The sequence below is a fragment of the Anguilla anguilla genome, chromosome 9, assembly GCF_013347855.1.
Source record: "Anguilla anguilla isolate fAngAng1 chromosome 9, fAngAng1.pri, whole genome shotgun sequence".
In the NCBI taxonomy this organism is placed as follows: Eukaryota; Metazoa; Chordata; class Actinopteri; order Anguilliformes; family Anguillidae; genus Anguilla; species Anguilla anguilla.
The window spans coordinates 29,040,614-29,184,792 of record NC_049209.1 but is presented as its reverse complement, the minus strand read 5'-3'; the positions used below and the strand labels follow the sequence as shown (position 1 = coordinate 29,184,792).

At 40.9% G+C, this 144,179-nt stretch overlaps 6 protein-coding genes across 8 annotated transcripts; 2 read left to right on the top strand and 4 right to left on the bottom strand.

Annotated features, from left to right (window-relative positions):
• Positions 1-60,772: 60,772 nt before the first annotated feature.
• Positions 60,773-107,282, bottom strand: LOC118236145 (forkhead box protein O1-A-like). The gene is made up of 4 exons (XM_035434255.1): positions 106,220-107,282; positions 67,035-67,226; positions 65,535-66,809; positions 60,773-64,610 (listed from the first exon to the last, which is right to left on the bottom strand). Exons 1-3 carry the CDS (start codon positions 106,802-106,804, stop codon positions 65,574-65,576), a joined length of 2,013 nt encoding a protein of 670 aa, XP_035290146.1. The 5' UTR covers positions 106,805-107,282; the 3' UTR covers positions 60,773-64,610; positions 65,535-65,573.
• Positions 107,283-108,454: 1,172 nt separating this feature from the next.
• On the bottom strand, positions 108,455-116,599 carry mrps31 (mitochondrial ribosomal protein S31). The gene is made up of 7 exons (XM_035435166.1): positions 116,359-116,599; positions 115,533-115,832; positions 114,428-114,583; positions 113,611-113,757; positions 113,312-113,391; positions 112,559-112,702; positions 108,455-111,924 (listed from the first exon to the last, which is right to left on the bottom strand). The coding sequence occupies exons 1-7, from the start codon at positions 116,457-116,459 to the stop codon at positions 111,689-111,691; spliced, it is 1,164 nt and encodes a 387-aa protein (XP_035291057.1). The 5' UTR covers positions 116,460-116,599; the 3' UTR covers positions 108,455-111,688.
• Positions 116,600-117,210: 611 nt separating this feature from the next.
• Positions 117,211-125,400, top strand: slc25a15b (solute carrier family 25 member 15b). 2 transcript variants are annotated; one of them, XM_035432180.1, is made up of 7 exons: positions 117,211-117,359; positions 118,661-118,801; positions 120,406-120,664; positions 121,646-121,786; positions 122,651-122,826; positions 123,905-124,063; positions 124,632-125,400. In XM_035432180.1, the coding sequence occupies exons 2-7, from the start codon at positions 118,741-118,743 to the stop codon at positions 124,751-124,753; spliced, it is 918 nt and encodes a 305-aa protein (XP_035288071.1). In that variant the 5' UTR covers positions 117,211-117,359; positions 118,661-118,740; the 3' UTR covers positions 124,754-125,400. The 2 variants fall into 2 exon arrangements, with proteins under 2 accessions (XP_035288071.1, XP_035288070.1); XM_035432179.1 differs by having other exon boundaries at positions 117,215-117,371.
• Positions 125,267-127,841, bottom strand: LOC118235865 (transmembrane 4 L6 family member 4-like). Its single transcript, XM_035433730.1, has 3 exons — positions 127,726-127,841; positions 126,780-126,966; positions 125,267-126,513 (listed from the first exon to the last, which is right to left on the bottom strand). Exons 1-3 carry the CDS (start codon positions 127,839-127,841, stop codon positions 126,502-126,504), a joined length of 315 nt encoding a protein of 104 aa, XP_035289621.1. The 3' UTR covers positions 125,267-126,501.
• A 3,270-nt stretch (positions 127,842-131,111) lies between these two features.
• LOC118236746 (mannose-P-dolichol utilization defect 1 protein-like) lies at positions 131,112-136,985 on the top strand. 2 transcript variants are annotated; one of them, XM_035435348.1, is made up of 7 exons: positions 131,112-131,287; positions 132,466-132,531; positions 133,179-133,311; positions 133,887-133,972; positions 134,719-134,837; positions 135,644-135,754; positions 136,375-136,985. In XM_035435348.1, the coding sequence occupies exons 1-7, from the start codon at positions 131,191-131,193 to the stop codon at positions 136,495-136,497; spliced, it is 735 nt and encodes a 244-aa protein (XP_035291239.1). In that variant the 5' UTR covers positions 131,112-131,190; the 3' UTR covers positions 136,498-136,985. The 2 variants fall into 2 exon arrangements, with proteins under 2 accessions (XP_035291239.1, XP_035291240.1); XM_035435349.1 differs by lacking the exon at positions 131,112-131,287 and adding an exon at positions 131,309-131,729.
• Positions 136,986-139,142: 2,157 nt separating this feature from the next.
• Positions 139,143-142,958, bottom strand: LOC118236745 (transcription factor Sox-19b-like). Its single transcript, XM_035435347.1, has 2 exons — positions 141,742-142,958; positions 139,143-141,041 (listed from the first exon to the last, which is right to left on the bottom strand). Exons 1-2 carry the CDS (start codon positions 142,380-142,382, stop codon positions 140,801-140,803), a joined length of 882 nt encoding a protein of 293 aa, XP_035291238.1. The 5' UTR covers positions 142,383-142,958; the 3' UTR covers positions 139,143-140,800.
• Between the last annotated feature and the right edge of the window lie 1,221 nt (positions 142,959-144,179).

Sequence of the window (144,179 nt, the reverse complement as noted above, 5' to 3'; positions counted from 1 at the left end):
AAAGGTTTTTGACGATCAGTGAAGAGGAAATCAGCGCACATTTCAGCAGGGCTGCACAGATGGACAGCCTCATGTGCTTTCAGTTACACATCTCCCTTGTCCCTTACGTAGGGTGTGAGTGCCATTGAAAAACAGGGACAGAGAATAGTTAGTGTCTCCCCCTTACATAATTTCCTCAGCCTTCATGACATTGTGCCATTTAGCAGATGCTGTTATCCAGAGGGACTTACACACTTTAACGTTTTTATACATGCAATGTATTTCTTACTTGATTTACTTATTAAAGCCATTTAGAGTTTATTACTTTGCTCAAGGGTACGATGGCAACATCCCAATTGGGAATCAAACCTGCAATCCGAGTTGCAAGTCTGGCTTCCAAACCATCATACCACACTGCTGCTTCACAAAGCATTAGAACATAGAACACCCACTTATGTGGACGGCTGCTACGTGAACCCGCTAGGGCTATACATACCCCACCTGCAATTGATTTTGTTTGCTGAACTTCTCGACTGCTGTCATTTCTTGTACAGAACTTGGCTATGAGTAGATGTGCACGGTCAGTAAAGGAACACTTGACATTCTATTTTCACTAATAATTACATTTTGCACAGTGTTTGCAGTTACAGTAACATGTATGGCCAAGAGAGGTGAGGCATTTACCCTTTGAACCAATAAGGAACATCACCATTAACAGTAGCACACCCTCCACTGTTGATTTGGGAGGGTGCAGATGAGTAGGTATCGGCTCGCCTCCAAAGAATGTGATGTCAGTCAGCGCTTCTTATCATGCTGCAGTTTGCAAGTCAGGCCCTCGCAGACCAGAGTCGGAGGAAGACATTTCATGTGCAACTCAACAGGAGTACTTGCGAGCACCCAATCAACTATAAGGGCTTGCTGGTGCACCATGAGACGCTGTCATTTTGGCTGAATGAAGCCCTCCCATCCCTAGACAATGCAAGAGCCAGCAGTGCATCACCTTCTGGGTCTGCTGACCACAGTGGGCACTGGCACAGTCAGGATTGGATGATTAGATAAACACCTTGATCAAGTTAAAAGAGTGTGTCATTTATAACGTACACATGGCTTGGTCCTTAAGCAGTTCTGCTGGGCTTTCTTGTCCTGCACTCCTGTGCATTTAGATATATTTATTTGAGGATCAAATCAAAGGGATGTCTAGGCCTGTTAAAGAGCTGTTGGATGGATGAGTTCTTGAATATTGGCTCAAGGCAGTCGTTGAGATTAATGTTCTCTCTTTTGCTGACGGATTTTGCATTAGGTAGGTTATAGCGATCATTATATCCTCCCTTTGCTCTCTGTGAGTGAGTTTGAGAAATAGCTACAGTGCCTTGCTTTAGTATTCTCCTTCATTCTTACACTCACACTCTCTCGCTCACGCGAATACATATGCTCGCACGCATGCATGCATACAAATGCACATGTACACACACACCCACACGCCTGTTTTTGTTTGTTTCCATGTTGTAAATGCAGTCTTTCACTCTTGACAGAATACAGTTTGGTACTAAATCAACTAAGATAAAGTACATTTTACACTGATAGAACATATTTCTTTATGGACTCATATTCAACACTGTTAGTAAAGTGTAGATAGAAATATATATACACCAATCAGCCACAACATTAAAACCACCTACCTAATATTGTGTAGGGCCCCCTCCTGCCGCCAAAACAACTCTGACCCGTCGAGAGTTTTAAAATCATGTGGAAATAATTCACCCTCTAACAATATCTTAGCTTTTTATAGCCCTGTAGCAACTAATAATGTAATAAACTACCAATAGTGTAATAACTCCCAATAATGTTAGAAAAACCAATAATGTAATAAGTAGTAATAGTAGTAGTAGTAGTAGTAGTAGTAGTATTAATGTATTTTATTGATCCCTGGGGGAATTTGCACTGTTGCAGCATCAAAGACAACAAAGTAACACAATCAGATACAAATATACAATAGATACAAAATATCAGATACAAATATATACAGAAATCCAAATATACCACAGGACACCTTCAGAGGTGGAATCCATGCCTCGATGGGTCAGAGCTGTTTTGGCAGCATGAGGGGGACCTACACAATATTAGGTAGGTGGTTTTAATGTTGTGGCTGATTGATGTATATATATATATATATATATATACACTCTGTCACTATACCATTTATGCAGCTGCACATAGTAGAGGGAATATTGGTTACTCAATCTATTGTGACTAATACAAAAATATAGCATTGTTATTATGAATGACAGAGAGAGTAATATAATGTATTTAACTACAGATGTGGTATCATAGAGACCTTAAAAAATGAATTTTCCATTTTCCCTGTCACTGAAACTCTTTAGGGTAGGAAAATAAGATCTTATTGCCCATTCGGGAAATAATATTGAAGAACCATTTGGGAAATCATATTGAAGGAAGCACTGTGAAATGAGAGCTGACGTGCAAGGATTGAAATACTCTGAAAGGGTGAGCCTACTGTAGAAGGATTCAGCTGAATAATCTCCTTTGTTAAAAAAAGAAAGAAAAAAGAACAGTAATCAGGCTGGTGAGAAGTAAAGCAGCTGAACCAAGTGTCAAATCCACGGAAGAAAAAAACCAAAGAAGACTCAGGAGGAGATGCAAAATGATACCGTGTCCCCGCAGAACAGTGGTTTTGATTGTTTGGCCTTCCGAGTGGGCGGCGACTTTGCCGGCATCACAGATTACATTAGCCGCAGGCCTCAGTGCGTCATACCGCGGGGCTGGACCGAGATGCTCAGCGCCTGAGTCACAGCCTCCTGTGACCCAGAGGCCCCTGTGTGACTCACTCATTCAGAGGGAGAGCTTCCCACTCTGCCCCTGAGTGCTCCGTTATGGAGCAAGCTCTGGCCACCACTGGCATCTCACAATCAAACCGGCTTCCCAGATTGAGATTGCAGCCACCTGCTCTTTATGTTGAGGAGAAATGGGCTGCAATGTGAAGGACGCTGGAAAGAACACAACAAGCAATCGGCAGATTGCATGATGGAAACCAGCCTGAAGTGTTCTAGAAATGTTCTTCTTCCCTGGCTGTAGTAACGGTCATTTAAACCTGCAGTGAAGTGAATCTAAATGCTTAACATTGCTAAGAACTGTAAAAAAAAACATGGAATGTATAGTACAGTAAATGATAGGCCATCGATAACAAGCACAAAATAGCACTGTACTTTGGTTCTTTTCCAGCAGTGCATTTACCTAATCACACTAATTATGTGTAACTAACATATTGCACTTAATATGCTGTGAGTGACTCTCATGGGTGATTTTCTTTAAATTATACACCATGTTTAATTGGTGCTCCGACCATGTGGTAACATACTATTTTGTAAAATTGAATATCTATGATTTATAATGTGTCAAATTTATAGTATTGTGGTTTGAGTCTGATATTTAAAAACATATTTCTTCTGAAAACAAAAATGCAGTCGGTTTAGACACAGACCTGTCTGTATAGCTTAGGCACTGATTTGTTAGACACTGATTTGTGTGTACAGTTTAGGCACAGACCTGTGTGTGGAGATTAGGCACCAACCTGTGTCTATAGGTTAGGCACAGATTGTGTATGTAGTTTAGGCACCGACCCATGTGTATAGTTTAGGCACAGATTGTGTATTTAGTTTAGGCACAGATTTGTATGTATGGTTTAGGCATAGACCTGAGTGTATAGTTTAGACAGATTTATGTGTATAGTTTAGGCACAGTCTTGCATCTGTAGTTTTGGCGCAGAATTGTGTGAGTAGTTTAGACACAAATCTGTGTGGATAGTTTAGGCACAGAACTGTGTGTATAGTTTAGGCACAAATCGGTGTGTATAGTTTAGGCACAGATCAGTGTATTAGACACATTTGATAATTAAATGCTGCAGTGCTTCTCTTGCTCTTATGTTTCCACAGATGAAAATAAGTAGCTTAAATGAGGACATGTTATCCTCAGTGGTTTGTGCTGTGAAATATTTAATAGATAGATGTGATAAATACAAGGATAGGAATACGTATCAGCACCATTGCCATGTAGAGTGTGTGCATGCGTGAGTGTGTGGGTGCGATTTCTGTCAGAACTTCAGGGGAGAGCATCGAAAGAACAGGATAATAAAGGTATATATACAGTATCTGTCCTTTCTTTTGAAAAAGGAAATGTGAAAAAGAAAAAAGAAACAGGATTAAGACAGAAGGGAAGATAGAGGCTTTCCCAGATAAACATGAAGGTCGGCTGGAAACTGAGATAACAAAACACTACACCTTATTTAGGTTGTGTAGAGATGCACTCACATTCACCTGGATCCACAACACACCCACACACACCAGTGCCTGTGTCTGCAGTCTCCGACAAAACAAGATGGGTGACGCAGAAAGAGTGAGAGCTGGGTCCTCTGCTTTACTGAAATTTCTGAAAATTTCTCTCTCTCTCTCTCTCTAAATAAAATAACAAATGATAATTCATCATAATTCATTAACCTTATGAGTCATAGCTGTTCCTCAGGCAGTGGCAGGTAGCTACATACTGTGCAGCCAAATTTTGGCAGCACTTTTCCTCTCCCTGGAGAATTATAATTTTCTGTGATTCAGAGAGGTTTGGGAAGTTTGGAACTTGTTTTGGGGGTTTGGGGAGCAAACTCTAATGTTTCTGTATTTCTCATATTTAGTGAGGAAATGCAGCTGTCTCAATCTGCTCTTTGTTGCGGTGGGAGCACAGCCTTTCCTCCCTCCCTGGGCAGCCAGGTTTTTCACTGTGGTCAGATAGTCTGCCACAGTGTATTCTCGGTTCAGGGCCAAATAACATCCCAATTTGCTTAGATTCTTTTGTTTGAGTTTCCCAATGTGTAAAGTAATTTTGTTTTTGTTGTGCCATGGTTTACCTGATTCTCTCTCTTTCTATCTCTCTCTCTCACTCTCTCACACACAGACACACATGCACACACACTTACCCACACTCACACATATGCGCGCACACACACACACACGCGCGCGCGTGCACGCACACACACACACACCATCCCTTCCCTCTGCCTTATTTTTGCACTGCAAAGGGCCAGAGAACAGCTTCTCAGAGACACAGCACAGCCAGTGTCCTTCACAGCAGTACTGCGTCTCTGAGATGCTGTTCTCTGAAGTTCAATGAGCACGGGGAGAGAGCGGTTAAAGCACAATTCCTTGTCCCTGAATATCCCCTCTTTGATATATTTTGACAAGAATCCGGAAAGATCAGAAGAAAAACGATGTCTCTGAAATGCAAGACGAATACGTGCCCAACTGCTCAGCTGCAAATTTGAAAGTATGGCCCTTTTCATGTTTCAGGTTTTGTGATCTGTCATCAATTATTGATGGCATGAATCTGACCACTTAGTTCTTGTTAGTCTGCGAAGATAGGCATCTCTTCCAGCCACAGACCATAATAATAATTCAGGTGGTCGTATCCAGCAAGCCAAACAAGATCAAGATCATTTTACAAGCTTTAGGTACATCCCTTGGAAGCTAAAACTTTAAAGACCCAGTTTCATTTCAAGGCACTGCTTGGTCGCAGCTGTGCATATTATGTATTTTATTTGACATTTATTTAACCTGGTAGACCAACTAAGAACTCAGTTCTCTTTTTCTATGATGATCTGGGGAATCAAAGTGAGTGGGGAAGGCAAGGGATTGTGTAGCCAGTCAGATGTAACAATACGCCTAGGTGGTAGAAGTATGGCATCAGTTTAAATGGGAATTTGACCTGGAGTTTTCATATTTTTTTGACACAAGTGAACATTTTTCTTTAAATCTTAGTATATTTCCTTCATGATTCAACATTTTTTTAAGAAGCATTAGTTTCTGAAAGTATGTACTGAGGAGCTGAATATTTCTTTTGATTATACAGTATAGTTTGTCTGCAAAAAGTACTACTGCAAATAGCCAATAAAGAAATAGTTGGGGGTTTGATAAAAATAGCTGGTTGCATTGTGATGTGTACAGCAAGTGTTGTACTGCATAACTATATATGACTACCCATTACAGACGTGGAATATACTGCAATTTACAGTATTATAAATATGTGAGTTTTAAATAAAAAAAACAATGTAAATAACGTAATTGTAAGAATATTTAGCTATATCTGAAAATGGCAATAATTTATATTTTTCTTATGCTGTATATTGTGAAGTGTTTCAATATGTCTCATGATCTTCTATGTATTTTATTTTAATGTTGCTGTATATTCTATATATTATTTGTTTAAAGGACTAACTAGCACAGTATGCCTCCAAAATTGTTGCCAAACATTGAGGTGTTGATACAGTTTGACTAGGTAAAAACTTCACTTGGCACTCTGCTAATGTAGTTTTACATATTAAGAGGTACAAAAAAACCTTCTGTGAGGAGTCCATTTTGATAGATATTGTGCTCTCTCTTTGAGCTGTTCCTTTGGACAGATGAGGCATCCTAGCAGTGGGCCTGCTGCTTGCTTCAATAAGGTTATCTATAAAGGCACACATCACACTTTTTAGCACACATGTAGCTGCTGTTACGCTTATATTTTAAGAAAAAGAAAAATGTGTTGATTGAGTTGGCATCCAGCCCAGATCAAGAGCTTTGTGGTGAGGAGAACAAAAACAGCATTAGATTTCAGAATAATTAATGGGAGTAATCAAAAGTAATGCATGGGTGAGATTATTCTTATCACACAATGTACATCTCTGGATCTTACTCAGACAGCATGTAAATAACACTTTTTTTCACAGCAACTCACTTCTCTGTCCTCAAATTCAATGAGGGTGTGGGCTAGAGCAACTTCTGTCTTCGTCTACAATGTTGCAAAATATTTGGGACAGCTGACTCTATGTCATTGCAGATAATGCCCCCCAAATTGCAGTCCCTGAATAAGGTTGTGAACATGCTGCCATAGACTACCCAATTTGGTAAATTTGGTCTCATTGAGATATCTGAATATAACAAACAGAATGCATTATTAAGCAAAAATGTCAATATACTGGGTTGTATTGGAAAATATATTTTGAGTGCCTCCATATGTTCAAAAGTATAATTCAATTATCATATATTTTTCAATATACGGGTATGCCAATATATTTTCAGTGCATATCTTTACTCTGATGCACATCTGCCAGGCTCCTGTGCCTAATGGCACTAATCTGAAGCAAGATAATATGGGAAATGACAGATACAGTATGATGCTGAATATCTGAGGTGCCTTTCCTCAGTCAGGATTAATTCAAGTATACTCACTATCACAAAATGGTGAACTGTGAACAGAAATCTGAATCAATTTCTTGCTTGGAAGACCTGGTATCTCAGGAATATTGGTAACTGGTATCTGAGAATAACCACCGCAGACGTTAATTTTGAAGGGGCAGAAATTGTTCATAATTGAGTCCAAATGCTGCAGGAACATTTGATCATTCAGACTTGGTTTTACTTCTCAATCTAAACTATTTGTATGTGATTTGGAGCTGCAGTAATTCTGAGTAAAATCTGCAATGGCCCTATATCCAAAAATTGTTCAGCCTGTGTGTAAAATCTGCTGCGTGTCTCATAAAATGCACAGTACTCTCCTAAATCGCTCCACTATTAACAACATATTTTGAAGACTGAAAGCATTTTTCATTCAGTGTAGTAAAAAGAGGAATGGAGAAGCAATAAGCTATTCCATCAAATTTTAATTTTAATTCAGATTTTCTTTATAAACATGACCACACATTGCATTTCAAAGCAATCATTTATATAAAATACAAATCACAATCACAGCCAATCATGTGAGTGTTCAAAAGACTTAAGAGACTCACATATGGCTGATCTTACCATATCACATTCTATGGGTGAGTAATGTGGCCAAACCCATACTGGGGGAATGCGGGGGGACAAAGTGCTTTTGATTGGCGTTTGCTCTTTCAGTAATGACCACATGACGCTGAGCATGTCTTGTCCCCTGTGCAGAGGAATTCTCTGTGGTTGTCTGGACATGTGCTGGGGGAATTGGCTTTGTGTTTCTGGCTGATAACTGGATGTCACTTTGACTTGCAAGTTCACATGCAGTTGGTCACACAAACACACACACACTCACACACACATAAAAAAGCTGAGCAAACTTCACAGGGAGGATTTTATTTATTTCCTACATATTTAACTTTTTCCTTGACTACAATGCAATGTTGTATGTAGGCCATGTCTGTTTGTGTATGTAAATATCTAAATTAATATCTAAATGTGAATATTTGTATGTTTTTCTATTTGTACATAGTTGTTTTATTTCGCTGTTTGATTGGTCTGATGTGCATCTGATCTGCCTGTCCATGCCAACACGGCCTTCGCACAGTTCTGTGAATCATTTATACAATAAAACCTACATAATGCTGCCATAAACATGTTATAAAAACTGTCATAACCAGCCATTACAGCACAACCTATGACAAATACTGTTGTAATGACAGAAGCAAATTGTATGAGATAGATTTCAGAATAATTTACAATATGATAAACTGCTGAATAACTCATTCTGAATAATTCAATGTCCTGGTTTATGGATGTGTTCTACAGTCTGGTGTTGAATCTATTGTGGTCCCCCTAATTCACAATGCAGGTTGTGATGAGCATGAGAGAGAATGAACATATTTGTGGGTGAAAAACATTTTTAAAATTATGGCTATATACATTATGGCTTGGTTTTGACACCAGACACAAGCAGTAATGCCATTTTCAAAACTGGTAGATGTTGTGCCATGCTTATGACAGTATAATCTATGCTTTTGGGTATACTGTTGAAGTGAAGTCTTACCTGTGTTTTTTCAAAAAATTGTTTTCTGCATTGACTTTCAATCTCATTATTTGCGTATTTCAGTATAGTTAATCTTGCTGCACACAAGTCTTGACAACCCATTCTTCACATTAACTACACAACTACGTGTATAGAAGCGAAAGCTATCATCATAAAAAAAGTGTCATGGCTCAACTAATCTCAATTATAAGAGGTTTGAGTTAACTGTTGCCCACAGGCAAGGAGGCAGGGCTCTAAAAAAGGTGACATTTACTGTCCATCTAAAATTTGATGACTTTCAAGGATTTCTTTCCTGTCTTCTTCCTATCTTCCTCCTATCTTTCAACCTTATTATTTTACTCGCTGATATTTCATGATGTGATTTATCAGGCTCAGGCAAATGGAGAGCATACATGAGTCATGAGAACTGAGCTTTTGCAAGCTTTTATGGATAACACCAGACTGCTAAAACGGGACTTACAGATAACATCTGGTTTAGCGTGTACAAATGTATTATTAGCTTAAAAGGTACGTTAGGAGTTTCTGGGTAGCTCATCCTGGTAAGGTTCTGTTCTAGTGTGTGGATGACACATTTAAATGTGTTTCTGTCTTTCTTAAATTATGGTATCAAAATTTGATGGAAGAAGTTAGGGGGAGATAGTGCAGTTACTTTGAAACAGAGAAAATTGTGAGTTTGTGGTTTGAGAGTGATTGAAATAAGATACCAAGAAACAGTCAGAACTTCATTTATGTGATATTTTAAGTTTGGTCATAATGAAAAAAATTTAATATAATCTGATGTGTGGAAGTAAATATCAGTAGCTTCTCATAAAATACATGTTGGGATGCAAACAAAGTACAAAGACAAATTGTAGGAATGTACTGTAGCTGCCATTGTGAACAAAAAGCTTAAAAACTCAATAGAGAGACCGAATGAGAGGGAAAGAGAGTGAGAGAGGCAGAGGGACAGGACAAAATTATGGTCAGAGAGACAGAGAGGGGGAGAGAGGGAGGAAAAGATTGGGGGCCCTGTGTGCTGTCCTGCATGTTCTGATAGAGATTTCTTTCCCTAAGGAAGGCTGTTGCCATGGTCACCATTGTGTCCTGGATCCTCACCTCTATGAAAGAACAAACTTGGCCTGCAGGTTTTCTTCCTTCATTTTACACTCCTGTCTTCCTTGCCTTTGGCTTCCTGTGCTTTCATTAGTCCATCTATTACTCCTTGCCTTCCTTGTGTTTGTGTCTGAAAACATACAACTGTCTCATGCATATTTGTTTTCAGCTTAATAACAAAAACCAAAATACCTCCATTAATAGTCATGTATGTGGTAACTGTGGACACATTGGTATAATTATCTAATTGGTATTCTGTCATTATTCACATTCGCAATTTTTTAAATTATTTTTTTGGCAGGCGCATTCATAAAATAACTTTTTAAAGAGGCAGAGGTGGGCTATTCTAATTTACCTGCATGCCACCTTCTGAAGAGCACATGTCCAATCAGGTCTTCCTTCTGAGGCAGCAAATAAGGACAGAGCTGCCCTCTCCTGTTTATCTGATGATACTACGATTAACCGCGCTGTGCCACTAAGTACTGGCTTGCCTTGAGGTTTTATGTTCAATACTGTAACGGAGCGAACCCTCCGTTCCTGCTAGGACAGAATTTTTTATATTATTTTTTTAAATGTTCGCGTTTTAACTATCTGCTTATGGTAGCGATTGTTTGGTGCGCTTTCATTGCCGGTTTGTCAACTCAAACACGCTACTGTACATCTGCTCACCACCATAATATACTGCAAATAACTTAAATATACACATCTGGGTTCAAACATTAAACTGCTTTATTTTAACGTACCATGTTCAATAAACACAATGTTAAGAGTTTCTACCAACCGTGGATTCCGCTTGTTCCATTTTCAAACAGCCATGACGTAGTACGAATGTCACGATTCTGAGCATTTTTATTGGAAGTGCTGGACAAGACTAATTGGCTATTTTAGATGGGGGGAGACTATAAAGTGCATTCGTAATATTTTATCATATGCAATTAGATATGGAATTATTAGATATAAAGTAGCAATGGATAATATATGTATAATGATTTCTATATATATTTAGGACCCCCTTGAAAACGAGATGGTACATCTCAAGGGGTTATTCCTAATAAAGAATTTTCTAATAATAATATATAAAAATATATACTGTAATTTCTTATGAGATAATTGAATATTGTATATAAATGGTATAGTCCGTATACAACAATGTAGCGTGTATATAAGCAGGTAATTTTGGTCTCAGTAGAGGCTGGCAGTAGGTGGGTGTAATTGGTTGAGGGGAATTGAATGAGTATAATTGTTGTGCTGATTCTTTTATTTTGTCGGGGGCGCTTTATTTTTTTATTTGCAGATAAAACACCCCACTTGGGTTGCACAAGTTTGAATCTCAGCTCTAAAGTTTATTGTAAAATCTGCCGACCGACCGTCCATGTAACAAGTACAAAACAGTGAAATGAAGCATCATCAAATCACAATTTTTAAAAGTACATTTTTAGCAAACGGACCCATATTTAAAGGTCTTCATTGCCGTGGAGAAACCTTCCTGAATTGCAGGATTCTCACTTTTGTCCATTCTCAGTATTTTCAAGGATTGTACTTCACAAGAGTAAATACTTATTAATCATATATGGCCACTGGCTGTCACACAGTCTGATGTTCATGTTCTATGCTTCTTAAAATTGCTCACCTCTTCTCTGTGGAGCTTTGGGTAAAGAGTGAATACTGGTGCATCGCTGCACTTATAAATAAGTGGGTACTACTTAATACACGCTGCACATAATAAACCGGTTAATCTCTGCATATAATGCAAGCACTGGGACATTATTGATCAGAAAAATAAATTTCAGTTTGTAAACCAGGTTTTGTTGATTAGTGTCTCCCTTAATTGAGCACGTTTTCCGGAGGTCGGTGGCAGATAAAATGTATTCAGATTATGTTTATTCAATTCAATTTAATTAATTTCCATTCAATTTTATTCAATTCATTTATTGCCACATATTTGCTTTGGAGGCAGGATAAAAATATACACAGTGCACCTAACACAGCAAATACATACATACAGTGATTTTGGGGGTTTTCAAGACCAAGCTTGATATGGTGCTAAATACTATCTAGTTGTACTGTAGGTAAACTGAGCTCTTGGTACACTTTAGTGCTTGGAAAATTGTGAGCATTGTTGAACGGAATGGCCTGTTTTCATCATCATGTTATGTTACGTTACGTTATGTTATGTTATAATCTGACTCACAGGTGCACTTTTTGACATAAATTATGACCCGTGCCAATTTTGGTTCATAAATGTAATACAAATTATGCAGTTATGAAAGGGAAGGGCCATCCTTTCTTATGGACCTAGAGAAGAAATTGGTCCTGGTTGTGATAATACCCTCTCCTCTGCCATCTCTCCACAGAAAAGTGTTTATAGTCAACCAAGATGGCATTATGCATTCCATTTCCTGACCCCATATCTTGAGACCGCCTGAGGAGACCTACAGTATCACAGCTGGCCAATGTCCTACAAGATCCTCTCCACAAACCAAAGCAAATCCAAAGATGCTTACACAGGATTGTTTTAATGAGTAGTGCATTTGCAGAAATCAACAATCTCTCCTTCTCTACACCCTAGAAAGTTGGGGCTGCAATTTCACTCTTCGTCACAAGGTGGTGGGTAACTCCATGGTGTCGCATAGGAGCAAGTGAAAGTCTACATACTTACTTACTTAAGCCCTTTGCTCCTCTAGGGAGCATAGGCCATTGACAAATGTCCTCCACTTCAATTGGTTGTTGGCAGTTCTTTTGAGATCTCCCCAGTTAAGCCCACTCCCAGACATTTCTGCCTGGACACCTCTTCTCCAGCTGTTCTTGGGGCGACCTCTTTTCGTTGTTCCTTGGGGGTTCCATTTCAGGGCTTGTCGGATGATGTTTGTGGCAGGTTTTCTGAGGGTGTGTCCAATCCAACTCCACTTTCTCCCTCGAATTTGTAAGTCAGCGGGATCCTGGCTTGTTCTTTTCCACAGGTCCACATTACTTACTTTGTCTCTCCACCAGATGTTTAGTATTCTCCTGAGGCAGGTGTTAATGAATGTTTGCAGCCTGTTTGTTGTGTGTTTTGTTGTTCTCCATGTCATTGATCCATACAGCATCACCTGCTTCACGTTAAAGATGTGTATTTTGGTGTTGATTGAGATGCCTTTTGAGCTCCAGATCTTCCTGAGCATGTTAAACACCACCCTAGCCTTATTGATCCTGCTTTTTATGTCGGCTTCTGTCCCTCCAGTGGTGTCCAGAACACTGCCTAGGTACGTGAATGCTTCTTCCTCCTCTAGGGCAGTGTTGTGCATGAGGATAGAGTTTCTGGTTTTGGAGTGGATCTTCATCACCTGTGTCTTTGCTGTATTGGGTGTATCCGTCTTCTCCTGCATTTGTATCTGTGTGTGTGAAAGGAGAGCTATGTCATCCGCAAAGTCAAGGTCATCCAGCTGCTCCCACATTGTCCACTGAATCCCATTTCTCTTCTCTTCTCTTCTACATGGTCATGTTTTAACATACTGCAGATGTTCCACTGAAACAATAAAAGTTTAGGAAGAACATAGGTTAAATTTTTTTCAAAGCAAGTAATTACATATCTGTACTTGAAAAAAAACTGAATTCTTTCTTTTGTTTCTGGCTTTTTAATTTTTTGACACCCTAGAAAGTTGGGGCTGCAATTTCACTCTTCGTCACAAGGTGGTGGGTATAGCTCAGAAATGAAGGAACTTTAAGTTTTTTTCAATTGGATAACTTCACGGTGTCGCACAGGAGCAAATGAAAGTCTACATGGTCATGTTTTAACATACTGCAGATGTTCCACTGAAACAATACAAGTTTAGGAAGAACATAGGTTAAAAAAATTTCAAAGCAAGTAATTACATATCTGTACTTAAAAAAAAACTGAATTCTGTCTTGAGTTTTTGGCTTTTTAATTTTACGATAAATGCAGACTGACTCAGAGTGGATGGATACCTCTGGTTATGACTCAGAAAGACAAGGATATGATTCACAGTGTGGGGCTTTGCTGTGACTGTGGTCCAAACTTCTGAGTTAAGGGTCTCAAAAACAAGATGAATGCCAAGACTGTAGCTGCAGATTTAATGTGTGATTTAACCTAAATGCAGTGAAAATGCTGAATTATAAAGAAGTCATTGAGGAATGGCATGAAAAAGTATTGTGACCTCTGTAAACGGTATCTGTGTGATAAATTTAAGACATTATGCAGCTACTGTGGCATTTGCTACTGTTATGGAGCAGTGCACACGTGTGACCCTCTCTGCAAAAATATTCTTTGATTCTGTTAGATGGGTGTTGTTAGCAGTGTAGTCATTTAGTTGACCACATCATTCGGATGATTTGTTAAACTGAGGTCCTGACTCACTTTTTTTAAAGATCCCATTGCACTTTTATAAGGAGTATTTGTGTTAAGCCTAGTGTATTGATCAAATTCCCACAAAACCAGCCCTCTCCATCTGGCCACACAATCATAGCGAACATATGATTCACTACATATTTTTTTGCTTTTTCTACCACTTACCCAGCTCGTACCTGCAGAAGAAAATTGGGGTAAAACCTACTGGCTCAACTGGACTAAACTGTCACTTGTCTGTGAGGTGAGGTGTTTCCATTTTATCTAAATGCTTCGTAGGGGTACAAAAAAATCCAGAAGAGTGGGAAAGACAAGCAAACAATTCCCATTTATTTGCAGAGCGGTTTTTGTTAGTTAATTCCTCCATTTACTGAGTAAGCTTAAGCTAGGTGGCAGGCAAAATTTATTTTGAAATTAAATTTCATTCAGTTCCACCCATCCATCCATTTTCTACATTTCTTACTCCTGGTCAGGAGGCTGGAGCCTATCCCATCAGACACATTTCACATGTGGTGAAAGGCAGGACAGGTCCCCAATCCACCACAGGGCCCAAACATCACACATTCATACCCCAAGAACAATTTAAACTCTCTAATTAGCCTAACCCGCATATCGGACTGTGGGAGGAAACCTGAGAACCCGGAGGAAACCCACGTGGATACAGGGAGAACATGCTAACTCCATACAGAAAGGCCCTTGACCAAAATTCAAAACTCTGTACCCCCTTGCTACAAACTGCACCACTTTGCCTCTCTCCATAAATTCCATCCCATTTATTTCCACTTTATTTAATTCAATTTTATTCCATTCCATTCCAAATTTATCTGTCTTATCTGAAGCTGCTAACCCCAGGAATTTGGGACAGGGGGGTGGACAGAATTTCTTGTGCCTCAAAAGCAGTGTAGGAAATGAGTAAATTATTTTGGTTTGGTTTGATTGTGTTCTCCATTCTCTTCTCTTTTCCAACATGTACACAGATCCCACACTATCACTGAGAGGGCATGAAATCATGAAATCCACCAGAGAACTGCACCTCTGACCTGAGTTATCTTAATAACATTGTATGCACAGTGCACACTGACAGCTTTTGCATTTTAATCCATAGAGCCTTGGTCAATAAGATGACAGTAATGCTTTGTAGTTTTCTCAAATTTCTTCTTTGACTTGGTCCCCTGGAACGTGGCTGGCTGTGGGAATCGAAGGCACAGCTAGGCATTTTTGAGGACGTGTGCTGCTCTGGATTATATCTGGTCCTGAGAACATGGCCTGGACTGCCATTGCTCATGAGAAGAAGAAACATTAAAAACAAACACTCTTATCACAGTATCTTGCTAATCATTGGAGTATTCATGTGAAAGAGGCTCAGTGAGAAATTAGATGCGCTGCCTGTTTTAGTAAAGTTCCGCTTCTCTGTTTTCAACACTCAGCAAGGAGGAACCTTCAGGTATCATCACCAGTTTGTCTTCTCTTGTGTTCTCGCATGTACAGTATATGAGTCCTCCACCAACAAGAGGTTGATAGCCTTTTTGTCAAGCAGTTATCCTAAATGCACCATCCCAAACATCTATGTTGATAAAATAAATTCCACTAAATGAGCACAGATGATAATTGTGCTAATTATTTGTAATCTCCCAGTTCTGATCTACACTTTTTGTTGAAGGCTGGTACTGAGTCTAGTGGAAGGATTGTCATGGCAGGTCCGTAGTGGACACTTGCATTGAATAAAACATCCTGACAGCCTTAAGACATTTGTGAGATGGTTGTCTGAAACATGTTTTATTTTTGAGTTGATCAGGGTTGTAATACCATTGAGAATTCTCTGCAACGTCATTGGACAAATTTTGACAAATTGGTGGTTTGTTATTTTGTCTGTACTGTGTGTGCCTGCAGAGCCATTTTACAATATTTCTTTGTAAGCCATTATATTTTATTGTAGGTTCTGTGGTTTCTGACATCACAACTTTCAAGCCACCAGATCATGTCATCTAGACTCTTGCTATTTCCAGTGATTAATGAGTCTGCCTTCAAACCCTTTCTTCTCAATAATGCCTTGAGCTCTGTCGGCACAATGGTGTTTGGTATGATATCTATCTCCATTACCACAAGTCTTGGATAAAAATGGATGCATTTTGAATAGTACTCTTCACAGGATACCATCTGTTTTTAACATGGTTCTAGGGTGCATTTTATTGATAGAGAAGAACCATGCTCCATAACCACGCTCCTAATATGCTCCATGTACTGCACTTTCTGGCTTGACAATGTTTAAAATTTTTATTGATAGCTGGCCACCAGTTTGTCAAGTTTAGGGAAATGACATGCCCAAAAAGTAGTTCAAGTATGAGCTCTACAAGTGAAATGTACTGAATTCGTGAGCAAGCTTTCAATTATGTCTTTTTACGGTGTTTCTAACATATACCTTGCATTGTAAGATACCAATTCAGTAACATTGTTAAAATCAACCTGCATCTAAGGAATAATTCATGGCAGTAAGGTACAGCAAAGTAAGGTAAAAGAAAAACATTTATATCAGTTGTAATGGAGTTTCCGTGAGGAACAAATAAAATATGCAAAGCATAATTGTCTGTTCCATCTGTTGATTGGTCTGTGGTCACGGGTATGCTATCAGTATTGATCAGTTCTTTAAATTCGATTTGATACAAAGCAGCAGTTTAGACACATACTTCTGGAATTGCCCTGCCGGTTCGTTTAAAAATGCACATAACATGGGATTATCCACTTTTTACACTGGAATATGTGCAGCTGAATGTTTCCCTGTTGACGGGTGATTCCACTCCAATGATCTTTTAGGTTGTTTGATTATTGTTCTGTCATTTTCTTTTTTGAGATTTTTTTTGTGGTTAACCTGCAAGTTGCACAAAATAAATGAAATCCATCTGTTTGTAGTGTACCATCTGGATACAGTCACACATTTTCTCTCAAATATCTGCTTTTCATAGTTTGTGAATTTCATGTTCCTTCATATATCATAGTCACTCTCATTCCTTTCACTTTCTCCATATTAGATTAACTGATTGCATTCATGAACATCACAATTAGCTGCTTGATTATATAAACAGTCATTTGACTGTGCCATTTAAGTGCCTTCAGCGACCCCTGAAGGATGGCCATTGAAATGCCTGTTAAATCACTGCAGGTCACGTGATAGAAATAAACTCCTGCAATATACAGTGAGCTCCATTATGTTTGGAACAAACATGTATTTCTTGATTTGGCTCTGTACTCACCTTTGGATTTGCAATCACACAATTCACATATGGTTAAAGCACAGATCCTCAGCTTTAATTCACCATTTCAGTTGTCAGAGCATATTTTGCCAAGTACTCTGCTGATATTTTTATGCATTATAAAGCAATGGTATGTCCTATTAGCATGGCTCTATGATTTGGTTGCTCCATACAACCCATTCTTGCAAGATAATACCAGCGCTGGCACTTTTGGTATAAAAAGTGCTGTAATTTCTACATGGTGAAAACAAAGTGAATTAAAAATATCCTTAAATAAAAGCTGAGAATGTTCAGTTTAATCACGTGAATTTTTTGATTGCAAATCTGAAATGTTGGAGTACAAAGCCAAATCAATAAAAAATATGTCTTTGTCCCAAACATTATATGAAATTTATTAGACGGATAAACCCCTTGAGATGAACCATCTCGCTTTCAAGGGGGTCCTTATAGAGCTCACTGTAGGAGTGAACTTGCATTAGTTTATCTAAATCTCAGTCAGAATAACTGAGTGTAACAAAAACCAACGTACACCCTGGCCTGGAGTTTCCTGACGTACCTGTTGTACTGGGTTATAGCAAATGAGTCAGCGATTCCACATTACAGAAAAACTGTATTTAATGAGTGATGAGCAAGCCATTTGAACTCCAGTCTACTTTCTTGCTTTGATTCTCCACACAGCTGTTATTTTGGCAGTCTCCTATATTTCCCAGAGTGCACTTCACTCAGTTGAGTGCAGTGTATTGAACCAGGCACTCACAGTTGTAGTGCTGAACTACAAATGGCACAGCCATAGCAAGAGCATCGCAGCCTGAAGAGGAAGAAGGTGCCTTTGCTCAGCAGAAAGAGACCTAGGCTGCAGTCCTCTGTGCATCCCAGCCCCCTCACCCTCTCCTCGTTTACAGGAATAATGGGGGTCGAATGGCCGCAGTTCCAGGAACACGTTGATTTGGAAGGTGCATCACGGAGCCACACTCCACTTAGAAAAGGGAGATATCCCAAGATGCTCTGGAGTATTGATTGTGCTGAGAACTGTCTCAGGTCTCTCTTCACTGGTAATTCATGTCATTTATTTCAGTTGAAAAATCTTTAGAAGTTGTCTGGTGTTTGTAGATACCGCTGACTGCATATCACATGCCGGTCACTCTTAGATATACTTTTGCACTATTTTGCATTAGTGTTTAACTTATGTTAATGTTCTTGAAGTCAATGAATTTGTTTAAATCAGTTGCCTGTAATCCTGGTCTATGAGAGCCACAACAAGTTTTGTTTTTTGTCTTGGAGACCACAGGGATTTTTGTTTTTCATCTTGGACAGCCACAGGGATTTTTGTTTTTCTCCTTAAAATCAGCAACCAGTTCAGACCCAAGGAACAAGGTGAGTTAACTGTGTAATCGATTACTTTAATGAATTAATTTAATACTAAAGTAACAACAAAAACAAGCAGACAATGTGGCTGTCCAGAATGAGGGTTTACTACTGCTATCATCATGTGTGTTATTTACCCTGATGGTAAATACCTAACTGCCATTTAACTATTGACAGTAACCATTTCATTGAACAATTGCCAGCAACAGCCTATAATTCCTGTACCCAAAGATCTTCTTTACCCAACAGGAAAAACTTATTTCTGAAAATAAATGACAATGTGACTCCTTCAGTGGCCCCTATTTGACAAACACTCATCCCACTCCAGGTGCTCTTTGACCTTTCCTTGACACCAGGCTTGGACCAACACCCTGGTACAGTTACCCCGCCCTCCACACCTCTGGCCTGCTTCTCAAGCGACTCCAGAGCCAAGATGTCTGCGCACTAGCAGAAAGCAGAGACACGAAGATTCCAAATGCACCGCAGGCCAAATATCTCACAGCTTGCAGTTGTATTTGGAATGGCACTTATTGGTGTTATTTATCAGCATTGCCAACATGTCTGTGCTGAATTCTCACATTTACGCTACACAGCAAGGAGCTCCATCTTTTCTACAGGCTCAGCCCTAGTGACAAAATTACTGACACAGAGTCAGTCACCCCCCCCCCCCCCACAAACCAATATTGATATCAAAGAATACAATGATAGTATAGAGGTACAAAGATATCAGACAGTGCTAGTATCATATCTAGCTTCTCTCAACATAAAGTTACCAAAGCGTTGATATCAGGATTAATAGTTGATACATATCTTGACATCAACGAAGCAGCAGTGAACTTCTTATCCACCATAAATACCATAAATGATGGCAATCACTCACATAAGGCTTTGTAATCAGAGTATGAAACTATGATCAAATTCGAATTTGATGACAACAAATGGCATTGTATTTTTGATATCAGGCCAAGTTATGTGCATTCAGTATCAAGATGCTGAATGCACTTGTTCTTGTTCAGGTCTTGATATTACAGTGTGTTGATGTTTCGACACCAAAAGCAAATGTATCACAACTTTCCAACGTTGAGATGAAAGGAGCAATGCTAGTTTTGAAGATAAACATACAAAGGAGTGCTGTTATACATTTTAAAGGTCTAGAATAAAGTCTTATGGCTGAACCTATTTAAGGTCTACAACAATAACATCACTGTAGGTTGCCAGTACCATTACCATCAGGCTAGCACTTGCTTGAACCCTGGCCTTTAGTTTGTGTCTCTGCCAGCAGGCTCATGAACAAAGTGACCAATGCGGTAGAAAACAGAGGAAGTGAATAATAAAATACGACTAATTTCTTATTGCTCACAACCTTGGGGTCACTCTGAAACAAAACATATGCTGATATGCTCATGTAGCAATGTTGCCATGCCAAGTGTTTTGTTTTTATTTCTCATCAGATATGCTTCCAGACCATTAGGTGGCTATGAATAGGAAAACACATTTCCAGCTGTGTGAATTCAGAACAATGACTTCATGGAACACATTTCTTAGAGTAAACCTGAGATGTTTCTTTTTTAGAGATAAAAGAGGTGTTAAACTTGTCAGAGTGGGACTTCACTATTATATTCTGACTGAAAATGGAAATGTGAAGAAATTTCTGAGCCATTCATTGCAAGATGCAATGGCATCTAAGCAGCATTATTGCAGTCAGTCTGCTACTGGCCCAAGCGAATCTGGCTGGACTTTGCATGCAAAGAAGAGAGTTTGGCATTGCATATTGTGCGTTATTATTTAATGTGCGCACAGCAAGATTATTATACAATTATGAATTAAACCAGTACTATTATTCCATACTAATAGCTTGTTTGTGTATTTCTCATGTATGGCAAATTTGCCACATCTCCAAGATGTGCATGTGATAGGTGCATTTTTCCTGTTTTGCCGTGCTGAATTTAAACTGAATATTTATTATAAAAAGTTACAAAATTTGTATTCAGGTACTATATCTGATCATTTTGTCTGCACCACTGGCTATGGATTTAATGATACTTTGTCTCACAAGGCACACATGTTTACACAAATAAAAAAGTTCTTTAAATTGATACATATCTTGACATCAACGAAGCAGCAGTGAACTTCTTATCCACCATAAATTCCATAAATGATGGCAATCACTCACATAAGGCTTTGTAATCAGAGTATGAAACTATGATCAAATTCGAATTTGATGACAACAAATGGCATTGTATTTTTGATATCAGGCCAAGTTATGTGCATTCAGTATCAAGATGCTGAATGCACTTGTTCTTGTTCAGGTCTTGATATTACAGTGTGTTGATGTTTCGACACCAAAAGCAAATGTATCACAACTTTCCAACGTTGAGATGAAAGGAGCAATGCTAGTTTTGAAGATAAACATACAAAGGAGTGCTGTTATACATTTTAAAGGTCTAGAATAAAGTCTTATGGCTAAATCTATTTAAGGTCTACAACAATAACATCACTGTAGGTTGCCAGTACCATTACCATCAGGCTAGCACTTGCTTGAATTTACACAAATAAAAAAGTTATTTAAATTGATTCGGTTTATTTTTAAACGGACACATACCATGTCAGCTGTCCAGGGGCCGTGGCACATGCACAGCTACGTGTACACCGGTCTGAAAAACAACATAAATCCTTTTCAGGGCCCTCAAATTGGGGCTGAATTATCGCAGAACTCAATCCAATTTTGTTCAGAGAACAGGTTGTTCACTGGATAATCAATAAGCACAAGTGACCAATGAGCTGCCATAGAGCCGGGCTTCTCCCACCCCGCGCGGATAGAATTATCGTTCAGACGTGGTGCTAATCAATTTGAGGAGGCTTAAGGTGCTACACACCCCTTTAAATCTCAGCCGAAATTATCTCAGGGACACAAGCTTCTTGCTGTTTGCTGAAAAAGGTATCTAGAAGAAAAGAGTTGTAAGCATGATCTGGTTTATTAAGGTAACCATACAAGGGTGTTCGCCAGACTGCCGAATGACAGGTTTCCTGGCATAATTAAGCTAAATTAGATCAGGGATTTATGTTTTCCATTTGAACTTTCCTACTTTGGATAGCAGACCAATGAGAAGTCCTCAAAAATTAGTAATTGATTTAATTTGTCTTTTAAAACTACATATACAAGTATGTTCCCATTTATAAATGTGTAAATTTTTATTTGGCCTGAATTCTGTTCCACAAAGTATTTCTGTCCCTGTTATTTTATTGCAAAGCCTGGTTCTCGAGAGCCACTGGGTCAGAAAGTTCATTGTTACTAAGCACTTAATTCATCAATTAAAGCAGTTGATTACATAATTAACTGACTTTGCCTGGTTTCTTGGGTCTGAATTGATTGCAGATTTTAAGGTGAAAATATAAACCAGCAGACCCTGTGGCTCTCCTGGACCAAGGCTGTAGACCCCTGATGCTGGCTTGAATGAAAGCTATTGTTCTCGAAAGGAAGCTATTGCTATATCTCTTGCTGCTGCACCTCTGATCTCCCGAAAGGTGGGGCTAGTTGTGCTCCTCTGGGGCCCCCTGGCTCCATCGCCGAGACTCTGCCGGCTTGGATGAAGGTACTGCCTGCCTGGCACTGGTCCCCTGTGGGACCACTGGATGCTCGCCTGGCAGTCTCTGCCCAGATAACGCCCACCTCTCACTCTCAGCATTTGTGCCAGGACCAGGCTTGGACTGTGGGATGAGCTGAAGCTGCCAGATCATTCACAGATGAAGAAAGTCTGCAAGTCTGCGCTTTTTAACCTCTCACCTGCCACTCAAGCACGGCCTGTTGATTTAATGACCTCTTAATCCACCTCTTTTTTTCTCTCATGATGAACAGTAGCAAGCAAGGCAGCATTGCCTCACTATTAGGGTGGCCAATATTCTCTAGGTCAAATACGGGACAGCATGCATTAGTGAAGGTGTTAGGGTGTGGTTATTTATCAACTCGATTACATTTGCACCACTTGGAACCTGTATAGCAACTGAAATATGGTAGGTTATTCACATTAGCGTAACCTAGCATTTTTCAGCCATCTGGTTTGTTTTTCATTGTATTTCATGGTAATCCATCAATGGCAAACAAAATTCACAGAATATAGAGAAATATGGGGCAAAGGGCATCCTGTATGCAACAAACAATTTTTGGCTGAAAGACAGGATATCTAGCTAATATGTGACTGCTGGCAACCCCACTAACTACACGAGTCCTACATCCAAATCCTGCCTCGTCACTCACTGTGGACTATAATTATGGTTGGGACTGGGAGTTTATTACACAAGTCACAGAACTCTTCACACTTTTATTCAAAGCTAAGATGCTGAATAGCAGTGGTTTGCTAATCAAAAAGATGAAACTCGTGACGTTTACATGGGTTGCATGATTCAAGTGAGAAAATTGAAACTTCCTGTAAATAATTTGCATTGACATTCATTAGATTCAACACAGCACCTGTTGAAAGAACTGCACTAATTGTACGTGACGTTGTTTAACATCTGTAAAAAATCTGTTCAGTACATATTTAAACAGGCTACATTTGAAGAAGTAGTGAGTCACAGAAACAGTATTAACTCATTAGGTTTCTCATGGGCTCTAAGAGTTTGTAAATGGCCTCCCAATGACAAATATCGATAAATTACGATCAGATTGGTGGAGGCATAGATTGCTTTGCATGTGGCACAGAGGAATTTACCATGCAAAATGAGGAGAGAAACCTGTATTACATATGAAATAAATGAAATGAAAATTAAATTTCAAATATGTATGTACTGTATTTTGAGGTACAGCTAGCCAGTACCATTCCTGACACCGTTCTCCGTATTCAGAAGGCTGTACCTCCTTCCCTCTCTTTCATTCTAAGCTGATCGTATGTGTGTGTGTGTGTGTGTGTGTGTGTGGGCGGGGGGAGGGGGGTATGTCGGGGGTCAGGGCAATAAACACACACAGACATGAATCCAGAATGATAGAAGTAAACTTTTTCAACGTTTTTTTCAACAGCATTTTTTATATCCTGTGAAAACACGGAATATCAAAGCCGTGTCCTGCCTGTTTTCATTGAATTCGACCCCACCCCCAATCCAAACTCCAACCTTCTGTATGAGCCTGATGTTAAACAAGATAGCACCCAGCATGCAGGCCATCAGACTGTACATCATTACACTCATAATCACCCTTTTCCCAGCCAAAACAGGCCATGTGGCCCAGATGGCAAGGCTTTATCTGTATTTGAGTGGGATCTCCTCCAGCAGGCCTGGCCTCTGACCATTAATCACCGCTCGCTCTTTTATAGCTCATCGTCGGGATCATCTCACCCACCGCCGTGTGAATAGAATCGGGAAGAACAGAATAAAAATCTTTATTGTCCATTGCATTCACAGAAAATAGAAATTTTCCTTTGGCACTCCGGCTTGCATTGTAAAATATAAAAAAAGAAGACATGGACTAACGTATAGCATAGACATGGTGATTAGACACAATATGGTCCGTATGCAATTCTAATTCAATGGGCTCTTGTCAAGGCTTGATGTGGCTCTGAATATAGGCAATGACTTTTAATGTATGGAAGGGTGTTTTGCCAGATGCTGTTCTTGCATTTCATTGCTTTTAGTTGCTTTTCTCCCCTTTCGGAATGTCCAATCATTATATTGGCACTCATAACTGGACCCTCTGAGTTTGATTTGGAACTTACCGTAACACAATGCAGGTCATTTTTAAATTCTCTCATTTTCTACAAATGGTTTAGTTGTAATGACGAGATGTCCAAATTTTCTTTCCACTGATAAAGGAATTATTTGCCATGTAGTGTATTAAAGAGAACATAAACTACAGTTGATGTGACAAAATTTGTCAAGGATTTGAATATATGATGTGGCCTGACACAGTAAACCATCCCTCAATAGACACATAAGTGTGTAATTAAGAACAATTAAGAGATTGTCACCACTTGGGAGAGTTTAAAAGGAGTTTCAGTTTTAAAGCCCCCTGGTGTAGAGAATGGGTCCTGTGTTTTCTCACAGACTGAGAGCCAATGAGCCGCTCATTATGGACACAGAAGAGCCCCCAGAGTTCACGTCCTGGCACGTGAGTCGTCATCACACCGCTCTTAATTCTATTTAAAACATATGACCAGCTTACTGACCACCCGTACAGCAGACAGCCCACAGGGAGAACATGCAAACTCCACACAGAAAGGCTCCCAGGCCGGATTCAAACCCATTACCTTTTTGCTTTTAAGTCTAATTTTAAATCAAGTCATTATATGTAGTACTTGGTTGCAAATCCTTCATTTGCAGCCCATAGACATCACCAGACATGGGGTATCTTCCCTGTTGATGCTTTGCCGGGCTTGTACTGCAGCATCCCCATTTCTGTGTTTGGTTCGGGATTAAATATAGTCACAAGTCAAGTTTCTTTTTTTCTTTTTGAAGTATATACATTTGTGGGCCATCTGGTTGGAGTAGGGGGTGGACCAGTCAGGAACTGGCTGGGAGCATTCTCACCAACAATTATGCTTTTATGTCATCAGGCCGAATTCTTAGTCACGCTGTCCTTTCATTGCCAAAGAAATGCCTGGCAGCTTCCCTTATATATATATATATATAATAATATTTCTATTTTAGAAAAAAGTGTTGATATGGCATGCAGGCTATTAATAGACACATCAGCTGATGTTTGATACAAGATCCCAACACAAAGGTTTTTCAGAGGGGTCAGAGGACAGAGTGGAGTTGCGGGGGGGGGGGGCGGGGGGGGGGGGGGGATTTTCAGTTATAAGACAGTGTTCAATCTATCCCATGTGGCCCCTGGCCAACTTTTATCCAAGACCTTGGTGGAATTCCCGGAGAATCCCTCTGAAAATGCTCAATGACACATGTCACATGGCACGCATCACATGTCTGCACAAGGAAGAGGAATCATCGATGAACTGTCCTGCTCCAGACACTCTCTGTCTCTGCTGGACATTGCTTGCACAACAAAAACGTATTGCGTATTGTGCAAAAATATACTGTGACGCACTGAATCATACATTTTTACATGTGGAGGTACTCCAAATGTATTTCCAATACATAACAATATATTGTCAGTTTTGCTCAGTAATACATCAGTTTTAAGTATTGATATAATAGATATTGGTAGGACACCCTTCCATTGTCACAAATAATGACATATCAAGAATGCCAATATTGTATCTATATATGGGGGAAAATATATTTTGTTGCAGAAGGGATTCTCCGCGTTTGGGCATCTCATGTATTACAGCTGTTTTCATACAAGGGTAAGGTCCATATTTAAATAAATTGGAAACACATGCAACTGCCCTTAATGCTCGGCGAACCTTTAGGGATTTTTATGGCTGTGTAAATCCTGCATTTTCTTGCCGCTCGGGTAAACTCACTTCACATGTTGCTGTAGATTAAAGAGGCATGCTCTAAGCTTCAGGCCCACGTCCAGGCTCCTCGGCGTCCAGGTCACTGAGTTCAAAACTGCCTCTCGTGAAGTTTCTCATGGAGTTATTTTTTATTTTTTAAAGTGTTCATTAAGCCACAAGAAAAAAACGTAAAATTTATGGTAGATAATACATAAACAGTTACTGAAATGATTTGCTAAAGGAATTCTCATGAAATCAGTTTTCACTACTTGATGGTCTTTTTGATCTTTTTTTACAATCAAAACTAGCAATACTTAAAATCAATCATTTGCTTTATTTCCACAGTCCTTGTGGGTTGGTATGGTTTGAGGATGTTAATTGACATTTAACAACAAACAAAATTATCTTACCTTCCAATGGCTCTGTGGACACAGCACTTTCCTCCCCTGCGCTTCGCAGTCGTTTGGATCGTCACGAATACAGATCGCACTGAGAAATGGACATTTTATGACATCCTCTAAAGACTCACAAGATTACCTTTAGAAATCTTTGGGAGCTTGGTTTGGTTTCTTCATGATTTCTTCAACTCTTATGTCATGCAGTATTTTGTACCCAACCAACCAACCATGCACTCCTCCCTCAGTTGAGTATGTTTCCAGCTGTGACAATGGCAGGCCACTTGGGCCACTGTGTGCTTACTAGTGTACAGACACTGAACTAACCTACCGCCAACTTTTGTGTGCCATTATGCATGCATCAGTGTCATACATCACTCACCACACATGACCAATTGACAGAGTTTCATTTTATCACCTCATATTCATTTATCGAGAGTTCCAAGTTAGCAGTGACATGGTGTGTGCAACATGGTCAGAAATAACTATGCTGTTGTGAAGGAGAGCTCAGTCTGAGGCCATGATTAGAGCATCTATCATCTGTGAAACTGCAATGTTGAATTCCTGCATGAATACAGACTCGGGAGAGTGGAGAGTTGATATACTGTAGTATATTGTAATATGCTTCAGTCCCTGTAGTTCACCATCCATCTTTTTCATTCAGAAACTATTCTTCAGTGGTGTAAATGTTATGAATTACAGGCTAAGGCATTAAAGTACATCCAAAACTTCACTCCAAAATAAATAAATAAATAAATAAATAAGTGTCAGACCAAAATTATATGACTTGTTACAAAAATTAAAGAGAAACTTTGTTTTGCAAGTCAGACTGGTTTGAACCACAGAAAGGACCACAAGAACCCTGTAAAGTAATTTCCTCTTCTGCAAGGGTCCCAGATGACTTCTGGGCTAAGGATAAGTCTCGTCTCCTTTATGGATCTTCAGATGCTACTTGGGTATGCTCCATCTCACCAGATCCAATAAAAATGTTAGGAACTTATATACAGATAAGGAGTCCTGTTGTTGTTTTTCTTTCTGTAGTTTTTTATTTTTTTATTTTAAACAGAGTCTTGAAAACGCTTACAGAAAAATGTAACAGATATAGAGACTCCCTCATGGAAATTGAATATATCCTAATATATTGAAATAAATACTGTAATATATTGAAATAAAACACAATATCAAGGTATTATTAATGCATCACAACATTGTTTATGGCATTGTACCCAGTAACGGTCATTACAGCACAATGGCACTGGAACCAGAAACAAGGCAACATTGACCCACACACACAACGCTGACTCCACAGACACACCAGCAACGAGTACAGCAACGTCAAATAAAGTTTCTCTAACAGTACTCAACATTGCCCTCAGTATGCTCAAAGAAAGTCAGGGAGAGTTGCGCAGTCAATCACTGCTTATCTGCCGCCTGTTGTCAGCTCCTGTTCCCATCCACACTCGCACAAGCAATCTTGTTTGCATGAGAACAAGAATCAACTTCAGTAGTTGCTACTTGTTTTGAACTGGACTCTTTACTGCTAGTGCTAGTTGGCGCTCTCGTTCATAATGTACTAAATGTGAATTTGACCGTATTAAGCAATGAAATGAGCAGTGACAATTATTTTGCTGTAATGTGAACAGAGAAATGTGAACTAGGGTCTCTAGTGAACATTTGTTCAATGCATCAGGACAAAAAAAGAACAGGAGATTCCATCATCAAATAAGTCACTGCTGATAAACAGCATACTTTATGAAAGACGGGACTAATGGTTACAAGGACATGCTTCAGAGGTTGAAAAGTACCAAAAAAGCCCCCCAACCTTGCCTGACAGCTGAGACATCTGTGATAAAGACTTCAGTCAGATGGGAAATAGGTGATAGATCAACCAGGAGTGTGCCGGACTTTGTGCTGTGATGTTGTGAAATTCACAAGCTTTTGTGAGAGAGCACATGAAACACAGTCTGGTTTATCTGTATTCCAAGGCAGCTGTTATTGATAGGTTTTTTTTTCATCCTCATTGTTTGGTGGTGTTTGGTTTGTTGCACATAAATATGTGTCTGAATGAAGGACATTCACTAAGGATTTAGATTTTTCTTATACAAAAATTGTGAGATGAACCATAGACCTACTATACTATGTAAACACAATGCATTATTAAATAGTAATAATGCATTGTGTTTGTATGGTAGGTGAATAGTGAATATTGGCTCATGTTAGCAAACATTTGCTAAGATCATCAAACTTGTTCTATTAGACACAAAAGCTTGCTAACATAAGTTCAGGAAGTCAGGGGTCTGAGGGTGCTTGGTTAGTAGGCTACTGTAATAATGAGAGATGTGATATAGAAATTATGTTGTCGGTCACTGATTCTTAACATTTTAGTCATACTCTGCTGGTACTCATATGAGCAAAATATACTGTAGAAATCCCAGTATGGCATACCAGTCCGTTCTGGAACTTCCCAGTTTTGAGCCAAGATCAAGTTGAAAGGGCAACTCCTTTGCAGCTGCCACATTTACAGAAATATACAGTTGGGTCAAGAGTTGTTTAACAAGTCGTTTAACAAGTGGTAATCTACCGTTTTACCAGCAGTTTGTAAATGGCATCAAGTGGCTCAGAATTCTAAATTTGATAAATGTCAGCTGCTGTCAGAATTCTACTCTCTTAAACAGTGCAATTAGCCACTCTCCAAGGGGAGAGGTAGCTGTGCTAACCCCTGCACTAAAAATGAATTAATTAGTGCATCGTGACTTTTTACAGTTATCATGCACAAAACATTTTCCCACGTCCCTGCTTGCTAATGGAATTTAACAGTTCGAAGAGGTGGTTCACATAAAAAAAAGTAAACTAAAATGATTGCCAACGGGGAGATGGCAAAAGAGCAAGCATGCTGACAATTTTTTTGGCTGTGCTAATTCATGCTAAGGAATGTAATATCTTTTCCAAATATAAAAAAATTACAGTTATGGGCTGTGCCTCAAAGGGTGTGGGGTTAGTCTCTGAAAGATTTCTTCTGATTTTTCAGCCTCATGATAGCCTGATTTATTGGCATTGACACTTCTTTGGTCCTCATGTTGAGAGATAACAGGCTCCGAATGCAAATGCCACACCTAGAATCAACTCTGTTAGCTTTCATTTGCATGGACTAATAATGCAAAGATACACAGCTGGCCAAGAAATAGCTCAGCAGCCAAATGTCAAATTACTTTTGGCCTCCTAAAATGAAGGGAACGAGGTATAAAAGGGCAGTAATTCCTACACAGATCACTCGATATGGATGTGAATACCCTGAAATTAAAGTTGACAGTCTGCACTTTGCCTCATGTTCATTGTTACTTTTCAAATCCAGTATGCTGCAGTACAAAGCCAAAATAACCACTGTGTCATTGCCCAAACAGTTACGGACTGCATTGTATGTAACTGGACAAAATAATATACAATAGAAGGAACATCTTCAGTGTAGCAATCCAAATGGTTACTCCTGTTCCTATGTACTGATTCTATTCAAAAGTTATTGCATTGCATTAGTTTAATTTATACTTTTATTTATTTATTTATTTTTACAGAATGAAGATTGCCCGCTACTGGGCCGCCAACACCACATTTGAAGCAGCTTCATTTTGCTTAGTGCTCTAACAAAGCTCACACGTGCTTATGCATTACCATCTGGTGTTATAACCAAACTGCTGACAGTCTTAGCAGGCCACTCCAAACTGACATGGTGACCTCCCGGTAAGCTCATGTGAGGGCTCCATGTGGTTGCCACGTTTATTGTCCTCCAGGCATGTTAGCAAAGTGTATGTGTTAAGCTAACATTGTGCAGATTCCTAGAACGCAGTCAGTACAAGTTGCATAACCTCTATTTTAATTGTTACTTTGTTTAGTTTCAGTGAATGAATTTTAGAATGAATACATTTTATAATAATATGAATCACCGAATGCAAGACAGAACATAACTGAACTTGGAACAATTTGCACAGTTTCCGCTTTGAGCGTAACATCTGTCGACTGGTAGCTAACTTTATCAGCCAGTCACATATTCATGAATATCACATTAACCATTTGGAAAGTTTAGCAGCAAGCAGGCTTATATTTTATACTTTACTTCTACCTTTCACTCATTGCTATCTTAACAAAGGGGCATTTCATAGCATTTCAGGAGTAAATGTGGTAAAGACACATTCCACATTTTTCTAGAACTGAAAATGAAATGTTAAGACAACTCAGAAATTGAAAAATTGAGTGGAAAGGGTTTTTAAAACACTAAATTCTCACAAAGAGTAAAGTATATGAGGATACAGCATGAGAGACAAAAACAATGAGATGGTCAACCACAGTCCATACATAAGCGTATGTAAGTAAGTGAGACACAGAGATGAAGAAATAATGGAAAAGACAAATGCTTTTCTTAAAGGAAAAGGACCAGAGAGAATGCATGACTACAGTATTATTAGACCATGAGCAATTCAACATTCAGCCAATTACTGAACACAGTGTGTTCCACATATCTCGTCTCTCTTTATTTTTTGTAGGAGGCAGTTTGCATATATAGTGCAATAATTATGCCATGCAATGCTAATAGCAATGCCGATTAAAGGTCTGCAATTTAGTGATGATGTGTTATGAATCTCATTGTTGGCAGAGCAGCCATATGCTGTCAATCACGTTGATGAAATGGATGGAGCAATCAATGATCTTGTATTTTGCAGAGGCCGGACAGTTCACCATCTATATTGCCTTTAATTAACAACCGATCCTCATCTGCCTTGCCTATTATGGGCTGCTATAGTGCTAGTTCAGGAAATGGTGGAAGGACAGCTGTGCCAAAAGTAGGCTAATAGGCTTTTGCTTAGAAAATTGTATACTTGCTAGCCGGGCCACATCTCAACAGTGAAGTCTATCTAATTTCACACTGCCATCTGGGCAGTACAATCCTAAATGTAGTGCTCCTCTCTGTGAGAGCAGTCTAGTTCATGCTCACTCTGTTTCTCCAGGGGCACCCTAACCTGAGATCAAAGGACAGAACTGTTCTTGTTTCATTAGATGCTCGTTCTGACACTGGTACAAGGAGGATGATGAGGAGAGATGCGAGGTAATGGCTAACAGAACAGTTATTTTTTTCAGGGCCACATAGAATAAATAATTCCATAAATACGGAAAACAACAAGAAGAGAAGATCTCGAGGCCCAGAGATCCTCTCCATCGTATTTTTAAAGAAAATGTACTGTAGATGTGCATAATTCCTGTCAGCTCAATTTTCAGAGCAGTGCTCCAGAAACAATGCTGATGTAGACAGAAAAGACACTGAGCGGCTTGTGAATTTGAAAAAAATAAATGAATACATATGGAGCCAGCTTGCTAAGGAGCAGGTGACCAGCTTGGTTACTCAGTAACCCTGGAGCTGCAGTCAACAAGTCACCTTTAACCCACTGCCCCCTCACCTCCATGTGAACAACTCATGCTCATTACATATACACACGTGCCCTATAACACCTGCTGGAGAGAGAGAGAGAGAGAGAGAGAGAGAGAGAAAGAAAGAGATCTCTCTTTCTCTCTCACACACACACACACACACAAAATACAAGCACAAGCACAAATTCAAAAAATTATTTTTGGTCCCCTAGAATTGGAAAATCACAAACCTCGGCCATATTCCAAGCTCTGAATATCAGTCCTTGCAGTCTTTAAGGTGGTATATCACCCAGAAACAAAAAATTGTATCTAATAGTGACCGCATATCTCCACTAGTAATACTCAGAAAGTGCAAAGTTTAGTCATGTGAAATGCAGGTCACAACAATTATTCTGATGGATTTTTTGGTTCCTCTTTAGGTTGCGCTAGTTCCTCCTGCCACAGCAGGCACTGTAATACCTTGATAGTCTACATGACTGAAAGGGTTCGGAATGTAACAGGAAGCCCAAATCCATAGAAATAGCAATACTGACCAGCAACCCAGAAGGACTGAAAGTGTTAATTACAGTGACTCATAAATAACAGAAGAAGGGAGTGGCTGGAATGAAAAAAACTGCTCCTAGTATGACATCACTGTTCTCACACACCCTACACACACGGTCTCTCCCATGCAGATTAGTGAAGGCGGTGGTGTTGGAATAGTGGCTCGAGTTAACAGAGAACCAGATGGAACCACTTCAAACCTCAAAGAGATGCAGCCATGCCTCGTTTTTTTGGGAATGTGACAAAACGCAATCCAAGAAAACTGCAGTGGCCAGGCCCTGTGGAGCAGTAGAGGATGAGAGAGTGAAAAGACTCGAGGAGGAAAAAGTAGTAAAGGACAGGTTTGTATGCCAGAGTGCTACCCAGACATGCTGAATGCAGTGATTCATCTCATTTTTATCTACTGCACTTTAGGGGTTCAAGCAGGGAAGTTGCTGCATCCCTGTTGCTACTGTAATGTTTATTTGTTTAACATCTTTCCATTTTATTAATTGCTATAATTTCTAGACAGTACCATGACAACTTAGTACACTGCCTGGCCGTTTGGATTTTTTTGGACAGTGCCCACTGTACAAGTCTCTGGAGGCAGTGTTATGATCTGGGGTTGCTTCAATTGGTCAGGTCTAGGCTCAGCAATGTTATGTGGCAGTAAAATGAAGTCAGCTGAGTAACTGAATGTAATGAATGACCAGGTTCTCCCATCAATGGATTTTTTCTTCCCTGGTGGCACGTGCATATTCCAAGACGACAATGCCAAGATTCATCGGGCTCGAATTGTGAAAGAGTGGTTCTGGGAGCATAAGGAATCATTTTCACACATGAATTGGCCACCAGAATCCTGACCTTAAATCCCTTAAAAGTCTTTGGGATGTGCTGGAGAAGACTTTATGGAGTGCACCACAACAACACGAAAAACTCAATGCAACTAGACAGAATCCAGTGCCATGAATGAGACAGAGGAGAAAGTCAGAAAGTATAAGTCCTGCCACCCACTAACTCAATCAGCTGGTTTCACTGAGTAGTTCTACCTCCTGGCTGAAGAACTGTGCTAATTATCAGATCCAGGTGATTGGAACAAAATATTGGGGAGGACTTTTACTTTCTGACCCTGGGGTTTCCACCTAATGCAGAGGGCTGACACTACAACTATTAATTTTCTTGTTTTTGTGTACTTTCTGGTGTTCTCATTGTTTTGGAATAGTTGTGTCCAGAAAGTTGGTGTGTGTCTGTGTGTGTGTGGAAGGAGGGGTGGGGGGTGGTTCCACCTAAGGGTGGGTGTGTGTGTCAACAATGCTGATAAATATTTTATCTGATCAAGCCATAAACCTCAACTGTTAACTGGTTATATCAATAAAATGCCTGGGGAACTGAAATATATATATATATATATATATATATATATATATATAAGGAAACATATCACAACATATCAGATTTTACAGGGAAATGTTATTTATTATCCCTTGCAATAATACTGTACCATCCTGATAAAAATGTTGTTCACATTTACTTTCATCTGACAGATTGGGTTGGTCACTTTAATTTCCTTCCTCATGCTTTATCTTCAACACCAGTGAAATGTGTTTGTATTGGTCTATTAATAGCATATAAACACAGATCCCGTATCAAAACTGTAGGATCATTGAAAAACTACTCTCTAAATTGCAAGTGCCTTTTTTCAACATGCACGATCACAATTTGGACCTCAGATCCTACTTCACACTCACATCACACAAGTTGAGGGTACATTTTTATACTGTTGCTACTTGCTACTATCTCTGGCTATTATTTATATTGTCATTGTACATGTTCTTTTTTTCTTAGGATATGAGGTTAATTTAAAAATATTTCTTTGTATTTTTTTGTTTGTTTGTTTTACTGCATGTGCTCTCTTTAAAAACCAAGAAAACTGCAAAACACAGAAAACAAAGAAAATCCAAGAATCCAAAAACACGTAAAAACGGAACGTGGGCAGAGACACACAGGGAGCTACTCTCAGGAGGAAACACGCAGGGCAGAAACACAATCAGAAGCACACACAGGATCCAGCACCTGAGTCAGGGAAGACAAGCACTTAAATAGACAAGACACTGACGAGACACAGCAGGGCACAATGCACAATCAGGCCACAGAGAGGGAAGGGAAAACGAGACAACCAAAAAACAATAATTGAATAATTGAAAACAATAATACAATTAAACAGGGCAAATGAACAGAACTAATAACTGAAGTGCCGCCATCTGGCGGGCCAAAAAGGGAAACGCAGACAAACCACAGAACCATGACAGTCTGACTGAGACACTTTGACATCCAAAGTAGGACATTAAAACGTACAACTAGGATTCTGAAGAACATTGACTTGTTACTTGAATCATGTGTCCTGCTGATGAAGTTTGATAATATCATCATCTGTCTCAACATACACAGAGAACAGTGCTGTTTTCATGGTTCTGTGAATGGCATGAACATGGGTGTGCTTGTTTTTTTTTTTTTTTACTTTTTAGTGTACATGCACTGAAATTGTGATTAACTGTCTATAGATTTTTTGTGAATAGATTTTACTTGGGTTACTCCATGTTACCATTCTGTGTTATAATGTATATGTCATCATGGCATGTTTGCCATTGTACAGTGTTTTTGTTTTTATATGTTTTTCCAATGTTTTTGACAGCTAAGCTTTTTCCTAACAAAACAGTGGAAGGCAAACAACCAAAGCATTTGAACTGACTGCACATAGACCATAACAATGTACTATCAAGGAATATGCAGTGTTGTTTTGAGTTACAATGTAACCGTGGCAGAAAGCTTAGAGAAACCTTCTCCCCAAGGTCTTTTCCTGTCATTCAGTTTAAAGATCTCAGTTTTCTTCCTGAAAGAATTTTTGGCACCAACAGAATCAGTAGTAACACTTACAAAATGACTTAGTGGCAAAAACAAACCCCTTTCACAATTCTGCCACTCGGAGCACACACAAAGGAAAACAAAGGAATAAAACAAAACAGGAAATTTCAGCAGGAATAGACCTGCTTTTTTCCACATTACGTAAAATGCTTCTCCATAAAAAGAAAAGAAAAACACCTTCACCTACAGGTACTGCAGCCAATCCACTGGGAACAGGAATTCATCTGTCAAACGCTGATTACAAGCATCACAGTGTGCCTTCAGTTGAATTATGTTTTAGTGCCAAGTTAGAGCAAAAGACCTGCATCTACACCAGCCCTTTTCCGATAAGATAGATAGACCCCTGAAATAAAGCAACAGAAGCCCGAGAAAACCTTTCAGACGTTAAACCACTTTAACCCTGTCAGGACAAAGACAGTTTTGTCATAGTCAGCTAATGTCATATACCAGTTTCAGACTAGCAAAGTCAAGGTCAGAGAGGAGGGGCAATCACATTCCTGGAGGGACTGGGCTATATAAAGAATTTTGTTGTTTTGTTTATCCATAGATTAGGGCAAATCAAATCAAAATTTAATATAGGCATAATTATAGTCTTATTTTTTATAAATAAATTTCTATAGCTTTTCATAATCAATTTTCATAAATAATTAGGCTAATGTAATAATTAATAGAAACTGAAATCATAGCCCAATACAGTCCTGCCCTTCATCTTGAGCTTTTTCTGTTTTCTGTATATTTTTTTAAAAGGTGTCCAGTTAAAAGGAGAATGTTGTTAGGAGAATTATGTACTAATCTATGTAAAACGTTGTCTTGGGTAAAATTGAGACTCATTCAAACAGTCATCATTTTTCAGGCAGAGGAAGGTCACAATTGTGTTTCCTTACCCGTATATCAGAGGAACATGTTGTGTCTGTATTCATTTATGATCTGCTGTTTGGCCCATTCCATACTGGTATTACTGTTAAAGACCATTACATAAATGCAATATAGTGCAATACATTATCAATATGTGGATTTTTTGGAAAAATAAATAAAATAAAAATAAATAACATATTTCACAGTAATGTATGTTTTTAAATATATTTCAATATCTGAAAGTGGAAATAATTGTACAGAGAGATAGAAAAAAGTGCTTTAAGTCCACCACTTCTGTGTGAGGGCACGGGATGTCGCAGGTGCTAATGAATAGGGAACTAAAAGCTACTCACACAAGTGAACTAGCCACAAGGTCTAGGAAGACTGAGGAATGGAGAGCAAACTCAACAGAAAGGTCCCACGAGAAATCTCCTGAAAGGAGTCACCACCACAAACAGAAAGTCTAAGGTGGTCTGCCGGCAACTTTGTGCCCTAAAAACAGACCTATACAAACCTTAATAAAGAGACCGTTGTGGAATATTTTGAACGAAGTCTAAAATACTGAGACAAACTCTTTTGAAAGTTTTTTTTCTATACCTTACCAGCTCTATGAAAACAGGAGTTTACACAGAAGCCCCGACTGAAAGTCAGCCGGAGATTATATAGGTGATCCAAATTAAGCCAAAAGTGGCAAGAACGCAGAATAGGTGTGTAAATTAACCTTTATTTGACTAATTAAAGATGGCCAGTACAACCCAAACCATGACATTCTGTCTGAAGGAAAATGAAACATACTGTAAAAAAATGGCCACCTGAGGAATAGAGTGGGATTTGCAGGCTTTATCAGATCACAAAACATAGCAGGAGAGGGCAAGGTCAGAGCTGTGCCTCATCCAGGGATTTAAGCTTTGTGCACAGACTAGAAGATAATTAAAACAATACTTACGGTACTGTGATTCATCAACTTCCATTACCCATCTATTGCTCAGCTGACAAAAGAATATTGACAATAAAATATTGCACAGAGGCTTGAAATTCTGTGAACTGAGACTTCAATTCCCGGAACCTGGTAACAGGAAATGGACTCTCTTTTCAATACACCTATAATTATATCCAGGTACTTCAGGACATCGGTGCCCTTTATTGTAAATCTCTAATGGTTTCCAGCACAGGCAGAATGGCTGTGGTCTAATGAAGAGGCTGTCAATCCTTTGTGGACACTTGTCAGAGGGGATCCTGATTTAGAAAACCAGACAAAACCAGTCTGCATTTCTCATGACACGTGTCCTTTGTGATTCTCTCATGGCTGCAAATGCAAAATGCATAAATCCTAAGTTTCTCTTTTTTTTTTAAACAAAGAGAGCAGCCAGTCCACCATTTTGTATGCTTTGCTTTCATTCAGACAGAGAGGGAACAGATAGAGTAAGGATCATTACTGGGAAGATGTCATGGTGGGAGACCAAACCCCTGGCTGCACAGGGGCACTCCTATGTGATTTGACAATCAACACTCTACGGACTCTGCAGACTCTACGGACTTCACTTTTTCATGTCGCTTTGGATAAAAGCGTCTGCTAAATAAGTGTAATGGACTGTGCTACACATCTTACCAGTTTCACCTCATTTCTGTAAAAAAATTCTGTTCATTTTCTGTTTTTTCTGTTTCATGTTTCATTCTGTTTCATTCCAATTTCACCACAATTGACCAAAAGTATGTGGACACCTGACATCCAACATCTCATCCAACATTTTGAGCATTAATATGGAGTTGGTCCACCCTTTGCTGCTGTAATAACCTCCACTCTTCTGGGAAGGTTTTCCAGTAGATTTGGAACATGGCTGCGGGGATTTGCAAGGGCCAGATTTGAATAACTAGACCATAGCCTTTTATGCCTATCTGAGAAATTCCATAGACACGAGATTATAAACACAACAAAGTAGTTGTCACAAGCATGATTTTTCTCTGAATCTTCCCTGTCTTTATAATGATCAAATAGCAATGTAATCTGGCAGCAAAAATACGCGGTAAGGTCAAAGGATTCATTATCAAGTAGCACACTATTGACCTTTTCCCACATTTAATTAGCTAATCTGTTTCCCTCTCATTTTCTGCCTTATTAACCTTTCAATATAATCATGGATCAATTAATCTTTTGATTGTGGAGCTCCTTATTCTAAAGTGGTACCAGTTTTTCATACTTTGTTGAGACAGATGCATATCTTAGAAGCCCACAATCAGTATTCTAAAAATCTCAAACCAAATAAGCAACTCATTCTGTTAATTCTTGTGACTTGTTTTCTTTGTAAAAAAAAAAAACTTAAAAACTTGTCTTTCATTTGAATTAATCTGCTACTATATCATCAGGGCCACCTTAAACTGCTGATTTTATTTGCTGGTGTTGTCATTTTTGATGATGTGGTGGAACTAAAGACCAATAACACACCTGACTGCAATTTAATTAACCAAGGTTAAAATCACTTATGTCAAGTGGTTCTGCTTTCCCCTGTTTTTAAGAAAGCATGGCAAGCTGCTGCCTAGTTTGCATGAATCATGAGGTTCTTTTGCAGTTGCGCTTAGTGAAAGCCTTAAGTTTCATTGCCCATATTTCAAGGTTTTGTTTGAACGCCTTTGGTTTGCAAAGCAGTTGATGGCTTGTGCTTAACTACACTGTAAAGTCAAAATATTTTACCTCCTTTGCAGCATTATGAGATGACTTACAAGCCTTGGACATATATGTATAGTAGCAGTCCTTGGTATAGGCAATACTGGCAAATGCTTAGGGCGGAAACTTGTTATGGGTGGCACAGTACGTATGGCTTGTTCTCTTCATTCTCCTCTGTTGCATTAGTCCTTGATTTTGTATATCTTTTTAGTTTTTTTGTGCATCGTTTCTGAACTTGCAGCACATTTCCTTTTTACAACTGCTTTGGCATTTTGCAGCATGTTTATTCTCTTGCAGCAAGTTTTGTTGGGACAATTGGAGAAAAGGTCACCAGATCTGTCTAAATTAGACACAGCAGCAAGATAGCTTCAGTCAACCCAAGAGGCACCAGGGAAACATAGGAAGATTAACATAAACATGACAGACAGACAGGAGTAAGATCAAAACCACATCCCAGAACTTCTACATCCATAACCCTTCAAACTGGACTTCAAAGACAGAAACCAAATCTTTAGTGCACAGTCATACCTCTTGTCTTCACAGTTAAAACACCACCATTCAGACATCTATGTTTTGTCCTTCCATTTATTTACTTCATAAGTCTCTGTGAAATCATGTCTCGTGGGTTGCCAACAGTACCGTTATCCAGGATCTACTGTTTTACAGCAAAATGGTTCCATATGTTTTTTTTGTTTTTGTTTTTGTAGTATATTGAAGAATAACCTCCAAAATTCAGTTTTTTGCAACTTTGTTGTAATTATGCGATTGTTAGCATCCAGCTGCCTCAAATCTGGCCATATAACTGTGCATATCTCATAACTCCTCTATCTGGGCAGTCGTAGCACATGGAGCTGGAGCGTATGAAGGAATAATAAAAATGTCTTAATTCCCCACTTTTACCATTTATTACATTTGGGAAAAAACCAGATGTCAGTGCATCAGGTGATGAGCGCAACGAAAAAAATCATCCCACTTCCGTGGTCACATGCCCCGCGGGTTTGGGTGCATGAGCTGATTATGCTTTTAGATCATTTCAGACCACTCAACAGTAGCTAACGTGCCCTCGTCCAACTCCTTCTTCTCCTGGTGCTCCTTCACCACATCCCCAAACCCCCTCCCCCATTGTTCAACCTCATGATTCATTACTGATGCACCTTTGTGTACACAATAGGAATAAAAGATCATGGAAAAGAGGACGCAGTGTGGCCCTATTAAACTAATTAGAGTGAGCCTTTTCAAAATGAGCTTCTTGCTGCACTAAAGAGAGCAGCAATTGCAGCCTTTATCCTCCATACTGCTCTCAATAGCACTCTTTACCTTCCCTCTTGTTCTCTCTTCTTATCAATTAGCAGGGCTCTATTATGAACCACTCCATTAGCCTCTGATTCTCAAAAGTAGACTCAGTTTAATTCAATTTCTGAAATATGGACTTTCCTATTGATGCCTCTGAAAAGATTTTTTTTCTCTGTCTTCTCAAATCGATGAGAAAAAAAATGAAATGGGGGAAGGAGGCATCCTGCATTCTGTTGTTAGAAAAAAGCGGACTGCTTTCACTCGATCTCAAATGACTATGATTATAAAAAATATGTTCCCTTATTTTTGCCTCACCCCCACCAAAATATGTCTTCCTATTCCCAGGGGTTGGATCTTTTCTTCAGCTTGCTTAAAAAGTGCAACAACGAACCACAGAGGTCCGCTAGTGGACAGTTAAGTCAGGATGAGGATCAAAAAACCTGTTGGAGAATAACTGCCACCACTGGCGAATGTCGATTTACAAAATTCTGGCCTTCCAGCAGTCGTTTATGATAGGTGCTGGTTTGCTGAATCTCACTCTTATACATGGGCGTAATTGGATCTTTTGCTTTAACAAATTCACACCAAACTCTGCCAACACTTGGAAAAGCAAACACTGTGGGATATAGACAATATATCATATGTATGAGCAATTGTATTGATTGTATTGTAAGTTATGTCTTTTCACTTCACCCATCAGAATACACTTGCTGCCTTTTGAGTTGTAATTTTTGGATTGTGGCATGTCTTTAATCTTCAAGAAAAGCTAGTCCAGTTTTTTATTTTTATGTGATAGTGACAACAACCAAAATGTCATATTTTTAGCTGAAATAAAGACATGCAGGCAGGCTAATTGGAGACTATAAATTGCCCATAGGTATGAGTGTGTGAGTGAATGGTGTGTCCTGCGATAGATTGGCAGCCTATGCAGGGTGCATTCCTGCCTCTTGCCAACTGCATGCTGGGATAGGCTCCAGAACCCCCCGCGACCCTGGCCAAAATTATCTATACCCGCAAATGGATGGAGATTTCTGTATATTTGCCAGTATATTCCATTTGTACAATGAATAACCTCTTTGGTCTCATGCATTTATTTTGAGGCTGCACCTTTAATTTATGTATTCAGAGCACTACTTCAGTCACATATCCTCTTCACTGAATAAAACCTAAATTAATAGAAAGTGTATAGTTCAGCATGACTACCATGCATGGGATGGTTAAGATGTAAGTTATGTGAGATGTCTTTTACATTCAAATCCCACAAACATCTAAACTTGTTCAACCACTTCAGAAAAATACTCTTGATCAAACTTATGTTGGTAACGCTAGATTAGGAATGTTACATTGAGTACATTATTACATTATTACATTATTATTATTATGTTACATTATTATAGCTAAATGGATTTGAGGTAGAAATGATTATGTATAAATATAAGATGAAGTGTTAAAATGAGAATCTCAGTTGTCAGGGCTGTGATTGTGCCTTGGGGAATCTGTGAAGCTGCACATAGCTAGTCATAGCATCACCTGTGGAGGGAGGGAGGAATTTGGTCAACAGGTTACCCCCTACATGGTTCAACAGTAATACTTCTGCTGAAACCAGGGCCTGCAAACTACCCACATCACCTATCCTTCAGAGGATTTCAGTATGACTGAGGACTTGTGCTAGTGTATGTACAGTCTTCATAGAGTAACAGGTTCAGTGTAATCTCAACTGTGATGGAGTACTTTTAAAAGTGACAGAATATATTTAATCTTGGTCATACTTCATTTAAATGGTGCGGTACACCCCTCAATGGCTCCACAGTATTGTCTGTCCCTTATAGGTCCAGTGTTAATTCCTTGCTAGTTGAATTAACACTGGACATTTTACTGAGCAGAAGTATCTGTGTTGGGCCATTTGAAATGTTAGTTTGGGGGGAAATTCAGTAGATTAGGTACAGTACAGCAAGAAAAACGTGCTTGGGCTGAAGCCTCATACTTTCCACCATTGACTGGCCTAGAACAATGAACAAGTCTAGACTGGAATACGGAGGGAACAGCTAGAGGTTTCATTATTTACTCATGAGGGATCAGTGATTATAGTTAGTTACAATGACCAAATAAAATCTCTCCCATTCTGTCACTGAAGAATTAAGAATTAAGTCTTAACTTCCCACGGGTAAAGCACCGATCATGTGATTAGGACTGTGTATCCTCAAATACATTTCATGCCCAAATCATTTAGTTTTTTTCCTATGAGAACTTATACTTTGCACGCACATCAAACACACACACACACACCCACACACCTGAATGCTTGACATAAGTCATGTTCACCTTGGGGCAAGTAGCTCTGCCTCTATGCACATTTCTAGCCAAATGTGTAATAAATGAGTCACTTCATTATCGGTGAGCGGCAGTTTTATTTTATTTTACAGTAAGTTTCATACAGAATACTGAATATAGCCTCAAGTTATATTGTCAAATGAGAACTGTAGTTCTGTGACGCCTAGTATTCTTGTTATAAACTAATAAAAGTGAAATGCTCAATTCATTCATGCGTTAAGCCTTTCTGATCCTATAGGGGTGTAGCATGCATTTTCAACAAAGAAAATCCAAAGAATTGTTTGCTATCTTTCCAGATTATAGAACCCTTCTCAGCAGTCTTCTGTTGTTTGCCCAGGTGGTTGTTGGGGGGTGGGGGTGGGGGTGGGGGGGGGTGCAGTATCTAGGATCAAATCTTCCCTGTCCATATTTTAACTACTTCCGTTATGAGCTAAACTGGCAAAACTCCAGATTAGGGGCTCATATAACCATAAAGCATATCGGAATTGGAGTGCTAATCTAGGATCAGGTTTCTCCTGTCTATATCCAAACATTTTCCATTATGAGTTAAAAGTCAAAGCTGATTCTGGGGCAACACTCCTATTCTCATGAATACGGGCCCACTCTTATTAAGTCCAGCGTGCATTAACCAAGGATCGACGCTATCAATTTATAGTCAGGTGCCCTCCAGGGGGAGGCATGGATCCTGGACAAACCAGGCCTGTGGGCACTGTTTATGAGAACCAGCTGAGACTGTTGGGGTCTGCATGAATCTGGTTTCCACAGAGTTTGCCAAGCAGGGAAACATGAATCACCACAAGTTCCCTGATCTAGGGGGAAAAAAATACACCAAAATTGTTACAAAACACGAAAAGCCTCTACCAATCAAAACTGTAGAGACGTCCTTTGCTTTGCAGGTGGCCCAAACCATTTTGTATGCATACATACAGAAAACAAGGAAAGCAATCAATATTATATAACTTATTATTCAGTTACTACTGGGAGGTAAACTGTACACTGTGCAGATGCAATACATACAGACATGTTCTGATGTTTCTGAAAAAATACTTTTTTTCGTTTCTTCAAATGCCAGTTGTATGGCATGTGATATTTGGCAGCCCAGAACAGCGCACAATACTGTACAGTAAGTGTGGTCTGATAAAAGCACTGTAAAACATAAATATAACCTTTGAATTATACTCATCAAGTACTATATATCCTGGCATCCTGTTGGCCTTTTTTATTGCTACAACATAATGCCTGGACACTGGTTTTGATGAACTACTCCCAAATCATTTTCAGATTGAGCACATTATAATTTTGTTCCTCTTGTGAAGAAGTCTGGACTTAATCTTTTATTTCCCACATGCAGAACTTTATATTTGGCTATACTGAATTTAATTTGGCAGGTTTCCACCCAGGATTCTGTTTAAACCTTGGATCATAACAGTCATAACAGTCTCCTTATGTCATGACCCCGTTAGCTTCCATTAAATGGCAATAAGGATAGGGCTCTATGAACCAAATCCAGACCAGAGCGGATGTGCATTTTCCACGTTTCTGTGTCTCACTTTTTCAGTGGTGAGTTACATGTAAAATGCACTAAAGCACAGGGCTGGATTCAGCCCTATATGTGCAGCCATGATTCAAAGGACCAATTAACTGAAACATCACACACCACAAATAAAACCACTACACCACACACTGGTCCCTCTGCACTATCTATGGCTCTGTTAAAGAGAACAAACTCACAAACAGAAAACAAGCTTATAACACAATACAAAAAAAAGAATACACATATATACTCTACATAAATATTCTAAATACAGCTGTTCCCTGGGTTCTGTTGTGGCTCCAGAGGTGCCTGCAGAGGTGCTTTCCTCGACAGAAGCGAGTGGGACACAGCCATTGGGTCTCTGAACTGGGGCAGTCCTCACAAATAGCAATAAATTAATGAATTAATGGCACCATAAACCGAAGCACCCATGCAAGCATACCGGTAGATGATTTCATCATCCCTTATCGCAATATCTGCTCACCCATTTTCAATAACGTAACTGTGCAGGGTATCAGCCATAGCTTTACTCTTATAAAGCAATGATACTCCTTTATGTTTACCATTATAAACCTCTTCCTTCACTTTCCCATTCCTACTGCAGCATAGAAAAATGCTTAGGACAATAGGTTTGCCTTTCAAAGAGTTGTTTTTCAACCCTTATTTCTTTTTTTTTTTACTTTAGCACATGACTCTAGGACCTGAGGGTAGTTGGGTTTCTCCGTGTTTCCTTGTTCCTTAGCCTACCCTATTTCTCCTTGTCCGCTGCACAGAATGTCAGAAGCAGATGAGTGGATAAGCCAAACAGTACAGAACGAAAGAAATGGGATTTTAGTTATAATTTCCCTGGTCACAGGACACCTGAAAAAAAACTAATGCAAATTATGAAAACAAAAATATAGCAAATTCTACCATAATTTAAAAAAAAATTTAATTTATTGCTCAGTTTCATTTTATCTGGGACTGAACAATATCCAGTTACCCCTCCATTCTTGAATTATTTTTTCTTTTATTATTATTATTGTTATTATTATTTTTATGATGATGATGATTATTATTATTATTATTATTATTATTATTATTATTATTATTGTCTATAGGTGTTTTTGAAGTAGGTGTATTATTAAAAAGGTGTTGTATGTCCTACAATAACAGCTCAGAATTTTTAAAGGAAATCCAGGATGTCAGTCAGGATGTGCAGTCAAATTCCATTCTCTTCATCTTTGAACATTCTACAAGAACTATTGCGTCAAAGTATGTCATTTCCTGTAAAATGATTCCTCTCCATTGTTAAGAAGGCTTTCCTTGTACCCATCTAAAATCAACTTCCTTTTGTCTGCACTAGGTTACAGTGACAATAGGGTTGAAATTCCTTCTACAAGTATCCTGCCCCACTTTGATTCCTCTGAGCTGTCGAATTAAATATTATTTGGGTTCCCCATTGTAATGTGATTCTATATTGTGATCCAAAAAGCATTTCTGGTATGCTTTCAAGATGAGTTATGGCATCCACACATGTACAAAAGCCCAAAGCAAGTTTCTTCATGTATTCAATGCTACGATAGTCAAGCGTGCAAGCAAAGAGTGATATATTCTTTGTTTACTATGCTTATTCAGGAGGCATGAACGAGCATAGTAAAAATAGAACTGATAGCCTGAGAACATTAAAAATAATTGAAAAGGATAGCTACAAATTTTGACATTTTTTTTCTGTTTTCAGGTCTGTTCTTGTCAGACATGTATCATGCTGTTCTTGTGTTTTTTATTTAAAATTACATTTAATCCCTTTCCTTTCACATGCATTTCCCAGAAAAATAGCCGCATGAATCCAATTGCATTGATGTTACTCACAGGTGAAATCCGGCCAGTAGTAAAAGTGCATGGAAAGGAACATTGATGCCAATCTGCCCCTATTTTGCTCTTTTAACTTATGTGCTTGTCTTGCCACCTTTTTATTTATTTATTTATTTGCAGGAACAATCAGCAGACCAGCCCCAGACTGGAAGTGCATGCCTCTGCACATGGCTGCACAAATTAGGGCCACTGCTACAGCCCGGCTCCTTAATTCCCTGGCGCGATGCCTCAGCTGGTCCCCGGCATTAAGAGCAGGCTTTCACCCACTGTGCAACCCCACGAGGACCCACCAGGGCTTATTGACTTAAAGCGCTCTCCATTAAGGCAGAAACAATGACAGAAATATAGATCAGTCCAATGAGCACATCTGAGGCTGCCCAAGGAGCATTGCCCCCCCCCCTTTAGGATGATTAAGTTCCCAGGAAATTAGGGGTGGGGGCAGAGGAAGGCGGAGGGGTGGCTGTCAATAACATTTAGACAATAATACGAGAACATCAGACTGCGTGCTATGCTGGCCTGACCTTGTTTTCTCGGTGCTGATCAGGGTCCTGTGTACATCATTGTGGCTTAAAGGCTTAACAAGGTCTACTCTGCGGTTACCATGGAAGGCTGAGTATGCCAGTGGTGGAAGAGCAGGGTTTCAGGACAAATCTTTAATGTATGGAGCGCTGTCAATCAAATGAGCTGTGTCTCCACGGCAACATGCATTGATTGGTTAAAACCAGGTAATTACCGATATTTAATTGAAGCATTTTTCTGTTTTTGGAGGCATGAAACCGCACTGTGCTATCACCAGTGTACAAATCCAGTTGAGCAAAAAGTCGGATATCAAACAGGACTGTGTTCGACATAAGGTGACGGGGCATCTTTGGCAAATCAACAAAACACATTTTTGGTCAAGAATAACCAGACTTACAGTAAGGTACAAAATTATTGACCACTCATTCACCATTGGAAATTAAATTGGAATTGGCTGTTATGGTCAAACGAGAACAAAATTCTGCTTTGTGGCCATGCACACCAGTGGTGGGTTTGATGTCAAAAGAAGGATGCTTATGGTGAAAAGAACGTCATACTGGTTGTGAAATATGGTGGTGCATTTTTGTTGTTTTTTGATGGCGTCATTTTGCATCTACGGGTACTTGAGCTTTTGTTAAGTCGATGGAATCAAGAAGTTGCCCCAGGAAGCGAAAATCTGGCCACTCATGGATCATTGCACAACACAATGACCCAAACCATATCTCAAATTAATCAAATGGGAAATTAGTGATTTGAATTGAGGAGGGCAGACCAAAGGATCTTAAAATCTAGTGAAATATTCAAAATCTTTTCAATCTGGTCACTAATCTCTTCAAACACTATAGAAGACCACTTTGTACTGTTATCCCTCATGAAGGGAGGTTCCTCAAAATACTGGAAAAAGAGATGTCAATAATTTTGATACCAGTCTTTTTTGGACAGAATTATAACGGTTCCAATCATTTGAGTCCTGACTGTATTTTACTATACAAATGCAAAGCTGCATTCAGATGAATACGAGGCCCCGTAATTCTTCTCCACTAACTTGTGCTGCCATGGCAACAGTGCACTGCTGAAAAAGCATTTGCTAATTCGGCCTATGGTTTCTCATCTGGTTTTCAAGGCTGATGGTGTTTACCATAAGCACCATCAGCACAGGTATCTAAGCGTCAGTCAGCTCTTTGGGAGAAACTAGACTACTGTCTGCTGTTCCATGGCAAAACTAAATGTTCAGCTCAAGCTCTATGATTTATCATTTGAATTTTATTTTCACAGCTCTTGGCAATGGAATATACCTCAAAGAATTGTAAATTTGAGGACTTTTTGGAATATATCATTTTAAGTATATTTAAAGTGTATATATCTGAGTATACTATATTTACAGTATAAGTATATTATAATGGAACATATAATATATAACATGAAGTATGTTTTCAATATATAGAAATATATTCTCATTGCATAAGGGATGATAGACTTAATTATTTCTAGCAATCAAATGTCTAATACTAAGGTCTGCCACCCCTTATATCAACATACACTGCCTGCTGTCCAGAAATACCCCATGGCAGAAACACAGGGAAATGGTTGGCTACCATTCATTTAATAATGAACTGGACCAGAAAGCCCCTATACAAACAACAGAAAAAGGACAGCAGCCTCAGTCAGCCATGCCATAATGACCAGCCGGGTCTGAAAATAGAAAGTGATAGAGCTTGCTTGACACCCCCTTTCACTCTAATAGAGCTGTAAATGTTACCAGCTCCACCCATTTCCAAACAACCCAACACTCTTATGTCCAATATATCTTGTAGCACGTTAACCATCCTTAACCAGCCCTCCCCCTGCCCCAGCCATCACCCAATCAGAGAGCAGGGACGAGGCCCCGGAGATGCCATCCCTGGAAACAACAACAAATTAAGGATTTTATTGTCAACTGCCTACCTCTTGCTAAATGGATCTCCGTGCACTCAGGTGATCAATTAAGACAAGATTAATTGAGTGTGAAACCAGCAGCATCTGGTAATGTGCCTATTAGTCAGAGAGGAAAGGAAGGAGAGTGATAGGGAAGGAGGTGATGAGAGCAGCCCTTGAGCATGGGAGGAGCCTGCTAGCTGTCATTCTAAATTAAATTTATCCTTTTACTTTTTATTTCATTGTCTATGGTTTGTATTTCACCATATTTTATAGTGTCGTGGAAAAATTAACGGCACATTTTTCTCAAATTAAAATACAAAAAAATCCATGGATTTTTTTTTTCCAGCTTGAAGACTTTGGCCTGTGATTCATTCATTTTGCCTGTCTGTCTGTGGAAGATAAGGTCATCAGAGCAGCGAAGAATCTTTCCAACGAGGAAGCGTGCACTTATCTTTTCATGCTCTATCAATTCATCACATTTAGATAAGACAATGAGGGGAAGGGCCCCTTTCTCTGTAAAGGGGGAGACGTACCTTTCTTAAGCAAAAGCATTAGTAGGGCTATTATGCCCAAAATAAACAGTCACAGTGCACAAGTTGACAAAATTGCACAAAGGTTCCATAACCTGCGGTAGCCCTCTTATCCTTAATCACCAAGGTTACACCACATCCGGACTCTCATTAAGAGCAGACTTTAGCCCCGTTTGACTGCCAGCACCACTCTCAAAGTTGCACCATTGCTGATAGGTGGCTATCAGTATAGTTGCAAATGGCTCTCTGATATGTCTGTCTGACTTTGACTTGTGCCTTCAGCTTTAGTGCAACTGATTTCATTCTCTCACAATGGGGCCCCGGCCATTCAGAATCATTGGAAATCAGTTATTTGCAATCAAAACTGCTTGACCTCAATATCATTATCATAATCATAATCTGAGGTTGCTCTTTGGGTGATGGGCTCAGGTACATTTATGGTATGTGTAGCATGGATTACCTTTTATTTTCTTTTTACCCCTCACTGAATAGAATATACTGAAATATATTGTTAATATACAGACTGTTTGGGTAATATAACAATTTTTTAATAGCCAAAACTATATACTGTGAAGTGTTTCAATATGTCAATTATATATTTATATCAGTATGTTTTCAAACTAATTAAATTCCAAATGAAATTTATCAAGAAGAATGTAATCAATGCCAGGAAAATCCCCTCTGCAAAAATAGTTTTGGCAGAAGTACATATCATGGATTGATGCACATTTAAAAAAATAAGGGGCTGGTTGAGTCAGCTGAAAGCAAGTCTGTGGTCAAACACTTGTCAAAAGGTTGTACGGCTATGTTTTGCGTGTTTTATTTATTTTGTAAGAAACACCAATTACATCAGGGCCCTGAGGATTACTGAGTTAACTGGATAACTGCACCCAAGCCAAACCCGGAACCCTCTCAAATCTGGAACATGGACTGAAGTAAAAAAAAACCTGTTCAGGGTGTTACTCAGCACAGTTATCCAGCTAACTCAGTAATCCTGCTTTGTGAAACATGGCCCAGGTGTGAACGTAATCCTTAATGATGTGGTGCATCTTGTTGCTGTAAATTACTGTTCAGTTACACATGGCATCAAAGCCTGTTGAGGTAGATTGTAACAATGTCACTGCATTTATAATGCAAGCTACACGTATAAAGAATATCAGGAAGTCCTCAAAGGCTTGATGTCAAATTGTATTTATCCTGCAATGCCCTACATTGTGGCATTGCCAAGTGGCATTTGGCCAAGTAATGTTCAGAACAGAACATTCCTAATGCTATGTAAGTTTCTTTCAAACAGCACAATTCCTTGAGACTGTTACGGTTTTTGACCCCAAGCAAGTTTGCACACTCAACTTGACAAAACTCCCTCCCCTCAATTCCAGGATTTGTTGAGAACCGTTCTTTCAAACAAATCAATTACTAATTCTCTGCACAAGAAAATGGCATTGGGGGAGTTCTGGAGTCCCAAAAGTCAAAAAGGACAAATTCTTCAACCAAAAGACCCCAACTCCTGACCCATCACCATCACCATTACTCTCCTTCAGTGAAATTTGCAACAGTGAAATTTGCACTGCATATACATAATATTTGCATTTGTTTTTGGTTTCTGAGAAATAGATGTTACCTGTCAAATTACAGGATTCAGATGTTTAATGGACAGGATTCCTATGGGTAAAGCTCATTAGGCAATAATTTGTTGCCTATTAACCCAATTTGATTTATCTACAGTTAAGAATAGATGAGGGTATAGTTAGGTCCTAATATGTAAATCCATATAATTTAAAGAGGGTGTACATTATTTTTCAAATCACTATATATTGTCATTTTAAGCATTGTCATTTTATTTCAGTAGATATAACCATAATCGAGGAAAGTATGTTTTTGTTATATAAAGGAATGCTCTCCAGTGTAGTCCAAATTTCTTCAAACCACATTCATGGATTTTTCATAGCACATTATTGGTTCAGAGCATGAGACCTGGTCCTCACACACATGAAATATCTGACCGTGAGTATTTCATAAGTGGAGGCAGAGATGTGCAGCTGCAGTCCCTCAGGATCTCTGCCATCAGCGTGCTTCCCCTCTGCTGTCTCATGGAGAGGAGTCACAAGATCTGTGGCTCAGCACCACCCAGCTTGTGCCAGCTGTGCCAACCTCTCCTTCCTCCAGTCTCACGACAACCAGTCACGCGACTTCCAACTCAAAATCCTTTCTTTTTTCACTCTGCGACTATTGTGTTAATGTTGAATAGGTTTCTATGTTTGTTTGTTTGTTTGTTTTAAGGATCATTTTATTACAGGCTCTCAAGAAGAGGAATGCTACTAATACGCAGAATTGCACTGCTATTGTATCAATAAAAAAATGGTACACTCAGTGCCCCACCCAAAATAAATGACATTGCTAATTATATGTTACTTCTTGTAGTTATACATTATAAAAGAAATGAAATTTGATTTGAAATGGATTCAAAGTCCACAAGAGACAGCCATTTTTCATGCTAACATTTTAATCATCCTGACATTTCTGAACATTTAAAAATGCTAGAAACCACAACCCTGAATATGCTTTCTATGAGTAGAATATTGCCGCAGTAATTAAAACTGAGCTGAGTGTGTTGAGCAGAGGCAGATATTTAAGTAATTGTGGTGCTAATTAAAGGATCATACAGGAATGTGATGGCGCTCTTTGGGGTTATTCAGAGTTCCTCCCTGCTCTCCCTTCCCTCCGCTTCCCAACAAGAGACTAATTAAATGCTGCACATGAGAGGCTCAACAGAGATCTTTAGTTCACAACTCGCTGAGGTAAGAGGCCACAAGGTCTAGAGGGCAAATATGATGCTGTAAAGGCTGAGGTTTGTGAAGCTTTTTTTGGAAGGACTGGGAAAACACTGCTGTCCATTCAAACCCTGCACATGACCCAACAGTGGTGGAAAAAAAACAACCACAAGGCCACATTGTATTGGGCCATAGCCTAATCATATTACTGTGAGACCAGCTAAATGTACAGTATGAATTTTAAAAGGCCGATAACCTTTCAACATGTGGTTTAAGTGAATTTTAAAGGGGGTGCGAACACTTTTGAATTTTTAAAATTCTTTTCTTTTAGATCAGCTCATACTGGTCACGTGCAAATTAGTACAGTATGATACTATTTACCAGAGTTTAAAGGAGTAATAGGTTATTTGAAACCCCATCTAGTGTCCACAAAGAAGAATTGCAATCCTAACCCAAAGTATGATACCATCTTAGTTGCTTTTGATCGAAACTTCGCCCCCATAAGCGGTTGCCAGGTTCTCTCATAACTTGTATTATTGTTTGCATTAGGGGCACAGCGCTGAACATAGTGTGACAGGAAGCTCTGCTATAGTAGCACCAAAAATGACAATCACTGAGTCTTACATCAAGTAATGAATGATGTATTTATATAGCAACTTTGTAGTATATTATAGCAATACATTAGCTACATAGATAGCTAGTGATATGATTTGTCTCATGTGGGCTATCTGTGTGCGGTGTTACATGATATGTATATATACTAACATTAGCTATGACAGAATTATTACAACGTAAATGTAATAATAGCTTGACTACTAACGTTAGCATTCTTCATTGTTTATGCAGCTTGGAAAATCCTTTTCTAGTTCCTTCGGCTTAGCTGACTCAGGTGGAACCGTGTACTCACCAACAGAATCATCCATTTCTTTAGAGTAACTCTAACTGGCACGCAGCTGCATATTTCATCTGCGAGAAAACGATGCTCAGGAGCATTGTTGGAGGCAATAACCCCAGTATCTAATGTCCCTGACAGACATAAACATAACACAGCTTATGGGCCATAAAATCTATTTGAAATTACAAATTCATAGTCAATATAATCTTTTTTGATGAAAAGCAATACTTTTACTTGATTTATTTCTGCAAGCTCTGTGGATGTCTTTTTTGAACAACAAACAAATGAGTTACTGTGAGACCTAAATAAAGGACAAATATAAATATTGCTATCAGTAATACTGTATTGAGTGATTTCAAAATATTTCACATTTGATTTCAGTTTGAAAAAAAAATTTAAGCTGTGGAGTTGTACCCATTATCTCACTATGTGACTTTAAGGTGTAAATAATACTGCTATGCATCATCAAAAACGACATCAAAGGGCTGATTTTGAGATGCTCTGACCAGTTCCAAGTGTCTGGCTGAAAGCAGACAGGGTCTTGTTCCAGCACATGCACACTGGTTGCCACACATGCTAGATAATCATCATCTCCCCTGGTGCACCTGTAACCTGTCATTACCTGCCGAAAAATAGCAGGCCTGCATTGTGATCCGATCTGCAAACGTAGCCTCCTTCTGGAAAAGGGACAGAGAAGGAGAACACAGGTGACCTCTGCTCTCGCCAAACGTGTAACTCAAGCAGGGGCCCACTAATCAGGTTGTCCATTCGAAACTGTTTCAATAAATCACGCAAAGAGAATTGAGAGAAAATTCTAGAACAGAGACAGGTTGTCCTGCACGGCCTGGTTATCATCATTTTTCTTACCTGCCCACATTCATCAGGGTCTAACCCAGGGGCCTCCTGAAGTACTCAGTCAAGGTTCTGACCTTTTAATCTCTCTTTTTCACTGTCAGTAAAAGAATGTCTTTGAGGCGGGCTAAATTTTACAAATAAGTTCATACATGCTCTCTGAAAAATCAGTCATACAGGTTAATTATAAAACAACACGAGAAGAGAGCTAAAAGTTTATATGTATATTTTATCAATATCTGTTTCAATTTGATTCTTTACCAATAAATGTTATCCAGCTTGAGTGCTTAAAATACTGTTCACAGTTCATGGCCTGGCTTTAATTCTAGTTTGTCTACATTTTGTTATATATGCATCGAAGGAAATTAATATAACGTGAAGAGAAATGTATCTAATTGTTTCAAAATGTATTGCAGTAATTGTCCCTGTGGATTTTTGGACCTGTTTGGCAAATTACTAAGATTTACTTTATTTTTATGTTTTATTGTCTTAGATTTAATAAAACTATTCCAAGTATAATTTATATCTTATATATCAAAAAAATTGAAAACATTTTAAGCCAATTTACAGATAACATAAAAATTGCCAGAAACCTCATTTAAAACCATGTTTATTAATTTTCCTAGAGTCTGACATAAAATCCATACATAATAGTATAAATCAAAACAACTACTGTATGCTTATTTTCCTCTCGTGGACTTTATATATTATTTTTCCTCATACAGACATTAAATAAATATGATGATATCTGTGTTGTACTCTGAAAACCACAGAGTGTTTGCATGCATTGCAGGCAGAACTAATCTGAAGGGGAAGCTACTAACAGATGTGGAGGACTTGTGACTGGAGAACTGAGCACATGGATCTGCTTTCCCTTGGCTATGCAACGTAATTCTCTTGTACACACACATCCAGGCACACACACACACACACACACACCCAGGCACACACTCATACACACGTGCACATGCAACCATGCAGGCTACATCCTTAATATCCGCTTGGTATTTCTCAATCAACTTCCCATTTATTTAATTTCATTTATGGTTTTGTCTTTTCAGAATCTGTCATGTATATTCATCCTTATTTTCACTCTCCATGCTCACATCTGATAATACTTCTCAATTAACAAAAACACAGCAAATGGCGATGAGCCAACGTGCTGTTAAAATAAGTTTACAGACGGACGCTAGTTTTTAATAACCTTAATCAATCAAGATATTGGCTCAGTAAAAATCAACAAACTCTGGGTGAAAAAGCCGAGGGGAAAAACCTCAGGTGTTCACCTTCATGACAACTGGAATGTCATCGATTTAATGGCCAGGGGGGACAAGGCTGCTGCAATGGTTCAGTGAACTGACCTGAACTGAGGAGGCTCAAGTCTGTCTTTAAGTATACGCACATAGTGCCCTATTCAGACTTACACACATGCTGAAGTGTTTTTGCCAACTTAAAGTTACACATGTTTCCTAAGCAGATACACACCTTGGACACAAATGCTTGGACACATATTCAATATTGGGTTTGAGCTGTTACTCGACAGAGTAAATTGGCTAAGGTTATGTAGCCTACAGGACCATGCCCAGGCCAATAGGGTGAAAGAAATATTGACCCTGAAATTGCACTTACACAGCATATCAAGTATCTCCAACTACACAACACAAATAAGATTTATATATAGCCTGGCTACATTTTAGTCAGCTAGAAAACTTTAACTTTTTGACAAAATGTAGCCAGGTTTCACCTGAATGCCTGAACAGTGTTTCACCGACTGTTCACCACAAATATTTTCAGGACCTTTCAGTTACAAAACAAAGCATAAGCTGATTCAGCAAAGTTGTTTGTGACTCAGCTTTACAGTTGAATGCACAAGTGGGCTGGTGAGCTTTATCAATGCGAAAATCAACAGCATCTGAATCCAATGATTTGACAGGTGATAATAATGGTCTGACATGTACTTTTCTTTAGTACCTGTAACAGCAGGAGGGACTGGTTCAAAGACACCAGCACTGCAAAATGGCAGAGGGTAAAAACCTCATTTTTAAGCCTAATTTTAAGGAACTAGAGTTGTCTGTGCAGCTAGTGTCTAAGCAACTATTCCATTATGTTTGGTTCACATTCCTTAAGCATGGACCTTCATTTAAGGTGGGCCACGTTTGAGGAGGTGGTGTGGTCAGTGGGGCCATGCAAGCAGGAAGGGGACGGCTTAAGATATAAATGGAGGGAAGTACAGACTGCTGTTAAAAATAAGCTTGCCAGGCACAAGTCATTAGAGGGTGGAGCAAGTACTAGATATGCACGTACAGTACAAAATATTACTTTACAAAATGTGTGCTTCTTTGTTACTAATTTTGAAGAGTGTATTTTTTTCCAGTTGAATAGATGAAAAGTCAAATTTACAGAATTCTAAGCTGAATTAAATAGTTTTGGAATTGAACAATGACAATATAATGCACATTTTAATTAATCATTAGACATATATATGACTCAATATCCATTCTACATGAAATATAAATATTTTAACCTACTTGCAGTAGCTTCACTTTCTATGCTACAGTCTACTGTGGAGCAGATTTACTAAAGGATTTTGCCTGCTTTTCAAATACAACTTTACTAAGTAAGCTTTTCAAAATGGGAGCAGTAGGTCACAAGTGCTATTAGAATGTGATCTGTGGGGCTTAGGGTGCCTTTTGCTACAGTTAAATCTTCATACAAATTACTACCTATGAATTTGAGGCATGTTGGAGCATGCTCTGTTTGAGATTTGAAAAAGTAGTATGGTAACCCTGGGCCATTTTCAAAAGTTGTGAGAAAAATGTGAATAACTTGATTCATGCCAAAGACTGTTGTTGGAGGTTGTGTGTGTATGTGTGAAGTGATACCACAAATGTTTCACAGAAAGTTGCTTTCCTAGGCCTCATCTTTTTGTACAATACACTTGCCTTTTTGTGCAATGTGTCTAATTTATTTACAAATCTGATACTTGTCACATTTAAGGACTGTGGTCTAAACACAGTCAAAGTGACAGATTAATTGGACTTGTTTGAATGAGATCTGGAGGTCAGCGTAAGGCTCCATAGTAAACTAATCTAAATGTAAATGCTTCAGTATGTTCATTCTCCTCTTGTCAACACTGACAAACAACATCAACAAGATCATACAAAACACTGAGTCGAAATGCATAAAATCAGACATGCAGAGCATTAAAAATGAAATGTGCATGTTGGCAAGACGCGTGGCACCGTTCATAGAGCAGTCATTGTGAACTTTCAACCATACGCGATTCCCCTTACACAGGCGGTGGTTTTGATCCATGCCATGTAACTTTCTCAGCTGTTGTTCCTTGTTTGTTAAAGGCCAGAGTGGGTTTACTCGCCTTCACTCTTCTTCTTTTTTACAATGAAACATATGTTTTTTTTTATCACAATGCAGTGTCCTTGCTTTGATAATAAATAATGATATAGTATAAATATATTTTTGAATAATTAGCTGATGTCGCTTATTGGGTCAGACTGGTTCTAAAAACGAGGACTATAAATAGGCAGCCATGTCAGAATTCAGCCTTTCTGAGTGATGTCACGAGGAAAGCTGTCACAGAATGGGATGGAGGAAGCTGGGTAAAAAGGTAGGGAAAACAGAATGAGGAGAGTTCAGGAATGGAGATCCACTGACACTTGGAGTGAACCCTCCTCCAGCTCTGTGTCCTCACATGGCACCAACCTGCGATCTCCTCTCCAGGGGAGAACACGCGGACTGTATACGCACTTGGCTGAGCTCCACACCCGTAGAGCCACATTCCAGGGCAGCCTGCTTGCTGAGGTCCTCAATGGGAAGACGCGTCCTCCTCGCTCCCTGTGCTCAGCCAGTCTTCAAACTTTTTTTAAAGGTCTGATGGGCCACACTCTGCCAAAAGCCTAAAAGCCTAAATTTAAAACACTCATGTTCTCTTTCTGCCTGTATCTCTCTTCCTCTGACACTCACTCTCATTCTGTATCTCTCTTGATTACATAATCCAAGCCCTCGCCTGATCTGCTTGATCTACAGCCTTTCCCCGAAAGCATTGCATACTGTATTTTGAGTCTCCCACTGTAGTCAGCTAAAAAATTAATTAAATTTGTCCTGAACAGGAAATCAGAAATCAGCCGTAATCCGCTGGGATGAGACGGTCATAAATGCAAAACCAGTGTCTCCCTGTGGAGGCACTCTCTTGGGCTGTTCTACATGTCAAAGGAGACTGCAGATGCTCATTGGATTGTACATTTCCATAGTATGTGGCCAGCAAGTGCTGAAGATATGAGCAGAAATACACAGACGTAAGGAAGAACAAGGAGAACTCACAAACAGAAAAGTAAACAGATACTATACAAGTGTTGAAATAGGGAGAAATGATAACATAAAAGGGGGTCTTATCCCCCTGTGGGTTGCCATTGGTTTACTAGAACAGAGGGCATGTCCTCTTACTGCACGGGTGAACAACGAGGGTTGGATCCATTTCAGGACTTCATGCCAAAGTCTCTCTTTACTCTTTCTTCAACTTGATGATTTATTTGATCTGAATTTGATAACATCATGATCTACAGCTGCAGATTACATACGTCGCCTTGGTGAAAACATTTTACTGTGGTCTGATACATGATTAAACCAGCATTGGCGTATTGTCACAGATTACTTGTTGGAAGAAAAACCAGCCAGCATGCACACTGGCCCTCCAGAACTGAAGTTCACGCCAGTCCAGGGGGAATCATGAGCACTGGGAGCTCACATGCCAGGCCAGATGCATTTCCCTTCATTTTCCTGATGCCATCTTCCCAGAGATAACAATTTTGTCTGTTTGTGCTGAACACTGACACAAGTTTAGGATTTTTCTCTAGAAAAACCATGTCTCTGGGGATATAATTTGAGGGGGGTGAGAACCAACTTGTTCTTGTTTATTTACCAGTAACATGACCACAATCCCTGTTTCTGATCTAATCTTTTGGAGGTAAACAGGCAGCTCTCTTTTCCATTGCCACCACTTCACACACTCATCTGTTTGTCCAGCCGTAGCTTTGGCTCACAACTTAGTGGCCATCAAAGAGAACTGGAATTGAGTACCCCAAGGAAATAAAATTTTGACTGGAAACACTCTGTGTTTCCAGTCAAACTGAAACCATCCCACAGCCCCAAATATATATTTGTCTACATGTTAATGTAGTGGAGTTCAGAGGTGTCTTAGCATGTTAGTGTCAGCTACAGATTGTGACATCACCTTTGAGAAGCACATGAGAGGGTGATTATCTCCCTTGGCTGGGGACCTTGGTCTTTAGCTCAGTGGGCTCAAAAGTTTATCTTGTGTGGAACAGCTGGTGATCGACCGCGTTTAAAACCTGCAGCAGACCTACCCGCTACACAAAGGCAAGAGCACAGGGGAGGATTTACTGGTAATCCTACAATAAGGTGTGTCCACCAGGCACTTCAGTTGAGAGAAAAAGCCCTAGTACTTAGATTAGATGACGTAATCGATGACGTCGATGCTGAAAATGCGTCGACATCAATATTTTAAACCGACGCATCATTTTTTTTTTTTTTTTATGAATTTACCTTTTTGATTTCTAAAACGCTTCAATTCATTATAACTAATGTTTTTCTTCAATATCACTACGTAATTGCTACATAACGTCAGTCGTTTTTGGCTCCAGTTTTTGGTCGGCTCCAGTCAACGCTACAATTTTTTTTAAATCATGGCGGCTGCAGCAGAGTCCGGTTGCGAAAGAGGTTCAGAGGTTCTGAAAATAGCTGTGCGTAATACCACACGTGTTGTTTATGGCGTTGTCACCCTTTTTAGTACAGTCTGGCTTGATTGACAATTCATTTATTCAGTAGGTGAGAGTATTTTTCTAACAATGTATAACATGTCTAATTTTGCTTTTGGAATAGCGTTTTTTTGGTCAGCGTAACCAAACATTTTCTTATCATCGCATTCACTTACGCATTCACTCTGTGGTAGCAGTAAAAGACGCTGCACCTAACAAAACGTTGTCAACGATTTCTCGTAATTTCTTGGAAAATACTATTGAGGACTTCTGGGCATAGCTAAGCCATATGTTTGCTGATAGACCTATCTGACATCGTTTTCTGGAGCAAAAAAGAAACGGATAGAACGGTCATTGATTTACTATCTCTGTCTCTATCTACTGAACATAGATAAAATTTCATCATTGCTATGTAAGTATTACTGCTCAAAATATTTTGATTATATACGTTATTTTTTAAATTTAGTGTCTTTAAATAGGTCAGTGGTATTATATAATGTGAATATTTCACGCTGTAATGTAAGTGTTAGTTAGTAGTGAAAAGTTTCCAAGAAAAGAGCTAGCCTAATCTAAGTCCAGACATTCTTACATTAGAACACACATGTCTATCAGACATTTGATTCCAATATTTGAGTTGGACTTTGAGCTGGACAACATTGTCTCTTACACTCTAAACATGTTGCACTTTGTTTAATATGCAGACCTAACTTTTTTACTTTGATAAGGGGTTTAATAGAAACTTGGATTTATTTTGGAGTTGCACTATTGACTTAAATAATAAGCCCTCTTTTTTTTTTTTTTTTTTTTTAACATGTTGGAGTTGCCAGTTTAAACGTACAGTTTTGCACTTTAATATGTAAACCTTTGTTTTGTGCTGCATTATACAATTACACATACAGTTTGTTGTTGTCAAAATAAAATGAACTTAAATTAAATGGTCAATTTGATTTTTTTGGAGGAAAATTAATCGTTTTAATCAGCTAATCGGTAAAATAGTCGATAGATTAATCAATAAAAAAAAATAGTCGTTAGCAGCCCTAGAGCAGACACTTTAGTTAATCTATTTTTAATACTTTTTGGCCAACATTGTTGTTAGCCTACTAGAGGCATGTATACTCACATGAGAGGTCTTGCTCTCACCCTCAAAACGAACATGGTAATCTACTAATCTTAGTTTCTGTTATGTGGCTCATGCTTCTGATTTCTCTTTGCTTGGGATGGTCCCAGCCCTCATTGAATCTGATTGGTTGGTAGAACTCAGTGACACTGAGTGACAAGTGACACTGACAGGCTGTTCTCTTCAGTCAAAGGCTGCAGCTCAACTACAAATGTGCAGTGGGCATATTACTCAAAACAGCTGAAAGCCAGGAAAAGGGCCACATTAGGAAAGTGTGAGAGAAAGAAATGACATATTGCACCCCACATTGCACATCAAACAGGAGAGAGGCCAGATCTTAAAACAAGGAAAGAGACAGGGACGACTTATTTCTTAGGTAACATAATTTATGTACAATTATGGCTTCATTACAGCAAATGCTAAAGATTGTTGTTGCACACATTTTCCTTTCTGAGCTGTTTATTTTTGTATTACATCATACTGTAATGTTAGGCACTTGAACCTCAGTGAGCAGTTTAAGAGAGCATTAACGTATAACTGTAAGGTTTTCTCTGGGTCACGCTGTTAAGCAGTGATCATTCATAAGTCTGTTAGTGCTCTCCAGCAGGCTTCATTTCTGGCCCATTTCAATAACAACACAAACCAGCTGGTGAATATATAGATCTATATTATTCATTGTAAGATTTTAATTAGTTTCTTTTATAATTCAATCACTCACCAATCAACATCACTGTAATTGCGTTCTCTTCTTGACTGTAAATCACATGATAAAAATCTAATTATTTACTGTACATGTAACAGCTTTTTAATAGAATAACCAACATATTACTCTCATACTCCATTCACAAGACTTGGTTATAAAATCTTTAAAGATTAAGAAGTGCAATTTTATAATTTTCAGGAGTCTAAAAATTGGTCCATTGATTCAATGTCTACTTAAAACTGTCCACCGCATCTTTTGTTTTATTGTTTATGACTTTAAGCATCATATTCTCTTTTTTACTGTTTAAAATGTTTTTTTAAACTGCAGCTAAATACAAGAATAACAGTGTTGGTTTACCAAAAAAGCAGAGCATTAAATCATTGCATCACCTAATATCTATATACTTCATTTTTAACTTATACAACTATTTTAAACAAATACATCTGGGACATCGAACAACTCAACACCTCTATATTACAAGACTTTTCATCATCAATAAAAACAAAACATAATGGTATGAGAATGCATAGGTGAGATTCACAATTCACAAAAAAACACTCCAACACTTACCAATTAATATACAGTGTGTATATATATATGACTTTGCAAAGGACCCATAATGTTTAAGATGACAAATTTAGAAATAAATGAACACTGTGCACTTTGGAACCAACAAAGAAATTAAATTGAAAATCCATAAATTTCCTCACAACATTAACATACAACATATGGTACTGTACAACAGCGCAAATATAAAAAAATGTGTCATTCCCCAGCTATAAAAAGGGACATTATTAAATGGCATAACTGTAAGATCTGTATGCTTTCATGAATAATGTCAATAATATTTATGTAAACTGTAAACCTTTACTTCATATAAAAAATGTTACAGACTTAAATTAATCCCATCAAAGAGTTTATGGTAATGGTGGTTAGATGTCTGTGTAGTCATATATGTAATACGTGTGTGTGTGTGTGTGTGTGTGTATATGTATACACACACATCGGCATATGGCACAGGACATCCATGCATTAATCTGTATGTACTGAGCATACATATAAATTCCAGTCAACATATGCTGAGTCTGAGTTCTTTTTAAAGAATGCAGGAAAAAAAACTGTTTACATGCAATGTAAATGCACCTCGTAAATTTGGTAACACTGTCCAATAATCAACATTAAAAAATAGCCAAACTAAGCACACTGACTGAATTTGGCATCCATTTTCTGCATGAATCCTCACATTACCCCACCTCTACCGAGAACACCTAATGCACAGAGCACCATGATGGCCACAGAGAAAGAGACAGTGGAGAGAGGGAAAAGGGGAGGAAGAAGGGGTGACAGAGCATGGGAAGGAGGAAGGAAGGGAGAGGTACAAGCAGACAAAGAGGGGGAAAAATAAGGGAGCTGAGAGGGGCTGCCATCTGAGCTTAATCAGATCTGAAAGGCATCCCTTTTCCTTTTCTCAATGATTGTCTACATTGGCACGGCAAAAATTTTGGAAATCGCAGACTAACGATTCATCAAACAGGACTGGTATGGATAAGTAACGGCTGTTATCCAAACGTGTGTTCAACAAGGTGAATGTTAGCTAATGCTATTCAACGTTCACAAACGTACAAAAACATTTTTATATTCCCCACAAACATTAGCTAACAGTCTGAAAAGCAAATAGCAAAGCAAAATGGGTGACAGGGAAGATCCCAAATGAGCAAATATGTCAACATTAATTTAGCTGTAATGATTTCTTTTACTAAATGTAATATTTTTCCCTAACTTTTAAAAACAACCTACAATTCTCCTCCAAGTGCTTGTGTCCAGCTTAATTAAATCAATGTCAATGGTGAACAAAATAGAATGTGGAATTTATAATAGTCCAACAGTTACTGTTAAAAGGGAATGTAGTTTGACGCAAATGTTTGCCTTGTTGAACGCACGCCAGACCTAATCTTGGAGTAACTTGTATACGATGGTTTCCATCCACTCTCTTGATCAAGTAAGGTTGAAAACATGTAAGTTCCACAATTTTCTGCTGAAAAACATTTAACACAAAGCAGGTTTGCCTCACTACCATTTACTTTGACATTAATAGGGCAACCCATCCCTCGTTAGACATTAAAAGCGTCTAATTCAAAACAATGATTTGGATTTATAATTAAGGAATTATAGCATGGAATTTAAACCAGCAAATGGAGGGACACTCCAGCACTAAGGAAGAGAACTGCTGCTGTGGAGGTCCAAGACAGCCAACGGGTTTCAACAATTCCCCCACATACCAGAGACCCAATCTCTGATATTCAGAGCAAACGCTGCTTTCAATGCGGAAAACAACAACTCTAAAGAATACAGGGCTGGAAAACCAGGAGAAAGAAAAATACATTTTTAAAAATGCACTGTATATAATCTGCATCTGAAACACATATATGCACATATATAGTATATGCATTAAACACAGAAAAACATATATGTATGTCTATGTTTAAAACATGTTTCATCCATGTACAAGCACAGTAATATCAAGCAAATATCAAGCTTGCTAACAGCCTCGTTAAAAAGCACCTTCAATAGGAGAAAAATCCAACTCGAAATGGAACTTTCATTTTTCAATACTTTTTTCTGTTTTCCAAATAAAACCCAAATTGCTTGTCCTGATTCTTTTTTTGTCACAGTTCTGTAAACTTGCCGTACAAGAACAACATACTACTCAATGCAGTATACCTAAAAATACAGTGAGAATTTTAAAAAATAAACACCAAAAATGTGTGGTGATGAACAGATAAATGTCCCGAGAGTCACTACAGACTCATTCATATCTTCCACATCCTGCTTTGACTGATCCTGTCCACACTGTAGTATTTACTGTACGTGCCACCATAGCCTAAACATACGTGCTAGTTTACTTTCCCGGCAGAACGGATTATTTTCACACAGAACGGAATTTTATTTGTACTGTGCTGGTACATTATGACATATCTGAATCACTGCTGAAGGACATCACTCGTGTTGACTTAAAGGGCTTAAACAAAACACACACACGAAAAAAAAAATGGAACAGCGGGTTTCCTTCAAACTTGTTTGGAGCACACGTGTGCATGTGTTTGTGTGTGCAATGCCCATGTCCGATGCTCCTGCAGTTGCAAACCAAAGGTTATGTAGGCACTTTTTGTAGAAAGAGCATGTATTACTGATATCCAAAAGGCAACGTAAATAAACTCAAACTATGATGGTCACGCAAAGTGTTTGGCACTTGTTCACAATGAGAGTTCCAAAGGCAGTAGATGTTTGAAAAAATATATAAAGCAGCACATAACCTGAACACAATGCGCAACATATCCGGGACAGGAAAAGTCCACACGCTGCCAAATCTGACAAGATCCTTCTGTTTAAAAAAAAATCATGACTCAAGGTAGAGGAGGAGAATGGTTTCTTTGGATTGCTTTTTTCCATTTTCCTGATGAAAGTCCAGCTGAGTGTGAGGTGTTTTCTTTTATAGATATAACCTGTAAAAAACAAGAGAAAATGTCAACATCTGTACAAGTTGTTTTCAATAAAGAGTGTCACAAATACAGCCTTAAAGCCTGTATTGTGTAACAAGATTAACATTTCTATTTGAATTTCACCGTGAGTTTACCATGGAGTTTTAAAAACAATCACACTGACTTGTGCCCAAAACACCAGCCAAGACAGGTATTTCTAAATAGTTTTAATAAAGAAATGTTTTGTCAAGTGCTTTCGACAAAGTACACATGCTGTAGACAAAGACTACTTAAAAGAACTATCGTACATGAATTTATCTATAGGTCACCAAAAGTATGCCACGCAGTATATTTTCTGTGATTAACCAACTGTCCCCATTTCCCTTGGTATGCATTCAGAGCAGTAATTTCACATTTCCTTGTAACCATAGGCAAATCACTATGGCTGTGCAGTTTAACTAACTGACAACTTCCACTTTCAGGTCACATGAATTCAAGCTAATGCAATATAACTATAAAACTATAACTATAATAAGTCAGATAGTCAACATTTAAGAAATCTATCCCTGTAATAAAAATATGAATTTTCCCATTCTTCTAGTTTGGGCCAAAAACAAGCTACCTGAGCCTCTTTTAAACTTCACTGTTAAAGACAGTGGACACAGCCATTTCCTTGTTCCCCTTGCCTCAATCTCCTAAAGTCATTATGGTCGTGTCTATGATCTCAATGCGATGTTGGTGAAGGGCTTGGTAGGAATTGTATTTTTCCCAAGGGCAACAGAAATTTATAAAGGTGATAAAGGTACCATTTACAAATTAAGCTATATTTGGTGACATTGCTACAACAATAAATGTAGGTATAAAGCATTGTGGTGAGGAAATTGGAGTGAATGAATGGGTGTGGAAGTGTGGAAGTAAGACCCCCACACAGGGAGGGGCTTTCCTTGCCTGCCGCATGCTTGCACGTCCACATCTGTCACGGGGCCCCTACCCCGAGACCCAGCTGTGTGTGGTGGTCTTGACACCATGGGGGAACCCCTGGGGGGCGACAGAGGGGTCGAAGTTGAAGTCCAGGGAGTCTCCATCCATGAGCGCGTCGTGCAGGACGGACTCCACGTCACACTCGAAGCGCTCGATGGACATGTCATCCAGGTCGCTAGGCAGCCGGTCAGGGTGCAGCAGGTGGGAGTGGTGATGGGGGTGAGGCTGCTGGGGCGGGCCAGGGGGACGACAGTATCCGTTGCTGTGGAGGGCGCGGTATCCGGGAGGGGCGGCCAGGTGGGGCTGGTGGGCGTGGGGGGGGAGGTGCAGGTGGGACTTGGTGGCGGAGGCCAGGCGTGCGGGCACTCCAGCACGGGTCATGCCCCCCAAGGAGAGGAGCGTGTGGCCGTTCACGGTGGTGGTGGTGGGCGGGGCTTGGCCTTGGAGCATGTGAGGATGCTGGTGGGGGTGCTGGCTCATCATCTTGCCCCCGTGTCCCAGCTGGGCCTGCTGGCCGCTGTAGGTGGGAATCATGCGGCCCCCGCTGGACTGGGGAGCGACCGTCTCCACCGATGGCATGAGTTCGGCACTGGGGTCGCCGTCTATAAGGAGCTCCTTGAGGAGCCCTGCGGGGCAGCTGTACTGGCCCAGGTAGGAGCTGAACCCGGACTTGCTCTCAGGCAGGGCCTGCATGGGCATGGGAGACATGGCGTTCACCCCTGCCTGCCCGTACAGACACTTTCGGTAGTCCTGTTGCGGGGGCTGTTGGGAGACCATATTTGGAGATCTGTAGGGTGGGTACCCCGGGCTGGCCTGCATCATAGAGGATGGGGAGGACTGGGCGGAGCCATTGCTGGCTCCACCCCCACCCCCTGCCCCAACCTGGGCATTGTTGGGTGAGAGGAGGTTGAGGTTATCGAGAAGGCTCTCCATGGCATTCTCTGAGCCGTGACGGCCCATCGATCCGGCAGCCTCTGAGAGGCTTGGCAAGGTGGCGGCCATTTTGCCTCCCGACCCACCAGGGTAGACCAGGTGCACATCAGGGTCCACCAGGTCATCCTGCTCGGGCATGAAGGGCGAGAGACGGCCGCTCAGGGTGCTGGCGTTTGAGCTGGTTCGTGGCCGGAAACTGGTCCAGGCATCAAAGTCGTCGTTGCTGTGGGAGTTGGGGCTGCCAGGCCACTTGGAATACTGGGAGCCAGGGCTGTCTGCTCCGCCGTCCACCCCACCCTGAAGAGACACCTGCGAGGGCAGAAGGGGTAGCGCTTCATTAAACCAATGAGCAAGGTTTCACAAACCCCATAATAGGTGGAGTTACAATGAGATGAAATTGACTTCTAAGAACCAATTAAAAGACTTGATTCTCCACAGCAAAACGCATTTGGTTCAGATCAGTGACTCACTTAAACCAGTTACTTTGAGCAATATATTGGTATTTGAACAGAGGGGGTGGTGTGCCGGTTGTACCTTTTTCTTGGCGGCCCGCCCTCGGCTTTTAGGAAACTTGCTGTTGTTGTCCATGGAGGCGGCCCGACGGCGGGGGGACTTCCCGCTCTTGCCTCCCTCTGGGTTGAGCATCCACCATGAGCTCTTCCCCGTGCCCTCGTTCTGCACCCGGACAAACCGGCTGTGCAGGGACAGGTTGTGTCTGATGGAATTCTGTGATGCAAAGAGAGGGAGAGGGAGGGCAAGGTCAATGTATTTGAAATATATACTATATAACCATGCTGCACATATGTCATGTTATGCTACATTAAGTTAATTGTTCAGACACCCGTAATCCCCCTTTTCAAGCCCAGACAGAATCAGATGTTTCTAAGAATATTTCCTTACAAAAAAAAATCTTTCCAGAGGAACTTTGTGGTATGGCCTACCACAATAATACAACCAAGTCCAAGACAGTACAAGCGGTCTAGCACTGATAAACAGAACAGGGAAGGAGATCCAACTCAACCTGCAGCCCAAATGGCAGTATATGGAAAATAATGCTCATATACACACACATTAGGGGTGTAGCGGTACACAAACATCTTAGTTGGTTCAGTTTTGATTTCATGTTCAGGTACGTTTTTGGAACAGCAAAAAAATACGAAATACAAAATATAAAATCTTTTTATTTATTATGAAAATGTAAACAGTGGCTAAATATCCATAATTTCCTGCTGAACAAAATAAGGCACATTAACACTAAGTCCCTAGGGGGAACTCAGAGTTTTGAAATTAAGTTCCGCACAAAAAGCAAGTTCTGCAAGTGAATTAAAGCAAGATTGCGATTGTTTGGTTTGTTATAAATATGTGTACTGTTACACCCTAAACAGTTAAATCCAAAAGTAAGTTTTCATTTAACTGTACAATAAATACCTACTACATGGATATATAAAACATGTATAATGATTACTCAAATGTCAGTGAACAGGATTTAGAGAATTTCAACATTACTGTGTTTCTACAGTGTGGGAAAAAGTGTGTGCAGATTTATTTTCTCCATTGAGGCCAATGTGACACATTCTGGTTGGCTGGGTACATGTGGCCCATATTGCCCATATGTGGCCATAAGCCTTGAGTAACACTGGTGTACGCTATGAGACAATCATCCAATGTACGTATCACACCAAGCCTTTTCCAGGAAACGAAATGGGCTCGTGTGGCCTAAAGCATAGCGATTGTTTGATTTCTTGAGCCGAATCCAAATCTTTTCTTAAGCTGTCACAGAGAGAAATGTGGGTGTGTGCGTCAGGGGGCATCTCGGGCCACGCAACGCTAACGTTGCCAACAATAAAAACCAATTTCCCCAAGCAGGAAAACATTTGTGGAGTGCGTTACATAAACGCCAGGACAGGGAGTTACACACTAGGGGGTTTAAATTGGGATAAATGGTGGAGACATGGCCTATTGAGTTCAGAGGGAAAAAAGCAATTTGTCATTTTTTTTATGAAGGAGACGTTTGAGCACAATCAAAATAAACAACTTGAGACTCACAATATGCCGAATGTATATACACACACATCCTCCACTAATGATATTTGTCTACCCAGCCTTTTTCACTTGTACCCTGACTACAATTCCCTTGGAAAAATAGAAGGGGCAGTTCAGGTGGGGGGGGGGGGGGGGGGTAGAGGGTGGCTTTATTTAAATATTTATTTAAGTATTTGCCATGTCACATACAATACTATATTAATGGTGCACTTGTAAGTCCAAGACCAAATAATACTTACTTTTCTTACACAACAAAGCTTCATTGAGAAATTATCAAAATGAATTGACTGCCCATACTGGAAGTAGATCACAGCTATGGACAGTATAATTCTGGCAGGTGTAAATGTTCACAAACATTCAGCTAAAAACAGACAAAACAAGAGAGCACTGAACAGCACTTGTGCATTTCTAAATAAGTCAATTAAAGATAACCAGTCCAATTACAACAGCAATAGAGTTCAAGAAGTTCTTGGGTGCAAAAGCCCATAACAGCATAAGACCCTTACAGCAACTGCACAGAAATGGTAAATAAAAATTAAAACAAAAAAATTCTTTCAAAATTTCAATTCATTTTTGTTAAATACAACAGATACAAGGAGCCCTACTGCAAAAACCCTATAACTATGTACTGACCACAGTTGACCAGGTTCTTTTCTCACCCAAATTCTGAAATCCTAGCCAGAAAAGTGCTGTCAGACCTGGACCCCATTTTTGTATCTTAGCAGTGAATAAAATATAATTTAACATACCATAGCATCATATATAAATACATAAAATACCCATAAAAACACTAAACAAGTGGCAGTCTACATGGTCCATAAACATAGCTTAAAATAGGTCAAAATGAAAATTAAACCCAATGAAAAGTTGTCTGCAAAATTTTATAGCTACATTGACAAGAAAAATATGAAAGGAAAAGCAAGCCATATCTGTTATACTAAAGACTGTGATTTAACTATACATGTAGCCTATATTATTATTTTATGAAGCCTATACAGGACTTTGGTGTCTTTGTCTCTAACAGGTTACAATTATAAGTATATTAGAGATATATCAAGCACTCAATCCCCAATTCTTTCCTCTGATTCTTTGCACTTGGTTTCTATGAATCAACCATATTAATCATCTTATTTTTCCAAGAGAACTAACAATGCGAGAATGAGAAATGTCCTAGGTGGAGCTGCTGACTGTCTTGGTAATGCTGTGATGTCAACTGCATATTAATCAAAACCTTAAAAATCACAATGTGCGACAAAAACAATAAGCAATCATCCCCAGTGAGGCTTTTGTGCCTTTCTGGTAACAGCACTGAAACATCATCCTTTTCAAATCTCTTATCAACAAAACAAACAGGTGACTCAAGGTGTTCGCGTGTGAGTGTATGCGTTGTATATCTACAGCTGGGGCCATCATAAATTCACCTAATCCCTCCTCACAACAGTCACACTCAGGCTTCCTGTTCAACACATAGTTTAGCATCCACCCACCCTAACCCTCAAACATATAAAAAAGGGAGAAAATAAGAGGGAACAAAGAAAGTATTCTTCAAATTCTCACTTAGCATAGAGAGGTAAGGAGGAAAACATCCCGCACAAAGAATGTAGACAGGGAAAATGCCCTGTGAGAATATTGTAGGCCCTTCCTGGGACAGTAAGAGATCCCCAAGGTTTCCCTCCAAAAACTGGAACCAAAACAACACATCGACGGGCCATTGTGCGTTTTTCCTGCTGCTATGCACGTGCCACCTCTCTGCACAGCTTGATATTCTGAGTCTCACAAACACAGAAAACGAGAACCAAAACAATTTTTTTTCTCAGAATCTCACCAAAACAAATTAAGCTACATAAACGTTTTTCCCTCCTACAGACATGTTAGCAGCTAAATCCATATTCACTGTATAATTCACCAATGAAGCATTTTACAATAAATCTCCACAAAACAGAACATGGTGGGTCTGTTTCATTGATATCTGAAATATGGAAACACTGTATAAGAGTTTGCTTGCTATAATTAAAAGAAACCTGATACAGCCCATACTATGAAGCAATGTACTTCCAGCAAGGGCATAATCACCGGGGGGACTCAGACGTGGTAACCGCTTCAAGAATCATACCGTAACTGGCCAGTACAACCGCCAAAATAAAATGTTATGATGAATAAAAAATATTTGCCAATATAAATTATCAGGAAAGATCTCTGTTTTCCCGTTTTAACGCCCATTAGTGAGGAAACCAAAAATACTTGGCTTTCCATCCCCTCTACATTCTAAAACTTGGTTTCCACCCACACAAGCTCTGTTTGTGAAGGGAGATGTAGAGAAGTTTCAACTGTAGCAGTCATCATTGCAGGTGAAGAAAGGGAGAGAGCTGAAATGGATAATGATACGCCATTGAATGTGATCAATTAGTATTTTGATGTGCTGCTGCAATAAATGTAATCTAGCTATGATGAGGACAAGTTTCATTCCAGGTCTTTTAATGTGTATAAAAATTGACAACAAGTGATAGTGATTATTTTTGTTTGTTAGCTTGCTTGTCATGTAGCTCAGTTAACAGGGAGCATTAATAATGGTTAGAAACGAGCTGGCTGTGTTGACCATAGACCGCAAAAAGCACAGTCTATTTTCTCTCATAAATTATAGAACAGTCACAAGATATAAGGCTTTATTTTCAATCTAAGGGAGTATAAGGGATTTATTTTGCTTAATAAGACTGTATGGAAGAAAGGCAGCTCCAAGTACTTGAAAGTACACATTCGCAGGCCAGTTTGGAGCCCGTACAGAAGACATGCATGCAGTGCTCCAGTAACCTCTGGCAGAGTTGAAAACCACATCTCTCTGACTCGTAAACACAAGCATTAAAAATTTGATTTATATACTTTTGATTCATTGGGATATCTTGTAAAACCACAGAACATTTTCAGACAGTGATTACGGTTGCCTGCAATGTTCATGCCTGCAACTTTCATTCCGTGTATGTATTATAGACTTCACAGTTGCATTCAAGTTTCCAAGCATTTACAAATCCTCAGAGTAAAAATGCCTGTCCCTCTGAGACACAGGCAAATCAAACTCTCCAACCCTTCCCCTTCTCCCTAGCTTTCACTCTAGGTTAGTCCTGAGCACAGAGTAAAAAAATTCAAATGAAGTCGGTTCCCAACAGAAAAAAGTACCACCAAAATGTAACATTGAAAAAGATGAGGATTAAAGATGAGGACCTGATAGGTCGACGAGTGCAGAAATTAAGTACTTCAGTACCGGAGTCCATTGTGTGACTCACTTCCTCACTTCTGTGATCTCCAGTGTGCATATTGGCAGTGCCTGGCTGCCTACAGCCAAGAAGGGCCCAGTCCTGTGCTGGAACACCCTGGGCTCGGCACCCGAGGAGCAGGTACCGCAGTAACGCTTGGCGGACACCAAGCAACTTCTGGAAGCATCACATGTTATTATAGGCTGGGGTACTGTGTTCCACCTTTGACATAAGACAAGGGAGTCATTAGTGCACGTGCAGCCTCGAGTTCCAGGTTCTTCTCCACTGTAAAGCTGGAGAAAGCCGTGTGGTTCAGAGCCATAAACCCACCCACTTTCTAGGACATAGCATTGAGAAATACATATTAAAATCCCATCCACTGAAAACAGAGAAACAATTATCCTCTGTACTTTCTCTGTTTACACCCCATTTTCTTTTTACGCCCCTCTTTAGCCAAGAGGAGGAGAGTGGATAGACAACCAGTGTTTAGGCAGAACACAAGATGAATGAAAAAGTTTAATTTTGGCAGAGACAAAAATGAAGAAGGACAGAAAGGGAAAGGAAGAATTCCCTTTGTTTCCAAAAAGCCTCTTATTAAAGAAAATTAACACAGACCACAAGCTTCCTCCACAAGAACGCACACACCCTCTGCGCCTTCCTCCACCAGGGAAAGGGGGAGTCAGAGAGGAGGAACAAATCCATGAAGTCACACACTCTGGGAGCCTGCTCAACTCGGCCGTACTTTACAGGAGAGGAGCAACAGTGGAGAGCGCTTTACTTGGTTATCCTACAGTGTTCTGTACAGGCATGGAATGCTCTTTTTCAGAGGTTGCAGACCTGTCCATGCAGAGTCACAGTATTCAGTTGTGTGGTACTGTAACTAGACAATTTTCATTTATTTATCCTGGACTTACCAGTCCAACTAGCTTACTTGGGTAAAAAATGTATTTATCAGAAGATGCTTTATCAAAATCTTTATACTTCTGTTGGCTACTGATATCGGATTGCATTAAATTCAAAACCTTGGTGCAAGCCTATTGACCAGCTAAAGGGACTGCTTAATCAAATGTTATTTTATGAAACGCTGATTCATTATTGATTATAAACGGACCTTCTGTCCCACTTGTGTAAGACGCTCCGGATAAGAGCATTTGTTACGTGATCGTAATGTAATGTCATGGGTCAGCAAGTGTTTCACAGGCACAGTAATTTGGTCTAGACATGATCTATACAAGAAGCATGGTGCTGTGACAGACACAGGTTGTGACAGACACAGAAAAGATTTTTTTCTTTTTTTTTTTTTTAAAGCCAACCAGGGAATTTCCGAAAACAAGTGGCTGAGTCTGCAACTTCCCAGAGTCAGTGAATATGTGACGGCAGAACCGCAGAGTTCTGCAGAGTCGTAATTACGCTCACAGATGGTCAAACCATTCAACCATCACAACACTACCCTGATATGTGCATTATGCGACTGCTGCATTAAACACTATTACTTAGTCACCTCAGTACTGAGGGAAATTAAATTCACCCATTCATCAACAGGGATGGTAGCCAGCAGGACTTATGGAGAGGATTCTTGTGGCCTGTCTGGATGCACTTGGGACAGAAAGGCCCATAACAATCACTTCAGTGTGATTATAAGGTCTGTACGCCACAGCCCCTTGCTGTGATAACACCAGTATTTAACATGTTGCAATGGTTCCATTTCAGTCAACCGAACAAGGACATTCACCATGCTAATCCAGCCATTTACACCAGCCAGGGCCAGCTTCAAGACAAGAAAAATGTCAAATATACTGATATGGTGTTGTACTGAGCATTCAGCTACAGGGTGCTGTTTTCCTGGCTGGTGACTGGGTGACTGTATACAGTGTGACATCGATGCCGGTTATACCCAGCAACAAACATTCTCCAAAATGTTGCAGATCCTCACAAAAACTTCAGAGCGAACAGTGCATTCCAGGCAAAGATGCAGCAATGCATCTTTGCATTTTACGCAATGGTGTGATCAGCTGAACATGACATGCATATTAGTCAGAAGTTGATGCTTGTAACTATAAAATATTGTAACCATGGCTGCCTGGCCAGAATGTTTTGTTTTAATACAATTTAATTTAGTTGCGTTCAAGATGTAGGCAGCTAAGTTTTGTGAAAGTACAGTAACTGGAAGATAGAATCTTCTACTTTTTTCTTTACACTGGAGTAGAGAGTAACATGGAAGAGAAAGAGGCCACAAGTGCAAACTAGTGCACATTTAAATGTGCAGTGGCACGATTCACTGGGTAATTCCCATACGAGGCGGTAATCTTGTGCCCTCTGTTCCCAACAGCACATGACTATGACCATGGAGGTGGTCATTCACTGGTATTAACAGAAGTGGTCGGGTTTATTAAGGTGATGGCACTTTTCACCTGTTCGTACTCAGGGATGTGATTTGTCAGAAAATCGGACCATGCTGATTTAAGAACCTACATGTCGGTGTGTTCCAATAGTTTTTGGCTTTATTGCTGAACATTCTCTCATGCAGGTAGCGAACAGTGCAAAAGATTTTTGTGTGTGTGCTTACGATACTCCAACACGCAAGGCTCTGGCTGATACACTTGGGGTCTGAAAATCAGTATTGTCTGATTAATCAGGAGTAATCAGGAAAAAGTCAAATAAAAAGTCATATATCCAAATGTAATCATGGTGACAGTAACACCAAGAGGGTCAATATGAAAGCAGCTGAAGAGTGAAAAAAGAAAAGCACTCAAGTCACAAACGCTTCCTACTGTGCCGTGCAGCACCGCTGAACGCCCTGCTGTCGTCTTCCAACACAGAGGTTATAGCGAATAGCGTAAGCGTGTGGTGGTGGCGTGGCAAGACAAGAGCGCCTCTAATGAACTGTGACTCCGTTTGCGCGTTAGCGAAAGTGCTGGCGTGGCATCCGAGCTCGACGGCCAACGGCCTCTGAGGGAGAGCGCTAGCGCCGTTTGCCAAACACAGTGCTACGGTGTTCACACAGTGAACCGTTACGTTACAGAATAGAATAGCTTTTAATGCTGCTTTAATGTACTTGGGACTGGAAAAGCTAGCTTTGCTTTCTGTCTCACAGCTCTGTGCAGGAACATTGCCTAACACTGCAACCAACCATTCGATGCAAAGAGTATATTATAACCACAGTCTTATACTGACAGACCAATATTATGATTTTGATGCAAAATCATTACTCACAGCCATGGACTTCAGTGGGCCATATGGATACAAGGGCTCATTAAGATAAATGCCACTTCGGGCTAGCAAGTAGAGTATCCTGCTCATGCACTGGCCCTCAGTGTAATAGCACCTCCTTCATTGTGGTAGAAAATCCTGGCTGAGTCAGAGCAGACTGTGGCCAACAGCCCTGAAGGGCTGCACATAATTGGCTGTAACCTGCACAGGCTTTAGAGCACATACACCCTGGATGGGCAAAAAAACTACTATGCAGAGGTTTTTTTTTTAACTGGTTCAAAATGCCACTTTATAAGAGTCAAACAGTCATTTCCAGTGAAAAATGCCATTTTTAACCACATCTCTTTTTTAAAAAAAATTGTGCCCACTGCTGCTTGTGTGTCCATCCAGCATGCATCTCCTCTGAAGAGTATGCAGTCAGGGTGCGCTAGCCTACAGCCAGTCCTGTTTTTCATTTTTCATGGAGAATGGCTGTTGGACCCACATAAAACAACTGCAATATACTGTGACAGTCTTGGAATGAAAATCTTCCCTGGCTGTAGAATTCAGATGAAAAGCAAGCGTATGCTTTCTGACTGACACCAGGCATAATTAAGAGCACTTTAATTAAGCATTACCACATACCATACAGAGAGGTAAGGGCATGAATAATGAAAGTGCTCATTAAAATTGATGATTGAATTAACTGAAGGAATATGGTCATGATAACCAGTGCTTGGCATGTATCCCTTGGGTATTACTGCAGAGAAGTAAAATCTCACATCTACAATTTGTTTTGATTAGTTCCTCCAAACATGTTCGTCATGACCCATTCTGAATGAATACATAAACTTGATACTGAAATGCAAAAAAAGGAGCTTTAATTTCATGTTTGACTAAAACCTATAGTTGCATTTACATGCATATACAGTATATTTCTCAACCCATGAATAACCACCCTTTCACTCAATATGAATTATTGAATTATTAAGTATGAAAAAAGGTCAGAACCTCCTTTACACAGACACAGAGACAAACAGACACATACATACACACACACGCACACACCATAAACCCAGACACTGATATCAGAACACTCTCTAACAGGCCTACAGAGAGCAAAGCTTTTCCTAACATGACAGCCAGGAAGTCCACAGCTTAACCAAGAATGAGGAAGTGGCCAGATGAAACGACTGACAGAGGAGGCAGAGCTTACTTCCTGTCAGACAGGAAGAGTGGTTAGGAGGGGAAGAAGGGGGAAAGAGCTGGAAGGCTGACGGCAAAGAGTTTACAGCTGGGACAGGTCTACCCCTTCGTCCAGGCTCCCTGGGTTTGGCTCTGGGGCTAAACAGTGGCGTTTGCGTTCTAGTGATTGCGCATGGTACAGTGTATAGTGATACAGCATGTTAATACGCCCCCAAGGAAGACTGATGGCACCCTAGGCGGCCGTCCTTGTCATCGCCTACACCTAGAATCAACCCTGGATTGCAGCTTCCCTACTAATATTAATCAATCAGTCTGGTCTGGATCCTAGTTACTACATATATATTAAGAGTAAGTTACATAAATGTCTTCTGGACAGATGAGACCAAGATTCACTTGTATCGGAGCAATAGCAAGAGCAAAGTCTGGAGGCTGAAATGAACAGCCCAAAATCCAAAGCACCCCCTCCTCATCTATGAAACATGGGGGTGTTATGGTGTGGTCGTGTATGGCTCCCACAGATACTGGCGTCCTTGATGTACCTGCTGGTAGCCGCAGCAGAATTAATTCGGAAGTGTACAGAAGCATCTTATCTGCTCAAGTTCAAGAAGATGCCTCTAAACTTATTGAAGGTACTTCATCCTACAGCAAGACAATGATCCCAAATACAAAGTAACAAAGGAGGGTCTCAAAGCCAAAAAAAAAAAAATTCTTGACTGACATTCATCCATCCTGAATCCAATTTAACATTTAACAGTTTCTTAAGAGGAAAATTAAGGCAACTAGCCACCGAAACATGCAGGAGCTGAAGATGGCTGCAGTACAGACCTGGCAGAGCATCACCAGAGAAGATACTCAGCACCTGGTGAATTCTATGATTCACAGACTTCAAGCAGTCATGACATGCAAAGGGTATGCAACAAAGTACTAAACATGACTGTCATGAGTTTGGGGTGCAGTTCTGTTTTTTGGCCTCCTGGCCTGATTATTACCTTATTGGATGCACCTGTTTCCAATTATTCCTCCCTATGCCGTGATTTCGGCCACCTGCGTCAGGCAAGGCTATGTAAGACACTGTCTGACTTTCAGTCCTTGCTTCAGTGTCAACTTACGTTCTCATTGAGCCAGTAAGGTATTTCAGAGCCTGTTTAAAAAACCTCCTGTTCTCTCGCTTCTCAAGAAGTGTTTCCCCCTCTGGGCTTCATGCCGGTAGACCATTAGGGCTTTACCTTTTCATTTTCCTAAGCTGCGTCTTAGGTTCTTGGGTATCTCGGTGTTCGACCCCCAAGTTTTCCTTTTTGTTTTGGGTCTGAGCTGCGACTCAGTTACGTTGGGTTTCCCTGGTTTATATCCCAACTATTTTTCGTTCCTGAGCTGTGCTCAGTGTTTTTGTTTCTCTGTTTCTCGCCCTTGTTCTCACAGGGTTGTTTTTTGATTGGCCATTTTTTAAGGCTTTTTTTAAGACAGGGAGTTTGAGTTTGAGTTTTCACTCCTGTCAGTCTGTTTTATTTTTTCCCATCCTCGTTTCCTCTAGCCTCAGTGGCTTATCTCCTCGGGGATAAGCTTTTCGATTCCCTGTTCAGTTGCGTGTGGTCCTCCGCAACTCCCCCCTCCCTCACAATGACTACTTTCATTTACATAACATTAATATGTCCCAAACATAATGGTGCCCTAAAATAGGGAGGCTATGTATAAAAAGTGCTGTAATTTTCTACATGGTGAAACCAAAGTGTATAAAAATGCACTTAAAAAAGCTGTGTGCACTTGTGTATTATTTGATTACAAATCTAAAATTTACTGTACATAGGAAATAGGAAAAGATAAAATCCAATGAAAACACAAATCTTTCAGATGTTACATTAGCCCTGCTCACCCAAAGACTGTCTTTCAGATTAAATTTGTTAAATTGTTTAACTGTTAACCAGAGAGAAAAGGGGTGGAAAACAGCTACTTAATGCTAAAACGGTCCAGGAGTGTAACAACAGAATGGTGTTCTTCCTCTGGTGGAGATACGGAGTTTAACTCTGGATCTAGCTGTAGCTGTGTTTGTGCGTGTGACAGAGGGAAGGAAAGAGCAAAAAGCGAGAGAGAGAGAGAGAGAGAGAGAGAGAGAGAGAGAGAGGGGGGGAGTGGGAGGGCACAAAGGAGAGCTCTGAGTGATTTTTTTCTCACTAGTAGACAGGGTCACCGAGTTTACTCCGAGCACTGAACATGGCTTCCCCACAGATGCGGACAGACAGATGCAAACAGGCCAGGGGGGTGGAGGGAAGGGGAGGGGAGGGGAGGGGCGGGGTGAGGGGGGAGAGAGGCCTACAGACGTGACGTTTGCAGGCTGTCTGGCTCATAGAGACACAGCCTGCTCTGCGGGTGTCTGCCCGCTCCAGGGCTGACATCGCTAATGAAAGTCTCCTGGATCCACTAGCCTGGGCTTGTCACAGCACAGGCTGCCAACAGGCCTTACCCATGACTGCTCATATTTCCCCCCAAACCACCACCAAGGGGGGGAAAGCCTCCAGCTCTGAGAAAACACTGTGCTTTCGGGCCTGCCCGTCTTTTACGCTCATTCGTTCGCTCTTTTTCATTCTCATTTTGGAAGAGTCGCTTTTTTCACTTCAAGAGTGAAACATGCAAAGCAGGAAATTACTCACTCTTAAGTGGAGTTGGTAAAGTCTGAAGTATTTGAAGTTATTGGCTCCCCCCTCCGCCCCCCCCTCCCTTAATCATAGCTCACAACACTGAACCTTGACATTTCGAAAAAAGTAAATGAGAAGAAGAGAAACTGTATTTTTCCACCCCAATTTCCTGTCTTTGCTCACAGAAGTGTGCATCATGGGGACATTTCTGAATGACTGTCTTTTGCATGTGTGCATCTGAGTTTGTGACTTGAGTGACTCTGAGTTTGTGTGAACGAGACTTGTGTGTGTATGATTATATATGTCGATACACATGAATGCACGTCCGTTCGCTTCTGTTTCTGAACGACTGTGCACGCGCTTGTGTGTGTATGCATGTGCACGTGAGCATGTGCACGTTTGTATATGCATGCACGCGTGTCTGCGTGTACACGCGTGGCTGCCGTTGCGTGCGTCCCTGTGCCTGACCTCCGGAGGTCACGTGCAGTGGGGCCTGCCGGGCAGCAGAGGACACAGCGGGCTGTAGCTCTGGCGTGCTTCCCCCCCCCCTCCCTTCCCCTTCTCCTCATCGCCACAGACAGGCTCAGAGGCAGGAGCCAGTCTGCAGACCGTGCTGCACGCAAACCCGATCGCACGTCAACCGAAACCCCACCCCCCACCTTCAGCAGTCAGTTTGAGTAAGCTGAGGTCGAACCTGAAAACCACCATAGACCTTTCTCTTAGACCTGCCGCCCCCTCTCTGAAAATCCTTGCTCTTTGGTGAAGAGTGTATCTGGGTCACCACTTTCGCCAGCCCTTGGAGGCGTCACGGTAATGTAATAACGGTCTTTAACCTCTTGCCCTTTCACCCTCTCACACGCTGAGGAGGAGGAGTCCGGAGGAGGTGGAGTGCAGCGAGCGGTTCCTCGCAACCTGAACTCTGAAAGAGCAGCCTATGTAAAGGACAGCAGAGCAATGCAAAAAATATATAAATTAGGTGCTGTCCCCTTTTTCCCCAGACCGAAACTGCCCCCAGCTTCCTTGACAAAATCACACCTGAAAGGATGTTCATTCTGACTCAGCCTGTCTATCCTGTAGCTTGCGTACGTCTCTAGAAAACGGACACTCAGCAAATATGGAAAGGGAAAGAGACCCAGAGCTATGTGGCTAACAGGAGGTTAAAGAGGCTGTCATTACAAGTCTCACTGTCTCAGCAGGCCTTAGAGAGCCGAAGTACAGCTTCAGTGTCAGGTCACAGCACTTTTAAATGTACCCTGTCTGTAGGCTGTATGTGCAAAATCTTTAATGTCTTAAAAGTGTGATACAAGTCACTCATCCATTGTTTGCTTTACGTGAACTTCAGGCTCTTTTAATGCTGGATACGGTATGGTACACATCTACAGATATAATGTTTTATGTGCTATATTATACAAGAAAATAACATCATAATTGGGGAGGGGGTCACAAGTGCTTGTTGACATTTGTCAGCTTGAAGGAGACACTCAACCATGAAGTGCTTCTCAAAACAACCCAGGGCCCTACACACAGGTGCCCCAACGGCTGCAAGCACAGCACGCCCAAGTACAAGTCTGTTTCTTTGTCCGTTAAGTCTGTGTTTACGCCTGTTGGGCTGCCCTACGCACCGCCGGTGATGAGAGGTTATATTTAGGAGAGCAGTTGCTGTTAGTCTCGCCACTCCATCTCTGTCAACAAGTCCGCGGCTGTGACCCCCATCTGTATCCTGTCTCAGGGGGTTACTCCTCTGCATCGCCTCTGGCCCCGCCCCAGTCCTCCCCGAGCCATGCCTTCACCTCCACACTGCCCCTTTCAGCGAGCTGACAGCGCAAACGTCTACCTGCAAATAAGGCAGGCTTAATTTCAATAACAGCGCACAGTTTTCTGGAGTCCCGAGACTGCAAATGAAAGCTGGCATTCAGCAGGAGCCAGAGAGAAGTGAGTCAGGCTGGGAGGGCCAAGGCTGCCATTAGAGAAAGCAGAATGAGTGCTTAAGAGCACTCCTTCTGCTTAAAAGCAGAAAACATGGCTCTCTCTCTCTCTCTCTCTCTCCCTCTCTCTCTCTCTCTCTCTCTCTCTCCCCTCTCTCACTCTCTCTCTCTCTCCCCTCTCTCTCTCTCTCTCTTTCAGTCCACTGGTCGTGATTGGCTCAGCACCTCAGATTACCACTGCCTAACAGCAGGTAACCAGTAGTGATTGGCTCCTTTGCTCGCCACTGCATAAACACAGGTTACCAGTTGCCTGTTGATCAATGGAATCTATCTTACTGTGCAGAACTGTGTACTGATGTGAACTCTATTACCATGGAAAAAAGAACCATCTGTGCTTTTCTATGAATGAAAATCTCTTCAATATCAGGCTATAGATAATGGCCCATGCTCAAAAGCACTGAAAGCACAGTGGAGTACCAACCCTCAGAATGATTCAACTCAAAATGTGGCCAACCGCCCCCCCCACCCCCCGCCCCCACCCCCCTGGGCCAAACCCCCCACCCGACCCCCACACTCACACAGCCAAGCCTGTGCACAGGTGCTGCTGCACTGTGACAAGTGAAGCTTGCCTTTCTCGGTAACTGCAGAGAGCCGGAGTGAATAAACAAGACGCTGACAGGCAGGTGCGTTCTGGGTAAGACGGTCTGCTGGTCAACAGACAGACAAAGAGCACTGAGCAGGCGCCACGTGTCAAAACAGCATAAGTAGCACCTCTCTCTCTCTATCTCTCTCTGTCTCTACAAAAGAGTTAATAAAGGCATAAAATGGAGGTGTAATGCAAATGTAGAGAGTTCTCATCCATCAGTAGAGGGAAAAGCAACTCAGGGCTGAACCCAGTCTACAGCTATTCACCCAGATGCTGGTTTGCAGATGCAGACTTTGGGCTGGGATGGAGGAAAGAGAAAAAATGAGAAATGGGTGACAAAATTTGCAATGATACGCTCACAATGACAGATTCAATAAGCTAACCACTTCCTGCCGTGCACTTCCTGCATCTCTTCTTACCCCACACTTCACACCGGCCTCTAACTGGGTGGGAGGGGGAGAAACAGAGGTAGAGCTAGAGAAACAGAACGGAGGAGAGCGAACGGAAGAGTGACTAAGTGAGTGAAAGAGAGAGAGCGAGGGGATAGCGAGAGGGAGCGAGGGAGAAGAGAGTGCGACGGGGGGGGGGGGAGGCGTTCGCGTGGCCGTAGAGACGCAGCCTCTGCAGCCTCAGCAGACCGGCTGGAGCCGTGTCAGCGTGACAGGCATGCCACGGACGAGAGAGGAGCCCCGGGGAGCAGGGTCTGGCGCTGGGCCTGAGGCAGGGGGGCGGAGTCTGGAAGGCATCGCTGTGCTCAGCTGCGCAAGCGCCTCCCGACCAATGAATCTCTCTGCCGGGACTGACACCTGGGTCAGATACTTCCCCTGAAACATTCTAATCACTTCAGACACCAGTAACAGTTCCACACTAACATTCCTGACAACAATCTTTGAAAAAAGTCTTTTTTTCACCCAATACGCACAATAAAGAAAGAAACAGCCATTTGTTATGCTTTTGGTTCGTAATATGCTTTCAGTCTTTTTAGCCCTGCCAGTTTGAGGGTTTTAGTCCTGCGTGGTAAGCCCCTGCATCTGCTTTAGTAACCCCCAAGGGGGAAATCCACGCTCTTACCAACAGCAGACATCCACAGACATCACCAACACACAGGCATCTGGCAGGGATGCCACACTCCAGTCCTCCAGGGCTGCAGTGCCTTACTAATTAAAAGACAGATCATTAAAGTTATTGGTAGGCTAAAGGGTCTTGTTTCCAAAGCCTAAATTGGCAGCTGATTTAAAGAAAACTATAAAAACCTTCAAAATACTGGGCGACGACAACAAATGACCCCTGCATTAGAGCACCCAATCAGGGCTTTGATTTACCCAGTACAGTATACATTGCAAGGATAACCCATGAAGACATTCTGTTTGGTTTAATCAAGTCAAAAGCTTAAAATAAACCCCCTATGATAGCAGCAGATTAAACAATCAGTTTCCAAACCTCTGCTCTGATAAAAGCACATTTCATACAATGGTGACTCAGCAGAGTTAATCCCTGCCTCGATGGCACAATGTTGTTCTGTTCTAGCCTGCCCTGCTTAAGCCATATGTGTGGACAGTGCAGAGTTTGAGCAAATCTCCCTTTAAGAAATGCAATGAAAGGCTAAATATCTGCATGGAAGGACGCCAGGAGCCAACGCAAACCCTGCTGCCGTTTTCCACTTACTGTGTTTGCTGTTTGATAAGTTATCGTGATCAACGGTGTGTGATATTTACTGACCTACTTTTAAAAAGGTCAATTAATAAATTTGTCATAAATACAGTGATGAGAGGCAAAAGGTAAAACCTAGACGTTCCCCTTTAATGCCACTTCTTATTCTAAAGTCAAGCGGTTTTATTCATAAATGATTCATATTCTCATCAATTATCAACATATCCGTGTAGAAACAAGGTGAAGTCCTACTCTGTGGAAATGAAGCCAGCTAGGTGTTATCTATCTTAACATGAATGAACGATTTAACTTTCTGAGATCTATAAGCTTCTTTGAATTATTTATATGTAATTAACAATGTAATAGATATGTTATAGCCCTAAATGCTTTATTAAACAATGATAGATGAGAAGAGTTTCAAGGACTGCACACTGTAAAATACCATCTAATCAATCAGATTATAAAAGATCATATCAGACTATTTCAGTTTATTCATCAGTTTACAAACTTACTGTCCCTCACTCTCTCCATCTCTGTCCATCTCTCTCTCCCAGCCCCAACCATGAGTGAACTGGATCATAACTGATCACAGATGCACCATGGTCCACAGCAGGCACAAAGAAGCCCCTTTGTCACACACTGACGTCAAGTCCCAATAATTTGATTTAGGACAGCAGAGAGCCGCTCGCTCGGTGGAAGGAGGGGAGAAGAGAACTCAAAAAAGAACACATAATTAGCAACTTTAAAACAGCATTTGTGAGCACATCCCACAATCCAATTTCAGTGTACAAGAGGGGACCATTGTGCCCCCAACCCAAATTTTTACGGAGATATCACTCCACTATAATTTTGTCTATTTCACTGAGATACAGAGACACACAAACACTGGATATACTGACATAATAGCAATGTCACACCAAGGATCTAAACTTTAAGACCTCATTTGTGACCTTCAGTTTTTCAGTGGATTTTTTCCCTCTAACAACATACAGGAACATCTTTCTGCCAATCCCAACTGTGGTACATGTGTCCTTATAATATACTTTTATTTTTTTTTTAAACAACTTTTTTGTTTCAAACTCTATTACTTGTACAATTCTTTATAAAATACAAAAAAGAAACCAATGATGGTAATGGAATTGAAGTTGGAATGGAATTGCCTCTGCTAGCAACAACTGAGCCTGAATGATCCAAAGCCACAATTTGGAAAATTCATTTTAAGAGGGGTTTAAATGCCATTTTGTAATAGCTGCACCAGTAAATGATCTAATTCACGTTGTTACATAATCTAAGAAAAAAATCCATAATTTAAATTACATAAAACTACTTACAGAGGCTTAATGTCATTAATGGTTAAGCCAGTCTTCCTTGAATAAAACCATTATTACTCTAATTTCAAGAAAAGAAAATGGTCGTCGTTATGTGACTGAGGTAGACACACACCACACCTTATTGCGATTCTAGAATATATGATATCCCATTCATTTTCATCTAAACTTTAAATTATTAAATGATAGAAAAGCAGAATACATGCAATATCAATGTATGATGAATCCCACCACCAAAGGTTTCTGAACATTAATCCTGTTTGGCCCGGAGCTGCACATACAATAAAGAAAACTGAACGCACTAAGAATTAAGCCGTATTGTAATCTTGACTGTTTTTGATTTGTGCATTTTCTTCCCTGCTTCACACCACATTTTCCTTCCCCTTGCTCCGAGTATTGAAAGGAGCAGGCTTGTTTTTGTGGAATGTGAGTGGCATGCTTCCAACACAGGCCCTGTGGCCTGGCCGACCTCAGGACTTCCTCTCCGGAGTTTCAGCAGTTCAGGAGAGACTAGCAGGGCAATGGGGGGGGGAGGAGGGGGGGGTTTCACTCTTTTGCTTTTTTGTTTTTGTGCCCATATCTGAAAAATCTCTCCCTCTCACATTCAAGAAGGCCGCATCAGAGACGGGAAAGATACAAAAGAAACTTTAAATCTACCCAGGTGTTATTTATCTGCGAAATGTTTAAGCCAGTAAACTTGGGCACATTTTTTGTCAGAACAGCGCTAGGTTTACACAAGCAAGCGTTGCGATGACAAGGTGGGCAACTCAAAAAGGGAACATGTCATTGCCATTCAAAGTGGCGCGCTGGCACCCACTGGTTTGCCTTTGATGCGGATAAACATGCTCATGTCAGACACATATCTGAGATTATGTGAAGTAAACTGATATACAGTAAGCAGGGGGGCTGAAAGTAACAAGAGGCACACATGTACTGGAAAACCAGACTGCAGTCCAAAGTAGAGACTACTAGGTGCTAATCACTGCATTCTTCTTTGTGTGTGTGTGTTTATGTGTGTGTGTGTGCGTGCGTGTATGTGTGTGTGAGTGCGTGTGTGTGTGACTGTATGTGTATGTGAGTGTGTGTGAGTGCGTGTGTGACTGTATTGAGTGCGTGGGTGTGTGTGTGTTTTCATACTCCCTGAAACCTCAGAGTCACTGTATCAGGTCCACCAGGGGCAAAAGACCGGGCGATGGAGCCAAGTGCAGCACTATTAGCAGACTTCCTCCCTCCATTGTATGTGCACAGGAAGTGCTGGCCTGTGCTGATACGGCCGACCCCCCACCTGCCAGCCGCTCGTATGCAAAACACTGGAGCCGCCAGCCCCAGAGGGGCGGCACGGAGGGAAATCAGAGGATTTACACAACTCACAAATCCTACGCTTCCTAATCATAGCACCCGGGCTCGAGTAAGCAAAACAAGAGAGAATGAAGAGCGGTACAAAACATCTTATGGAGAATGTTACCACAGCATTTTCTCAGTTCCTTGACAACAATATCTAAGTTCCAATATCCATGTTTTATTGGAGTTTTTTTACACCCATTTCACTGGTCTTCATGCTGTGTACTATTATGACCTATGTATATGCTACAGTGTGTTAAATCTCTTTTTTTCTGACTGTTAGTCTGTGAGATTGAATATATCTTAGGTTTTCACATGTTTTCACCAGTGAATAAAGGTACAGTGGTCACCCAGTGAGCTTCCACTGAGCTTTAAAGCAGTAAAGGGTCAAGCTGTACCACAGCCACCTCACCCTGGCTCACTCTGGGATAAAGGCCCAGTGTCTCTCTCCTGTAACCCCAAGTCCACACACACACACACACACACACACACACACACAGTGTCTGTGTAGCACAGCCTGGGCAGGGCTATGACTGCTGGATCTGTTGCCCAGAACCCCTTCAGAAACATACAAACACACATAACACAGGCATTTACTCGCACGCACGCACAGTCGCATGCACACACACACAGACCCTCTGTCTCATGGTCTAGAAGAAATTTTGGGAGGTTCCAGCTCTTCTCACCAGTGACACAACACCACACAAAAAACTAAACTAAACTAAATATGACTGAGCATAATTTAACACCATGCGCACAAAAGTTCTTCAGGGGATCCACATAGAGCTGGTCCTGCGGCACCCTGTTTTGCGTGTTACGGCAAGTATCTTTATGCTGGCACTGATTTTACTGTAACTTCATCCCTCTCTGCCTCCAATGGGGGTTCCTCCAGCCATGATAAATACACCTGCTCCAAGTTGCTTTGGCTGCAAAAGCATCTTCTAAATGACAAAAAAGGCACTCTTAGGATTAGTCAGTCTTCTCCTTCATTATTTGCAGTGGGCTATCTTGTTAGCGCAGCAGTCTGGAGACCCGTGGGGCAGCGAGGGATTATGCTATTCTGTCCTGGGCACAGTGAGACAGCCGGGATGCCAGAGATTCCAGTTTGCCAGGGACCCCCTCACCATACCGCAGGAGAGACCAGCATGCCAGGGACCCCCTCACCATACCGCAGGAGAGACCAGCGTGCCAGGGACCCCCTCACCATACCGCAGGAGAGACCAGCGTGCCAGGGACCCCCTCACCATACCGAGGGGGGGGGCCCAGCATGCCAGGGACCCCCCTCACCATACCGCAGGAGAGACCAGCGTGCCAGGGACCCCCTCACCATACCGCAGGAGAGACCAGCGTGTCAGGGACCCCCTCACTACACCGCAGGAGAGACCAGCATGCCAGGGACCCCCCTCACCATACCGCAGGAGAGACCAGCGTGCCAGGGACCCCCTCACCATACCGCAGGAGAGACCAGCGTGCCAGGGACCCCCTCACCATACCGCAGGAGAGAGCAGCATGCCAGGGACCCCCTCACCATACCGCAGGAGAGACCAGCATGCCAGGGACCCCCTCACCATACCGCAGGAGAGACCAGCATGCCAGGGACCCCCTCACCATACCGCAGGAGAGACCAGCATGCCAGGGACCCCCTCACCATACCACAGGAGAGACCAGCGTGCCAGGGACCCCCTCACCATACCGCAGGAGAGACCAGGGTGCCAGGGACCCCCTCACCATACCGCAGGAGAAACCAGGGTGCCAGGGACCCCCTCACCATACCGCAGGAGAGACCAGAGTGCCTCTCTGCACCGCGGCCAATCAGCTGACCTCTCCTCTTCTCCACCCTCACCCTACCTGCCAGCCCTCCAGCCCAGCCTCTCCTACAACTTCTGCCAAAACTCCTAGCTCCTCCCCCATCAGCCCTCACAGATACGAGTGGCACTCTTCTAACCCTCCCTTTTTCGTTTAGCATTTACACGGCACCCTTGCCCTCTCTCCCTCTCTGACATGTACACAGTAACATGTTCGGTTTTAAATCAACTCTTACAGAGTACTTTTAAATCTAATAGATTACATGTGGTGCCTATTGGACTCATATGAACTCTGTTAGTGTTAAATTAACACTGGACATTTTACAGTGTAACAACCTGGGGCCTGCCCACAGCCAGGCCTGTATGGCCACCATACACAGAGCCAGTAAAAAGAGATTTTTGCCACTCCATTCACTTTTTATCAAGATCAAATAAACCCAACCCCATGAGGGGGAGACAGAGGCTCAACCTTAATCTGCTGGTGAAGCCACCAGGCCCTGCGTGGTTCTGCCTTTAGGCCCAAAGAGCTCGCCAGAGTGACCAGCAGTAGGACATCCTCTGCATTGCAAGTAGTACAGAAGGAATACATTCAGGTAAGTAGTACATTCCAAGTTTGAGGCAGTGTCTGAGGTATAGCATCTCTCTCACTCTCACAAACATACACACAAACACACACACACACTTAAACACACAAAAACAAATGCACAGACATACAAACACACATACACGCACACACAGCGCACAGATCAGAAATGAGCTACTATACGCACTACAGCACAGCATTACAGCAGGGATATGGATTTCCTTTAGCAGAGCCAGCGATAAAGGAAGGTTTCTATGGAAAGAAATTTGTGAACCAATTTTTTTATCGTTCTTAGTATTTTTTATTACAGTTATTTTATTTATATTTTACTGTTCAATTTTCGTCTTCTTATGTCTGATTTACTTCTGTAATTTTTCCTGTAAAGCACATCGAATGGGTACTCAAGTGTTTGAAATGTGCTATATAAATAAAGTTTATGATATTCTATCATATTCCTCAGGGTAACAGTAATCAGAATGTTACCCAATCTTTCTCTATCTCTAAACTTACATGTCCCCTCCTCCCAGTCCATGGCTTATGGACATGCCCTGCAGCAACAGGACAATGATTCAGGCTGCGGAACGAAAATGGAGGAAAGCCAGCACCCCTACAGACCAGTCCACCTGCAAAGCGCTCCTCTCAACCTTCTCCTGCAGCGTTACGTCTGCTAAAGTCCCCTTTTTCAATCCGAAATTCAAGCTTAGGCAAACTGTTTTCCACCTCCTCTTCACTTTTCTGCCCCCCCCCCCCCCCCCCCCCCCCATCACCCCCTCCTCTCTGCAAATGACTTTGCAGACAACTTCAGCAGGAAGACTGCAGACATCCACAGCTCTTTTGAGAAGCCACAGCCCTCCCCTCACTCCACTTTCCTACCATCTCACTCTACCCACTCACTCTGCTCCTCTTACCTACCTTATCTTTGCAAGTTTTCTCCCTCTATCAACATCCCATTTTTGGCATATTGCACCAGCTGACATCACATTCACTAACTGCCTGTTCCCTGGACCCCATTCCCTCACCCCATCTTTTATCTGAACTGCTATTCTCCTATTCATTTCTTCCATGGTCAACTCATCACTGCACACAGGCAATGTGCCCACAGCCTTCAAGGACAGCCAAGTCAGTCTACATCCTTCCATTGCCCAGTATTAATCAATCAGTCTCTCTATTGCTCTAACCAATTATCTTACTTCCAGTTACAGGATAACCTTCTCGACCCCTTGTAGACGGCCAAGGCTGGTCACTCCACACAACACACACTGGCTTTCTCTCCATCACTGAAGCACTTCTGTCAGCTAGAGCATCTTTCCTCCCTTCTGTTCCAATTCTACTGGGATACTCTGCCACTTTTCAGGGGCGACATAGCTCAGGAGGTAAGAGCGATTGTCTGGCAGTCGGAGGGTTGCCGGTTCAAACCCCACCCTGGGCATGTCGAAGTGTCCTTGAGCAAGACACCTAACCCCTAACTGCTCTGGCGAATGAGAGGCATCAATTGTAAAGCGCTTTGGATAAAAGCGCTATAGAAATGCAGTCCATTTACCATTTACTTTCAACACCATAGACCATACCCCTCACCACCCCCACCCCCACCCGTCCCCACCCTGACCATACTTATGATCTGGGTTACTGCTCTTAAGTGGACTAAGTCCTACAGTACATTTTGATATGGTCTTTTATGGTTTCCTGGCATAGTGGCTTGTTTCATGACCAAGACCTACCTACAGGAGTCCCCCAAGGCTCTATACTTGGTCCCACCTCTTTTCGCCTTACGTTACATTAGATTACATGCATTTAGCTGATGCTCTTGTACATGGTATTATACAATGTATGAGAATATAAGTGCATTCAGCTGATGCATTTGTGTAATCGTGCCAAACCTGACAATGTTACATGTACACTCACTCTTCTGGGCATGTTGTTATAGCCAGGTCTGGCACTTTAGCTCATATTATGGTGAACATACTTATGTCTCTTCTGGATAGTAAGTGCCTCTGGATAAGAGTGTCTGCTAAATGAATGAAATAAATAAGCAAGGTGTCTTTGAGCACCAAGACCAAAAACACTTCAGAGGAAGAGCCAGAAATTACATCATAGAACGCTGCTAAATATAGCCCTGTGCAGTCTGAGACCAACGTCAAAGCAGTCTTGGTCTAAAACAGAAATAGAGAGAGAGAGAGAGATTCAGAAAAGCCTTCAGGGTCCATCAAGGTAATCTGAAACTTACTTAATCGTAATAATGCCGAGTCCTTTCAACACCCAGCCCCCTCATATGAATATTTTGGAAAATGTGAGAAATAATAGCATCTCTCACTGTTATTAGATGATAATTGTAGGTTAAAAGCTTGGTACAGCCTTACATTAGAAGGTCAAATATTCTCCACTATTCCAGATAATTAGATTGTTAATAGGCTAGATTTTAAGGTTTAGGTTTGGGGTTTTGCATAAGGTCAACAGGTCAGTTATGCGTACATTTACAGTGGGGATTTGGGACTCATTTTAAATTCAGAGAAGTTTCAATAAGACTAAGTATATCATACCCATTTATTTTCAGGCAACATATTATGCATGATGTGAGTCTTTCAGTCTGTATCACTGAAATTTTAAGTGAAAAAATCCCTTGAGGGAAATGATTGGTTTTTTTCTATTTCAATGAGAACATACTATTTACACCGCTGTACCACCAACACCAACCAGTATATAAAAGATTTCATCTGAAGGCCGTTACGTTTAATGCGTTTAACGCACATAAAAGAAAACTCTGCTTGTCAAATGCACTTGCACAGGAAAGAGTAGCGCAGGATTTGTGGCGTTTGCAGCCCAGTGCAAGTGGGAGGGGCCCCAGGTCACAGTCCGCTGAGAAAAACGGCAGGTGCCAGTAAGGCGGCAGGCGAGGTGATGCCCTGCGGGCTGATGGCGCCCCGGCCCTGGGGAGTCATCGCTCCATCTGGGACGAGGGTGGGGGGGGGGGGGGGGGCGCACTGCCAGGGCAAACGGCTGGAACGCCCAGCTGGCGCAGTCAGACAGGGGGGATAAATAACCTCAGTGTGGGGTGGGGTGGAGTGGGGTGGGGGTACAGGAAGTGACAGGGCTGCCTGGGAGGCCCTGATCTGGAGGTGGAGGAGTGTTATCACCAGGCTTAAAAAACAGCACCCACCCACCCAGCCTGTTATTACTACCTCAGTTATCATTACAAAATATTATCATTATTATCAGTCAGAATTGGGTTTTTTTCACCATATATATATATATATATATATAATTTTTTTTTCCACTACTGGGAATTCACAATAGTATCTGTAAGCAGGGATGGGCAGAATTTCCAACACATTACTTTAAATAAGGGTTGCGGGTTTCTACTACTTTTTTGTATGTTTCCTACGTCTGCACCACCCGCAAAGCAACCTACAGCTCCACCATTTTGACTGTAGTTAAGAAACATGTTTATGTGGGAGGTATGTGATGAGTTTCAATGTATTTTCACCCTTCCCTGCATCATCCCACATAATCACGCAGAACAGAGCACGCACATGCTCAGAAACATGTCCAGGCAGCCTCTGCTTCTTTATCACCCGACAGTGCACCAGCTGAGCTGCACAGTCATCATGCTAAAGGGCTGCAATACATACGCAGCTGATGCTGGCAGACTGCAGGCCCCATACAGACCAGCGGAGGCGCTCTTACGCAGTGAGGCAGGGGTTTACTCTGCACAACTAAAACCCTTCCATCCCACGGCGATTCCACAGCCAATTGGACACCAGCCTGTGGGGCCACTTGCCACCTTTGGTGCCAGTTGGTTGAAGATATCACGTAAAGAAATGACAGACAAGGGGTGCTCCAAAACATGAAAACGTGCATACATGTGGCACACTTTCACCCCCGAAAGAGAGAGGGTCTAGAGGAGAGCAGACGTCTGTGACACCAGATAAGAATACGCTCCCACTTCACCTGCCCTTAAAGCCACTGACCCTGACAGACATAGGCTCAAGCTGAAGTCGTAGCCATGGCAACCGTAACACAAATGTATTTGCCTTCTGATTCCACTACTACATCCCATATTAACAAACCTACATATTTCTGGTACTTTGTTGTACGGTCACTGGCTGATAGGGATGGGTTTTTTCAGGGGAACAAAGCAACAACATCAGCAACAACTTCATGACACTGATGAAGAGAATACAAGAGAATAGCCAGGAACTTAAAAAAACCTAGAACACAAAATGAATGATTAAATGCTTCTAAAGTGCTGAATTTTTTTATGCGTTCTTACCACCCACTTGGAAGCTCCTGGCACATAAAAGAATGTGTGATTCATATAGGCAAAAATTAACATTATGGAATTTTGCTTGAAGACATATATTCAGAATTATTAATGTGAATTTTATTAGACGTGCCTGCTGTTCAGTCTGTGTTTAGACTTTTTACCCTAGTTATTTATATACATGTACATGCACATAGCAAAGCAGTAGACAATGAAGTCGTTAAGGAAGGAGACAGGCAGTATACGTAAATGCTATCAGTGGTATTATTCTACCTATTGCCAAAATCAGAACAAAAGCATGTTTTTTCTTTTAATTAAGGCACTTCTTATAAACTATTTTCTAACTAATATTACAGCAAGTGTTCCGGCATTATCTATTCACATATTTCAGTCCTTTCACTACAATGCAAGGCAAGTTCTCTTTCTGTGAGTCTGACACAGGCAGGAATATGAATGTGAGTAAGAGTGAGAGAATGTAAGAATGCATAGAGCAGAGTGTTTGAGTGTATGCTATATCAAGACTGGATGCACACATGTGTACAAATCCTTTGGTGACTGCATACTTAAGGCTCACACTTATGCTCATGGGCATACACAAATGCACACACGCACACACACACCCAAATGACCTCAAAACAGGTATCCCATGGTGCTGTGGGTCTAAGGTGGAGACTAAGATCAGCCAGTGGCAATACCCAGCCATGGCCCCTGGCGTCCACAAAGGAGGAGAACATTCCCCCTGCTCCCTCCTTCCTCCGGGCCTGCTGCATTTCAGGGTGGCGATGTCAACAAACGGCGCTATTTTCCAGCCACTCAGCAGGAAATGCATCACAGTACATTGTGGAGATGGGGCTCCTGTTTTTACAGGAAGGAGTAAAAATAACTCAAGCAGTTATGACATGGCACAGCTGCTGTTATCGGTCTTGCCCATTTCAAGAAAAAGAAGCCATTTTGACGCGGGCGAGGATGCTCATAAACTTTAGTACAGTTCAACCAATTATGTTTGACTGTATGCATTCCAGTGTGAGTGTGCGAGAGAGAGTTTGCGCATCTGTGCTGAAGGTTGGAAACCCAATGGGGGCCAAAAGAAAGAGGCATGAGAGGCCTACACCTATACAACTCCCCCCTCCAGCACTGCCCCCCTCCAGCCTTGCCTGTGCCAATTCCTGTGAATGGAATTGTCCCCTCCTATTCTACCCACTGGTTAATTGAAACGAATCACAGACCAGGGTGGTTCACACGTGAACTCATTACAAACTAACGGTTAAGTTTTTCAATTAATTACTCAGACTGGACATCCTATTGTCTGTTCGGGACCGCAAACCGGACCTGGACAAATAATCTGACCGGACATTCCCATCAAAAACCAGGAATCTGACAACCCTAACTCTATATTGTATCCATATCTGTATCATTGTCATAACAAGAAAGATTAAACAAATGATGAACAATGCAATTGATGCGTCGATTGGTCAATGTATGGAGCGGAAGGAACAGCCTTCTCCAACTCCCTGTCCAAAGAATCTTAAATACATAGTCACCTGATTGAGAACATATCGGATATTAAACTGACTTCCTATGTGCTGCATGCAAGAAGCCAAGACCGGACTTCGTTTCTGAAGCTCACTTCCTGGTCTCGGTATGAGACTTTGCTTTCTACCACCAACAATATTTCCCCCACACGAGCATGTAATAGTAACTCATCTATGTCAGGTAAAATTAGCAGAGGAAAACACAGAACAAAGGCCCTCCCATACGTGAAAAAAACATTTTCTGTCTGAAATATAGGACATCCGGGCTCATAGGGGACTGTTTGGCAAATGCCAACCCAACTCACTTCCATCACCACAGTCATTCCAGCACTAACTGGATGAGTCAGATATGATGTCCTCCATTTGGAGCTGTGCTCCCATCTCGCAGCACCCAGGAGGACAAACAGACAGACGGATAAACAGAAAGAGAGCAAAGTAAACCTTCTGTTCTCCCAGTTCCTCCTGAAAGAGAAGAATCAATGCACACACCCCCATACTCCCCACCCCATATCTTCGCATTCTACAAATGCTTTTAAAGGTCTTGTACGAGCTTGTCTGTCCTACTTCACTTGGCACCCCACCGTGCCTTGTCTCTTTCAGAATCACATAGTATTATTTGAAGTGAGCTGCCACCACAGCAAAGCCAAGTCAGTGTGCAGTGCTGCTCAGCTACCCGAACTGGTAGGTTTTGTACACACGCCCTTCAAGTAAAAGAAAGTACAGCCACACAGTGAAGTTCGATTAGGTGCTTACAAACTGTGCCTACACAAACGCAAGAGAAGAAAGTCACACACTCCTCTAGTCTAGCCACATATCATTTCACCAACATTCTAATATTCAATGCTCTCCCGAAGGTCGAGTAATGTGGGCACATTGTACATGGTCAGACGAGCAGAATGTTTGACTTTCTCTTCTTTTTTCTAAGCACCTTTTGTCTTCTCCTTTCAACAGCACGAAAACAGGACTGGAAAACCAAAGCAAAAAAAAAATGTTCTGCTTCCTCGGCGACAGTTGTTGAGTCCATGGCAGGAGGCTGAGTGATAGCCTCCACTGTTGAAGCATGAGAGGAGAAGAGGATGCTGGGAAATGAGCTCATGGCTCTGGAATGGAGGATGTTTGACGCTTTTCCCCAATCCCGGGCTGAACTGATTGAAGTGTTTGCGTCGTCTCCTGTTATTGTCAAGCAGTCCCAGGAACATTTCATTGACTGACCACCTAAAAATAATTTGCATGCCCAACCCCCAATGGATGTTAAGAGGAAAATTTACCTCGAAGAATTTAGAACATATTTAAGACCACAAAGAGAATTTTTGTTTGTTTTTCCCCAGTGAAGTTCCTTCATAATGAGCTGACGTACCCTCACACCTTACTCTTCTCAACATTGTTGTAATTAAGTGCAAACTAGTTTTGCAGCCTACCACTGATGCACATTCAGTGGATAGTAGGCCATCAAGTCAGAGCATTCGATATATTGTGCCCTCCGGAACTGATGGCACCCTTTGCAAAGCTGAGCAAAAAATTTAAAAAATTATGAAAATTTTTTTTAAGTGCAAGCTTGATCTTGCACTTAAATAAAGAAATAAATAGTTTTCTCAGAAAACATGAATGTCACAATTATTGGCATCCCTAGAAATTCATATGAACGCAGTCTATTACAAGTATATTGTCATTTATATTTAACATTTTCTTAAGTTCATCCGAGTCTTCAGGAACTGATCATCCACAACTCTCTGTTTCACTGGGGTATAAATATAAGTTAACACACATGCCAAACTCATGTTGGCATGGCATGTCCATCAGCATGGGGGAGGTCAGAGAAGACACAAATGAAATGAGACAAAACATTGTTGACCATAACAAATCAGGTAGGCCTAATGGTTATTTAAAAAACTCCTCAATGCCTGGAAATACCCATCTCCACTATAAGGGGAACAATTAAGAAGTTAAGAAAAACAAATGGAGCTGTGATGAACCTGCCTGGAAGAGGATGCAAGAATATTTTGCCCCACAAACTATGTGAAGGATGGTTTGAGAGCAAAACAATCCTCCAAGAAATCACAGTTGGAAAATTGCTGAAGTTGGCTGCATTGTAGGGTCGCCAGTTCCCGCTGTGAAGCATGGTGGTGGATATGCAACACTGTGGGGCTGCTTTGCTTCCAGAGACTCTAGGAATGTTGTTGAGATCCATGGCATCATGGGTACTTTCAAGTACCATGAGAATTCAGAACAAAATCTGTCGGACTCTTCCAGGAGCTCTTCGGACCCACTTCTTTTTCAGAATAAAAATGATTGTTCAAAATGTTTCTTTCTGGGCAACGTTATCACAATAATATTATAGAACATTTAATCCTACTTACAGTAATGCTGGATATTTACAAAAAATTAAGCATTTGTAGTATACAGTGACCATATGACCACATGAATATGGTAGGTTATGATTTGAGGTTGGCAACCCTTGTCTCAAAAAGAGAGAGGGAGACTTTCTAAAAAGAGAGGCAAAAGAGCAAAAAACTGTCAAACACACATGCCCATCTGAGAACTCACAGCACCACCTTCAAACTAATGCCAAGTATTTTATGTCAACAAGAATCTGACAACACTTTAGAGAGTAAGAAAAATCAAAAGTTGAAGATAACCCTGCCAAAAAAAGCTATGTTTGTGCATGCTAGGAATTCCCTCATGCTTAGGGACTACAATGACTGTTAAGCAGAGCGATGAAACCACTTATTACAGCACATGCCACCACACTCCCGTTAATGTTTTGGCCATCTGTCTTGTTTGGCTGTGTGGTCTGGAAATTGGCCCTGTTCCTTTCTCTCATATATTTACATGTACATGTTTTTTACATTTTAGCCATATAGTAGACACTCTAATCCAGATCAATTTACACAGCATTTCTTTTCATTTATAGAGCTGGATATTGCAGATTACTTAGAGTGATGTGCGAAGTTGTGGGCACTCCTGGTCAAATTGTTTGTCTTTTAACTTTTTTCGAAGCTAAGGCAACCTCTTCAAGGAAAAAACTGAAACATAATACGTTTTATATATGAAGACATATTTATGAAATTTTGCTGAATTTAACAGATTGAAAAGAATTTAACAGTAAGTGTGGCATTTGCAAAAGGTCAGACACCCTGTCACTCAGTTCCTAGTAACACCTCCAGAAATTACAGCTTCCAAACATTTCTTGTAGCCAGCTTTTCTTGTAACAGACTTTCTGGAAATATCCAAAGGACTTGATATTTAGTTGAATTCTTCCTTTCACACACCCAATATTTCCTTGCCACTGGCTGCCACATATCCCCAAAGCATTATTGATCCACCCAATGTTTAACTGTTGGCAAGGTGTTATTTTCTTCAAATGCTTCCCCTGTTTTTCTCCAAATGTATCTTTGGTGGCCGTGGCCAAAGAGTTCAAATTTAGTTTCATCAGTCCACTTTGCTCCAAAAAGTCTCTGGCTTATCTAAGTGTTGTGTTGCATACTTCAGACATTGACTTTTGCAATGAGATTGCAGGAAAGGTTTCCTTCTGAATCTTCCACGCAAATTTGTTTCTGCAAGCAACACAGCACAGTGGACCAGTGCACCACTACTCTGGTGTCATCTAAACCTTTCTGCAGTTTCTTTGCAATTATATGTTGGTTTTGCCATGCATAACTGACCAATCTGTGAGCAGTTCAGATCTAGCCTTGATATCCCCTTAACCTAAATTTTTATTTCAGTGGAAATTCCACACTGGAAACATTTAGATATCTTCTCATAGATTTCCCCTGCTTTGTAGGAGTCAATTATCTTTATTTTCAAGTCCTCAGACAGCTGCTTAGACGGGCTCATGGTTGTTGGGACTAAGCATGACACTCAGAGAGTTCAGAAAGGTCAAAGCATTTACTAAGCTGTGGAGTTATCTTTATCTGGCTTAATTTCAGGCCTAATGAGTCAATCAAGTTTTGAGACCTCAAAAAGTCAACTGGAAAGGTGCCTACACTTTTGCACATGCAATATTTACGGTTTCTTTTTTTTCCAAATGGTTAAATTCAGCAAATAAATAGAAAGTGTGCACTAAAATGTACATAAATATGACATGTTTAGATTTGTACCCCTTTTTTGTATTGTATTATATATGTCTGTCAGGGTATACAGCCGCTTAGGGAAAGCCAACAGTTTTGGCCAACACCAAAACTTCTGCCATTGTTTGTAAATGTTCTTCTGCTCTGATCCCGGTTAAGCAGGTCAGATTGCGTCTCATCACCATTCTTTCACTACAAAAAGGCATCCAAACACGAGCGTGACTTGCTCTTGTTCGGGAAGCTAAACTGTTCTTCGTGGCGTGTGGGGTCCAGCAGGCTGTTCAAAGAGAAATGAACGCCACGGGTTCTTGCCTGTCCCCCCCACATCTGTTTTTTATCAACGGAGAGAAAAGATTAAGTCAAAGGTCCTTTACAGCAGCTCGGAGGGAATGTCAGAAACAAATGCAGATATATATCTTTTCAAAAGCTTCTTTTTTCAGCTCTGTTTATCGGTCAGCCCGAGCAGCCGACTGTTGGTTGTTAGCGAGGTTTCAAACACAGGGCTCACATGACATCCACAGTCTGCTGGATTCCCTGTCTCTACTGCATAGCACCTTGGAGTTCCCCTGACTGACAAGTGGTTGCAGACCACTGCTTTTTTTTCAGCAGTAAATGATTTTTTTTTTCAGCAGTAAATGATTTGTTACGTAACACATTTAATAATTGTCACCTTATCTGAACTCCAATACGTCTTTGCCGCCTTGCAGCGGCCAGGGAAACACGAGTAGGACAGGAATCCTGGCAAGTCTGACTAAAGAATGCTCTGACTGCTAAAAATAATGGCAAAACAATTATTTCAGTGAGTGATTCACCCGCTGAAGACACACGAAGGTTAAGACCTGTAAGAACCCTTGTTTGGCAGGGGGGGGAGAGGAATGGGGGGAAGTGGGTTCTGAGAAATGCAATTTCAGTCCAAATGCACATGCCACTTTTTTACAGGCAATAACATGTTGTGAAGGAAAGTTCTCTGGCACGGAGGTTACGCCCGGTCAGTCCCTGGAAAAAAATAAAAATAAAAACACTGATGCTCCTCTCTGCTGTGATCCAAGTACCAGCAGGAAAAGTTTTCATGGCTAGATCTGATCGTGTTTGGCTGGCGTGTAGCTTTCTTCTGTTTAGAGCGGACCTGCAAAATGTGCTGTTGCATCGCTTTGTTCCGTTACTAGGGCAACATGTGAAAAGTGTGTTTATCTAGAGACTGGAGCCACAAAGGTGAGAGCAAAGCGCATAAAAAAGAACCCTTATCACCTGTCCCTGTATGGTCCTCATAAACACTGCTTTGTTATCATATGGTGAGTGCATACTAAAGGTGTATGTTCTGCGTGTGTGTGTGTGTGCACATGCGCGTGTGTGAGGAACTTAAGTTGAGCTCACGCTTGACCTCTCCTTGGGGTCACCGCACCCCAGCCTAGTCGCAGGAGTCAATGAGTGCCTTTGAATGCCAATAACCTGCAAGTCACTCCCTTCCACCCCCTGATTGTGTCTGTTTGTACTCCCTGGCCCACCACGTCCCATGTTCCAGAAAGCCGGCAGTATGTACAAACTCTGTTTGTTTTGTGATGTCCTTGTCAGGCACAATTCTTTGCTCTGAAGCTCAGAACTATTGGGGGGGGGGGGGTTGTGCGTGTGGAATTGCTGGGCCAGAGGAATTGATCCAGTACTTCAAAGAGCACCCCCCTAATAGCGATTGTTTGCTAGGATTGAGGCCGATGGCAAAATATTTGCGGTGACGCAGGGAAACAGAAACTAGGTACACTGGGGTAATCCAGTAAAACCACAGCGACTACAGTCACACCATGGGTGTACCCTGCATGCTTGCGTAGACGTACTGTAAGTGATATCACGTGGATCTCCATCGATACAGACCATCCGGATAACATTACCATTGGCTCCACTGCATTTTCAAATATATCCATTTTGATTATCCCTCTTACCTAAAACAACACCTAATACCATACATATCTTCATACTCTCATAGACATACTCAGCAACCTTTCTTTTTTGTTCCCAAAACTAATAAAGAAATTGGCGGACGTACCTTGAAATTCAAAGCTTCTTCTGACTGGAACAATCTGCCCAATACCATAAGAACAATCAAGTCATGTCAGCTCTTTAAGAACTCATTATTACCCTTTCTTAAAACATCATGCTGCTGCTTTTAATGGGAATGTCTTCTTCTCTTATTATTTATATTTATATTTATATTCATATTATTTATTTATTATTTTTTAATTTTTTAAAAGCATATTTTTCAACCCTCCCACACACGAGCACTACTGCATCACTCTGACTTAAAGCCTGCCGATCCCTGTGCCGCAGGCTCCAGCAACGGCTAGGCCCAGACGCACCCACGAAAGACAGAGCGAGGTACAGAGACTTGAACAGCATATTACACACACGTGGATATTTGCAGCAAAATTCCTGGGTGATCTGAACATTCCTCACTTTTCAGGAAGGGCAAATAAAAACATAATAAACCCGGTTTTAGTGAAGCATAAATGCACTTAATGGCTTTAATGTCCATCCATCTCAAAGTCTGACATACGTTTTTCCATCTCCTACTTAGTTCCGCAACAGTTTACTTGCCAATAGGCAGCTGCATTCACCTTTTCTCAAATCCTGCATTAAAAGACACCCACACAATGATGCCATTTCAGTTATTTCAGTCAAGCATACACTCGTGCACTCCCATCCCTTCACCAAATTGGGAAAAATATTTTCCACAATTTCAATATTACAAGGCTATTGTTTAGGTTCCCAAACACAGATAATTGAAGATATCAGAAATAGCTTTAGAACGGGATTTGTCCAGAGTAGCTTGAAAGTGGGCCCATAATTTAGACTACAAGTACTGTCCCAGTAAAGCAGCCCTGTAGCCCTGGGAAACAGAAGCACAGTATCTGCCAGGACAGCCATTACTCCAGTACTCCAGTATTCAAAGACGCACACAAGACAGGACCCAACCTTCAATTTCCTTTTTGTGTTGTGACTTTGCCATTTTGAATGCACTACAGCAAAAAAAACCTCACCCTCTCCATCATCCCCCCGCTACCCCTCACTGCTCTGTGCAGCACCAGGCAGACTCCCCCACAACACGGCCACAGACTGGCTGGAGACAAAGAACCCAAATGGCCTCTGGCCTGCTCACACACCCAGGACCGAATGGGAGAAGCATGCCACCCTGAGCGGGCACGGTTCCCAGGAGGTCACCGAAAATCTGGCCGAAAGAGACAATACTCCAGATCAGCACACACATTCCATACACGGACAGAGAGAGACAGAGAAAAAGAGACAGAGAGGACGATATAGAAAGAGTGAGGGAGGCAGAGAGAGCGAGAGAGGGTGTGAGACACACAGATGGGGATTTGAGTGCACGACTCCGACCTGAGTCACACTCGAGATGCGGAAAATGTCACTTGCGACTTGACTAAGACTTCGCTGAATTTGACTCTGGCCATGACGCAAACTTGTCTTTAATGACCAACTTACAAAATGAGTCTGCATTTATAAAAGGGAACAAAATATTTATTTTACAAAATTTGAATAATTTCCCATTAATGTTCCATCATAAATTGTTTTTGGGGTACGTCCTACAGTTGTCCGCTCAATGTCATGGTAACCTAAGGATTTTTGATGCCATTTATGGGTCTTGTGTCTATAACACCAGGTAGAATGGCAAATAAGCCGCTGCAAGTCATCACAACACTTAATTAACTTTTTCACAAGTCAGGTGAGACAATGACACAGAATAAAAAAGAGAGAGGGAGAGTGAAAGAGAGGCTGAAGGAAAGCAAGTGAGAAAAAGAGAATGAAGAGGGAATTAAGAAAAGGGGCAAAGGGCTGAATCGTGAGTAGCAGGCAGAGGTACTTGTAGTGAAGCAGACCATGAAAGAAAGTTAAATAAGTGAAGTTTCCATGCATAGCGTCTGATATGTTCACGTGTTGTTTTTGGGAGGTGGTAAAAGTCCCTCTTGCTATCTTTCTCAATCTCTCTTTGAGACAGTCAAGGAATGCACCAGACTGCTATTAAGCCTCGGATCCCGCCAAGTAACAACGTCAGTTCTGAGACACCACAGAAAAATCCTTCGACTGCAAAGAATGGCGACTCCATTGCGTCACTACAGACGTTATGGTGTCGAGCGTGCGTAAACTGTGACAAGCACCTTGTAAAAACACCTCTCCGGTATCCCCTCCTTCTCTGTAATGACAAGTACTCCAAGATCATTTTGGAACCACTGTGAAAGTAACTAGATCCGACTTCCTATAAGTATCAATTAGTTCCTATCGAGTCACTAACACTAAAGAAATGATGTATACAGGTATGTAAGTTATGCAGGCTAACACATAATTTCTAAAGTCTTGGCTAGTATGTGTCTATGTAGTACATCACTGAAAAAGCCACAGACAAACTTTTTTTACCAGACACCACAAGACCTCTCAGGATACAGAAGCTATCTTAAAATCAGGAGCCAAACTACTATACCTCAAGTCCCATGATCCGCTGTGGTCATGATAGCAATCCACCAGCACTACATACTTCCAATTACTAGCAGCATCTTAACAAGATCTCTGACAACAAAGCTCTCCTCTCTGATTAGCAAAGACACTGAAGCACCCTGACAGCTGCAGAGATTCAAGAAAAAGAAAATATCTTTTTACGACTTTCCCCTCACACATGTCTTCTGGCCCAGTGCACTCGTAAAAAGCATGGTAATGTCTTGCCCTGATGCACAAATATATCAAGAAGCAAATGTTTCATCCACCTGGGCCTACTTAAGAAAAACAGCTGTGTGGAAACACTTGGAATTGGCCATGAAAATCATACGGTCATGCTGATTTTCAGTTGCATGTGCGTAGCAGAAACATATAGGGGCTTCAGGTCTTGTGTTTTGCGTTAGGCAGTTAAAGGGTAAAAAGGCTTTCATCAACTTTTCTCCATCTCTCTCCTAGTAAACCTACATTTTTTTTTTCAGACACTTCTTCCCCATAATGTGGGTGTTACGCTCCTGACACATTCATAACGGTAAAGTAATTACTGAGATTGAAATAATGCCAGTGTAGGATGACAATGATAGACTTTTTCAGCATTCTGTGTGGAGCAGGGCTGTTATTGGTCAGTCGTGGGAGTAAAAACCTCCTCTCCTCCGCACTCTTCATTCACAGCACATTCTCAACTGTTACTAAAACTCTGAATGAGCCGCGGCGAGAAAGTCCCTGACATGCATTAATCAAAGCACTCCAGCAGAGATAATTATCCTCTTAATGGAATTCACGCCTACCCATAAATCCCATTCTCTCCTAAGACCTGTCACGTTTTGGTCTCTGTTCAGTACAATTACTTGTAAAGGATTATTTTATGTTTCTAGTTATAATTACCAAGTACGTGCAGCCAATATGTTATTATTTACACATTGCATCCAAACATCTTATCAGACCCTTAACTCTAACTGAAAATGAAGCTGCAGGAGCCCAGTTTAGGTGTACAGTAGCCTTAAGCACATGGAATGCAACATGTTGTGAACCCACCAAGGGGTCGTCTCATCCTTAAAAAATATTTCAGTGAAAACCACCTCAGGCCATTTTCCAGTTCAGACAAATGAGCTGATAAAAGACAGTGCACAAACCCAGGGCAAGGGACTGCAATCAGAGCCTTGACTTTGACTTCACTGCCCCATTTTAATTTGCCCAAGTTCTTAATTTTGATGCACAGTGTAATGAGAGCGCACACTATGGTCGTGAATCAAGGTAGCACTGCAGGTGGCTGTGCGCAAGGTGTCATTGTAACTAAACTGGCTTGAAATCAAAACAAAGGCCTGTGCAGAAAATATTCCCAGAAGCATCTTCATCCTCATGCACAAAGGTGGGCCTGCTCAAATCTGGTCTCACAAGCACAAGGGTGTCCAATCTTATTCGAAAAGGGCCGGTGTGGGCGCAGTTTCTCATTTTAACCTCGCACTATGACACCCGATTCAGCTAATTAACTTATCGCGGTCTTCGACGAGACAATGATAAATACGATTCTGGTGCCTTACTGCTGGGCTAAATAAGAAAACTTGCACCCACAACGGCCCTTTTGAGCTAAGCAAATGGCAACCGTAACCGCACACTGCTAACGCACGCACAGAGCGGGAGGACGAAAAATCTTGTTTCGCGCTGGCGCAGAGGAGTCGGGGCTTTTTCTCACTGCCGAATGAGAGACAGAGAGGTAGGCAGCCAGGACATGTCGCCTCAGCTCTCATCTCACGAGCTGCCAGAAGCCGGCGTGGAAAAACCCTGCTGCAAGAGACGGCGAACGCCAGGGCCAGCCCCTGCCGAGGAGCCCCGCTTTGATCCACGCGCCGTTCAGGCAGTCGCACAAAATCCCCCATTTTCAGAAGAAAACCACAAACTTGTATAACCTTTTCAGTTTCACGATCATTTTAACAATCTCTCCACAAAAGTGGGACATTGCGGAAATATAACCAAATATGTACGCAATATTGTATAATAGCAAATTTAGACGAACTTTCATAACCAGACAGGCAAAAACTTGCTTGTGAAAAATTCCCTGTGAAATTTCTCATTTTAAAACCCTTTTTTCATGCAAGTACCTCATTGTTTGCTATAACTCATCATATAATGAGATATAGCCAACAGGAAGCACTGCATATACATGTAACATAACATCTTGTGAGATTCTAAATGGTTGTGGACATCCCAGGTGCAGAGTGATACAAAACTGGCTAATTAAAGCCTCTCACATTCCAGTGGCATGTCTTTGTGTTCATGCTAAGCAGTTCATATTGTGTCCTGTCGGTTTTTCTTTCTTGATTCTCACCATGGCTGATGTTCAACAGGTTGAACCTAATCATCTGAGTCCAGCTAGCTTCCTGACTAATGAGATGTGGCACTTAAGTCAGTGTCATTCATTTTATTAATACCCCAAAAACATGTACAAAACTGTAAAACATTCATTTGATATTCAATAAATGAGCACAGAATCTACACACTGATGCAAATAACAAGTGTGACTGATTAGCACTGAATCCAGCAACCACAAATGCTGCATAACACATTCAAGCTTCAATCATTTTTTAATCAATCATACAGTTTTTCAAACTGATTAGATAAACTGCTTTTCTCACCAAATGTTGGCATTGCCTTCAGAATCTTGTCAAACAGATACAGATTAAGAACATTTATTTTGTTCTAAATAAAGTTGCTACTCCATCTAGGTTCATATCAACTACATATTTCAGTGTTTGGTTACTGATCATCGCAGCTGTTTACACACTGTTACCCAATTTCAGCTACATTAATCTAACAGCACCTCTGTGCATATGTTGACAGGAGAAAGGGGAATGGAAATGGCATCATTTCTCTCACATGCTGGTAACTGGCCAATATACTCTCCTATATTGTCACCTTATGCAGTTTAGTAAAGCAAGAATCATGCAAGTAAATATGCAATTTAAGATGACACTCTCACCACAGTTATGCCCCCATGTGTTCGGCTGCAGATCTTCAACATTGATTAATGGAGAAAGATAACTGCCAGAGATACACATAATACTGTACGTACATGTGCGCAGGGAATAACAATAACTCAAGGGCAATGGCACACAAGTATGCAAAATAGACGGTACCCTTACGGGTCTGAAACGAAACAACCGAGCATACTGGGACATCGCGCGCAATTACGCACCAATGCGCACGATCCACAGTGGCGGCAGCATTTGCAGGTAGCCTACTCCCACTTCACCTCCGGCCGCCAAGTTCCAGACAAGTGCGTTTGCCGCAACTGCGACAGACCAGAGTATTTATCCATCGGTTACGTTCCTGCTACATTTTAAAATAAACGATACCATAACCCTCTCGATCGCTGTTGTTTTTAAAACAGCGAGAAAGCATATGAAAACAACATACATGTTTCATACAGCAGAAAGCTGATGCTCTTACATAATAGCGGTTGCTTCGGCGATACATAAACAAACGAAAATCAACTGTAAAGCACAGCGTGCCATGTTTATGTCTCCCACTGCTAATATTTTCTCTCCACCTGTAAGGTCATTTTAGGTAATACCATAGCTGACGCTTGCTTCGTTGTACTGTATACACAATCCTCGTTAAAATGCATGAAACCATAAAGCAATTAAGCGGTTTCTGCAAATAAACAAAGCAACGAAAACTTTATCTCGGGATGGTATGCTAATGTTATAAAGCTATTCCCTGAGACTGCATTCGGACTGAGCGGTATTCCCTCTGGGAACCGTGTCGCACAGCTCTTACCTTCCAACCAGCAGAGCTGTTGCTGTCACCCTTGTCCTTAAAATAAGGTACGCTCTTCACCATCCAGTCGTAGATCTGTGACAAGGTCAGCCGCTTCTCCGGGGAGTTCTCTATCGCCTTGGTAATGAGATCAGCGTAAGACATATTTCCCCAGGCATTACGACGAGATGAGCTGCTCTTCCTCTGAGCTGCGGCGGCGGCGACCGAGGAAGTTGTGCCAATGGGAGAAGACAGCGGTGGCACCTGTTGCTGGTGCGGGATCTGGGGGCTGGGGAGCTGCTGTTGCCGCTGCTGATGCTGTGTCTGTTGGTGGATGCAGTTCTCCCGGCACTGAAAATCATTGCACAATGCGAGAGTTTTCTGTTCTGGGTAGTCTTCGGTCTCTTCTAACAAACTCAGGTTATTGATGAAATCGACATTTGCCCCCGGCTCCTGCTTCACAGAGGGTACCGGCGAGGATGTATTAGAGTTCGCGGGGTCGTTAAATTCTGGACGAGGAAGGGGCCAGGTACATGAACGGGGCCGTGAAAGCGGCTCAAAATCCGGGTCGATCTCTACCAATTGTTGCTGCGATGCTTCTGCCATGTTGCAAGCAAAAGTAAGAGAAGTAAGAAATAAAACGGTCACATATGCCTTCGATTATTCATAAAAAACTGAAATGTAAAGAAATGGAAAAAACAACTTAGCTACTGCGTGAACTTCTAGCCGTCTAGCTACCTTTCTGCATAGCTACTTAGCGGCATAAGCAACAACAGTTCTACTGTCCAAACAAGACATACGAGGCGAGACACCGGTGAGTGTATTTAAATAACTTCGCTCTAACAGCCAACTAAATAAAGCAGATCCTTTCGAACTATCGTATCTTTCCGTAGTTTTGTTTGCCGCCGTTGTTTTACAGTCCAGTTTTAGCAAGTACACCAGCGGTGTTCACTTCGTACCATGTCTGTCACCGGCAGACGTAGTTTGTTGGACGCCAATCTGAGTTATAAGGTGCTAGGACGACCAGTAGGCAGTAAGACAGCTAGTTCCACCCACACTTTGAATGGCATTCTTCGACCGCCAATGATAGCCGTGTATCGAAAAGTAAACAGCGTCCTGCTTTTTTACAACTACCTTTTTCTGATTCACTCCTCGGGTAAACTGTATCAACTATATCAATTTGCTTGCTAACAAGTTTGTAGAGATCGGAATTCTTAGGGGATTGTTTCAATAAAAAAAAGACACGCGCGCTTTCTGCCAAACAAATATGAAAGCGATAAATTAAAACAGATCAGGTATATGAACTTTCTGACAGCTGAGCTGTTAGTTTGTTTGAATCAGAACCAAGAGGAAACGCGAAATACGACGTGTTATGGGGCCGAGATTCTTTTTTTTATAGCTGTAATGGCCGTTTCAGCAACTGTCACCGCATCCGCAATACTGCAAAGGCATGACACACTACTTTAAATGTATTCACAGGTCAGCTAATTGTTTATACTTTTAATTACATATCTTACAGTCACATCTGAAATCAATGACGATTAATCTTCCATTTGTTTTTGTTTTTTTGGGGGGGGGGGGGGGCAGTCGACACTGAATAACCACAACATGTATGGTCCTCAGTTTGGTCCATAATAACATTACATCAGCTCAGCTCTTGTTGCGGTAAAGACAGATCACACAGTAAAATGTCTAGTGTTAATTCAACCCTCAATAGATAACATTTTGTCCCACATTCCAGAGGGGGACCAAATATTATCAGTTAAGAGTTAAATTGACACTGGTAGTTGAATTAACACTGGATATTTTACAGCGTACATAAATGTATCACCAGGGCTTAATCTACACAAATAAATAGCGATGTCTAGACTGCCTTGCAAGCGGAATCTGTGTGTCGTAACCAATCTCCACACCAGTGTAATTATACAACCCTTGAAATAAGCGGTTGTGTTCACTTAAGCTCGACACAATGCTGTCACTGTAGTCGCTCGACTTCTCTGTAAGGCGAATGTTGTTTACATGATGTCTAAGATATGCCTGGGAGTAGCTATTCGTTGTCTTCAAAAAGCATCGCACACTCGCGAACGAAAGCGTAATCAAACCAAAGTGAACGTGCAAAAAGAAAGACGGTTCAAAACAATTTACCATTTTGTATATCACACACATCTCTTCAATCTTCATAAAAGAAATGTGTTCACGTGAAAAACACTGCCATTGAAAAGGTTAACTTCAATCATAAATTGACCATACTCATCCTCACAGGGCAGACACCAATTGCTTTATTTATTCAAGTATTCAATTAGAATTAAGGAGCTTTAGTACAAATAAAAGAACTTAAAAAAATTAATCTGGGTTAGGACAAAGGAAGTGTATGTTGTAGCGTTTGAGAGGAACATGGAAAGAGGGAACTAGCTGCACTATCAGTATGTCCAAGTTTGGGGATGGAATAATATTTTCCATAATTTTTTTAATGGAAATAATTAAATCACAATTACAAAGGCAGCTAAACGGGTGAGGCATATTAAGTTGAATGTCAATTATCAGTATGTGTCAGCTATAAACAAGTTTGCCAGTTAGCATGATACAGAATGTGAGTTTCAACAGAAACAGAAGGCATTTAACAGAGTTCCAATGAGGCCAAATAGTTGGGTGTTTGAATTGCACGTGCATTGGCCACAAAAATGCTAAATTATTTAATGTGACAAGGGGAACAGTATCAACAAATTATGACAACATTATGTTCACAAACTGCATTGACATAGAGAAACAGTGCTGTCCAACAGGGGCAGACAGACACTTAACAGGATAGATGCTAAGCATCCCTAAAACAATGGCCTCAAAAATGGAACTGAATTTTAAGTGCACTAGAAAGTTCTGCCTATTTAATAACTTTCTTATCCAGCACAGTGTACTCAACAAGTATACTCAATAGTAAGCAAGTGCGCTGATTTGGACATGGCCCAAGTCTTCCATCAACAAAGTCCACACTAGATGCTTTCTGCAATGATCACACCCCACCTAACACGGATCAACGCAGCCTATGTACGTTGTCATTTGGGAGAAGAATTTCCACAGGGCTGCTCTGATCCACAGCTGGTTCAATGAAAACCAGGTCTTTTCATCTTTCTTTCTCCGTATTCACCTTTCCTAAACCTTATAGGTGAGGTTTTTCTCAGCATGGCGATGGAAGGTGTACAACCCCAACCCTCACAACAGTGTGCCCCTACTTTAAACAATGCAGTAGGCACGTGGGGCTATACCAGCGAAGTTATTCCAGGCATGGAAATGTCACATGGTATTTCTGCCACTGCTTGGCCAGGGAAAACATCAACTGTGATGTGAATAAGCCTGTGGCCTGATCAAGAGCCGACAGAAACTTGAATGATGCGTTTTATTCTTTGTTTTTGTCTTCCAGTACCATTGAAGTTTTTTTTCTGGTTTCTTTTTGTCACATTCTGCCTACAGTATTGTAATTTGTAACAACAGAACAATAAAAACAATCTCACCGTGTATTCTTCTATCCGAGTAGCACACTGTAGTACATTAGTTGTTTATTACAACACTTTAAAAGCAAAAGCACACTGATTTTACCTTGATTTCCATAATAGTGCATCATTTGTTACACCTGTGTGTAATAAATGAAAGCAATATCAATTTGAGGGGCGAGATTTTGTAAGTTTTCCAGCAACAGTAGACTGTTTTGAGTTTTAAGTTTTGATCTGGCATAGTTTCAGGAAATGTATGTAACAATCGTGAATCAAGAAACTTCTGCTCTACAGCTTCTGATGTTATATACTTCCTGGACAACGTCGCCACCCTGTGTCCAATCTGCGTTACTGGGCACAATGAGGTTTGATTACCCAGTATTAAATGTTCAATTAGTTTTCTTTACTTCAGTTATGAGGATGCCGCCAGTATTTCTTCAGCTTTGCCCATTTTGAACAAATACTCTTGGGTTAGCATGCTCAATATGAGGAGAAAATTAAACATGATTTCAGCCCCTTCAAAAATGTATTACTACAAGCCTAGTTTTATTAGTGACAATTTAGTATTTTACAATGCTAGGGGAGTACATGGAAATCAAGTCTATTAAATGTTCACATACTGAGCTATTCAGTTTTTTTTTGTTGTATTGCCTTTCTATAACCCCTAATCCACTGTTCACTTTCCCAGAAATCCAATACAAAACTGTGACACGTTTTTTCTTTTTTCAATGTGCTGCTGTGTCCGTTATATTAAAATTAAAATTAGACAAACAAAACTGGTCTAAAATATCCAACTCTTTTCTTTCCAAGAGGCATTGAAAAAAGACAAATGGTTTAATTTGGCAACCAACAGAATTTCATTTATTAGGTCTGGAATCACAAACCTATTTTTTTTTCTAATTTTGAATCCAGCCTCTTGGTTAAATGCATTTTCTTTTTCACAAAATACAGATTTTTCCTGTTAAAAGCCGCATTACGGTAAATCCGAACACACTTGAACACACTTAACTTGTGCTGAACCCATTTTGCAACAGCTCCTGTGAATTACACAGGGCCTGGACAGAACGGCCCCTTTTGGTATTAGTACAGGAAAACCATTATCCTGTCTGCAAATATACCGTACAGCAACACATTCTTATGTGCTCTTTACAATAATCTAGGCAGCTACCCTTTGAACAGAAAGATATATTTGTTTTGTCCCTCTCCCTTTTCTACCTTTGTTTGTGAGGAAACCCCCCTCCCCCCCAATACAAAGGTGATGGAATGAAAGCCAAATAATTAACAGTAAGAAGCGAGCCAAATATTTTTCGCTGACAATATTTTTTGCAAACTGACTGCCTGTTTCCAAGCAAACAATGTGAAGTCAAAAAGAAACACTTTTAACGATGCACTTAATCGAAAATAACTGTTCTTTCCGACCATAATCAACCACAGTAACATGAGACTTGGATGTGTAACGTACACGTGATGCTGTGCATCGAACTGAAAATCTGTTTGGTCAAGACAGCAGCTCTTCAAATGAGTCGTACCCTAATCCCAATGCCAAGGTAATGCAATTAAGGACAATTAAAGAAGTTGTGGGTATTCACAAATACATCAAGTTAAGGCTCTGAGACTCATTCACTGTACAATATAAACACTTAACATCCACCACATCCACAGAACAGTGCAAGCCTGCTTCACTGCTTAACTGTAGCTCTTCCATTAAACCCCTCGTGAATGCTGTGGTTCCGCTCACATTTATGCCAACTGCAGACGCTGAAAACCCATATTTACATTTAAATGTATGCATTATCTTTACAGACCACACTGGTCCATTTCTCAACTGACTCACTGCATTTGAGGCGTCTGTCTCTCTGTTGGAGAAGGAGACTTAACTAGGATTGGTGATACCCGTCTCTGGACTTTGGTTCTGTGGCGAACTGGGGAATGTAGGTCTGCTCCGATTTAAAAGGCGCTTTCAGTGATGAAAACCAGAAGAGGACTACACCCGCCTCCTGTCCGGTCAGTTGAGATAGGCTTCGGCCTCTCTGAGGACGTCCTCCTTCTGTTCGAAGTACTGGCGGAACCAGGCGATGTGCTCCACCTTCTCCCTCGCGGTCAGGTGGGGGTTCTTCGACAGGCCCACCACCACCAGCTCCATGAAATGACGTACGGGGCCCTGGGAGGGGAACCCCTCCTCCAGGTGCTTCTCCAGAAAGATGTGCTCGTGGAACGGCACGCTGGCCTCCTCCTCTAGACCTGAAGGGGCAGAAAGGCGGGGGGGGGGGGGGAAACAGTGTTTAGAGCTCAATTACACTTCATTTCAGGAAAGAAATTTTGATTTTAAATGGAAACTAAATTCACGAACTGAAAAAATACCATAAAGAACATAAACACATTTCATAATACAGGAACATCTTTGATTCATAGTGCAATAACATAACCCATTTCACATCCTGATTTGATGGAATTGAAATGGGACTGACCCACACCCTGCAAAAAGAAGGAATGAAAATGAACAGAATAGGAGAAAACCAATAGCAGTGATAGGAAAGATGGATGGGCATGCCTAGATGAGTCAGAGTTTCAAATAAATGCATTCAAAATATGAATTTGCACGAATGTTTTAGCACAGAATAGTAGTTCATCTTTTAAGTTTATATGGTTTTAGTGTGGCTCTTGCCTCTCTGCCACCTGCAAAGTAACTTACAATGCAGTCTGTCAGTATTTGGAGAGTGATATATATTTTTTGGTTGTTTTGGCTCTGCACTCCAGCACATTGGATTTGAAAACGAAGCATGAAAACGAGGTTAAAGTGCAGACTACATTTTACATTTTAGCCTATTCTTCAATGCAAAAATCACTGTGTTCATGATGGTGTGCTAAAACTCACCGGCCTCGTTGTCGATTGGATATTCCCACAACTTGCCATCCTTGGTCCACTGGATCATCTCCTCAAAGCCATTGCGGGGCAGGGTATTTGTTGCCGAAGCGATCTGATTGGCTAATTCCAGGTCCCAAAGGGAGAGTGTGGGGACTGTAAACACAGGGTACAGATCAGATATACAGAAGGCCTAGTCAGGGGCTTTTGGGTAGTTATTGTACTTTGCTGACATCCACTGAATTGATTTTAAATTGTATTATTTGTTAAGGCAAAACTTGGGATGGCAACTGAATATATACACTCAGACATTACCAACCCGAGAGAGGTCATCCACTGCTGGACTACTCTATTTCTCAATATGTTTTAAAATCAGGGAAAAGGGTGTTATGCTCCAAAATACCAAAAAAAACTATTTTTATCAGAGATCCCCCTTTAGTCCCAGTTTTTAAATTACAACTTAAAACATTAAGCCTTTAATTGAGCTTTGTTTTGTTTTATTACTGTTTTTGGTTTTATTTCTTGTTTAATCCTGTTTTTATTGCCTTACTGAAATAAGGGCTTTGAATCTGGCAACATTTTAAATTGGTTCCTTTAATTGGCTCCTTTCATGCTGCATCAATGAGTAGTTGACATAAAGGTTGGAACCTCTCCATGGATTTTAGGCCCTCATACACCCCCCTTGGCAAACAAGCACATCAGACTGAGGCTGGTGCTTCCTGGAGAACCTGCAGTTTTACACATGTGCAAAGTCCCATTTCTTACCAGTCACAGCAGACTCAGGCTCAGTCTTCTCACTGACTGGAGAGAAAATGTTGAGTCTTTTCTCCCCAAACAGGCCCTTCCTATAAATAATATGAAAAAGGTCAGGCAAGGTAGGGAGAAGAACTTTCCCTAACAGAAAAAGGAAGCTGACTGTTGTTTAAATAAAGATGCCAAAATATCCATAACATGAAATATCAATTTCCAAGTCCTGATAAAATAGATAAAATACCATTTTTAGGCTTGTGAGTTATCTCCTTAGATCACACTAATTTCACATAAAATAACAGTAGATTTCTTACCTCCTGCCAGCACCCTCAGACTCACTGGTCAAACTCCTGTCGTAGGTATATCCTCGCCCATCATCATCAAAGCGAATCTGATTGGCTGGCCTGTCATTCTGTCTGAAGTTAGTCCGTTTCCCCACCTTCATGTCCGCTATGATGCTTCTATGAATGACAAAAACATCAGCTATCAGATACACACTCTGATACTAATGTTTCTTGTCAGACAAATACACCAGAGAGCAGGGGTTCTCAAACTTGGTCCTGGCTTTAGTGGTTTAGATTCCAACCACAACTCTATTTATTGTAACAACCAGTTCAATGTTCTTAATTAGACATTTTAATGGGATATTTCATTTTGTTTTCAAGCACAAACTAACGACAGCAGATAACTGATCAATAAAAGAGAGTCCCTGTTTTTTTTCGCTGATAAGCTGTTTTCAGATTTAGGGTAGCTATAAATGCTATTTTCAACTGTTTTACTACTAATAAGAACTATTTTCAAATTGGCTACTGCGTAGAAATACAGCAAGCCACAGTTTTTTTAAATTAAAACATTCACATAGGCATAATGCGCTCAAGAATACAATGCTTAGTTAAAGTAACAAAACTTTTTCCGGATCTTCTTTTTCTTTTATAAGGCAATAAAACTTATAGATACAGATATTAAGATATTACTGCATCAAATATTAAAATGTTTTACAATTATACTGGATACAATTACAAACTGACAGTTAAAGCTTTAAGCAGCTAATCAATATGATGTATAGTGTTTAACTGTTACTAGCCTAAAAGGGGGTGGTGGTCCTGGGTGTTCTTTTAGAGCCATACTCACCCAATGCTGTTCCCATCCCCTTTTCTCTGGGCTTCAGGGAGGGCCTCATGCCTCCTCAACTGCTTCAAGAGCTCCGACTTGGCCTTCTGAGGATTAGGCAAGGAGGAAGCCGCAGCTGAAGCTGCTGCCACCAGGTCTGGGCTCAGGCTCTCCTCGCTTTAAAACAAACGCACATAAACACACTTAAACGCACCCGCCCACAACAACACACAGACTCAGCCCAACAGCAGAACAGAGAAAGTGCAGCTAATGGAGCAGCAGCTTACAACCTCCACAAACCTTTCACTTTACTACATTGAGAAAATGAGACGTTTACATTTACAAAGTCAGCAGATTCTTATATCCAGGCAAACTTGGAAAAAGTGCACACACAAAGGTTTAAGCAAACAGCAAATGCCATTAAAAATGCCAAATCTTCAGTGTCACAGCAGATAGTAGTCAGTACAATATAATCTTAAGTGCTTTATTAGGTATAAGCAAAAAAATTAAAAATAAATTCCCAAAAAATAGTAGTTTGGGCAGGTGAAGGCCTCACATTTTTATTGTAAAAATGAACATTTTTGAAAATGCAAAAAAAAGTTGCATTAATGCTGCTCAACTAGTTAGCCTTCTTCAGTGTCAACTCATACCCTCTACCTGGCACTGATATAGCTATTTGTAATAAATCAGACCTGGGTCAAATACGTATTTGTTTTGAATTCAAATACTTTTCTGTGCCCTGTTGATCTTGCCTGGTGCAACAGAGCCTGTCAATAGGACCAAAAGGTGGGGTTTGCACTTTTAGAGTGAATGCCATAGGTTCCAATACACCAGACAAACTTAGTAAAGTGTAGAAAAGTATTTGAAGCCAAAACAAAGTTGTATTTGACCCAGATCTGTTATAAATTGTTAGTAAAGTAAATCATTACTTGTGATAATGAATTGTAATTACTTGTTTCAGTAATTAACTGGATTTTGGCCTAACAATTACATTGCCTCCAATCTACTCAGCAAATGACACGCTCCTCAATTTCCATCCTACCATCTCTTGTCAGACAACGGGGTTTTAGCTGCAAAGCAGTGTGAGGCATGTGCGCCAACATGAATTTGCAAATAAATGGGAAACCTTTGTGGTGGTAAATCAGCCATGGCCTTCTGGAACATGCTTGTGGTGCTCTCCATCTCTGTCGGGGCTGGCCGTGGCATTGGCTCCTTGCGTTTCACCTTCGAGTCCCAGACCTTCTTCTTGCTGGTGACCTTGACCTTCATTGACCCAAGGAGCTCCAAAAGATTCTCCTTCCCTGATTTGTCTTTCTCTCCACCATCTTCCTTCTGCTCTTGTTCGGGAAGCTCAGGGCCATCTTTGATTTCACTGCGGACAGCTACACTGGTGCCCAGGGACTTCTGTCCCCCTGGGACTGCAGCTCTATACAGATGAGACAGAATAATCATGCCTCTGTAGCACTTTAATGGTGCTCTTCATTTGTAATTTCCCAAGACACTACACATTTACACTTACGCTTTACCACTGCACAATTTGTGGAAATCAGGGCCTGGCGTAAGGCCTGACCAATGTCCCAACACCACGCACCACTAAATTAACGCATTTATTGTGTTACCTTGAAAGAAATAAGCAAGTGCCCGTGAAAGGGGTTTGATACAAATATGACCCTCAGAAAATACATTAGGCTTTAAAGTATGAAAAAAGTCTGCAAGTTAGCCAGCGTCGAACAGAACGCATTATTTTATCTTTCGAACACTCGTTTAAACATCAGAATTTTCGTGAACGTCTGACGTATGTATCATATCTAACGTTACCTGTTATAATTAACGTGGCTATTTAGCGAAAAGCCAAGATAGCCAATTAATAATAGCCGGCTTCTTAGCTCGTCGTCAAGTTAGCTAGCAGGTTATAGTCAACTGAATATTGCAGATAACTTTTGTAATCTCACCTGTGAATGGGAAGAGTGGTCGGACAAAATAAGCCGCCTTCTTCGGCAAACAAAATTGTATTTCGACCCTGCGAAACCACTAACACCAATCTTCTGAACATTGCTGCCCTTTCAAAGTCGCACGGGCACGCTTGTCTGTTCTCTGGAGCAACTTGGAAACATCCCGATATGGAAACACTGAATCAAAATGAGTTCCGTGTCACACAATGCTACAGGGAAGACTGTCGTACCTTAAATCCGCTATGAACATTTACAGACACGCAATGAAATTAAGTTAAAACGTAATATGGCCTAATTATATTTCTTATATTTACGTAGCTGTAGTCCATAGCTTTCACATAGCTATTGGTAAACTACAGAAACACTAATTAAGCAGCTGTTGAAACGACTGCAAGTAATCATAGGCATACAAACTTGGTGACAATGGAATTGTAAGCTCTCCAAAGCAATTTTCATTGTAATAGAGAAATATCTTCCATGTCAATGTCTATGAATAATTTAATTAGTCAATGTATTTTATATAACGAATCGTGCGCAAGTGTCAAAATGTAATAATAGTAGCCTATAACACATAAAACGAATGTTATAGTAGCCTATAACACATGCAAAACTAATGTTAGCCCACATATAAAACTCGCATAAAACTAAAACTCTGGACATAAATTCAGTAAGACATAGTGAGTTCAAGTTATCAAGATATCAATAGCTTTTGTTCTCACAATAAATGTGAAAGAAACGACAGAGCAAATTAGATCGTTTCCCATTAATTTCTTTATCCTATTTATTTAATAGCACGGTTAATTGTAGATTGAACCATGAACCCTACTGGCATTAAGACCTTAGTCTTGCCTAGTGACTCTCCATAAGAGAGCAGATGTGTGCAGAGGATGCCAACGTAGTCATCATCATAGCATCACCATGTGCTTAGCTAGCAAGATTGGGTTTTTTTTCTAGCTTTAATAATGCATTGGAAGGACGTATCCGTACGCTGAATTCTGTAGGTAAGATTTCAAGTAAGTGAGTATCCTTATAATTTAATTTAAAGAAAGTAACGGGAGGCTAGCTAACAGTAGCTAGCTAGGGTTTTCTTTACGTCGGGTTCAGAGATGATGTAATGGTCGAAATTCTTTGAAAATTAAATGATGTATTTTCAATGTATGTTCGTAATCCTTTGGCAGTAGTAGACCGAAACCATAATACTGCCTTATGTTCGGCATTATCAGGTCATGTTCCTTTGACTTTTTGCGTTTCAAGTAATCGATATATCTATCTCGCGTGGTGTGTCCTTACCGGGTGCATGTTGTTGCACCACTGAGCCATTTAATTCCTCGCGTCGAACTTCTCAGGCTGAAGGAGGAAACTTATATCAAAAATGATAAATATACAGTCCAATTGTTTTTCTAACAAATCGAAGATCCTAAAGAAAGGATGACTGTTTGCCGTAGGCGGATAAGTTAACTAGTTATCTACTTATACAACTAGAGCACTTGCAACTTAACGTGAATTCCGTTCGTTGTCAGTTGTCTATTTTTATAAATGAAATTGTCTGTATGTGAACTGGAGTACGCCCGCGTCATACCGACACTGATGAGCTATTTTAACTTGCAAAACACTTTTTAGTCTCGCAACCACATGCTTTTTAGCTAAAAATGCAACCCTGAAGTGCATATCATATTGGAATTAACTTATTAACCAGTAGTTTGTTCTTGGTTGTGATACATCACATGCTATACTTCGGTGAAGGCTATTCTGGGAAAAGTAGATTTGTATGGTTATGTGCCCAGGTGAAAGTTCTTTTGTTTTCCATGTGAATTTGCAAGACTTCCCTTCAGTAACTATATAACGCGTGCTCCCCGGTTAAGTGGAAGTGAGCACTGAGATAGCAAATGAAAGGTTGTATTTTTGATTCCCAGGTAGGGCACAGCTGTTGTGCCCTTGAATAAGGCACAATACATCACAGAATTGTTTCAGTCTAGGTGTTTAAATTGATTATATACAGAATATATATTTTAAGTAAGCTGTGAAAATAACTATTGGCAAGAGGATCTAAAAATGTATTTGACATTTTAAGGGAGTGTTATGTTATGGGTTTGTTGTGAAGTGTATGTTGTAAAGTAAGTGAATAAGCATGTAAGCTTTAATAGGTGTTTTGCTTCAGATTGGAAAAAAAAACATGCTGAGTAGCAGTTTCAACGCATTGAGGGGATTTGTTGGGGGATTCTGGTTTGTTTGTTCCCCCCCATCCCTACAAAAATGAGTAATGTAACTTACCCTGTAACACCGGTTTATGGTTTTCTTGCAGGAGCAGTTCAGCCCTCAGGGTGAGTTTGAAGAGGAGTGGTCAGTTACCCAGAATTCCACAGGAAGACATTCCTAACCCCCATGACCATGGCTCCTCACCCTGTGGTGCAGGCTGTGATCGACCTCTCTGCAGGAGCCATAGGTAACATATACATCACATTCTCACTGTAGTCTCTAAACCCTCAGACATGGTAATATATTTTCCTTGTATATAAAGGGGAACCTTTTAATATGTTGATTCTCACCTTAAGAACCAATTATCTAAACTAAAACACGAAGCTAGACCCTGAGTTGAACAAGCGGGTAACAATAGGGATCTGTGATCACACTTTCAACCCTCCCCCCCAACCGTGGTCAATGATCGCCATTTCCCCTCTGCCGGTCTACAATCACATTCTCCTCTCCCAGTCTGCATGTGCAACCCCCCCCCACCCCCACACACACACACTTTGGGCTGCGGTCTCAGTTGGTTTGTGATCATAGGGGGGAGGGTTATGCAAGCTCAGTAAAACCTTTGTTTAAATACTGCCCTTTTACTTTGTGGTGGGGTCCCCAAGATGTCTTTCAGCTTGGGTTGGGGTCCATGGATCAAAACCGCTGCTCTAGACCATCAGTTATGTATTAAATACTCTCGATAAGACTTCGTAAATATAAAGAAAACAATTTGTTTGTTGATATTGCACAGATATTCTCCTCTTCAAGACATTGACATTAACTTAAGTGATAAGAAGAGGAGTTATATCCCAATTACATTATCACTTCAGTTGACCCTTTGTAGATAGAGAGAGAACATTTTTGACCGGCAAGAAATGTGGTGCAGTCCGTAGGACGGCTGACTCAGGGCATGTTCGAGTCCCCCTGAGTGGGCAGGGGTCAGTCCCCTGGCACAGAGCCCTCTGAGCTGTGACGGCTTCTCTGTCTGCTTTCTCCCTGTACTAGGATTTGGTATTTGACAGATTAAATATCAGTCACGCCCATTCTCCTGATGTTCAGACCAAACGAATAATGATTTTTTAAAAATAAAAATATATCTGTAGAAAAAGTAGTATCAGCAACAGGAGCGGCGACTACAGCTGTCCCCTCAGTGAATTGCTGAGGTCGGCGCTCTTCCCAGCTGATGGCTTTTTGTGCTCAACGGCTGAACATGCAGACAGTGTTACGCTTCATTTCCTCTCAAAAGCCCATTCTGAGGGATCCTTGGCAAACATTTAGAGTTGTATTTCACCAATGAGGGCTGCGTAATTGTCCCCTTGCTTACCCAGTTGGTAAGGACAAAAAGTTGTAAAAGCACTCAAGTCAGTTTTCGTCTTGGAGTAAGAAGTTGACTGGGTTGTTCTGTATCAATGAACTGATCAGGCTATAACATTTTCTCCAAAATGTAAAATAACGGGAATAAGACACATCATGCCCTGGAAATCTTTGAACAAAAGGATGTGGGGTTTGAAAGTGTTTGTGTGTGGCTGTTCAGTACATTGTATGTAAGCAAATTGAATTCTGTTGATTGAATTTAAGTACAAACAATTTTGAACTTCATTTGTTTACAATCCCACGTGAAATAGGCAGAGGAGGATACAGAGAATGATAAGCTTCAGAAATGGTTCTTTATTGTAACATTCACAACAGAACACCTTATTCTTCAGAGAAGTGAGGTTAATCTTTCTCTATTTTTTCATCCCCCCTTCTCTCTGACTGCCCCTTTACCTCCCGTCTCTATGGTCTCTTGTCTTGTTTCCCATAATCCCACAGGAGGCACAGCCTGCGTGTTCAGCGGTCAGCCCTTGGACACCGCAAAGGTGAAAATGCAGACCTTTCCCTCGCTGTACAGGGGTTTCGTGCACTGCTTCCTGGCCACGTACAGGCAGGACGGGCTGCGGGGTCTGTACCAGGGCACCACACCAGCTCTAATGGCCAACATTGCTGAAAACTCTGTGCTGTTCATGAGCTACGGCTTCTGCCAGGAGGTGGTGCGCATGCTGTCTGGGGCCCCTGGTGGGGCTGCACTCAGGTGAGGAGGGGCTTATTAGGGGGGATTCGCCTCAGGATTTACCCCAAGGTGGTTGTTGGGAGGAGTGTTCCCAGTATTGGTAATCATTGGCTATAGTGTAGTCAGCTATGGCTGAGGGTCGCCTCGAGGCATGTTTTTCCAGCTCTCACAGGGAGTCAGCGTGTCATGGGGATAAGTCTGCTGCGAGTTTCAAACCTACACCCCTCGTCAGCTGCACTACACCCCACAAAATACAATTAGGCCACTGAGCTAAAAACCAAGTTGCTCAGCCAAGGGAACTAATCACACTCCAATTGTTTCTCCAGGTGAGATGTCACATTCTCTACTGGATGTTCACTGAACACTTTCACCGCAAACATACACATACACTCACTCATATAGGTCCTGACCGGCCATGACTTAAATCGGACATCTCTACATTCTTAACAGTCTCTTTGCAGCCCTAACAACTTGGTTTGAATAGACAGTTTGAGTTTACATATGAGTTTACATACAACAACACACTGTCCCATCCCAGCATGGAATTTCTGCGTAATGTTCATGAGGCCTGTACAGTTACAGTGGTCTCCACTGAACAGACAAGCTATAGTAATTGTTCTGTATTCTGTGGTGTTAGAGGTACTGAGATAGAGAATGTGTTTTGGTTTGCTTCTCCACTTATGAAAATGAAATATACTGCAATATATTGTAAATGGTTTCATTTTTAGAAAAAAGATGCAGTATTTCACAGCAAAGTATATTGGAGTATCTGAAATATGAAAATCATGTACATTTTCACATATATTGTCAAGAGATGGTAATATTGCTGTGTTTTATTTGAATTTGCAACTTCTGTCGCTGGCAATGTGTGGTTCATTAGTATGTCCCCTTTTAGCATTTATTATCCAAAAGTTTTTTTTATTTTGTTTTGCATACAGAAGTCTTCTGTTTACTGTTTTGACCCCTGCTTTTTGTCTCTCTCCCTCTCTCCCTCTCTCACAGTGACATGCAAAAGGCATGTGCAGGGTCAGTGGCATCCATCTTCTCTTCACTGGTGCTGTGCCCCACAGAGTTGGTCAAGTGCCGTCTACAGGCCATGCACGAGATGGAGGCATCAGGCAAGATTACGACTGGGCAGAAGAAGTGAGTGTGCAAGGAGGGAGGGAGAGAGAGAGGGTGGGGGTTAAAACAGTTAATTTTTGTATGGAAGCTAACGAAACTAGTATTGTAATAAATATTGTTTGACTAAATTTGGGATGCTTTCCTGACATCTGGAAGCAGGGGCTTATATCTGCTACTTACAAAAGAGGTACAGACCCGCTGCCCTCAGTAGTTTGATGTAGGTTTACAGATAAACTAGTAAACCTGTTACCCTAGTCTGCCTTCCCTCACAAACCTGAGCCAGGGACCCAGAGAGAGAGAGATAACAGATAACTGCCCTGATATTTCCCCTTCCCCGCTGTTAACACAGTATTGACAGCTCTAGTCTTTGGGAACTGCAAGTTATTTGTATTTTTGAACATTACTGTAAATGTATTCTCCCTTTTACCTCATAGTTGGTAAGGTTAGGATATGGACAAGGGAAACTTGATCTTTGATCAACACTCCTACTCTGAGACACTTTATGAATATGGGCCCTGATCTAGGATCAGTTTAACTTTGATAATAGATAACAGATACATTTTGGACGGGGGAAATCCAATCCTATCGCTTAGTGGATAAGATTAGATTCCCGAAGAATGTTTAAATGTTCGCTTTTTTTGTTTCCCCTGTGTGGCCGTGTAGTATAATGGCTTAGGAACTGGCCTTGTAAACTAAAGCCCGGGTAGGACACTGCTTTTGCATACTTGAGCAACCTACTTACTGCTTCAGTATATATCCTGCTTTTGGCTTTTAGTCTTTAGCTGTGTAAAAATGCACAAAAAACCAAAGAAAGTTGTGTGAGTCACTCTGACTAAATGGCCGTAATGTGAGGTAATGTAAGGTAATGTATGCCCCTTTCCCCAGTACGCTATGGTCAGTGATGCGGTCGGTGCTGCGGAACGAGGGACCGCTGGGTTTCTTCCAGGGTCTCACCACCACCATTGCCCGGGAGGTGCCTGGGTACTTCTGCTTCTTCGGGGCCTATGAGCTCAGCCGTTCTGCCTTCGCAGAGTACATGGGCAAGAGCAAGGATGACATAGGTACTGTGCCCACCGTCACTGCTGTTTCCGATTGCCAGCATCAAGGGCACTCACGCTTCCAGTTAGGTTTCTTTCCATGCTCAATATTTAATCAGTATTTACGATGTGAACTGTTGTATGGTGGAAAACACATGGTGGAGGAGGAGTCTGCAACCTTTGCTTGAAATTTTGTGTATTCATTGTTTAGCAGGGCCAGGCCAAGGGTTGGTTTTCATTCTCTCATATGCATGAGTCGTCAGGAAGAATTGGCCTTTCATTCTGCAGTCAAAAGTTCTGTTTCCATTGTGCCCTCTGTAGGTCAGCATGGCTACCTCCAGGATATGCGTTTACACTTACAACATCATTACAATGTCCTTACAGGGCTTTTATGCATACAGTACCATCAGCATGCAAATTCCCCCTCCCTTACCACCACTGCTTGGGGTAAGAATTTGCATATTGGTGACTTCAAAGCCAAGCTGATCAGTGGCAGTCAAACACCCACCCATTCCTGCACAGCTGGATTGGCAATTGAATTCTGGGTAATCTGGGTGGGCCATACAGATGTCAGACCACGCAGACCTCACAGAAGGTTATGCATCACTTTTGAGATCTCCCAAAAACTTAATTCCACAGAATGAAGAAATAAGTATGTGTCATCCGTGGTTACATTTTTCCCAGGGCCCACAAATTGTGTTATTGTTACATTCAATTTAACATTGGATGTTCAATATAATATGAATCAATATAACATCTGAACCAGATTTTGAATTCTGAGTGCAGACTGAGAGGCATTTTAATGCTGATGTATGTGTAGAGGCTCTTCATATAGCAGCAAAAAGTCTTATTTTCTCAGCATCGCCACAGCTAACTGAGTTATGATGTCAATATCGACTTCAGCTTTTTTCAGTGCATCTCTGGAGACTATTCAGTTATCCAGTTATCTTGTGGTTTGACCTTTATTGAATTTTTATTTGAATACATTTTTAAGTCCCAACCTATATATTGCCGACAAAAATAGCTGTTTTAAAAATGAATCCTTTCAATGGTTTTTTCAATGGTTTTGTGTACGTGTGATGATGCGAGTTGTGTCTCTCAGGTGTGGTCCCGATTATGTTCAGCGGAGGGTTTGGGGGCGCATGCCTCTGGCTGGTGGTGTACCCCATGGACTGCGTCAAGTCCCGAATCCAGGTCCTGTCCATGACAGGACGGCAGGCCGGCTTCTTCAAGACTTTCATGGGCGTCATGCGGACGGAAGGTGAGGACACAGAAGGCCGTGGTCCAGCAGGGACACAACAGTGCTACTACAGCAGGCTGTTCATCTCCTCTCCTCCCTCAGTTCAGACCATATGTTGTTACTTATGCTTATTGTGGTAGTCATTTATACCGAACATAACTTATTTTGTTTTTATAAATCAAAACCTTTTTCAAATTCTGTTGTGTTTAGCAAAACTGGTCTTCCATTTTGGCATTGTTATGCAATTCTTATCATGCACTTCACCAATATCTTAGATATGATAGACAATTACTTCAAAGTCCGTTATGGGAGCTTTAGGCAAGAGATGTAAAGTACATTCTCTTTCAAGATGAAGGTAGGAACATGATGACAAAGAATCAAATTTCAGATTACCCGAACATATATTAATGATTAGTGTTGAAGTTGTTATTATAATGGCAAGAGGCTGAATGTCAACAAACACATACTTTTCATGTAATACAGGAGCAAGGATCCTCTTGGAGCCTACGTCCTCCAATATTGTATTGGTGTTTGCAGATAGCAAAAAACACACTATGACATTTTTGGGTGAATCTTTCCTTTAACGCAGGTGTGAAAGTGCTGTACTCGGGTCTTACCCCCACCATGATCCGGACGTTCCCGGCCAATGGCGCGCTCTTCCTGGCCTACGAGGCCAGCCGCAAGATGATGATGCAACAGTTTGACAGCTGACCTGTGCCCACACTTCATCCTTCTCCCCCTCCCCACCGGCCCAGGACAAACATTCAGGACCACACTTTTAGCTAATTTATCATCCTTTTGTATTTTTGATTTATTTGTGGACATTTGTTCCTGGATTTAGGAGTCTGGGTCAATCTTACTCCTCTAGGTTAAAATGAATCAGAGATTCATTTCAACTGATCTGCCTTGCTGCATGCAAGGTTTATAGTCTGAATATTGTGTATTCTGTATGGGTAGAATTATAGATCCAGTATTTTTAGTCTCCAATATACTGCAACTCTATTAAAATTGGGGCTGTTTTAGTGATGTTAACCGCCAAATGTTTAGTTTCATGGTTTTAACCAGCCACAACCATTTCTCAACTTTAAGTAGACAGTTTGTGCAATATTGCTGTTGTGTATTTTCAGTCTTACCCTTCTGCAACACTAAAACATGAGTTAATTCTCCTCCAATCCAATGTGCAGTAGTTATGATCAAATAAAAATTTGGGAAGAGGCTGGCATGTTTTGTGAAAAAATTATATTGGTTTATTACTAGTCTAGTTTGCAAAACATTTGCTCAAAGCATGAAGTTCAGGTACTTTACTGGAATGATAATTTCTTGGAAAACTGCACAAAAATAACAAAGTTTGTTACAAACTTGCATTGTTTGTTTCTTTTTTCCGTATGTCTGTGCTTACAAAAATATATCAGAATTGTCGTATTACTAGCATTCATAAAGACTGACATTTACAAAAATCCATTATCAGTCCATCTGATCAGTTCAGATGGAAGGATAATGTGTACTGTCAGACTGGAGTACGTCTCCTAGTACACATCTTGGAGCATTCGCTTTCCTCTTGAATGACTTTCAAGTAATTACAAATTACCCTTTTCCTTGTTGAGTCCATCAGGAGTAAAGTCTACTCTTATCAATGTTGATTCAACTCTTGAATTTCTGCCCGTTCCACATCAATGTAATATTAAAGCATAAAAAATATTAGTTTTGTGGACTATGAGAAATATTGATTCTTTCAAATATTTATACAGTGAAACCTACTCGCATACATACTACATATTATTTGATGCATTGTTATTACTGTGGCTATTTCTATGGTCCAAAAAATATTCTCAATAATTATTTGTGTGATATCTATGTTAGGGCATTGTTAATTGTATAGCAGCTTGGAATGTGACTATTATAATGCATAATTGTTACACTTATAGTTTTGAAACTCCACAGAAATTACAAGTCATTTGTATTATTTAGAACATCTGAGCCATCACACTGGAACCTCTGGTGCCTTGGTGATCAGGAGGTTATGTGTAGAAAATCTGTTTTATTTAATGATTTGTTTAATTATTTTCTAATGTTTTGAGAGATGGCAAGTTAAAAAAAAAAAAAAAAAGTATTTCTGTGAAATATAATTTACATTTTCCAAAACGTCCATACATATAATTTATGGCAGTGTATTATATTCATGTATGTATCTGAAAAGTCTTAGATATAAAAATAGCAACAAAAAGAAATCAAAATAAGAAATCTCTGTTGTGAAACTGAAGAGATAAGTACAGGCATATAATAAAGCATCCTCAAGGATGAAATAAATACCATCACTGGATCTTATTAAAAATCAACAACTGCCAAAGATACAAAGATTATAAGGGAGGTGCTTCTGTCTGTCCAGCAGGTGACGCCAGTCCATCAGCAACAAGCCATATATAACTTCATTCCAGAGCCTCTCCACTGTTGGTTTTTGTTCATGCCTGCAGCTGTCATAACAAGTGTTTTAGATTAGTGACAGAATCAGGCTTCACAACACCCAAGATGGCTGGAGCCACTGTCTGCTATCTTTGACTCGCTGGTTTTAATTCAACCAATTATTTTTATTTTACAAAAACAATTAAATGATTGACAGCTTATTTTAGCTCCACCCATTATGTTTTAAACAAAACCTTGCTGCCTCATCAGTATTTACGATGTGCTTACAACATTTTTCTTTCTTGTCAAAATACATTTTCAGAGTTTTTTATTTTACCCCTTTGTCTCTGCAGGTCCCGCACAGGCAGCCAAAGAGTCCGTTGACCATCTGGAAGGCACACAGTACAATCTCCAGGCTGCTGGCCACCAACAGTATGGAGAACAGACCCAGGTTGAACTCCACTACATTGTCAGGCTTCATGCAGAGACTCCAGAGATTCGGGTGGTTCAGGTAACTCTCCTCACTAATGCAGAAAATAGGAGCAGAAAGGTCTTTATGTGACTTTGTCTATGTATCTGGGTCTCTGTATCTATCTCTCAGTGGATTTTGTCTACTCTACATGTTTACTGAGCAGTAAAATGTTCAGTGTTAAATCAACTCTGATAGAGATACTCATTGCCTAGTTGTACTCATCAGCCTCGCTCAACTCTGCAGCCTCCTCTATCAATTCAAGAGAAGCCAAGTGCCTGCACTCCTTTAAAGCGTTTTAAGCCATCTTTCACGCTGACATGATTCGGAGGAAGATGCTTTATTTGTAGCATGTGCCAGCAGACTGTGGCTGCCGGATTGGCCAGCAGGGGTCACTGGTAAGTGATGAGACAGCGGATTCAATCATTCACATTGACTGAATCCCTCTCTCTGGAAAACACCACAGCCCAATTGTGTGTTGCCCTTCAGGGCTGTTGGCCACAATCCGCGGTGACGCACACCAGGGGTGTGAATTGCAAGGGTTCCACAGTGTCTGCGGGTTTTTGTGTTTTCCTTTCAATCAGCTGCCAAATTGAGAACAAGGTGTGTGGATTTCTTAGCCAATCAATGGCTTAGGAACACGTCAAAAACCAGAAGACACCGCGGCCCTCCAGGACTGGAGTTTGACACCTGTGGTCTAGATAAACCTCTCAGTACTTTTAACTCAGAGTACATTTAGTCCCGATCGGACTAATATAAACTCTGTTAAGAGTTGATTTAACAGTAGGGATATTTTGTTGTATGGGTCTCTTACCTCTTTCTGAATGGTGCCATCCAAATTATATCAACAACAAGACATGTGGGACCATTGATCAGGTGGTGATAAATGATGGTGGTGAAACATAACTGAATCTCATAGATTAACCACATAAAAAGTAACAGGCTCCAGACATCAATAGTACAAAGTGCACTGGATTAATGGCATTGAAATGAATATATATATATAAATAACACTACACACCTGTGCTACACATCAGTAAACTGCAGCCTTGCGTTGAAATTCAACATGTAAATTGCTTGCATGTAATGTAAATATAGACTATGGTAGTTTATTGAATCTTTCACGTTACTGTACATACTGTATTACCATGTCTCAATGTTCTCAAAAAAACTAAAAATGTGGCTAATAATGGAAGCTTTTTTGGACAGCTTTTGGGTCATGTATGGCTCTGAAGAAAGGAGCAGTTTGGAGTACAAATAACGCTTTGAAAAGACATGGGTGACCGATATCCATTTAGTCCAACTGTTATTGTGAAGGACACCTGGAGAAGCCTTTAGCATGTCTGGCCTGTTGCCTGAACTTACAACTATTCAGTTTCAGGGTGAAAGCTGAAGTCAAAGATGTACATGGTATGGGTTTGTCACAAGTATTCAACAGATGGAATTTCTTAACTTGTGAGTTTAATGATTTCAAGGATTGAGTAACATGACATCCTAGAAAATCCATATCTGTCTTTATTGGCAACCCCAGACCCACCCAACACCCACTCACCCACACACCCACATCCACACACACACGCACACACACATATCATAAAATTCCAATGAATTATTATCAAGAAACATGAATATACTGAACTAGTCATGCCAAATTTTTCCACCCAAAAACCACACCTTGGTTTCACTGGTAGATAAAACAAACTATTAGATCAATTCTTGTTGACTGTAGTTGATACTGTTTTAATATTGTTAGGCATAACAATGCAAATTTCCCTTTTTTCAAGATTTGAGTATTGCATTTAAAAGCATTTTCCCCAAGTCAGAGAGCTGATGGATGGCACAAAGCATGGGACAACACACCAGTTGATGTTTGTGCATGAGGAATTTATGACTGCGGGCAATAGTGGCATTATTTACTAGAGTGGTATAGTGCAGGGCCACTGCATCACCTTTATGAGGACAATGACCCCAGTGAAACATAGTGGCTAGGCTGAGGTGACTAGATATTACCATTTCATTTTAATGACTGATTATTCTTCCATTTCTTTAAAAAATTGTTCCTTTCATTTAAAATGCCAGGTTTAATTCCACTACTGAAAAAATCCAATGAAAATATGTTTAACAGTGCCCAAAACATAAAATGCATAAATACACATTCATTTTTCTGACTTAAGTGCTCCTTCTAACTTAAATGTTTCTGCGTGACAGGGCAATAATGAACAGAGCTTATATGGCAGCCAGCATAAAAATAAAAAAAGAGAGAACAGGCTGATCCTTGTTCATGAGGTGTGTTAATCGATATCAACTGGATTTTACAGTCCGTTGCATCAACATGGTAACTTTTATTACTTTGTTCCTGGTACTGCTTCAGCTATAAAATACACTCCTATATTGGCACTATAACAGAATGAATCTCTCTCTCTCTCTCTCTCTCTCTCTCTCTCTCACCCACACACACACACACACACACACACACAATTACTTTTTTGTCATTCTAATTATTTTTACACTTTCCAACACCAACAATGGTTAAAATGTGCTTCTTAAAGTGAGCAGGGAGACATTGTTATTACTTCCCCCCTCAGTGTACAAATAACTCTGATTGAGCACAATAGAGTAAATAAAATAAAATTTTCTTTGATATAGTTCCGTTTTCCACTGTGGAATTATCCGATCAATCATTATAGCCTGAAGCGCAGCCAGATCTTTGTTCTGTAACCACGGGGCAATTGGCTCTCCCTTCCTTGCGCAGTTGTTTCTTCCAGTGAAATTGCCTATCTGTATTGGCCCCACAGTAGCGCGATGAACTTCCTGAAGAGGGCAGGACAGCAGAAGTATTGGCTATCTGCTGATGTAGACTGAAGAGCCACTTCATCAGACTGTATCTTGTTTCGCATATGCACCCCATAGCAATTCCACCAATTTACATTATGGTAAATTTTGATTTGGTTGGTTATACTGTTTACGGTTTTATGTCTCTCTTCTTTGGGCTTGTTATGGAAGTATTCTGTATGAATTTAGAATGTGTTATTTGATTCTTGATTAGTGCAGTTGATTGCACCAGTGCTTTAGTGATGTTGCATCTTTACTTACTGGCCTAGGAATGTTCTAAGCTAAGTCTGGCGCGATTGCTCATTTAATCATTTTTGAATGCATCTTTGTTTCTCCTACACTGTGAGCTGCACTGCCTAGCATGTCTGCCAGATGAATGTAATGTGATCTAATTAACACTGAATTTTTTACTGTCAGTGAATAGCCTGCTGAGACATGGCAGGGGAAAAAATAACATTAATAATTTTAATTTCTTTGACATAATACAAACGTCATGGATGACAAAAACATGTTGTAATGAAAATATTCTCAAAAATACAATTTATTTTTATTAAATGTCCCTCATAGTGTAGGTTTCATTATAGAATTAATGATTCTTCAGATTAAGAACAGAGACTCATTTCCCATACAGGGGACAAAAATGAATCACCAGGTCTTCTTGATTTAGCATAGATAGTGCTAGTAAACCTCAGAAGTATGTGCACCAGGTATCAGCTTAAACTGGTGTGCTTTTAGTACGCAGAAAAAGATGGACAGTGACTCTGTTGCCCTGGTTGTATTGGAGAAGTCCACCACTGGGTAACCAGGATAGAGAAAAGACATGACTGAGAGGAGGGCCTCTCTAGGGAGGGGACAGTAAGGTGAACAGTGGATGTGGATCGGAGTGCCTGCAAAATTCTGATTATGCATTTGCATCGTTCAGAATAACATGACTTCTCTTACCACCTGGGTTCAGGGCTGGTCCTAGTCTTGGGGGCACCAAATTAAGGAGGAACAAAAAAAATTAAAAACTCCATGCATTGCTTCCATGATAGTCGGCAGCATGAGAATCGGTGGCTCCTGATCTACAACTTTCCCAGGCTCAGTTATGTCACGTCCCTTCTCATCTCCCACCACTGGCTACTGATACTGACTTGCATCAAAATTAAAACCTGGGTGCTATCCTATTGGGGAGCCAAAGGGACTGCTCCATTACATATGCATGTGAAACCTGTTTATTTGGAATGAAAATGAAACCTTCTTTACGAGATGTCAACACAAATGAAAATAAATCAGTAAGCAGTTCTGTAAATAACTGTTCGAGAGTTCCTCTTACTGACGGTTGCCTAATACACCTAAATAAACAAAAAAGTTCTGGAACTTAAATAACTGGTTTCCAGATGTTGTAAGCAGAGGGAGAACATTCCTAGCTGCACATGTTGCGCCACGTCAGAATTCCACTAAGAGGATGGACACTATGCACCCTTTTAAAGAATTTTTGTTGAAGTATTTTATGCCAGAGAAATGTTACAACGAGTTTTTTCACAACTTTAACTTCCTATACGGTGAAGTATCTAACCCCTACAATGAGAGTAAAGGGACATAGAGACATTGATGGATTGATACAAATGTGCGATTGTTACCGGTCTGTTGAGTATAGTGCAACGCTGAGAGTGTGTAGCCTATTAAGGCTGTTTGCACAATGGCACCTGGTGCCTCTAAGAACCGTGTCTTCGTCTTTTTCAGGGGTGATCACGTGCGCAATATTTGCGCGTCGGATATCGCAGTTACTGGATTACCGCAAACTCAACCGTATTATTTAAAATAACACGATGTAGTAGCTTCCACCTGACCTGGTGAAAACATGCTATACGACCAGTTTTGTGAAATATCGTGACCGTGACAAGTTTTACTTATTTTACTCCGATGTTTGCGGAGGTGCTCGTGAGGTGCTTCGCTATTAATACCTGGGGGAAACCCTGCTGAGTCAATATTGTGGAACATTCTGTGGGTATCGTGTGTTGTCTCTTGTTACATAACCGGTATTCTCATTAGGAGTCTGACAGAAATAATTTAAATAACGCTTTAAAATTGTGTCTTTACCATTGTTGTATTGTGGTCCTCTTGCGTAGATTCAGTGCTATCTCAAATCAAGAGAGATTACAGCTGGTTGTTTGAGACGACCGCTTTTAGACTGCAAATATAGGGGTACAAATTAGCCTCGGTTTTGTATAATTACGGTTCTGATCATGGGGCGTAACGTTTTGCCAGAGCAGCGGTATGGCTTTAGTTTTTTGTAATTACCTCACAGGTTCTTATCTATCAAGAACAATAAAGTGACGTCTGGGGCAGATTACACAGTTCTACGAGTTCTCATGATTTTGCGGCACTTTCAATTAGGGAATAATTACACAATTTTAGCGAACGGGATGATCTTGGCAGAGATGTATGACAACATATAACCTGGTTTGAAGAGATAATCCAAATTACTGCAAAAAGTTGAAGGCTTAAATTATTTTGTAACCTTGATCAAAGTATACTCATTGCTTAAATCAATAGTTGTCTTGTGAAATAGTTAGTTTTGTTAAAACAATGTCAGCAAATAATACTGTGACTTAAATTAATATGTACTGTGCACAATGATGATCATAATTCTCATTTTGGACATTATTATTACAGTAGGCTGTTATTTTTTATTTACTGGAATGGGCAGATTTTGACTCTGTGTCCCTCTGCTTCATAGTGCCATGTCTGAATATTGTCTTGAGTAAAGTCCTGGGTATTTGGATCATGCTTGGGACTGTTGTAGGTGAGAAAGCACAACACTGTCTCTTTCCTTCTTCCTCACTTTCTCTCCACCCTCTATCCCACTCTGTTGCTTTTTTCCCTCCTTCCTCTCTATCTGTTCTGAGTTTACTCAGTTTCCCCTCTTCCCACCTCTGGGAGCACTCTTCTACATTTTCTGTTTTTCATTCTGTTGGGTTTCTGGTTGTGTCCCCAGTCCAGTCCTGTCCATTTCTCTCTTTTACCTTCTCACTATGTCTGTCCATTCCCCCTCCCCCACCCAGCTCCCTCATTGAGACCCACAATCCTGAATGCACACTGATAGATTACTTCTGCTTTGCTCTTCCTGCTCCCCCTGGGTTTTGGCCATGGCTTATCAGTGCAGGTTCACTGCAGGCAGTGATGCTGTTGAGTTAACAATGGGTAGAAAGCAAGGGTGTGTGGTCAGGGTAGACAAGCTAGATACGGGGCATTGCTGCTTCAGTTTGCATGACTACAATGAGCGTCATTGCATAAGCTACTTTCAGTTTATATCTGTTGATTGATCTGCCATAACTTAAATCTCTATTGCTGTGGTTCTCCTGTATTTATTCCCAGACAGAAAGTTAATTCCTCTGTTCTATTCGTTTCCTGTCCACACCTGCCCCTTCCTCACTCTGCACCTGTTTGCAGTGAAGCTGCCACAGATCTATAAGCTGTTGAAGGCCGGGAGTGCTGAAGGCCTGAGCTTCATGTCCGCTGTCCTCGAGCTGTTTGCCATCACTGGCAGCATGGTCTACTGCATCAGCCTCAACTTTCCCATCGGGTACAAGGAACAAAACTCTCTACAAGGCCCAGACCTGGGTCAAATACGTAATCACTTTGGATTCAAATACTTTTCTACGCTTTACTGCTCTTGTCTGGTGTTTCGGAACCAATGAAGTACTCTCAGAACGTGGAAAATCTTGCCTTCTGGTCATATTGGCTGACTCAATTACACCAGGCAAGATCAATAGAGCACAGAAAATTATTTGAATCTAAAACAAATATGTGTTTGACCCAGGTCTGACAAGACCTCAGGAGCCTAAACATTACATTACATTCAGACTGTGAACAGGCAGTCACTTATCCAGTGACAAAAACAGCACATATTACAAGGCTAGAAGAATAATGCTACATCTAGAAAATTGTTAAATAATGAGAAAATCGCAAGAACGATGCAATTCCATTTTAATTTATGCACTTTTTAAGGTTATTATCCCTTGATATTCCTTTTCGGCTCATTAGTATCTTAATTTGGCTCCATCTCAGAAAAATTGTCCAGATTTTGTGTGTGTATGTAATACCTGTGTTGTTTGTTTAATACCTGTGTTGTGTGTTTGTATGTTGTGTGTTGGACAGTGCCTGGGGTGAGACTCTCTTCATAGTGATCCAGAATTTGACCATTGGATTCCTCATCCAGCACTTTGGAGGAAGCACCCTCAGAGGTACAGACTGCGGCCTCCCCCCTTCTTGTGTGATCGCCTACATCTGACACCCTAACTGCCGCCCTGATGTTTGTGCATGAAAACCATGGACTGTCACACAGACAACTCCTGCTCTCTTGTTACACTGATTACAAATGCTGCTGGTAACTATGGCAATCAAAGTGGCAGTAGTTCAGCCATACTGATGGAAATAAGGGTAATGGGCTGCTGCATCCTGTTAAGCCACTGTCCCAGTTCACTGTTCTGGATGGGCCCAATGGTCTGGGATTGAACCCAGGCTGTGCCATTGCTGGACCGTAACAGGCCAGCAGCCCTGCAGAACGGATAGATTATTGGCTGTAGCATCACCCAAAGAGAGAAGGATTTGTTCGGTGGGAGTGTCAAATGAATCGCCAGCAACCCCTGCTGGTCAGCCAGGTGCCCACAGTGTCTTTCACTTAGTCATGTCTGTGCAAGCTGAACTTGTGGACTATGGAGAAAATAAGTGTTTTTCAGTTTTTCAGAGGCAAAAATATGCTTATCTGACCTCTCTCAAATTCATGCTGGTGGTTTCAGCATTAAGCGTGGCTGGTTAATACAGCTGGGAGATAAATATATTGGGATACAATCTGAATTGGGAGATAAAGGGGGGAGTTTCTTGAAAAAATATAAATAAATAAAATGAAATTAAAACATAAGAGTATCAGTATGATCCAGCTATTTATTCTGTTTTTTTTTTTGTTTTGTTTTGTTTTGTTTTACTGCAGGTGTTGGGTTCATCTTAATCTACTGCTGCCTGCTGTCTCTTCTCATCTCCCCTCTGACCCCCAGGTCAGTTGCTATGGCGATGCAGTCCTCATATATGCCTGCTGTCATAATTTCCCAGGTATGTGACAACAAAAATTATGGGGCAGCATTCAGAGTTCAGTGATAAGACATGAATGACAGAATGCTGCACTTCAAAACAGAAGGAGCAATACAGTGTATTTTCAAACAAATTTTGGTGTTTAGTAAGTGGAAAAGCCAGAAGTACTTTCTGAAGGTTTTGTTATATTGGGGTTTGGTTCTAGTGAAAACATTATCATGCTGTTTCACTATTTTTTACTGTACTAATGTAGCGTTGCAACAGTCCAGCCCTGGGTCATATATGTGTTTGAAATACTTGAAATGGTAAAAAAAGATACAAAAAAAAACCCCAGAAAAGTTTGAAAATATTCCTGCGGATCCCCAAAAGCCTTCAAACGTGTTCCTATCCAAATTGTGAATTTATGTGAAAGAAGAATTGTGTTCTCAATGTTGATGGAAGTATATGTTTCTTTATAAAATCGTAAGTAATCTGCACTGATTTTACTGGAGTCAAATGGTTTTAGAGCAGGAGTGAACAATTCAGTTCCTGGAGGACCAGTGTGCATGCAGGATTCTGTATCCACCAGTTACCCTGGATCCCTTAGCTCAGAAAATACAGCAACACCAGGCGGTTAGACCATGTTTAAAGCATTCCATATACAGATTCAAGAATTCAACTGATTAAGAAATGTAGACCAGTTAAAATGTGTGATCATGCATATACAGCCCTCTTTGCCCACCCCTGGGTAAGAGTATTTCAAATAAAGTGTCCAAGCTATGTCTAGAATGGTGCTGTGCCTTTAATATTGCAAATCATAGCTCACTGACATCCCTTTGTGTTTCCAGCTCATTCAGTCAGGGACCAACTACCACAACGGCCACACCGGTCAGCTCTCAGCAGTTTCCGTCTTCCTGCTCTTTTTTGGCTCCCTGGCTCGCATATACGTCTCTGCACAGGTAGACAACCAGACGCCATTCTGGTCCGTCCAGTTTACACTACAGTAGAACCTTAGAGTTCTGACTGGAACTAACCGGTCAGCCGAACGTGGAATGAAACCCAGAATAGAATACACAGCTAAAGCATGAAGCATTCTGGGTTTCATTAAACCATAATATTCTCCACTCCGGCCCCTGGTGGTGCAATGAGCTTTCCACAACTGTCAGGACAGCAGACTCGCTGTCTATCTTCCAGAAATCATCCTCTTTGCCCTGCATTTTGGCTCAAAAAATCCTTAACTCTGAGCATTTAATTTGCGTTTGAATACCCATACTGTGCACTCAAATTTATTTGCTACACAGAAAAATGTGTGGACCCGTATAAGCTCTGGTAAAGTTGAATTAACAGTTATATTTCACTGTGTGGTAAAAGCACTGCATGCTCAATCTCTTACTGTCACCTACTAGGTTACTTAACATGGTTGCATAGGTTCATCCAATGACTCATGCTATTGTCATGACACTAATAATTTGATAAATGCTCTACTCATTGCATAACATTATCTAGATAGCAGTGTCTGCTGAATGTCTAAATGCTGAAACGTAATGGAAATGTCCCCCCACCCCCCTTGCCCCTGCAGGAGACTGGAGACTCTCTGATGACTCTGACCTGTGTAATTGCATCCTGCTGTAATGCTGTCATAGCAGGTCAGGTCCTGTGTTACTGGAATCGTAGGCCCTCTGTTAAAGAGAAGGATGAGTAGCTGAGGATAGCCCACTTGCCCAGGCACAGGGACAACAGCTTATTGTGATGTCATTCTGTTGACTAGGAGTACACAGCTCCAGTCCCTGAGAGCTAGTGTGTATCCTGGTTTTTGTTCCAACCTATTATTCTGGCTTCATTTTCTATGATGCTGTACGAACCAGTGCTTGTTCACTGCTATATCAGAGCGGGAGTTGCCATGACATCCAAAAATGGCACCCCCGGTATTGAACCTCTCAGGACCTTCCAGCTTTCCAGTTGGAATTCCCTTGTGGACTTTGCTTGTTACAGACATAGTTTTCCTCCGCCTGTCCACACCACAAAAAAGAAACATTATTATTGTGCATATTTTTGACTTAGAAGTTTATGTTACCAGTGAATTGCTTAACATAATTGGCCTTTCCTTTCTATGCATTTTTGCATCTTGCATTTCATTTGAATTGTGCTAAGCTGTTTTTTGAATGAACATTGAACTCTGTTATTGTCCCATTTACATGATCTTGAAGTGTCCATCATCCCTCATCACATGTTTATGTCTACTCTCTTACTCCACCTATCTGTACATTTTGTAGGGGAGAGAGAAGGATGACTAAATGTTGGGGGGAGGGGGCTAAGAATCAAGTGCTGTGGGTGGGGGGAGGGTCGAGCCATGAGAAAGGGGGAGGTGAGGAGGGGGCCGGGAGGGCCAACTGTGGGACACACATCAATCAACATTAGCATTTTTAATATTCACACAATTGTTTTGTTAATACTGCCAATATAGCATTCTGAAATAAAGGGAAGGGTGGGACTGAAAACACAGATCATCTCTGTTAAATGCATTAATGATTTATGTCATGTCTTGCCAACATTCATACAATCCCTTTTGGGATTATAAGGTATTTTTCATAAGATTACCACATTATATGGTAATTATATGGTACAGTTATTTTAAAAAATTTTCTACTGATGGACATTGGTACAGGCAATAGTTCTCATAAGGGTAGGTCTTTATTAACTTTGTTCTGCTGTGCTTTCAGTTAATTAGGATTGAGTTGTGTTGTGTTAAACCCAGATCACTGTTTAGTGGATGATTTGTTGAAATTAAATGACTGTAATTTAGAGTTCAATGGAATGAAAACCAGAATATATGTTGGGTTCCTGGAAGTAAGACTAAGAGATGCTGCTTTAAGGAATACTTTAAAAGGCTAACTATATCAATTCTGGATTTGACCAACACAAGTGAACAAATCTTTCCAGCAAATACTGAAGATAAACCACTGGTAAACCAATACAACAAAGCCATGGATGTGATATAAAGCAGGAATTGGAAAGGGGCCATTTATTTAGTGTTAAATCAACTCTAATACATTTTATATAATACATTTTACCCTCACATAACATTTTTAAACATTTTTTGAGCCCTTCTGAGCTTGTGTAAAACTTTGTTAGAATTTTACGAATGCTGAAAATTTTAATAATTGTAGTAGAAAATGGGGAAGGGGAAGGGGCCCGAGTGCTGTTCCCTGCAGAAGCTCTGCCAAGTGTGAGAAGTTGATTGCCCAATACCGTGCACATCTGGGGCCACATTCGGCCACAAAGGCTGTGTTTACAACTACCCCATTCAAGACACCCCGCCATTCAACCACGACCCCCTCCCCTACTTTCCCTTCCCCCATCAGGCCTCTGATTAGCCTGTGCTGGCTCTCCATTTCCATGAGAATAGCAGCGAACAGGGGAAAGGATTATAGATGGATTGGGAAAAGAAGGGAGACCAAGAAACTCTACTTTTCTGTCCATTTGGGGTGGGGGGGGGGGGGGGGGTTAGGAGGAAAGAACAAAGCAGTCCAGGGGGTGCTGAAAAAAACTTGGCTTGATGGTGTGTGCCTCAGTGCACTAAAGCACTGGACGATGCACCATCAAATTATAGCTGAGCCTGCAGTGTGGCAGAAACTTTCCTCCAGCAAGTTGTTTTATCATTTTTGTCTTTTTTTGATTTGACAGAAGACGTGTGGAATGTCTCCTCTTGATGACCAGTTTCCCTCTCCTTTGTGCCTTTACCAAGGATTTTTTTCTACTTAGTTTCTTCCTACTTTTTTCAATATTTTTCATGAGAAATTTTAGTTACTGTATTTGTACTGATCTTAAATTCCAGTCGTAACGCCCACAGGTACTTACATGCATACATTGAGCATGTGCAAGTTTCCTACGTGTTTGTTACAATCATTGTCGAAATTTTGCACATGTAGACCATGTTTTGTGTCAGATACCAGTAATCAATAATACATTGTTCAGTGGTCGCATTGTTCAAAATACTTTCAACAGAATCACTCAGAATATGCTTGATTTGATAAGTTTTACGAGCCGATCTTACAAAGACTGTCTGCAACCAGTCAAAACTGACCTCCTGAACTACAGGAGCTGCTTCCTGCAGAAGCAAAGCAGTAGAATAAACAGCAGGAGAGCTGTATAATAAGGAAGAACAATGACCAAAGTCACAAGAAACAAGGCAAAGCAGGGTGGTACAGAAGGTAAAGGCAAAATTCATTCACAAATAATTTAAGAAATCTATTGACAAAACAGATCACTAATTATATTGAAATGACAGTAATTGCGCAATTTATCTGTTTTTTATATTTGGAAATATCAACTCACGTTGAATATAATCCAATGTTCTTCAAACCCTCCAACCCTTGGCACCTTATGTGCCTCTAATGAGTTTCAATGCAACTGGATAATCACATTTACAACTAACATTGTTCCTATTTATCATTATTTGTCATTTGTAAGATGTACGCTAAAACATAAGGTGCAGGTATGGGTTTATAATGACTTTATTAATGTTAATATATGCTTCTAGAGTTAATTATCAGAACTGAGAGAAACATCATTCTTACACATTTTACCAAATGATTGTAAATACATCAACACACAATGTTCTGAACATATTTTACAATGATGAAATGTTAAGAATAGACTGAAGGTACAATGGAAACATTTGCCTCCTGACTGTTTATTATAAATTACAGTATTACAGTAGACAGTACCTTTTGATTTGAACATCAGAGAGGTGGACATACATTTTTACATGAAAAAAAGAATTTTAGTTGAGTGCAACAGCAGTGATCATCAGGTCTAATATAATTCTGTCAATAAATTGATATCCCTGCCCTCTTTCATGATTCAGTGCAGGAATAATGGCATCACAGTATACTCAATCACAATGATTGACGCCTTCCACATATTTAGCAACAGTATAAAAATAATTGATGATTCGGGTTAAATGGTTTCTGAAACTGATGATCTTCTAAAGAAAGCCTGTATGAATACCTCCTCCAAAAATAATGTGATCAAGTGATGTACGTGTCATTACACTACTCAAAACAAATATGGTTGGTCACAATATTTTGGCCAATGGTGTCTGTTGGAGTCTGTTGGTGTCTGTCTGTCTTAGATAGTCTTCAAGTCAATACAATGGAACCTTCGGTTGGCTGGGAATTATTGAAGACTGGTTTTGATGAAATGGCAAACACCACGAGTGCATAAAATTATTGTTGATCTTTGGAGTATAAGTGTGTGTTTTTATTCTTAATTAGGAACTGTAATGAACAGTAGAACTAGGAGTAATTCAGGTGCTGGGAAAGATCCCAACTTTAAACCCTGATGACCAAGATGAGGTGAGTGTGCCTCCACCACTGTTCTCGCTGCTTCTTACTGCCACTCATTTAAAAAGAAAAGAAACTACATCCTAAACATTTCTGGAGTCTCACCAGCACTGTGGAAGAGAAGTTAATACACAATATGTCTAATTTACACCAAACACTTTTTTACAGAAGAGATTAGGAAGTAAACTACTGATAGAGAGTCTCTTGTGGGAGCTCAATTGTTACAACAAGCAAATAAAAAATCAAGGCAGGAAGGGAGGACTTTCAGAAATCCAAAGGATTTCTTGGATAGATTCTAGTATAAAAAATACAATCAGGCTGGATGGGTTCAAGCCCTGGTCCTGTGGCTCGTGGCTCAGACGCCCTGACTGGATGAGGCCCATGACCATTAACCAGAGTTTCCCAAAAAATTTCTCTCCCAAGACCCACTGGTGGGTCCTGACTCGCAATTTGGAAACCACTGCCATAGACCATACAAAGGGGTCTGTTTGGCAGCAATAAGCGCCTCTTATACATCACCACATCAATATAAACAAGAGACAGAGGGGTCCCTATAAAGATGGGCAGAGAGAGGTCTTTCAGAGGTCAGGTGAGCGAGGCAGGCGTCTGCACAGGTGTCTCAGCATTCCCGTCTGTATTTTTTCAGCTTGCCTCACTGTATCACATGTGGGGGTGGGACACGCCCCCTCCAATGTACTGCTGCTGGATTCCAGGGTACCCCCTCTGTGAGTCGTTTGTCTCGCCTCCCGGGATATACATGCTAATCATGTCTCGTAAATCCCCCTGAAGAGCCCCCCAGTGTTGAGGTGGGGGGGCTGTGGGGGAGTGTGATACAGGCTCTGCCTTTGCCATGGACATCACCGGGTTGGGCTGCTGGGTGCTGCTGCTGTATGACATGGGGCTGGGGTGGGGGGGAGGGGGGCATGATTACTCATCAGTATATTGCTTGATGTAAACCAAATCAACAGCTATACAATAAGTCATACAGTGCAGCCATACCAATAACTATTGCTTATTAATAATTGATTATTCCATTATTAGCAACAACATAAGGCATTCAATCATTTTCCATGTGCTTGGCAGATGTGGCAATATTAGACCCCGTTATTTCAATGCAGGAAATACTTTATTTTTTATCTGAGAAGGGTTTAGCCCAAAAAGACACCTGAATCAACAAATAATTTAGTTAAGACCTTGGGTGGCTGAATCAGGTGTTTTTCATATGAGATTGTACACTGGTGTTTCATTCTTTGAATATATGAGAAAAAAATTAATTATATATTGCATTTTAAAATGAACTTAAAGGTTTGGAGGGAGAAAAGGACTATTGTGGTTTAAAATCGGTGTTAATTGTAAATGCAATGGACCTGAACCGTGCCCTAAAATAAACTGCCTAGATAATTCAGCAATCTATAAGAACAGGTGCACTGCTAAGGTAGGCTATATAAATAATGCTGCCCTATATTATTTCAGTTACTTCCCCAGCCAAAGTAGTCTTACAGTTAAGCATAAATCATAGTATTCATCGATGGACTATGAATCTAGAACATGCCTAAAATTCAAATGGAGACACTAGAAACAAAACAATGAAAGCTGCTCACCTGTAAAAGTTGGCGCCATTCGTCTTTGCGGTTGCCATGGCAGTGGGATATTGAAGGGCCGACAAATCATAGCGTTGGAGATGCTGATTATAACCAAGGGGTTCGTTCTGTATGCTTTGTATTCCCGCATACCCCCCAGCGGACCCCCATCCGTAGCTCTCCATTCGGGGGCTTCCGCCAGGTCCCTGTGCACCTGCCGCAGTCAACAGGTTGCCTGCCGTCAGTGGGTATTTTCCGATAGGATTGTCCTTCTTCATTGGCGGCTTGTTCTTGCAACGAGGCTTGTACTTGTAGTCGGGATAATCCTTCATGTGTTGCGCGCGCAGGCGTTTGGCCTCGTCAATGAAGGGCCTTTTCTCATTGTCAGTGAGAAGCTTCCATTCCGCCCCGAGTCGCTTGCTAATTTCCGAATTGTGCATTTTTGGGTTCTCCTGGGCCATCTTCCGTCGTTCGCCACGCGACCACACCATAAAAGCGTTCATGGGCCGCTTAATCTTGTCCATGGGATCACCTCCAGTTGGACATGCAGGTGTCTTGGCCCCATGTTGATCTCCGCCATGCGCGCTCCCGTTCACAGGAGTCATCCCCGGGCCGATTTGGGGACCCGATGATTTTAATTCGTATTGGTTCATGCTGTACATCCTCGGGACTTCAACAGGTAAAAAAGACTAAACAGCAAACAAGACTATCTGAGGCCTATATTGCTTCTAACACTTCTGTGGAGCTTGACCCTCAAATTAATCAGCTGCGCAAGGAGTTCATAGCTTTGGCTACCAACTACTAGGCTACACTATACTGAGCGTCTCCTTTCGTGGTAGAAAGTTAACTGTAAAATTCAGTGTTTACCACAGACAAAAAACACTTAAACATAAACTCGATCAGATTAACTCACTCTGTCAGAGATAATTTGTTTGACATTGGGTTGCCGTCACTAAAATTCCTGTGCAGTTTAAACTTCTAAACTGCGGGACAACAAAAAGTCCTCTTCGGTGCTGCTGGAGCTCGTAGAAATGATAGTCCAGCGTTTCTCTCAGCTCCAAACCCATTCACCCGCGATGGCCTTGCTTCGACTCATTTGCATCACTAAAGGAGGGGCGCGGTGAGCTCGTGAAGAGGGAGGAAGAAAAATTTGTACCCCCCTCCGGCCATCAAGGGAGATCTGAATGGCAACATTAGATTTAGACTGGGGGAAAGTTCATTTCTTGCAGATTATTGTTGCTGTTTTCAAATAACGTTACCGTAAAACAGATAATTTACTAAACCGAGAAAAGAAATATTTTGAGTAAGAAAATGCCTTTTATTGGCTCAAATGCGAATACGAAGTATGTGAACTTTGGATATCAAAAACTACTAGAAGGCTATATGAGTCTATGTCTGTAGTAGGCCTATCTTATTGATAATATATCAGCAATGATTGACTGACTGGTTGCATTCATGCATATAAGGTGCTCCTTATATTCTGATAAATCTTGCCTGTGATAAATTAACCAGACAGTACTTTTAATAATTGAGGGTCAACACAATCAAACTCGAATTGAGCTTTATATGGGGAAACAACCTGCAAAAAGTTGATTCAGTTTAATCAATTGCTTACTCATGGTTATTTGAATGTGTCTATCTCTCAGATAATGATGTAAACAACTGAAACTCATAAAGGGTTAGTTGAGATTTCCATTCCACAAATATGTAAGTCTTTTAACAAGTGTGTTCAGCAATGAACCCATGGAAATCCAATCATGGTAGCAGGAGCGGAAGGAGGGGAATTAAGTTTTAGTGAGAGTCTGTTGAGTGGACGGGGGATCTGTGATGTGTTAACACATTTGGATAATTCTGTGTATACTCACAAAGATATATTCCTGGAAAAAACGAGCAGACCGACAAGAAAATCTATTTTTTATCTGGGTGGATTTAATGTGTCACATAAAATGTGTGCCGCCCCCCCCCCCCCCCCCCCCCCACCATCGTAAAATCAGACCTAATTTGCTCCTCAGTAACACCTACTTAGTGAGACATTAAGTGAGACATTTTAGTTTCTGTTGGCATCACAAAGCTTCTCCATTTTAAATAAGGTGCTATTAAGCACAACGATGGACTGGATAAGCTCAACAAATTTTGTTTCAGGTAGTACTAAGTAGCATTTTCAAGTAAAAGTGCATCAATAAATGTGAATGTTTGTGATCTACTTAAAAAATAAACCCATGTTTACCAGGTAACAATCACAAAACATTGCTATCCCACCAATGAATAAAAATGGAGTTGAATATAATTACTAGTTTAATCCTATTAAAATAGGCTATAGACAAACAGATATGGTTGTTTGTTTTATGGGGGGGGGGGGGAACTATGTGAAACTATGTCTTGTCTTGTAATATCAAAACTAGGTTAACTGGGCAGGGTTATTACATTTTATAGGACAGGTTCATCTATGTGTTTTTTTT

What these genes read in the sequence shown, in the direction of transcription:
- LOC118235865 (XM_035433730.1), bottom strand. Translation starts at nt 127,841, where the DNA reads ATGTGGTTAATCTATGAGATTCAGTTATGTTTCACCACCATCATTTAT. An exon ending in ATGGCACCATTCAGAAAGAG is followed by an intron (nt 126,967 to 127,725) that starts GTAAGAGACCCA and finishes TTTCTGCATTAG; the next exon opens with TGAGGAGAGTTACCTGAACC.
- LOC118236745 (XM_035435347.1), bottom strand. Translation starts at nt 142,382, where the DNA reads ATGTACAGCATGAACCAATACGAATTAAAATCATCGGGTCCCCAAATC. An exon ending in AATGGCGCCAACTTTTACAG is followed by an intron (nt 141,042 to 141,741) that starts GTGAGCAGCTTT and finishes CCCCCACCCCAG; the next exon opens with CCCCATGTCATACAGCAGCA.
- LOC118236746 (XM_035435348.1), top strand. Translation starts at nt 131,191, where the DNA reads ATGGACACTATGCACCCTTTTAAAGAATTTTTGTTGAAGTATTTTATG. An exon ending in AGCCTCAACTTTCCCATCGG is followed by an intron (nt 133,312 to 133,886) that starts GTACAAGGAACA and finishes TGTGTTGGACAG; the next exon opens with TGCCTGGGGTGAGACTCTCT. An exon ending in CTGCTGTCATAATTTCCCAG is followed by an intron (nt 134,838 to 135,643) that starts GTATGTGACAAC and finishes TTGTGTTTCCAG; the next exon opens with CTCATTCAGTCAGGGACCAA.
- LOC118236145 (XM_035434255.1), bottom strand. Translation starts at nt 106,804, where the DNA reads ATGGCAGAAGCATCGCAGCAACAATTGGTAGAGATCGACCCGGATTTT. An exon ending in ACAGCTCTGCTGGTTGGAAG is followed by an intron (nt 67,227 to 106,219) that starts GTAAGAGCTGTG and finishes TTTGCATCACAG; the next exon opens with AATTCCATCAGACACAACCT. An exon ending in GGCGGGCCGCCAAGAAAAAG is followed by an intron (nt 66,810 to 67,034) that starts GTACAACCGGCA and finishes CTGCCCTCGCAG; the next exon opens with GTGTCTCTTCAGGGTGGGGT.
- mrps31 (XM_035435166.1), bottom strand. Translation starts at nt 116,459, where the DNA reads ATGTTCAGAAGATTGGTGTTAGTGGTTTCGCAGGGTCGAAATACAATT. An exon ending in TCTGAGGGTGCTGGCAGGAG is followed by an intron (nt 113,392 to 113,610) that starts GTAAGAAATCTA and finishes TATTATTTATAG; the next exon opens with GAAGGGCCTGTTTGGGGAGA. An exon ending in TCCAATCGACAACGAGGCCG is followed by an intron (nt 111,925 to 112,558) that starts GTGAGTTTTAGC and finishes CTGCCCCTTCAG; the next exon opens with GTCTAGAGGAGGAGGCCAGC.
- slc25a15b (XM_035432180.1), top strand. Translation starts at nt 118,741, where the DNA reads ATGACCATGGCTCCTCACCCTGTGGTGCAGGCTGTGATCGACCTCTCT. An exon ending in CCTGGTGGGGCTGCACTCAG is followed by an intron (nt 120,665 to 121,645) that starts GTGAGGAGGGGC and finishes CCTCTCTCACAG; the next exon opens with TGACATGCAAAAGGCATGTG. An exon ending in CAAGAGCAAGGATGACATAG is followed by an intron (nt 122,827 to 123,904) that starts GTACTGTGCCCA and finishes TGTGTCTCTCAG; the next exon opens with GTGTGGTCCCGATTATGTTC.